Below are 131854 nucleotides of genomic sequence, written 5' to 3'. Positions count from 1 at the left end.
ATTGTGAGTAAAAATATTGTGGCAATTGTTTAGCAGCATGATAAGAAATTTAATAAACGATAGGTTTTTGAGTTCATTACACAGTTAGTGCTTAATAGAGATTTCACGATAAATAAACTTTAAACAAAATTGTACTGTAGCGAATAGGCTGCGAGACATCAGAAACCACTCTTTTGGGTCGGACTTAAAATTAATTGCAGACCCTTGTCCTACAAGATAAGATGAAAGTTGTTCATGACTTAAATTCAATACTTTTTGTTCTGTACATAATAAATCCCAAACATTTTAATTTTCTCTCTATTATTTCAAGTGATTCTGTTGCTTGCAATTTTTCATCTCATTTTCAGAGCCAGAGGAAGAAAAAAAACAAGAGATTGAAGATCGAACTGAAACCAATCTTGTTGCATTGAGAAGGACAATATATCTTGCCATACAATCAAGTCTGGATTTTGAAGAATGCGCTCACAAATTGTTAAAGATGGAATTTGATGTCAAGGATTATGTACGTGATACAGTTAATTTATTAGAATGAGATCATGAGGTTTTTCTGAAGCATTCGAATTGGGAGAATTATCTATTTGGAGGTAGAGAGTTGTACTAGAGCAAGAAATGAACAGATTGGGTTTATCGAGATAAACAACATTAACATGGAAATTTCTTCAAATTTAGAATTAGACATCTGGAAAATTTTTGCTTTTGTTTCGTAGTATTAAAGTTGGATCTCTGTTTTGTTTCAAATTATAGAAAGAGATATGTGCTATGATTATTGACTGCTGCTCTCAACTAAGAACATATGAAAAGTTTTTTGGACTCCTTGGTGCTGTAAGTATCTTTTTCTGTTATTATTCTCTAGCACAATGGTTCCCACCTTTTTACTGTGGCGGGCCGGTAAAGTCGGATTAATCCACTCACAAACTCTGTTCGATTCAAATTCGAATGTGAAACCCAATCTGCATTCAATGGTAGCATAAATTTTGAAACCAGTACTATTCTTATCTGTTTGAAAGTACTTCTATACTTGGCCTACATTGCAGAAAACATTGGGAATACAACACAACACACTTAATAATTTTGTTTCAGGAATAATTTTTTTGTTGTCCAAGTACGATAACACTCCTGTAACTTATTCCACTTTTATGGGATCGTTGTGGATTTAAACATGTGTGTCGATATTTATCTTGGCATTTGAGAGATTTAACAAAGTGCTTTCGCGATAAATCTGACCGAATAAGGGATAAGTGTGATTATTCGGCATAAGGATGTCGCTGGGGCAATTAATACCACACTTGACTTGTTATATGTTATATTATAATTATTCAATCACTACTCCAACCATGATTGGGTAACTCATTCACCAATAATCTACTTTTAGTAAGTTGAATGTTGTTGTTTTTCAGAGGTTCTGTATCTTGAAGAAAGAATTCATGGAACATTTTGAAATATTATTTGGAGAACAATACGAAATCATTCATAGATTGGAAACAAGCAAGCTAAGGAATGTTGCAAAGGTTTGTATATTGTGTATGACTATCACCACTTGACTATTTAATACCTATATTAAGAATTCCTTTAAACTATTAATTGGTTATTACATCACTTACTAAGGCACAGAAATATACACATTGCTATGACATATCTAATCCATCCAATGTCTAACTCATGAACAACTAGAAATTCTGTGTTTTATGTGTTATCTGTTGACAGTTCATGCCTGACTAGGCATTATGTGCAAAATAGTTGTTATGCTATATTAAAATGCGTTGGTGGAATTTGAACCTGGGAGATTTTTTTACGGCAGCAGTTTCATCCTACTGCTGTGTTCCATAGCATAAACAATTACATTCGGTACCGATCAAGTTCCAGAAATTCTTTCTAGTTTTTCTTTTCTTTTTTCTTAGTTTTTTGCTCACCTTCTGCACTCTGATGCATTGCCTTGGACAGTTTTGCAAAATATTGTGCTATCAGAAGATACGACAACCTCATCATCTAGAATTTTCATCAAAATTTTGTTCCAAGAATTAGTTGAATATCTTGGACTGCCAAAATTAAATCAAAGGCTCAAGGATGTGTAAGTTCTTATTTCAAGATTTAGATGAAATCTTGACAATTTTGCTCTGAAAAATTAAATAAAAAGAAACATGAAATGAATGATATTTGTAAATTTCTATTAAATATAAATAACCTATTTCTGTTTCGGTATGAATTGCAAGAAAGTATTATAGAATTGATTTTCATAAAATCTTCCTATGACAATATGCAGTATTGTTAAATCATATTATAATCAACTATTACTTAATAGAATTTCTATGAACTGCAGTTAAATCCTAGTAAAGTTATAGCCTTTTTTATACATATATATTTTTCATTTTACAATAGAATTGTAGCAGTTAATAAATATTGTTTGTGTTTATAGAACCTTAGCACCATTTTTCGAGGGACTTTTTCCTAAAGATTCTCCAAAGAATACAAGATTTGCAATTAACTTCTTTACATCCATAGGTCTTGGTGGAATAACGTGAGTTAAAATTCATTTGTTACCATTTTCATTTTATTAGTGAGACAAATAATTCATTTTGCTTTTTGTTCGATCAAGTTCCGACAACAGGAGATTTGTTTGGTTTTGATGATTTGAATGATATTTCGTAATAGTAATTCACAAATGGCCGATAGCTATTCTCAGAAACTTGTTCTTCAGTGAGATGGTTTGGATATAGCCTACAACAAACTATGTTAGTAAAACTTGATATTCTGTATCTAGGGATGAATTGCGAGAACATCTGAAGATGACGGCATTGAAAATGTCAGAGAAAATGCAAGCAGAACAAATTGCTTCTTTAAACATTGACTCATCTGATGAAAGCTCTTCAGACAGCTCAGGTCAGTCTCCTGTTCATTTCTATAGTTTAAGATTTCACTTCTACTAGTTGAATAGCTACTGGTGTAAAAAATGGTTCAAAATTGGATTACTCGATTTTAAGTATTTTCAATGTGAAATGTGAATATCCTTCTTTTTGAGGAAGTCGAACTTTGGACAGACAAATCGCTGAAGACACTTAAATTACATACTTTTCGTCTAGACTTGATTTTAGTAATTGGCCATTTTCACTTATCAAATCATTTTGGTGAAACATAGCGTTTTATTGACTATTTTTATTACATTAACAGAAGAAGACAAGAAAAAGAGGAAAAAATCTAAAAAAAAGAAAAAGAAATCAAAAACTAGCAAGAAAAAGAAGAAAAAACAGAAGGAAGAAACTTTCGAATATTCCGATTCTGAAGAAAGTGATCATGTGTCTGATAAAGCTGTCAAATCAATGGTGTCTAGACCTCAACCCTCAACACGGAATAAAGATGATCACAGAGAAGATAGAAGCGAGGAATCTAAAAAAGAGAAAAGTAAAAAGAAAGATCAATCGTCATCCGAAGAAGAAACTGAGAAGAAGCGATCTTTGAGGGAAAGGTTACTGAAAATAAGTAACACTGTTCCGGAGAAATATGCAGAGAAGAGTTCTCAAAAAACAAAAGACAAAACACAATCTCGCGAAAGTAGTTCAGATAATACAAGTAGTGAATCTGAATCATCATCTGACGATGATAGTCATACTGAAAATGAGGATAAAATGCATACAAGAAAAAAATCTAAAAAAGCTGAGAGTTCAGAAGAGTCTGGAGAAAGTACCGATAATGGGAGAGATCGAATGCATCAGAACAGAATGAAAAACACTGAAAGAGATGTCAGAGAACGAAGACACAAGAATGAGAGATCTAACCGAAAAGATTCAGACAGTTCAGAGGAAAATGTGAAATCCACAAAAAGCAAAAAAAGTTCGGCCAATGGTAAAAATGAGAGAAAAAATAAAACAAAAAGCCAAAAGAAGTATGATTCTAACAGTTCTGATGATGAAAAGACAGTTTATAAACATATTTCAAAGGTGAAACATTCAGATGATTCTGGCAGTTCTAGTGAAGGTGATCAAAATCACAAATCTTCCAATGGCAAAAAGAAACGGGATGATTCTACCAGTTCAGGCGAAAAGAAAACTTATCACGAGAAGCGGGAAAAAAGAGAAAAAAATGAAAAGCGGTATTATGGAAAAAACATCAAATCTGGGACACGTCGAAGTCATTCCAAAAGTAGTGAAGAGAGCGAAAAAGAACATTTATATGAAAGTCATAAAAATTCCAAGAGTCACAAAAATCTTGACCGGTTTAATGAAAAGAAGCCTTCAACAGTGCAAAGAAGAAGTTCGATAAGCTCCAGTGATGAAAAAGATCGTCGCTCACGAAAAGAATATGATAGAAGGGATGACAGAAGACAAAGAGAATATGTGGACGATAGAACAACCGAGAGGAGAAGAAGGTGAAGTACATCTATGTGTGGGCATTTGTTTGGAGTAGCTCCGTGGTAAGAAAGCTGTTATCATGTTTTCTGCAAATAATGAGTGGGCACGCTTGTGTGAGTGACGCAGGAGTATCTTTCCGAAAGAAGTTGTAAGGAGATGTTGGCAACTGTCTATTAGTTACAATGCTTATTGAATGAAAAACAATTCTGGCCAACACAGAGTGATGGTGGTATTCAGAAGACTATTCTTATTCTGTATTGAAAGATTTGTCAAATCAATGATTTAAATGAGTACTTTTTCGATGAACTTTTGTAATAAATTTTAAAGAGATATTGTAAAATTTTCCTATTTCTTATTGCGAGGGGTGCAAATTCTGCCCTTCAGAAGTGTACGGACATCTGATTGCACAACCCACGAATATCGCTTGATTATCCTTAACCCTGCTTTCGATATAATTATACCCTGTTATCATCAACAGTTCCCATGTGTGGTATTTTGCATGATTTTTCTTTAGATTTTTACTGGCGCTGCTGATTTCTCGTTGTAGCTACTAGCTAGTCTTTTGATGGAATTCGATATAACTTTGGCTGATGACTGATCTCCTTTCTTCAGGGCTGTATTTCCCAACTTGCAAAACTTTTAAAAATCACTCATCTTAAACGTGCTGAGATTAATTCCGTCTAATGATACCTATAATGAAATCCGTGTTACTGTCTTAACTTTGAAATCACCAATTATTATGAATTTTGGTTAATCAGAACATCGTTAGCTATTACTCTGTACAAATCACTGATGAACTGACAGTGCACCCATCAACTTTTGCGCCCTGGACGTTCGCATCCGCAGATATTTGGCCCCACGTACATTTGCACTGTCTGTATTGCATTGGCGTTTATCTTAATTAAGGATTGATTGCCTTCATGCAGTTCCAGCATGCAATATAACACATTGCATTTGCTGCGAAAATCAATGTGGTTCTTCAATACAGTGAAAATGAAAGCATTTCTTCACTTACTTATGCGACCGCAGTCGAAAACAGTTACTATAACTGTCTTCTCCCAACTTTCCCTGTCCTTCATTTCACAAGCGAGATTCTCCGTGTCCTGTTTAAGTTAATATGTACGTTGTATGTATAGTTTCTTCACAATATGCAAAAACAATTGGCATAATACAGTGACAATAACAGGACAACATTCCAAGCGAGTGGACAAAATATCATATGCGATATCTCTTTCCTGAAAGAGTAAGCAATACGATGAAAGCTCACAGGCATAATCCCATAGAAAATTGTCATCAATTTTATTTTGGTCGCTCTGGAATAACAACACTAAACGGGCAAACAAAATGCAGAGGACCTGGATGACGAGCATAACTCAAGAAAGAGTTAAAAACGTACGAGTACGCGCCCGTTCACCAAACACAAAAAAATAAATACACACGATACAAAATTGGACAATAACTCTGAAATCAATTTAAGACGTGAAACTCAAATCAAAAGAAGAACAGGGCTTATTTTCACAAACTACAAAAATTTTGTGGCCGCGGTAAGCATATGTGCAATATTTTTTATGGAGAAACATAATGTTACATGAAAATGTGTTGTATTTATATAGAGAAAGATTCATTACCAAAAACACAAATACAATTGAAAATTTAGGGCTTATGAAAACTGTTTATATAGCACGCACGTGAGTAGCTTCTAGAACAAAACAACAGTGCAAAAAATATTATATAATTGTGTCACGTTTCACCCCTTCTAAAAAAGCGGCTAAGGATATCAGTGATCTGTACATTCGCCGGTTACATCCGAACTACTGCAATACTCGTGAACGCACACACACAATCGTAAAACAAAGGCATTTCGGGCGTCTGAACTTCCCACAGTGTCTATACACTATATATATATATATATATAAAATTTCCGGTACCAATGGTATTGAATTGTCCAGATAAACCACTTTTCACAAACCAGAGACCAAATATTGGTGTCGACTTTTGCCCTCGGTGGGCCAATCGTCCAGTTCAACGCAAATGAGTCCTATATATAAAGCCTCGTCCGGGATCCGTCACAGCTTATACTCGATTCGGAATTCTTGAATTTGTGGAATGTTTCCTATTCTTCAGCTGTCGATCTGTAGTAGGGCAATCTATACTTTTGATTCCCATTTGTTTCCGTACAGCCAGCGGCGCGACGCAATCAAGAATTCCCAGACAGAGTCGAGTGTATGTGTAGGTGGGCATATTTCAATAAAGGATTCATTTGCCAGGTTTGTAGGCGGCTTGACCTATGTGCTCGCAATGGCATTACTCTGGACCCTAAAAAATTAGGTCTTATTTTCAGGGTAGGTCTTATTTTCGGGGAAACACAGGGTCATTTTCCCGTGATCTACGTTTGTTATGTAATAAAATTTCACTGAATAATCTATTTTTTCTGTAATCACCACATAAGAACTGAAACCACAATTTTTTTTTGAATTCTAGTTTGTATAAAGTATGCCATGATACATTGTGGCTTTATTTTATTGTGTTCTTTTGACTGGTTTTGTTGGACGGGCAAGTACTTGTACGTTTTTAACTTTTTTATTGAGTTATGCCCGTCTTTCGGGTCCTCTGCATTTTGTTTGGCCCTTTGTTGTTGTTTTGTTTCTTTCAGAGTGACCAAAATAAATTGATTGAATATTGAAATGCCATAAATCTAGTATTAATCGGCGTTTTTGAAACGATTTCATCCTTCATATTAAACGCTGTATTGTAGGAAAGTGAATTATCATTTGTTAATTGTGAAATTGATGGTGAATATGGGAATAACGAAAAACTGGTTGATGTTAATGATCAATTCTTTCATGAATGTACCATATATATATGGGCTATTCCAAGTGACTCTACAGGACAATTCCAGAAAGTTCGCATGTTGTTAGATTCAATATATTTTTACATTGTCAGTTATATGTTTTGTTTCATTGTTCAATCAGTTGCTTTATGGAGTTTGAACAGAATTGTACAAAAGTTACACACAAGACTTACTTAGTGGATATAAAATATATATATAGCAAAAGGTTTCCGTACATTTGAACCCACGTACATTTGAACCCACGACAATTGAGGCTGCATACTATTGCACCTATGGGAATTTTTTTTGTTTTGCGCATATTTGAACCCATACTAACCTAACCCATTGGTTTTAGCACCCGCATGTAGATTGAACCCGCGTAATGCGCATATACACATAGGGGTTCAAATGTACGCAGGTTCAAATGTACGGTCACCATAGCAAAATATAGCGTGACACTACAGGATGGCAAATCCACCCTGCATTAACTATACATTGTGTTGTGCTGTAATTTGTTGCGATAGTACAGCAGGAGCTTATACTATTTTCTGTTGCAGTAGCTGAAGGACCCCTCTTTGTGTTGCTCAAGTTACTTAATGTAATACTGTATAACTATGCCAATAATTTGAATATTGTATGTGACACTACAGGACATTTTTCCACTTCGGAACAGTGGCTTCTATCATTTTTTTAAAATATGGTAATAAATAGGTGAACACATGTCCTACAGTACTGCAAACGTTTAAACTTTATAAACCTAAATCCAGTGCGTCTATTTCATATGAAATAATTGTATCACACAATCAAACACTTTGTGTCACAAATCATCACAAAATATGTTAATTATACCAAAATTTCCACATTTTAGGCCATTTTGTGTAAACCATCATAAACCTGGGTGAAATTTTAGCTTTTTCAGTGAAATGAATGCAGTCCAATAAAATTCCAATGTCTTTCGATATAAAAAATTCAAAAAAATTACTTTCATTACACTTTTAAAAAAAATGATGGAATTCAACCTTTGCTTGGAATGGCTCATATATATACAGTATATAATTTTATTAATGTAGGCTACTGTTCGTATAACTTTGTGGTGATACTATAATATTTTATTCATGTTTTTATTTCATTATCAAAAAAATTATATTTACATTCGAGTCTTCAAAAAACCCAGAAATTGCTTAAATGGGATTCATTTTTAACTCAAATTAGGCCGCGAGCCGAGGCCCTGAAAAACGCCTAAAAAGTGAGTTTCGTAGCGCACATCAGGTAACTACCTGAAAATGATTTTAAAATGTTCCTTAAAAATTTAGTAACAAATATTGCCTTGTTCCCACTTCCAAAAGTTGCACGTTTTACTACAAGAAATATGTGCTACGATCTGTCCTATATTTTCTACATTTCCGGCAATGAACAATGACTTCTGCATGACGTAACAATTGAATCGAATCAGCTGTTAGCGAGCGGATGAATCTTAGTTATTACTGCTCGATCTCGCGTTGAGTTGGGCAGCCTCTCCATAGCCCTGTTTAGTTATTATTAGTTAAGTTATGCTAAGACGTTGTTAAAAAGTATAAGTAAGTTATTAAACACTTGTGGATCCTTACCACGGATATGGGCCGTTAGGCGAAGCCTTGAAAACGCCCAGAAAATAAGTTTCGTAGCGCACATCTGGTAACTAAATAAATTCTTCAGTTTTGTGTGAAAATGAACATACTGAACGCATTACAGCTTGTTCCACAATCCTGATGCAAAATTGAATATAAGAGGTTCCCGGAAATTCAATAACCATAAGTTTACAACACATACATAAGAACTATGCAATTCGAGAGCCCTACAGCACACTAACACAAATGTATTCCTGTAACGTTTTGCTTGACCAAAATCAGACTTCCTCAGTCAATCATAATTTATTAGGTAGATTACGAAAAATATGGCATACATGTTACCAACAACAAAAAACTTTAATTGTGTGACAGGAGTCGCGAGTGACCTCGAGAGGTCGAATAAATTTTATGTAATAACCACAAGCAGTTTACAACAAGAACAGCATAAAAATCTTCATCCATTTTATAGAAGCTATCAAACGTTTTTATTTTTAAGCAATGAAGTCACAAATTAACATCGTGAGCACGAAAACACAAATAAATCAGTTATTTCTCACTTAGAAATTTACCGGAAAAGTCAAGAAAATTAAATGAATAGTATGTACATAACATAGTGAACAGAAATATTACAATTAGTCTTTTTTTAGTTTATGTGGTTATGTATTTGAACAAAGGCAATATTATTCCTAGAAACAGGACTACGACACTAACAAATGTCCAAAAAAACAAACAAATAAATGATCCATTTTATAGCACTGATAGCAGCAGGGATTAGAGCCTGCGTTAGGTCGAATTGGTGGAACATTGCCGTTTTCTTTTGTAGTACAGTATCTAAAATGAGGAAGAAAATTTTGATCAGCATGAGTGTAAAAATACCACTAAATACTAACTAATACCTTGAATACATAATGCATTTTATCTGATGTACTCAATGAGCGTATATATGATCATTGCATGTACTACAGTCCAGCAGTGTTTGCATACCAGTACTAGACTATATCTACACTAAGTTTTGATATATCCCAGTCTGAAATGCCCTGAGTTTGGACTATAGACTATATTTTAAAACATCAACTGTCTGTATACAACTTGATTTCTCACCTCTCAATGGCTTCCAATGCTACTTTCTTTCCACGGCATAACTTATCATTGCTTCCCAGGTTCTTGTCGACCTTATGAATTCAGATTTAGCCCAACCGACATTAGTAAAATTGATTATTTTCTTCTCTTTCACACAACCGTGCATTACAGAAACAGCCATTAATTTTTATTTCCAAATATGCTGTGGCCTATATAGTAGTATAAGTCTGCTGAATAGTCAAGAAGAGTCATTAAATTAGTCATAACATTTCATGCAAGCCACAAAATATCGTTGATGAAATATCTAGCCTTCCTTGGAGTCACCGCACCGTACCTATTTAACAACGTCTTATAAGCTAGTGCTCAACTAAAATTGCTCTTTATGGTAAGGATATACAAGTGTTTAATATCTTACTTATACTTTTCAACACCTCCTTAGAATAACTGAACTAATAATAACTGAAAAAGACTAAGGAAAGGCTACCCAACTCAACGCAAAAGCGAGCAGTAGCGAGCATCTGATATTCATCCGACCACGGGGGATCCACCTACCGCTGACTAACTTGTTGTTACGTCATGCATAAGTCTGCGTTCATTGGCCCAATGACATTAAACAACATGATAGGCAACTCTGACGTCACTCCATAAGACTACAGGCAAAACATTGTATTTCATGATACGCTCCAATGCACATATTTCTCGTCGCCTTTCGCGTCCGTTTTCCGCTCGCTTTTGCTACTCGGCGTCTTTTTTACGTGTAGTACCTGCCTTTTTGCGCCTGTAACGAAACAAAATAATCTCTATATCTAAGAAGTTTTGCTTACTTGGAAAGCTGGAATAACAGGCAAGCTGTAAAGAGCAATTCTGGACGTCATAGACTTTTTTTTTATCAGAGAAGATTACAAACGCGATAGCGGAGAGATTTGTGTGGAACATTTTGCAGATAATGACAAAGTTCAAAGTTAGTTATTTTAATGTTTGCGCTTATTCATTGAAATTTCATTTAAAGAGGGTGTCATACAAAACTGTACTGCGATACAATTCCATAACACAAAGTTTGCACCTATCGAACTTGCTTTTGTAGGTGAATTTATGAGACATATTACATATTCAGTTAATCGTAGGTAACATTGCTGGTACATAATGCATCGTAGATAGGTTTGTTTGAATTTAGCTCATAGCCCACTAATTAATATTATCTTCTATGCAGGAGGTTGCAGGGCTGAATTCAACTTGCAGCCTTACCGATCACCTGACGATGGTCATTTAGTTTGGCTCGAGCAAGTCTTCTTGAAATGCTTGTGTGGATGGAAACTACCTATATTTTTTGCCTTCCTCCGATTTTAGACAAATTTATTCTGAGGGATTTCGCATATAATTCTCACTGATTGGTGGCTGTTTATAATTCCTATTGATTGTGAATTCTGATTATAACAATGAGTTGAAAATTTTTTTACCTAATTTACTGGCACCTTTTTCTTGTCAACACTCCAAGCTGAGGTAATAAACATGACAATACATTTATGTCATCTGGAAGCAAAATATGCGCACTAATTAATAGTTTGGCACATTGAGATAATACATCATGACAGAAAATACAAGTTAAAGATATGTATGACCATCACATGGTAATTAAAATTAATAAAAATTAATAGGGGCTGTGGAGTATGGAAAGTTCAAGACAAAGAAAAGAACAAATGTTCATAGCTCATGAACTCTCAATTTTGCCTCCATTGCTTTGTGAAGGCCAATATATTTCGAGTGGCTGAATTGGTTTACCTTTATGATAGCAACGATTTTGTATTTAATTTCAATTTAATTGAAGTGATATAATTTCCCAAAGCAATGCTTGAATCGTCTAGAATAGATCAGTGGTGTCAAACTCATGGGTTTTCGAGAGCCGCATTGCATTTTGAAAATTGTAAAAAGAGCCGCAAACAGTTTTTGATAATGTATACTCAAAAGATATTTTTAAGATAGTTTTAGTTTGTGACATATATTGTGATGCAACTAAACAGTTGGATTAAGTTTTATTATTTTCTTCAATTTCAAATGCAATTACATATTGATATTTGCATTCCACTATTATTGCAACATTTGCAAGTTACAGTATTTATTATGAAAAATCGTAAAATTCTATGTACAACCATCAAAATCATTTTTGAACAAGCTTTGAATAAAGAAAAAACAATACATACACTAAAAATAACTTAATCTAAATATATGAACCTAAAATTAACAAAAATACTACAGTATAAACTCAATGTTTTAATAATTACATTTGTCCTGGCGTTTGGCATCTTTCTTGTGTCACCAGCATACTAAAGCCAGTCTGAAATGATTTTATAGTACCAACTCTAACTAACGAGGCCACATGATCATGGGTTTATCTGGATCTTTACGAATGTTTAATTAATTCCAGTAATGCAAAAAAGTTACTTTTATCATTTCATGTATAGATCAGTAAAAAAACAAATGACAGATTTTTTCGACAAGACATTTCGCACTACATTGCGTGGCATAGGATTGCTTGAATTATTATTGATATTGATTTTTAGTAACTAAGTCGTTGTATAATTATATTAATATACAAACACATGGAAATTTTCTGTTCGAAGTTGGTCTTCGAATTTGTCATATTGACTGCTGAGCTTATTGTGTTTTTTGATTGTATTGATGGAAATATGACAAATTAAACAATGTGCTTCAGAATTTTGTGAAGAGCAGAAATGTTACAACTCCCATTTTCTTCGAAAATGCCACCTTCTTCATGTACTTTGCGTTTAATTTAATTACTCAAATGTTTTATTCAAGTATTCTTTTGCTAGCTTGATGTGTATTCTTAATTGGGTCAAAATGTGGACAAAAAAAATTAATATTCCAAAACTACTTTCAGTAAATTGTTTTCTGTGTGAATAATCAATTTCACTTTAGAAGGTTTGAAAAATCTATTACATTTAGATAAAAAAAAAACTTCCAAAATACTATTACAATTATTGTTAAGCGTTCCAGGGCCGCACTGGAAGTTCTCTGGGGCCGCGAGTTTGAGATCCCTGGTCTAGATTGAAGTTGTTCAAAAAATATATGATAGTATTTTATCATGAATGATGATTATACCCCTTCCAGAATTTCTTCTATAGTACTACCAAAAGTTGATGAACCAAATATAACACAGGTGCAGTGAGGTACCGGTAATCCTCATTTCCAAAGCTGTTTTAAGTATGTCTGGCGTGTTTTGTGCCTTTTTACAAATAAGACCGCTTATGCAATCTTACGCTTTGGAATTTTTAGTTATTTTCCTCAAGCCCTGCAGGATGTGGGGGCCATACACAACTCTACCGGAGGGTCAAATGTCTTTGCATGCCTCCATAGGTTGTTTTTCTATTGCAAATTTCTATTTTCAATTGCATTATATTTCTTGGAATCACACTGTCACTGATATGTCGCCAGACTTCTGATATCTCCCCGTCTGCTATAGTTGTCCTGTGAATAAATAATAGGAAATTGAGATTAGACGAATAGTTGAAAGTTTTGCTTTATGTCGGCTTAATTTCTTGATTGATATACTTACTATTTCTGCTATTGCCTCTTGTGCTGCAAGAGTCTCACAATGCTTGGACAGGTTTGTCCACAACTTTCACATCTGAAGAAAGAGAGGAGATTTATTAATTTTCGTTAAGAATAAATAAAGCAGTCTATATGATTCAGAATGGAAAAGCTAATAAATCCAATATCTCATGTTTTATTTAAAAAATATTTTACTGAATTTGGTATATAAACCAACTAATAAAAGGGTTTAGTCAGAAAATTACAAGCATTCGTGGCTCCAAATACTTGAGAAATCAGACTATACAATATAGACCGGTATGAGTGAAATGTTAGGTGAACTTGTTAACACTTTGATTCAATACGCAAATAAAAGTGAATGCGTAATAGTATGTTACAATGAGCAGCAATCAACAATGAGTATATATCCTCACTGATTAAAAAAATCTAACTGGAGGTGCATGAACTATTTGAAACCATAAGGGGTAAGTAAATATGTAATTTCGGCAAATGGGCAACTACGTACCGTACTGAATTAATAACTTCGTAGTATTTGACAAAGGCTGGCTTTCCCACATGTACTTAACAGTGCGATGCCCGGGTGTGATATACAACAATAGTATTCACCTTACCTTTTATCGATTTCTTTTTACCCCAACTTTCGAAAATATCATTAAAATCGACAACAACTGTCAAAGCAGGCACGAACACCATTCGTGCTACGCCTTGAAAGCAGCACACATCCGCTCGTTTTCGTCTCGTCAAGTATGTGCATTGGAGCGTGCTATCGAATACGATCTTCGGACAAAAATGCCAGAGTTGCGCATCATGTTGTTTAATGTCATTGATTGGCCCATGATACCGGGAAATCAGAGAAAATAGGACAGATGATAACACATATTTATTGTAGTAAAAGCGTCTTTTCTGTGAAACGTGCAACTTTTGGAAGTGGGAACAAGGCAATATTTGTTACTAAATTTCTAAGGAACATTTTGAAATCATTTTCAGGTAGTTACCTTATGTGCGCTACGAAACTGAAAGATAAATGGCCTCGGCTCGCGGGCTAAATCGTAAATAAACACCAATACGGTAGTAAGAGTCGTCATAATCACTACAGCCAAAAAACTTGCAGCGTTGCAGTCCGGATTCCGTAGTCGGTGGTGGAGCGCGGCATGTTGCTCTCTGCTTCGATGTGTTAGGCCTACCTATTTAACCAGTGGACTTTCATTGCCTACCGTACTGTATTTGTATCTGAATAGCTTATCAATTACAATGAGTTACGAAGAGGAAGTTCTAAGAATCGGAAGGAAGCTGGATAACATGGTTTCGAAAAATACGACGGTAAGACTTAACTGATGACGATTACCGATACCGGTACAGGATTACCGTATTTAAATTCTGTAAAAGTATTTCAATAAAACCCACGCAGCCATCACAGTATTATGATAGGTATTTCATGAAAAGGAAAAATACAATACAATGGAGTGGCGGATATAAAAAATAATAAATCACGGAATAGAAGTAACTTAGGCCATTGTTCATGTGGAGTGGAACTTTAATTGCATGTAACAGTGTGCAGGTGTGGGAAAACGGTGTCAAATCAATTTGAATTGGCCTCTTGAAATCTCCAACCAAAAGTCAATTTCTCTCCATATTTTTATGTTCATTTAACTTTGTCTGTTTATCAGGAACAAGCAGTTGATGTGTTGAAGGCATTGAAACAAATCCCTATGACACTGGATACCTTGCAAAAAACAAGAATTGGAATGTCAGTAAATAATGTACGAAAGCAAACATCAAGTGAAGAGGTTTCTTCGGCAGCAAAACAATTAATAAAAGGATGGAAAAAACTTGTTCCAGGTATCCAATGACCTATTTCAGTATTTTGTAGAGATATTTGAAATGAACAAAGTTTGAATACATTGGAAAATGATTATATTCGATATACAGATATATGCAATTCTTAATTTCGAGAACATTGCAGAATACTTTCATGCGAAGGTTTGGCTTTTTTAAAAAAAGTTTCAACTCACCAATGACACTGTCAAAATTTAATTTGTCAAAATCATCAAGACAATATTTTTCTCAATTACTCTTTGTTACAAAATCAAATTTCTATGAGTTTGCAAATTTCTGCCAAATTTGCTACCAAACGTAACCTATTTTGGAATATATTCAATGTGCAGAATGTTTTTGGAATGGGAAATTATTTGGTTTCAGCCAAACCTAGATTTAAAAGTTCTATTTAAAGTTACTATATCGCAAAGAAAATAATATTATTTGATTGTATTGTTGCTAAGACATTGCTTATTTATTGATTGTTTTTAAGAGCCGCCACTTAAAAAGTCTGAATCAAGTAAGAGTTTGAAAAATGAATCGAAAAAAGAAACAAAACGAGATGAAAGTTCTTCGGGACAAGGGGTGAATACTTAAGTTTAGTACACTATTATTATGATTATTCTACAAGAAAATGTTGTTGATATTGTGTGCCAAGCTGGCATAATGCTAGCTTGTTAATAATAGTCATATCTTTACAGCATCAACTTTCATTCAACTCTTAAATCTTTTGATAAACAAAACAAAACTCAAGCCGGTTCAATTAATCAAGTGGTAGCAAGGTAACAAACATTCCAGCTTAGCGAGAAAAATGACAATAAAACTGAGGAAATTTTGAATAGGCCTTATTTGCTTGTCATAATAACTTCTTCCATGTGAGCCATGATGCTATTTGTGCTTTGTTTTACCTGTTTAGCCCACTATTTCGATAATCGACTGGAGTCTGCATTTGAGGTCAATGGCCGATGCTATATCTCTTGATGCTTTTATTAAGATATTGATTGACTTTGTCCTGGAACTTGGTGTCAATGTTATATGATTGAGCATTATACAAGTTAATGCAATTTACCTAAGTCATAATAAATATTGTTTTTCGTTGTTTATGGTTGTCGATATGATTTTCCAAAAAGTTATATTACATTGATATAGGTCAAAGAATCGGCAACAGCAAAAGTAAGTTCAAATGGAATGGAAGCACACCAATCATTAGCATCCACAAATAACCCAGTTCGAGATAAATGCAGAGAAATGTTGATTCGTGGCCTAGAAACTACTTCAAGTATGTCAATATAATTGATATTGGTCATGTCAATTACATGTCGTAGTTGATAGAAATATACATTAGGTAATAGGAGAATTTGTCAATGCTGTAATGCAGGGGTTCTCAACCTTTTTCCAGATAAGTACCCTCTGAGTCATGAAATAATCAACACGAACTGGTATGCGGTATTAATGGCCCGATGACGTCTTGGTGCAGAGTAATCACACTTTTCTCGCTTTTTTGGTTCCGATTCATCGTGAAAGTTTTCGCCGAATCTCGCAAAATTAAGAAACCCAAAGGTCGGCACACATGTTTTTTCTGTTCGGCATGCTTTTCCTGATTAAAGGGTTATGACTATTTCTTTGTCTAAACCAGAAAACAGCCACGAACAGTATAATATTCCAGGGCTTCGTTTGCCTTGACATCTAGTAAAATATGAGCTTGTTGCGAGTTGCGACCCTGCAGGTGGTCACAAGCATTGCAAAAAAAGCATTGACCGCAGAGATCTTTTCTAGGTGATGCGCAGCAGGGTTGTAAACCTGGTGCCAAGTTATCTTACCAAAGTTTTTTTTTGTGAATTCGTTTTGTTCAATGCGTTGATTAACTGCAGAAAGATTAATATGAAATTAGTTGACCAACAAAGCACTTTGATAAGAGAACAAGACCGACAATAATAGGTCTTCCTCTGGACAAAGTTTGATCCACTCAATTTCAATTTTTTGCCGGCGCATTATTCGTGTGAAAAGTGTGCCTTTTTTTTTTATCTAAAAGCATAGTGAGTGCTTGACATTGCACTACATTTCGCAAATATATGTTATTATTTTCTATTCCACTCATTTCAATTTTTTGTCGGTCCGAAAGTACCGGTACATTTAGTTTAAATTTACCAGTCTGTCAGAAAGGTTGGGAAACATTGTTTTTAATATTATTAAACGAAAATATTCATTTCATTGATACAAAACATTAGTGTGAAGTCAGTCCCGGGTTATTGCAAATAATTTTCTCAATTTAAGTAGCAAATACCACATTGTCTTTTGAGATTTTACATTTTTGAGTCACAACAACACAAGATCAGGCTAAAAGAGTTTCAATCGGCAAGCATTTTCCTCTGATCGTAAAGGACATACTATGCTAAAAATAGCAACACATGAAAACTCAACTGCCATTCAAGTACCCCTGAAAGAACCCCAGGTTGAGAACCCCTGCTGTAATGAGTGTGTGCAATACTACCTGTCAGTTTATTTTTGCCAAATTACTAGGCCTCTATCCAACTCATGTCTTTCCTGACAAGGACTGTTGAGTTGATTATTAGACTAGAATTGATAACAGACCATGTAAAGCCATTGTAATTTTTTTCATATTTTATTACACAGTTGTCTAATATCCTTGCCAGTCACCGCACCTTTGTCACTGACCACCATAATCATCATTTTCTATAATCAATAGTGTTTAGTTAAATGCTAGCAATAAACTAGGTGTATAATTGATAGCTTTTCAATTCAATGTGAATATGTGATCTTGTTTATAATCAAAACTCATTCTACATTCTCAACCTATATTTTTCCTATATTTCATTATGTGCTGTTTCACAATGTTATGAAACCGACCAACTCACTTGTTTGAAATAGGGTAGAGTATGTTTTTTACTTTCAATCAGTTACTACTGGTATGTCTTTTTGGTTGCATGCTATATTAATGTTGTGTACTTGTGTCTGACTTTAATTAATCATTCTTCTAGGTTCAGAATCTGAAAAATCTCGCTTTCGGTTCCTAGCAGCCATGATTGAAGAAGCTATATTTAAGGAATTTTGTGACACAGGCGTGAAATATAAAAATCGAGTGAGAAGTCGATACAGCAACTTGAAAGACACTCGTAATCCACAGCTTCGAGAAAATGTATTATCTGGAGCAATATCACCTGAAAAGCTTGCAAAAATGACACCAGACGTAAGTAGAGTTCTACTTGCATCATCCACAAGCATTAACTGTCTTCAATTTCTTGAAATTCATTCCATATAACCTATGGATGTTTCCAGAGCATCGATTTCCTTGTTTATTTTTGTAACGAAGACCAATAAGCAATGAGTCAACAATGACATAACTATTGCAATTTGTGGTGCTGCTCAGACAGACATTTAAGTGAATGTAAACATTGCCCCGTTTTCAGGGTTTAGCGTGTTATTCGCCAGTTTTTAGTTGCGTTTCCAAAAATTAGTTATAATCAAATAACTTGATAGTCATTATGTTTTTTAAGGAACTTGAGTTTCGTTAGCAATACTCAAAAATTAGTCTTGAAAACGCTGCGATAGACTAGGGTAAAATTAGCAATCGTTACCTGTAAGGTTGCATGCGGTTAATATTTTCCATATAAATGGTGGTTTCAATAAGCATGCTAACCAGATTGTAAGCGACCAGCAGCAGAAACACCCCCAAAGTCGGCTTCAAAACTTTTGCAATGGTTGAGTATAGGAAGAATTTTTCTGGGGTCCAAGGTCATGAGTGAACATCTTTCCACAGGAAAAGCATTGCTGTTTTCACATATTTTCTATCATTGATTTTGAAAAATTCAACCTTACTATGGTATCTAATCAATAATCATTTTACATTATAGTACCGTATATCTTCTCAAAACTCGTCTTTTGATTTGTTTTTGGATTTAAATTGTTATGAGTCATAGTAGCTTGTTATTTTCAAGGTGAATGCTCTGAATTGCTCAGGATTTCATTTGAACCTGTTTTCTTGTCGTTTCTTCTCGTTTCTCTGTTATTACTTACCGTACTCCTTTTGATACAGGAAATGGCAAGTTCAGAAATGAAATCTCTGAGAGAGAAATTTGAAGAAGAAAACATCAAAGATCATCAAATGGCTGTACAAGAAGGAACGAAAACAGATATGTTTGTTTGCGGAAGGTGTAAAGGGAGAGCATGTACATATAATCAGGTAACCAGACACTTATCAAAATGGGTTATCAAATCTTGCTGACTTGATGGAGGGGTGTCAATCAAGAAATGGATTTTTGTTGTATGTGGAGTTGCTTCAAGTATCGTACTCATTAACATTGACAGCCATATGTACTGAACTTCGTATAATAGATAGATATAACTGAGTAATGTTTATTTTGTATTATATTTTATGTTTCATGTTCATTTTTTTCAGCTTCAAACGAGGAGTGCAGATGAACCTATGACAACATTTGTGTTTTGCATGGAGTGTGGAAATAGATGGAAATTTTGTTGAACATGGAAAACAGCTGTTTCATTTAGCTAGGCTTGAAGCAAGATGCTACATCAAACTTGTTTGAACTAGATTACTGCTGTGCTATCCAGTTGGATAACCATCAAATTCCATGGATTAACTTCATCATTATCATCACAGGGAAGAATACCAGGAAGTAAATAATGAAATGAAAAGGGATATGAGAAGCTGGGTTTAGAATTTGATTCATAAACTAATTTCAATTTTGTGTCTACGGAAGGGCAGGTATCCTTCTTCTTGCTTAGTTGTATATATATTTCTATATCTGGAGTGGGTCAAGACTCAAAGAGTTCATTTAATCTTGACATAATTCCAAGTGTTGATGTTCCATGGCATAATATTTTAATTGATAAAGTGATATGAATTCTTTATAGCAAAGTACTGTGTTCCAACATTTTCAGAAATATTCATTGAATATATTTCTGTGGATTTTAGTTCCTGCATTAATTGAGATTTTGGTGGGAATATGCTTGGGATGCATATAGGTAGAAATTATCAACTTCATGAGTTGTTTAATGGCTCTATTTAGTCATGATTTGATTGTCATCGTGTAACGTTAATGGTGATGTAAAGTTCCAACTACTACTTGTAATATATTAATGCCTGGCATATGTGATTCCTTTTTATTCTTGCTTCTTGATGATATTATAATTTAAAAAATAGTTGTTAGTGATGGATATTGCCAGGTTTGGATACATCGGTATAACCCAATTTTATTTTGAATTGAAATATTATTTAGTACAAGAATTCAGTTATGCCATTACCTAATATTTTGAAACTGCCATATTTGTGTGAGTTGCACCATGATATAAGTAGATACTGAGTATTTTGTCTAATTGTATTATGATAATGTAATACACCATACAGGTTTTCTAACTAGCTTCCAAGCAAATTGTTTTTCTTCTGACATCCTGATTGTAATTGCATTTGAGTTTCGTTCCAGTTGTCCATATTGTATTCTAAAATCTACTGCATTTAAATCTAAAGCTATGCTGTAGGAAAGACCACACTTGACACTTCATGGAGTTAAGTGGCAACAATTTCAATTAATTAGTACTATGTGAAAAAATTGCTTTCAAGAAATAAGAATCAAAATTGTTGATTTTCTTGTAAAATACGTCTTTTTTGTAACATCGCAAAATTTAAAGCAATTATCATATTTGATTTTGTAAAAAAAAAATTGTAGAACATTTAAATAATTGGTTTGGGTTCAGATAGTAATACACTCAATCATAATTTAATTATAAAGGCATAATCGTCACTGATATGTCACTACTGGGCTGATTTCACCCAGTATTCAATGCAAAATTCTATTTAAATGCATGTTTGGGGTTTTCAGTGCAGTCCTATGGTTTTCATACACATAGACTTCACCATCTTTCAGATAGTAAACAAAAACGAGCCTAAATTGAAATGTATTATATTAAATAGCTCAAATCGTTTTATAGTGCAGAATAATAAAAAAATCTTTTAGTAAGAAAAATTGGAATCTTAGCTTAAAAAAGGTTGGGAACCGCTGTATTGGCTGGCGATTATCACCAGAAGTATGTATAATGTAGAAAAACCCTAGTTCGGTTAGTTATCTCGAAAATAAAATCATCATTTTTTATTGCTGGGTTGTGTAATGATCGTCCCAAATCAAATTATTGGGGTTTAAATCTCGGAAAAAAATAGGTTTTCTACCGCCTATATTTTGGCCTATTGTAGGAAGCTTTCAGTGATGTGAATTTTAGCCTGTAGACTTCAGTTGTATTCATCCTGAAAATGTAGGTTGTGTTGGGGATATTCAACAATCGTATTTTGGAATGATCTCTTCTGAGTGTAATCTATAGATTTGCGAAAGCCCTTCACGTTCTTGTTCAACTTTAGTATTCTAGCATAATGGGAACTGCGCCCTCTCATGCATATTGCGGTGTGATTTGAGAATTGATGCGAAAATATGTAACTGTCGCGTGGTTTGTAATGCGATACAGATAATGTTCACAGTTCCTCGATATAGTGAGTTATGTCATGGCTATACCTAGAAATAGTTAAGGCATGATACTGGGGCATTTCAGTCATTTTTGTTATGTTGAGTTTTTTGTAAATCCAGTACTATTGTCGGATATTTAGCTCTTGTGTTTGTTTTTGGGAAATAAACTTGCTTATGAAATATGTATGAGTTTAGTGTACTCGGTGAGTAAGCTCGATTTGAATATGGATTTGAACTAGTTACGCTCATGTTCTTCCACCTTCATTGTTCAATGTACTGTTTTCTTTATTGAGTTGAGTTTATAAAGACAGACCATCATCTCTGCGGTGTTTTCCTTCGCAATAATTTATAACTCTTTTCGTGCAAAATGATTGGCTTTCATCTCTGCCGTATGTAGTGTGCAATGATGCAAACGTACCTTCTTTGAGTGCCCCATCAACGTAACCTACTGCTCATATGGTTTAGTTGGAGATCACCATATGCTCATGAGAAAACCTTATCGATTTGACTAATGATGTTCAGCATTGGCGGTATATTGGGAATGGCTTAATAATGAATGTGTTTCAGATATGATTCTTATCGTTAGTATTCTTGAAACTTTCGACACCTTTAAAAATGGATTTACCAACAAGCTTACTCTTTCTGTGATCACCATTCTATAAAACAAGACTTTTCCGAGTTTCTGTGACGTAACAATATAAATACAAGTTTCTTCGACTGGTTTTTCTTTCAAAGTAATAAATCGTCTTCCAAGTTTTGAAGTGTCAAGTTGGATTACTGAAGGCAAACGAAAGGTGAGAATTGTGTGTATGGTATTTATTGTATTAGCGACTGTAAACTAGATCACAACTATTAGGTGCATTCCTGTGAATGTTTATTAATATTAACCTGTGCTGTACAGCTTTTGTTTATTCCATGTATATATATATCAAAATAGTATCACCTTATTTTGAATGGGGCTTCTACGAATGGTCCGAAATTCATTGAATTAAGTTAATTAAAGAAAACGGAAAGTTTGGCTGCGCAGTAACGTCCTCCAGGCTAACAATAAGCTTTTTAGAGAAACAATAACGTTCGCCTCTTACCAAATGTGCATGCATTTTTATATTAGACTTTTTGTTGGCGAAAAAAGTCTTTTTCTTACTTGCTTTTTTAACTTAAATAACAGAAGTATTCCCTCCCCCAAGGTTTTTATAAATTAGTGATATGTTGTCGACATTGACGCATCTGTCGCGGCAACAAATTTATGGGGCATTCACAGAAGAATTTAAGGAGGAAGCCGTGGTAAACAAATATAAATACCATTCCGCTTGGGTACTCATCTCATGAGCCCAATACTCGTCGTGTGTAGTTTAATAGTCAAATGGTTTCATCAGCTCGATTGAAAATGAAAGAAGCCAACATTGCTACCCCACAAAGCCAAGACGCTGCGAATGAAGAAAAAGGAGGGAATATTTCAGATTCAAGTTCCTTAACATCGGTAGAGGAGAATGATGTAGAAGATTCGGACAATGAAAAGGAAGAAAAGTACGTTTGAATTATGCCATTGTGACAATATAGGCTACGTTGATTGAAATATGTACAATTGGTCTTATCTAATAACTTTTATGTAACTATATAATGGGTAACACACTATGACCTGCAAGCTACATTGTAGGCCTAAGCAAAAAAAAATTTGTCTGTTCAAATGCTTGAAAATTTGTGTTAAAAGCAAAGAATTATTACGCCCATGTCAGCAAGTCTCATTTCCCAATTTGAATATTTCTAAGACGTCTTACTCTGGTGGCTTTTTGTTTTTCAATTCAGCAGCAAGTTGTTGTGCGCCACGGGCCAGATGAACATTTCAAATTATATCACAATATATTAGTTTGCACTGAAAAACTGAGAATTCTTCAACAGATTTTTATACACTCGCCTTTGTTTTGTTATTGCAGGCAACTCAAGAAGCAGTCCGAAGAAAAAGCCAATTTTTTGAAAACAGTTTCCACAGTAAAAGCCAGTGAGATATTACCTTATGTAGTTAGTTATTTAGCGATACTCGCCCTCGAACTTATTGTGATGATCACATACGGTATGTAAGAGAGAGGAGTGTCTGGCGATATGACACATTCCGTCGCATGATGATCGTTATGTGCACAACTCGAGATTATGTATCTTATTGTTTTAATCTGCGTAAATGTTAAATGGTAATATAAAACTTTTCCGTGCTACAATCATGTTAACAAAGTCAAATTTGCTTTCCAACGTAGCATAATTTGTATTGAAAAAAGTAAATGAGTTTGAGAACTTCTGGCTGATTCAAATATTTTTCCAATGTATGGGTGCGTACGTTGTAATATCCAAATACAAATATATTAACATGGGGTAATAAGACCATCTATTCAGTATCCTACAACTGTAAAAATCCGCAATGTTTCTTTTACATTAATAATTTAATTCTAATGTAGTATATACTTGGTGAAAAAATTAACACTGTATATACATATGTACCGTAATACAAGCATCAAAATGGACCAAGAACAAGAAATCGAAAACAACTGCAAACAAACTTGAAGATCAGATGAATTTTGAACATTTGAAGAAACTAGAGGAAATATTTCAGGTATTGAGCATAAAAAATCTTAGTTTTATACAGTAGAGTTTTTTTTACATAAATATGTAGGAAAATAGAAATATATCTGCGACAACTTTTTATTTCCAGGAAGCTGATGCAGATGGTGGAGGAGGTTTGGACGTGGATGAATTTAGAGAAGCAATGAAACGTACAATGGGTTCAGAAGTTGACGATAAAGAACTCGAGATTATTTTCATGAAAGTAGATACAAACTGTGATGGAACAGTGGACTGGGTAAAACATACAAACTCATGCATTTAGAACGTATTTCGAAGTGTAGGTAATGATCACATTATAGCCTCGGATCCGGGCGAAAGGCCGTTGTTCATCACTTAACGCCGGCTTTGTCAAGCTTAGTGTTCTCAGTCTTCACGACATGTAGGCCTGCTTTTTCTGGTTGCGTAAACGCATATAAAAATTGTTATTTGTCGATATGCTACCTGCAAGAGGCCATCAGTATTTATATTCAAATTATATGAATACTTTTATTTCATTTTAATTCTACCAGGACGAATATTTGTCTTACATGCTACTGGAATATCAAGAAAAAGACACAATGACAAGTATGATAAAAGAGGCAAGGATAGTTAAAATGTTTATACGTCAAAATTAGGTAAACGATATTAGTTTGTTTGTACAAAACTATATTTGCCGTCAAACGCACGGCCCTAAATTTGTATAAAGTCAGATCCAGATCAGATTGAGATCAAACAAAGTAAGGCTGTTATGGAAAAAAATGCCACCCAATTCAAACTATTTAACATCACAAATGTCGCCTGCGTTGCTGTTTCAGATTCCATTTCCTAAGAAAATGAAAGAACTCCAGTCGTAAGTATCGTTTCATATGAACGTGAGAAAATAAGACGTGCAATAGTAATTTCAGAGTAGGTATGCCATACAAGGTAAGTATGAATACTTCCGAGTAGTGTTTGTGAAGGTTTCAATTTTGTAATGGAACCACATCCTGAAAAAGCTAGCTTTTTTGTAGGAACCAGCGTATATATATGTATACGGTACTGAACTGATTACGACTGTTTTACTAACATTAAGCGCAACGTCTACATACACGTAAAAGTAAAACTCCCAGATTTTGATTGACGACTGGAGTGAATTTAAAATTTCATTTCAAACGTCGAATATTAAATTAAGCCCTGCGTATGGGTATTTCTGAATCCGGATTGCTAAGATAATTCCCGCTGTTAATTTTCCAATATAGTCACTCGAATCCATTCATTATGGGCATTGAATAACGACATAGAAGATGGAATCTTCGTTCCGATACGCATGAATATTAAATGGAGCCTTTTCCAGAGGGAGCAAAATCTCCATTGAAATATAAAAAAAACTTTTATCAATAAATGTCAGTAATCAATTATGGAATACGAAATATTTGCCAAAATAAGCACAGTTGCACAGTATTGGCCAAAATCGTAATGATATCCGGTCATGTTTGTTCGCTAACGTATTATCAAGTATGTGTTTAGATGCCACAGAGATTGTGTGGTTCGAATAACTTTCTTGCAGCATCTCACAAATCGTCATGGCAATAAAGCACTAGATCGTGATAACCCTGGTGGAAGATTTTTTGTTCTAAGCAAAGAAGGTCAATTGGGAATGTATGGACTGGATTTTGAACTTCAAAAGTCCTACACCGTAATTATTTCGTATACCTTATATTTGTTTTTAACAAAGCTTTACCTTGGTAATATTAAGGTTGACGAGTAAGGTCAAAGTATACAATCATTGCTATCGTCCACTTGCTTGAAATTGAATCATTATTTGAAATTAATATATCAAATGCAAGCGGTAAAGATGTAAATCATGTCGTCTAGCGCTAACAAAAAGCACTGAAATTCGTTTAAGGTAAGATATATTTGCACGTTTTACAAATTCAGAAACGACCTAACATATGATAGTTGAGTAAATGTTTATTACGATCTTCATTATGAAATCCCCTCTTTCCTTGCTTCACCATATATTAGCATTGATTCACTTAATTGATAACCAATCTGAGCATATTATTGGAGCTTTCACAGATTTTTCAACTTACTTTTACTTATATTTGAAAAGCTTGACTTAGGAAGAGAATCATATGTTGGACAATGGTTGACAGACATGGCAGCATTGGCAAATGTTGGAATGCTCGCTATAAGCTCCACTGAGCGCGAAATAAGTAATATTATATATTTTTAATATTATAAGTTTTATTCAAGTTTTCGATTCATCAGGTGTTCAAATTTTGCTTTCTTTTTCAAAATTTATATGTATATATATATATAAGCGTAAATTTGTAATTGCCATTTATCTTTTACAAAAGCATTAATTAATCAAACTATCGGTAACTTTTGTCTCATACAGCTTTCTATGATGTAAATGCGAACAAATTCGAGAAACAATTTCAAATCACCGGATTCAAAGACACTGTCTTGTGCATGGATTTCTGGTAAATATGTAGAAATGTTACATCGTTTTGCAAACAAGTATTCAACCTAAGGGGTGAGATTTCACTTATTCGAACCCTAAATATTCAACTTCAACGCAAATATATTTTTACTCAATACAGCTTTTCTTTATAATCAAACAATAATCGGATGTCATTCACAAAATAGTAAAAACCTCACGTATATTCTAATAGTATTATAAAGTTTTCATTTGATTTGGTATTGGAAAAATTACAATACACCACGAACCTAATACAACATGAAAGTACGACATGGGAGCATAACCGATGCTCCCTAAATGAACCAGTAGTTAAACGTACGTTTCTCAATAGTTTATTATGTCGGAATCCTAATCATGCATCTAGAATTATTTAAACAGTTGGTAAGAGTTGGTTGGTATGAAAAAATCACGAAAGTTTGAGATATTCGAGAATGTTATTTTACAGGTTTGATCATGAGAATTTAAATCATTGCACTTTGGTTGCCGGTGATGCAACTGGAAGTATTGTTCTTCTACGATTTGTGGAAGCTTTGCAAAAAGGATTGTTTGCAGTATACCCAACGAAAGGTGAATATAATTGTTTTACAAATATATAACAATTTGTTCTCCATAGCGTTAATTTTACAATTCCAAAATAATTGAATGTTTCAGATGAGTTCGGTTAAGGATTTCGTTTGATTATTTTAGAAATGGAATGTCGAATAAAACTTCATGCACCCGGTCAAATATCAAAACACGCAATGCAGGATTAATTATGATAAGGTTCTGGCTATTTGAAACGAACCCTACATGCTGTACATGTTTAGGTGTATGCGTATATCACCCACGTATTGATATGTAAATTGTCAAAAACTTTTGTTCGTTCAGTTTTTTCGATTAAGGTATGCTCTGAAATCACAATGAAAGCTCAATTATTGACATCTTCTCCGTTAAATAAAAACAAGTCTTTTGTATTTGACTATAAGAAACTAACGCAGCATATGTTTCAAATTTTTAGGCGCGGTAACCAGAATTCCATTTGTAACACTCATGAAACACAAAGTGAGAGGAGCTTATGGAATGATATTTACAGTAAGTAACTGGTTCGGAATCACTAACTTTGCATTCAACGGTTTTATTCTTTTCTGAATTTATTGTAGTCTGATTGGAAACACAAATACATTGTGAAATATTTAACGTGTTGTAATATAATGAGGTTGCATTATAATATTCGGTGTTTTCAGGACATTCACACAAACTGGGTGAACAGCGTTCGATATTTCATTCTCGGGCAAGGATCGGAATGCTTTATATCATGCAGTTCAAGTGACAATGATTCCATGTATTTAGGAGATCTCACCAATGTTTCACCTAAGCCAAAGTGGCCTGGATATTCTCAAGCATTTTCAAATAAGTATGATATTTCAGCAGAAATATGAATTTATCACATTGTCGTCATATATTACCTCCTACAACATATTGGAAATTACAAATCGAACTGCAAATTGAGCCATTAACTTTTATTCAAAGTGTACTAATGTGCTTTGCGATATATATATATTCAAATTTAGCGTTCTAAAAATTATATTAATCGATCGATTTATCAGAACCATGCATACCGGAAGCGACTTCAAATTCGATGGTTATTTCTGCGGTGTAATTATGTTATGTTTATGCTTGTGTTTTTTAGCATTATACTAACGCCCATTGGATTACAGGAAGATTAAATGATGTTTTCATAGAAGCACAAAGTTGTACTTAACATTGTATTCCAAGCCCATTCATTATTGAACAACATGATAAAACGAACTTTGTATTCAGGAGTTCCTACTTCAAAGTGAGAAAAGGCATTATTGCTTTTGATTATTGCAAAGATTGGAACGTAATCGGTAAGTACTTTTAAACCAGATGTCATCAAAAATTATGTTCAAAATATTTATGGTGTTCATTGGGATCGAAACATATCACCTTTCACCGCCTTTGGTAATGAATTAATTAAAAACATGTGCGCGAAGGCCACAGGTGGTTGAGAGCATGCTATATTTTCTCTTCTGTATTGGTTTTAAAATAGAGAAATATAGTTTCCAATGTTTTAGAGCATAATTTTTATTCAGTGACCGGAAGCTTTGATGGAGTTGTTAGAACATGGAGTCCTTATAGTTCGAAACCAGCTTCAATGATAAAGGGCCATCTTACACCCGTACAACACATCATGATCGTCTCATCGTCGGGCCAAGTTATCACAGGAGGAAGGGACAGGGCAAGTTAATTTACAGCTTACAAGTCGCTATGACGTAGATTAAATATTATGCGTAGTTTGTAAATAAGAGTTGGATTGACAAACCTCAAAATAGAATCTGAAGACAGAACACTAGTAGGTGTAGCTCTATTTGTAAACTGAAGTTCAATAAAACGAGAAAACCACGGCCCACTGAAACAAAATTTTCAAATTTTTCAAAGCAGAAGTTGTTGGAATTTTTTATAAGACATAAAAGAGCTATTAAGTGAGTCATACAATTTTTTGTAATACCATCAATGCAAAAAATATCATTCTCTAGTTCTCGCTTTATATCCATTCGGTCTTCATATCTAAGGTTGTAAACTTTTAGACTATAAGAATTTTAGAACTCCGAGATCATCAGACGACACAGGTTCTTGGACCACGAGCGTTCTTGCGGTGTGGACCTCTGACTCATCCACTACAAGCAATATTTTACCACGGAAAAACCAAATCATTATGGGTTGCTACAATTCAGGTAACAATGACAGGGCCATACTTTAATAAAACGCAATCGCAGCTGAAGTTATATATATATTACCAAATTTGTTCACTCAGGCTATGTGTGATCTGAAATAATTTTATAATCAGGTTGGCGTGTTGGAAGGATATGATGACCGCATTAAAGAAGATAAAATGAATATCAAGTCACACGAGGGAGCCGTGACTTCAGTTTTATACAACCATTTATTCAACCAGGTTATATTTTGAAAATAACTTGATTTTCGATATACCAGGTAAAACTGCGAGTCCCCTCAATAATCTATTTGGATCCCAATTCTTGAATGTTCAACGTGTCAAAATATTAGTCAATCACTGAAAGGAAGTATTGTACCGTTCTAATTAACTACCCTTATTTGTCTGGTTTGTTAGTGTGCAGCAAGACTCTTGAATCACTTAGAATATTCATCGTTATTCTCCCTACAGCTTTCTTGCATTATATGCATAGGGATCCACCGGCAAAAAAAACATAGAATTAGGATAAGTAGTTAGTCTCGCAGAAACCAAATTATTAGCGCAAATATTTGCCCGCTGCTAATTTGGCGAAGATATACTCAATGTATTCTCAATGAAAGCTGTAATCCAAATTAATGCTTTGCGCAATATATTGCCTGTATTATGTTATATGTCCGCATAGTCTCCAGCACACCTTCTTTACAAATAATACGAAGCAAAGGACAGTTAACAGTGATAATTTTCCACTCAGGCTATTTCAATAATTTTGCTCAGTTCGACATTTTTGCTTCTCGTAAGCTTGTTTAACTGTCGAGTACCCTCTAATCACCTAGCGCGTCGAATGTTTATTCTATATATATATAATCTGTAGTGAGCCAAGTTGGTTGGTCAACTGCCAAAGCCATAATCCTAGCATATCAATAATAACAGTAATCTGACAATTAATAAATTCGACCTTACAAATTTTTAATTAAATATTTGATCCTTGGGTGTCGCTTCTTGCAAACCAGCTTTGTTTCCCCTCGGCTTCCGTTCTCCATTGATTGTGTTCCCCACAAAATTGATCGCTGCTGATTTACCGCAATGTAACGAAAATATCATTAACATAATTATGTAAAACGTTTTTATTGTTGAATGAATACATACATCAATCAGTTTCAACGGTATCTTGCAAAACCCTTTGCTCGAATTGTTCACCTCTTATAGCGTATCTGCTCTTGGAGGTAGGTCATAATCTTTTAAGATGAATATGGCCATGTTTCCACTAAAAATGTTCAACACCAGCACGATATCCATTGGCCAATATTACCTTATCAACGACGTAAAAATTATTGCATTAAAGTGCCTGATGAACATATGTTTTGAAAGGTTGTAACTGGTGGTCACGATTCGATTGTGTCAGTATGGGACCTGAACACAGGAATGAAAGCAATTCAGTTCTACACAGTAAAAGGTGTTGAATTGACAGCAATGACGTTTGATCCAACTGGAAGACGTCTAATCACAGGTTTTAGTTTCCCTAGATGGTTTCATTAAAGAAGGCTAAAAATGAAAAGTTCGATGAATATCTGACGTTACGTCCCATCAATTTCTAACCCAGTCTCATTTACCATGTACATCTGATTATTACCGATTATTATTTAGGTTTCAACTTCAATGTTTTTAACCTTCAGGCCTTCATATTAGTATATTTATATATACACATCGGTCGGGTCGTATTGTCTTAAATATTGCTTGACAGGCTCTGTCAGAGTTTGAGTTACAATGGCTTTCTTTGTATCATATACCAGATTAAAACAGTTATTGGTGTGTAAAATGTGCCGTATATCAGATCATGGTTATTACTTTTTTGATACAATTTTAAAACTTTAGAAACACTTTCTCAGGTTCTCGTAATGGAGCTGTAAAAATTTGGAATTTTAACAATGGAGCGTGCTTAAGAACACTAGAAGAGGAAACTATGTTGGAGGTTTGTAGCATATAATAGTCCTCTTAGTTCCTTGTGTTGTGCTAAGATCTCATCTAAATACAGCCAGCATTACAACATACATTCTAAGTCTAAAGTCCACACTAAAAAACAACAATGGTTGCTGCATAAAGATAAGTTAATTGTGGGATGACTGTAGCTATTTAGCTATAGTATTTTATGCTTACCTTTCGCTTAATATAGTTATCTCGTTGACGAATCTGAACTGCACTTGGTGCGTCGGTATAGTTTCTGTATGCTGCAGTCTTGATCAGCGTGTAAACAACAAACAAACCACGAATTCTCAATTTCCTTGGAGGCCATAATTCATCGTCTGATTCGCCGAAGAATTCCACCGGCATCTTCCATCTACCACAGTTTACCGACAATTTTGTTTACGAATATACTCCTGAGCGATTGTAATTTACGAAACCACATTTTCATTGTTTAACTAGTCTAATCATCAACGCATATGCACATCTTATTAATTAGTTAGTTTTGGGATTCGCTGAAAGCCAGATGTCTTCATTGCACCTTGTTTACAACTATTGCTTATTGGTATTGAGGGATATAGTATTGGGTATACCAGAGTATAAATATATGTACAAACACAGAGCCTGCGTCGCTAACAGCTTAAGTTTGTAGATTGACATTTTCAGACCATTATTTCGGATCAAGTTAAATTAGAACTACATAGAAACAGCTTTTGGTAAAGTGTTGTCATGTCAAGTCCGTTCATAGAACCTATTTCATCAGATACAGATATTTAATATAATCGTGCGAAAAAATGTGCGCTATTAAACCGTGAATATAACACAAACTGTGTTTAAAAAATATACAATCTCTCATAGCAGTTTACGCGAGGTCGGTGAAAGGCTGGTGGATCCGTAGAATCAGATACACCCAAATGATTACAAGAACCGTTAATGGCGCTTTGGCGCACCAATGAACACACCTGAGTTGTCGGTTCATTGAATTGCCAACACCGTTTTTCAGATAAAGCTGCTTTGAACCAATCAAATTTATTTTTGAAGAATTCGTTTTGTTTGTATCGCGCAAAACATGCTGTTTTCGGTCATTAAATATTGGCGCATGTTTTGTCGAGATAAATATTTCCATTCTCATTTCCTCTATGATATATCAAACTATATTCAATATGAACTAAATAAAACGCAGTTTTATTAGCCATGATTGAAAGCAGACATAAAAATTTATCGAGTGTTACCTAAAGAGAGGCGTTTCTGTAATAGTACAATTAGGGTTGTGCAACTAGTTCAACCACGACAAATACGTTGAATAAGACAGTATATTTATTTACAACTAATTGCAGATGGAAGCGGGCAAATTTGCGTAATCTATTCCAACCTCAAAATAAAAATCGGAACTCTACGCTAACGTGATGATTTATTTGAAAGTCCAAAATAGCAAGGCAAAATAAAAGCGACAAAGAACCTACTAAGTTGAATTAAGTTAAATAATTATGGACTACATATACATGATATTTTATGCAAGGAGAGAAATAGGTTTAGGTTATTTTCAATCCTGTAACTGCATCGTAGAGATTTTGTTGAATCAAAACTAAATACAATAATTAATAATTAGCCAATGATATATATTGTAAAAATTGTTTGCAACTAAAATGACAAGAGCGAATAATATCCTATTTTCTAATTTCTAGATCATTGCTCAAACTCAATACCATCAGTCACCCCTTCTGGGATATAAATTTTCGATCCGGATTTTAATTTTAATTATTTGTTTCTCAGGTAACTGGGATCGTTTGTCTCAGACAAAAAATTATTGTAGCGGGATGGAACAAAATTCCAACAGTTTATATGTAAGTGGTTATATGCACAAAATCAATTTACACGTACTGTATATACCAACTACTAAGTCGTTTGTCAGTAGGAAGTGAGAAGATTCTTTACTTTCATATTATATACATATTTTACGTATTCACATTGCTACATATTTTATAAAACTACAATAGACTCTGATAGTTATATACATCAGACTTTTCAATACTTTTGATTTATTTTCACGGCATTTTTTACTATAAACGATCAAACTAAATATTCAATACATCGAAATGCGGGTCTATTTCAAACTTCGTTAGAATAGTGTACATGCAACAGTTGGCCGGCGCTAAAACAGGAATCGTGTGTTCATTACGAGCGAGTACATTTCGAATTGACAGTGACAGTCGTGGCGAAGATGACGACGAATCTCACCAGTGGGCGGAAGTTCACAAAGAAGATATTTTATGCATGGCGAAATATCAGAATCTATACGGAACCGCAATAGTAGCGTCTGCATCTTACGATGGAGACATTTTTATATGGTCCGTCGACACAGGTACGCAACTCGATAATTTTAAATGGAAATTATTTCATTCCAGTTTCGGTATAGGATGAATTGGTTGTTGAAGTGTTATAATATACCATTCTACGTACCTAATTCTAATTCCCATACTGTCAAGAATCAAATATTGAAATAACATGTGTCATTTAGATATTAAAATTTAGCCTCTCGATAAAACGCATTTTCAAGTTTTTTCGTTTACTTTAGTCAGTTTAACATCATATTCAAATTAGTACCCCAAGCAGCAAATATACACCTTTTATAGGCCACGTTCTTTGTCGAATGAATAGACTTGAATCATATTCGCCTCTCAGTATTGAAGGACATAAAATGACACCAGTAATAAAAAGGAGAGCACCAGAAATCAACCTGAGAAAGAGCATGAGTGATATATCAGTGAGTTTATTTTTTTCAAATTTGTTCATGTATCTTGGAAATATCAAAGCAAAATCACAAACATCACATGAAAAAAGATTTGCATGAAAAACTATGTTACCAGAATTTCATATAATTTCCAGACAAATTCTACGGAATCACTGTCACAGTCACACTTGACGACACCAAGGAGATGTGGGCTGAGGTCATCGGCTTTGTTACTTCCACCAATAACGACTACCAACCCTGTCGAAGATCCAGGTTTGTCTTTCTGAATGATTAGTTTTTCATTTCATCAAATATGAACGACATATCAATGTAGTGCTTCGATACGCAAATGTTTTTTTCTGTGCTCTCGCAGCAAACCATAGAGAATCTTGTGAAAGTTTCAATCTTTTGTTGTGTCACACACTAAACATAAAATTGCGTATCTAATTTTTTAGATTCACCCAATGACGACGAAATCAAACCTGGCAATATATTGAAAGAAAACACGAAGGAAACTTCAAGGTAACACGGGTTTAATAAAAAGCATGATCATCCTGACTACAGTGCTGTACCACTTTGATCTCAAGTATATAATTAATATTAGTATTGTTGAAGTTGGTTTCACATTTCAAATTTACCAGTAAAGCAAAATCATTATGATAGATTGCAAATTATATTTTGCCTTAGGAATTCGACGCCAAAATCTGTGAAATTCAATCTACCAGAAATAGTGACACCTTCTGCTGGTACGTCTTCAAAAGAAGATAAAATCCGTCACCAAGTAAATATTGTGACAGGACAAGACGATCGTGACTACTGGGAAGCCGATGTATCTATCGATAAGGTAGTGACCTATATAAAAAACAAAATATTATATTCCGTTGAATAGCCTCTGTTTTTTCCGAAAATCTCTGCCTTGTTTTTATGTCAGTTGATAGTTAAATGGTATTATTCATTCAAGCTCGCTATATATTGATTTGTTTTGTCAGGATATACTATACCAACATATGATTTGAAACACGCTTCAGCTTGCTTGCTCAAGATTGCTTGTAACATTATTCATCCAGCTAACAACAAATTAGTGTAGTTGTGGGTTAATTTGCTTGCTCAAGATTGCTTGTAACATTATTCATCTAGCTAACAACAAATTAGTGTAGTTGTGGGTTAATGTTTACATATTAATTTTGTTTTCTCCAGCTTTTGTTTCTACAAAATAGACCACATGAGCCACAGACAGCCACAATGATTGCTGCTGGTGCAATGGGATGGGTTTATGCTTGGTCAGTGCATCCCCAGGTTTGTACATTTTTGAAACAAGTTCATTTTCATTCAGCGAATTGTAGGATAGTATTTATGAACGTTGGGGTTACGCGCAAAGGCCCAGGGTAACCTTTTATTGACAGACTGTTATTCTTCTATTGGCAGTGGAGAAACCTCTATTAGTCGTGTTGTGAAAATTTTGCAATTTTATTATCATCTAACCATAGTGGCTTTGAGTGTTAGTGGCTTTGAGTGTCGGACCTAACACTGTTGATATCGCAGGCAGTGTATATCAGCTTCAAATTCCATGCCCACTACCAATGTAAATTTGGCAGTAAGGCTTCCGGTATGTCGCAATCAGTATAAAATCGACTTGAACAGTCTCCAATCCACTGAATTTCTTAATACAGGGAGGGCTGCTCGGGCAATTTGTTGGTGCACAGATAGATGGAGACACCGTGTTTTCGATGGCAACAGATAAAGCAAATAAGTTTCTGATTACGGGTGACACGTCTGGATATGTCAAGGTATTATGGTATTCAGCGCATTAAAAAACAAAACAAAATAACATACCAGCCATCTGCCATATTTTTTCAGATGTGGGAGGTAGAAAACTATTGCTATAAAAAGAGAAAGAACAGTAGAATAAAAAATCTTGTTGCCCCGACATTCAACATGGACGACGGTCAAATGAGGTTTGCAAATTTATCTGTTAAATTTACGTGACTCAGTGAATGGGTAGTACTGTGCAATTCATGAATTGATCTACGTATAAAAAATTCATCGCCATGTGATGGATTAATGCAAATGCTTCAAATTTTTATGTAAATGCTAGAACGTACTAAAGTAAACAGAATATCCTGCCATACCGTCGTTATGAACATCGATGGAAAGAAGATTTTCATTTGTATAGAACATACTAATATTACTAACAATTCGTTAAAAACCATCCGAACTTATTGCTCTATATAACAATGTAAGAACGTAACATATTATTATACTTCATGTATACTAACGTATGTAGCTACGTGAGCTGCATTGACATACCACGCTTTTCTAAAATATAATACATAACTTTATTTTAAATTATATGTTACTGTATTGCAGAGTTTTGTCCGTTCGTCGCATGATGAAACTGAACCTGATTCCCCCTGAACTGGCGTTTTATTTCCGTGCCCACATTGGGTCCGTGACGGACATTACTTTCATAGATGATCAAAATCTGATATTAACATCCTGTGGTGATGGCACAGTGCGACTTTGGACTGTAGGTGGTCAATACGTTGGTAAGTGTATTCATATATTTCCATATTTCAGCTTAGAAATCTTCAGCTACTTTTGATGAATCCTTTCTCAATAAAATGTAGCTTTCCTCTCAAAGTATAGGACCAATTGCTTTCGTATTCCAGTAGATTTTTATACTTTACTCGAAACTCCGCCCATTGTTTCACGCCGTAGTCATTGTGTTTTGAAACTAATTAGGCTACCACACCTAGTTACAGGGATGATTCTATAATACTCTGCATTTATCACAAATTGGGCTATGCAACGCCAGTCACTCTCAAACCATTTTTTTGACAATGTTTATATTATTTTAATATTGTCATGCAATATCTTGCAATTCAAAAGAGTGCTGGTGAAAATCTTTGCAAACTTCGATTCCTTGTCGACAGCACTGAACTGATGCACCTATTGCGCATTATTCTGTTTAACAATATCTTATTTTTGCAAGGAACATTCGGACAAAAACAACCGTGGCAACTCGGAAAGAAACTGTCGACCTGGAAAGTTCCAGCAGATATAAAAAGAGTGGCATCCGCAAATACATTGAAGGAATGTATACTTAAATTCATTAATTCATTAAAAGTATTGATTTCAAATATTACAGCTAACTATAGCATTAGTGATATCGAAATATTATCTATTCCAAAGTTGCTTGAAGAGAATTTCATTTTTTTGTGAATGATATATTGTATGGTTATCGTTTTTTTTCATTCAGGTGTTGCATAGTGGCCATAGTCCTTGGAGGTTGGCGAAACATATACTTAATTTTGTCAGCTTGAGTTCGAAAGTTCATCATTCATTCGATCATTCTCATTCGGATGATAATTTGGAACATGATGACTTCAAATCGGTGTGTATTACCTAGACCAGGGGTGTCAAACTCGCGGCCCGCGGGCCGCATGGGGCCCATGGAACTTCCAATTCGGCAATAATAGTGAAATGCAAGAAATTAATATGCAAATGGCATTTTAAATTTGACAAAATAGCTAAAGTTTAATTGGCTGTTTAATTACATCACAATATGTGTCACAAACCACACCTATCTAAAAATATGCTTTAAGTATACAATATCAAAATATATGAAAAACTGTTTGCGGCCCTTGGCACAATTCCCAAAATGCAATGCGGCTCTTGAATACCCACGAGTTTGACACCCCTGACCTAGACCACTCACGAATGCTAAGCCCTGTTATCTTCCATTTATTCGAATACGACAAAATTCTCTTCTTTTTGCCATGTTTACTGTTGAGCCTTTTTAATAAATAGGAACAGGGGAATTTGACAAGTGTTTAAAAATAATTAATTCCTGAAATTGGATCAATACGATACACTGATTCTCATGCAATGAGTTATATTTGAAGTTCAGATCACAAATGCGTGTGATATCACTAGCCGAAAGAATAATCCTATGTAATCGTACTGAATTAAACTTTTGTCTATTTTTTAAGATTTACCACAAACTTGTAACAGAAGAAGAACAAATAACCGAAGAAGAAATTGAAAAAAATTATCAGAAGTGTTTGAAAAAATTGAAATCCAGTGACGTTCTGGGAAAGAGTTACAAACGGAAACGGCGACACAGAATTTTGCCAAAAATTGACGTTAAAAACCATCTGAGCAATGTAAAGGCCTGTTTATCGATTTTTTGTTCTTGTTACCAGTTTTGATCGGGCTTGGGCCGGTAATTTTTGTCTAATAGATAAGCACCCAAAGGTGCAGTACAGCCGTGGTGAGGAATTGAATTTATAATATGATCATTCGCAAAGCTCATCATATACGCCTTTTGATTTAGTTTGAGAATTAAACATGGATGTAATATTTCACTCATTTTCATGTTTCAGTTCCACGTTCACTCTGCAATACCGTTTTCACCGCTAGAAGATACTGACGTGATACCGCTTCCAGAAATATTGCAAGAGAAGATGATGAGAGATTACGTGAGTTACACACAGGAAGAACACGCAAATTTCGTGTTCAAATAGTAAATAGTATGAATAGGATGGTCTTCACAAGTGTAAAATTGAACATTTTTCATTTGAGTACTTCAAATATGCATTATAATATATATTCAAATGTCATGCCTATAATTTATGAAATTCCAGTTTAATGATATTAAAATGAGCTTCCCTGGCGGCTTAGGCGCTGGCCAATAAATGCCAACCACTAGAAGACGCAATGCGGTTGGGGCAATGATTAGCTTATGTTTTATAAAGTTAGCGATAATGGATCACTTCAGTTACATGGTTTCTACGTTGACTTATACGTGAAAATGTGGAGTCATACATATATAGTTATGATACACGTTCTGCTTAAAAAAATATGTATACATTGTTGATTATAGAGCTGATACTCGTTCATGCCATTAATGTCCGATAACTGAATTATTCTGAAATTTTCAACAGGGAACGGATCAAGATAATAAGACTCGGTCCGGAAAAACTCCTGTCAGAGGCCCTAAGCTTTCCGTCCCTGTTAGGCGGAGAGGACCCAGATCACAAGTTACATTTGTAGGAGCAAGTAACAGGATTTCTAAAGCAATCAAACTAACTAGGTGAGATTTACATAACTTTATATTGATATCAATATTGAATCTATGTTTAACATGATTAGCTTGAAATTGTCAATAGAATTCTATAAACCCTCTGCGTCAAGTTAAATGTGAATTAGAACATATTCTTGTGTGCTGTAGAATCTAGATATGGAATTCTTTTCATTGCAGAAAGCGTTGATTCAAAACTTCTTTGTGCTTTAATAAAGCTTTTTTTCAGACCCTCAAAATGAAGATTCATCAATAAGAATAACTATTTGAAAATTTTCAAAATAAAATTTGAAGAAAAAAAATCTTCAACTTGGTTTGGTAAAAAGGTAGAATGCAATCTCGTGTGGGAATGTCGTAACCTTTGCAAAAATCTGTAGTCTGTTGTGAGAATGTTTTTGTGAAGTGTCAGAAACATAACGTAATCTTCTATAATTAGTATGTGGTATGACACGGGATTGAATCTCCGGTCGATTTTCTCTACTTACACACTCATCGAAGGTTATGCAGATCACATGCACGGTGCCAATGAAGCTGTTCAGCTGTGTCATATATTTGTACAGTCCAATATTGCTGAACCAGACTATCGGTGCACATTACAGACCACTAAACGAAAGACAAAACACACTGGTATCCCGCTTAAAGCAAAGCTAGCGTGAACTGTACGTAGCCAATTCGCGATGTCGAATATCAATGATTCGTAAACAAACTTGCATGGCCACATATGAACGTATCATGTGTAAATACATTGTAATTGTCATTGATAAATATGTAATAACCATATTTTAAGAGATTCCTGCTGGTTAAAGTTGCTACTGCTCTATTCGGAATTGGCATATGGACTACAGATATTCAGTTTTAATATCTCCTATTGGCCCAACATCAACTTGTCTTGACTTTGCTCACGTGAACCCCGACTTTTGATCAATTGTCTCTTGGCCGATATACTTGTTCAGTGGAATAATACCGGCATACATAAATGTTGATAATGCAATATACTAGGCTTGCACGTAATTGACAAAAATCAATTCCGTAATTACGGCAAAATCAATTACGTAATGACCCCGTAATTGCGATATTTTTCCACGCATTTAAACCAATCATAACAACCAATTGAATCCACTTCTTTTCCGAATGGGACACTGAAGTTGGGTTTCCATATTCTTGGCAGTACTACACGCCGTCGTCAGATGTTAAAGACAAATATCAAGGAGTGAATTCAAATTAATTTTATTCTGATTTTTATCTTTTGTGTTAGCTTTGGTTTTTCTTTATCACCTTCGCAAATTAACCGTCCCATTTTTATGCGATCAATTTTATTTTATCATTACCGACACTGGTATACGGATATTTATGAAAACGATAGTTTTTTAAAACCACCATAGTACTGAATAAAAATTACGGGTTTCTAATTTATTAACCAACGACGAGCGTGTTCTCTCGTTTGATTATACTTGCGATTTCCTCGCGACGAAGACTTGTTTTTGCAGCGTCTTCTGCATTATCCGACATTACTGCCTTGTTAGCATTTTATAATAATAATTATTGATGTCGACTTATTGACGATATTCCGATTACCATGCTTCATTTTACAATTAATCATTTCGCGGACTGAATGTTTATAACATTATTTGCGATAAATTTAGATCAAATATTATTTATTTGCGTATAATTTAAATACCGAACTTATATGATATGCCTTCTCCGAAAATACAAAGTTATATCGCAAAACAATGCATTTTGTGACATTTATTTTACACTCACGACATTTATTTGCTAACTCAAGTCGGCGATCCTATCGGCCAAGATTGACACAAATTTGGTCGGTATTCAAGACGATAAATCAAAATAAGTTGCCGCATTTGGTAAGACAGTTAATCATATATGGCCAAAATATTGAGAGGAATTGTGAAAAACATCATGAGCAAGGCCAAGTCCAGACTGATATATAACGATAAAACCGTTAACAGAACATCAAGATTTTGTAATAGAAAATGGATCTCGCACAGAATTAATACACTGGCTCATATTTGATAGCAGTTAAATTTTTAGCGGTCCGCGAGGAATCCGTCGTTTTGTTGTTTCTCTGCCATCTCAATCGCTTTACCGATGCCGAGAAGACGAAGTTGCATTGGTTCATTACGCAATCTCTCTTTTGTCGTTATATTGCTATTTGATAAGCGCGACATTTATTATCACGGCGAGGTATTGGCGCGAGTGATCAATCGCTCTTTTCGCTTATTTGGTTCCAATTCGTCGCGAAAGCTCTTCGTTAAATTTCACAAGATCGTCGTGTTGAAAGGTTATGGATATTTTCCTGTTTATACCCCAAGTCTGAAATAAAACAGCCAAAAACAGTATGATATTCCATGTTCATATATCAAGTGTTGATATTAACAATAAAGAATGGATAAGCATTGCTAATCCACACTTGGTGGGGAATTCCCACTATTTAAACGCGTGACTATAAAATAGAAACGGAACATATATACCAAGTAACGGAAAACTGGAACAAGTAAATAATAAATAAAAGTAAAATGGATACAAATGTTTGATAGACCATGTTTGATAGATTGATCTCCTGCGTTCATTAGTCATTTCACCCGAAGAAGTTGAAACCGGGCGTGTTAGCGTCCATCGGTCTTAACACAATTCTTCCCCCTATCTACGGTTGTTATGTACATTGGCCATGGCCATGCTAGATAGATGCGAGAGAAGTTGAAACCAGGTGTGTTGGCGTCAATCGGTCTCAACGCAATTCTATCCCTTATCTACGGTTAAGTTGTGGGAGAAGTTAAAACCAGGTGTGTTGGCGTCAAACGGCCCTACTCAGTTCTTCCCCCTTAACTACGTTAATAATTTACATTGGCCATGCCAGATAAGTTGATAATAGGTTAGTAAATGGCAACGCGTCATGCCTTCCTTCACTACGTAACAAGAGAGAGAAAAACGGCTGCGAATACCGGAACTCTAACTTCTTCTACTTGTTGAGATTTCATTTTTCGCAATCGACGAAATTGACTGCTTTGAAGAAAGCTCGTTTCAATGCAATAATTACGACTTTACGTAATTCGTAACTTCCCTTCCGTAACTCCAAATAATTACGTAATTCCGTAAATCCGTAAATTACGTGCAAGCCTACAATATACAGGCAAATACCTAATTCGCATGTATTTTTTCCTGAATCATTATTTAGTTTAAAACTTAAATCTCTTATCCACTGATCTCCTCAGGTGGCTCCGTTAGTCAAAAATAACGGGGCAACGAAAATTTTAGATCCGTACACAGATATAAATATTCAGTGGCATTTTGCGGGGCAAAAGTAGTACACGTATACAAGTGTCGATAGCGTAGAAAAAGAATATCGTCGACCCCAAGCAAGTAGAAGACTGCGGTGACTGCCATGTCGAAATTCTCCAGCACTATTGTTATAAAAACCTTACCTGGCGAGATTCAATTCTAACGGCCCTGATGGCGGAATACAGCGGAGTTGGAGTCTCGCTTATTGGCTTGTTCAGGGGGAACGTGAAAAACTTTCTGTTTTAGCATAGGGCGTTGTCATGCAAGTCGCGTCTGAAAAAATTCTGTCCTTACTGGTAGCAAGGTTGGGGCTATTGATCTCAACTTACAGATACGATCAGGTAATACCGATTACAATTACATTTTAATGCGATCACATAAAAACATCTTGAATAAAAATGAGTATACCATTTTTTGTCTCCATAACGCCTTGATTCCCAATTGTCATTTACTTTATATTCTATTTATGAGTCGCGTATGCTAAGCAATGGAGATGTGGGTAGAATTCATTGTTCCGTCCTCATTTACGCCGCAAGTCAGCACACTATACCTTCAGTCAACTTCTAATTGTTTACTCAACTTGACAAATAACATGATGTCACACAAAATACTAATGTATGGTGATACGTATGAAACTTGCTTTGCTTTTACGATGTCTCGACTTGTGTATTTGCGTTAGTTACAAACATATGGCCTAATCAAATAAACGGGACTACTTTCGACTTGGACATAAAATGAGAGGGAAAGTACGTGAAGTTATGAACAAGAGTTCGCTTCATATGGACAAAAGATAACTTGACTGTTTATAGTTTTTGTGAAGCAGTTTCTGACTATAGATATAGAATGTATTTGTTTGTTAGGATATGAGATTGTTCAAAGCTATCTAGTAGGCAGCGGAGGTTAGGATTTCTTCAATTTTAATTTGCCAATCGAAAAGTATTCGAATAAAAGCATCACGCATGTCGGCACTTAGCGAATACAAAAATTATCCGAGAAGGACCAATAAGTATGCTTATTCTATCAATGTTTTTTGTGTTTTCAATTTTGTTATCCGTTTAAATGAGTCGCAATAAAAAACATGATCAATATTTGGTATGCCTGATATTGGTATCCAGAAGTATCAGCATCGGCCATTTTCAATTATCAAAATACTGGTGATATGCATGCCTATTCACTATGATAAGGCATTGACGATCGCAGGCCAACGAAACGCCGAACTTTACTCTCTTTCGGCGATGTTCGCGACGCCGGCGGAAATTTGATTTGATTACATTCGGCGCGAGTGAAACTATTTCCACGGACTACTTACATTACACAAACCTACTTTTCAAAAATTGAACACTGCACACGATCCGAATCAAAATACGCCAGGTAAAACATTTTCCGCCAGCTTTGGATAAGTTACCTGTAGCGTTGTTTTTTTCGAGAATTATTCTTGTTGTGTGTGTGACAGAGGCAGTGTCTGTGTCAGTTCGCTATCCCTCATCGCTTTAACGATTTAGTTACTTCAATGTTATCTTTTTACAAAAGCGCTGGATGCTATTAACGCGTTACTTGCCGTATTGAGACAGTCGCTCGACTGGGTATTTTAACAAAGAATCTATTGTCAGATGATTTTTGTTTAAACAAGAACAATCGATTGTTTTTCTTCATATTTACCAAGTCGCAAAAACATTTCCTGTGTGTCTGTTCAAGGATACAATTCTCAGTAATGCGTGTTCCATGTATGGGGATACCATTGTTTTTTTTGTGGTATTTCAATAATTAGGAGAGTCATTACCTAAATATCGATAGATAGGCAGTTTTTATACTTTAGGTAATTTTAGTATAATTCAGTGTATATACTATACTAAACTGTACGACTTTGATCGAACAGTATCTCTCTCGCAATTGTATCAAGTTTATATTAAGTTGATAAATACCTATTGTCCAAGCATCAGTTGTCATTGGAGTGAATGGATTCAGCTTTCGCAACTTTATCGCTTTTTCTTTTGTTATCGGCTGCATTATATAAAATATTGAATCAAATAATTCCCTGGAAACTTTCCAAAGAATGAGTAACTTAAATCGATGAATGTCAATTGCGTAGTTTAGAACAATGAAACAATTGTAAACCCTGATTTTTTTAACAAATCGAACAAGAAACGAATCAATTTTCTTGGTTCTTCGAAACTCCTTCCAGCCTTAGTTCAATGAATACTTTTTATTTGAAAACAATTTTACATATTGTTCCCTTCGCAGATCATAACAAAACCGCTTTTGCTATAGACAACTCGCCTCCATTTATTGTCCAAATATTTATATTTGTAATACACAGATTGTTAAAGTGGATAGATAAATCATAGGTAAAACAATGGTTTTATTTGTTTCATTTATGTTTTTGCAAAAATCGTGTTTTTTCTCAAGTAGTTTCAGCTTTCTTGTTCAAACAATGAAGTTGTTAAGATGTTGATTCATTGTATGTTTTTGGATCGAAAGATATTATTTAGTCCATCCATGCTTTGGTCCAAGCTGACTCCTACCAAATAAAATGAAAAACTCCGCCAATTGCAAGTAAATTGCCTGTGAATGATGTCTATAAATTTGTGACAAACTGAACAAACAGCAGAACTTTAAGCACTTTACGTTGACTCTCATCGTATGATTTCAAACCGATTTTCAAAGTAGACATAAAATGAGCGGTTGAACTATACAGCTAAGTATTTTGCTTTAGTTTAATTCATGATTCGTAAGTTTTGTATATAATATCCGTCTGGGTTCCGAAATAAATTGAACAAAAGCAGATAGGAGTTGGATTTGCAAGCAAACTATTCTGATGCCTACTATACTGAGTTTATATTATATCAATTGTTTACATGGATGATATGGTCAAGCACATTTTGGTTATAGGTTCGGGAAATACTGAAAAACAGCCGGCAGTGTCGCTCCGTTTGTTCCAATCTTTGTAAATACACGTTGAAACATTCGGTCGCTAGTTCACTTACCAAACGATTGCCGAGATCTAAATATACAATGTACGTACACAATGATAGTATGATATCTCCGCTTGTTTGTCAGATTTGATTCATCGCGGTAGGTTTCTCATCCAACTTTGGAACCAAAAATAAATCATGACCTCTGTTTTATCTATCAGCAACACTAGTTGTTTTGTAGTCTACTAATCTAGTTATGTACAACATGAATGTTAACCGTGGTCATTCTATCTTTGTCTAAGCTTGGACAGAACATTCTATTCGAGACTACATTACACACCTGGAGGTTTCACTGGAGTATGAGCCACCGCATATGATTAATGCTTTATGTCTGTCGGTCGAGTGTATTTGAATGGCGTTTCGGACAACTTACCAGTATCATTATCAAGATAGCATAACTATGATATTATAGAAGAACTTCGTATAGAAACAGTGGTTCACAATCTGCTATTAACCGATAAGACGCTATTCTGTCAGGAGGTATATGTAATGAAAAGTGTGAATCAGTGTGAGCTTACTAAACGCTGACATTGTAATATAGTTTTTGAACATCTAATATGTTATACACATATTTATCATAGTAGTTATTGCCTCTGCGCCTGCGTCCGAGTGACTTCACTCGCTTTCGTGCGCCAGAAAAAATATGTAGCCATGTCTCCAACCTGTATTACAAAAAATTCCTCTTTCGTGCAGTTACTCTTTCATGGGACCGACTACAGCACGTTCTGTAAACACTTTTTGACATTGTGTTAACTGGTGCAATGTCCACAAATGTACATTATCATTTAAAAAGTGAGTTAAGGTTGTAACTGAAAAATTTAATTATCTTATAATAAGCACGTAAACTAAATTTGGTCTATAGATACTGTCAAATTTAATCAACAACTGTGGAATGTACAGCCTTCAAACGACAAACAACAAGCGTACAAAGAGAACAATGCACATCTTTTTAATCATATTTATTGCTTCCATCATTAAAAACACAGGTAGGCTCTACTTTGTCAGTAGTTTTACAATCGTTCATCACCATACCTTGGAGTTGATTTAGTGACTCGAATAGTGAAGGTTGGAAGTGACAAGGTACAGGTTAGGGTTAGGCCCTAATTTCAGGTACAAATACTATGGGAGTCACTTGACTAGTCCCCGAACTCGTAATAGAACTGAAATAAAGAAGAAACAAAATTATGTCCTAACTCTTAACCTGGTACACCTACTACGTTCCGGTTTCCGTCATCTTGGTTCACATACTACGGGAGTACTGTTTTCCCTTCAAAATTCCCTTCTTTGTTCACGTATTCAACACATTTTATTCTGATTGAATATTAAAAATTGTTGGTTCATCTCAGACACTAAGACAGCTCAGGTAAACTAGATCTAAAATATAAAATTAAGAAGACGGGTGCCAGATAGCATATGCATTTCCACAAGAAGGGGGCAGCAAATTCAGGCCATTGTCAAATGTCAACTCATCGTGGCTGTAATGTACAAGTTTACTCGTAATAGGATTCGTTAATCAGAAAAACTGTATTAATGACATGTACAATATGAATACAACAGACTTACTTCTGATACAAATAAAAATGTTGATATTAAGTTTGTTATGCTTTCTAGAATAGGAATACATTGCAATTATATTCTACTAATTACTTTTTTACGTAGAATGCGGACGATTATATTTTGAATTCAATTGTTTGTTCGTGACCAAGACTAACACTCGGTAAAGGACAATGAAGTTCATTTCTGTCCCAAACGGTAAATTTGCAGAAACGTATCACTACTTTCACGTCGCAAAATGAGAATGTAGGACATTACAACTTCTTCTTTGTAGTTAAGTTTACATAAGATAAATCGATCAGTTCACCAATTTCTCTCAAGTGTGTTTTATGTGGTGAAAATGCCTTGTTTGACGCACATATTAAAGTAAATTTAGTGGTAAATTAAAATAAAGTAAGTGGTTGTGGCGTACCTCGTGTCGAATGTTCGTAGTTCATTCCTTTAACTTTTAAAGGATAAAACTAGTAAAAAAGGTATGTTGTAAATGGATGTGAATCGCAATAAGTCCTTGACAGCGTTCCCAGATTTACAGCTATTTATTTTCCCTTCATATACATATACATTATGGTTTGCGAAATGCTAATCTACATGTCTTCGATTTTGAGGTCACATTTGCCATGGAATGTGCTTGGAATGACGATCGTGCTACGTGAGATACGATATGTCATACCGCATAGATAGCAAGAATAAGTCATGTCTGTAAATGTGCTCATGCGCAAGAGTAAATGCACACGTCAATCAAAAAGCTTCCATCCTATCTCAGGCTTTAGAAGTTGTAACGGTAACTAGACTTGGATGAAAGCGATAGATACAACAAGAATTTAAGCGCGCAACACATTTAGACCAGGTGGACGAAACTTCGCGCAGAAGCATGAACACATCAAAAGCAAGGTGAAGTACTGAATTTTTTTTAAATACGTTAGCTCAGTGATTCTCAATCCATATCTCCCTTGATGACGCTAATGTAGTCACGGACCTCTTGATTGCACCTACTCTATGTCTGATAAATTGTTTTGAATTAGCAATTCCCATGCGGAAATATACTGTAAGGTAGAAACTCGGCACCAATCTAATCGTTTTTACTAAATCGGAAACAACCACCGCGGACGTTTTTGTTTTTATGAGCGCTTTACTGTTAAAATATAGACTTTTATTAATTATTTTTAATTTTTTACCGTTTTAAAGACTTCTCGTGTCTCTCAGAAAAAGATAAAGCGTTTTCTTCACTCGTTTCAGATGAAAGTCTCATTTAAGATTTGATGAGTTTATTGCGTCGTTGCAGTAAAGGGGATAATTTCTAAATAAATTTCTTGGTACATCCTTGATTTGCCATAATACTTGGTTAGTTTGAATATATACTATTTATTGACGAGTTATACCTGGGCAGAGTGGACGCACTAAATATTGTTTCGTTTACATACAGTATAGCTGTTACATACAGCTATAGCTGTTAGAACGTGTCGATCGAGGTATAGTAGTTACGAATAGCTCTCGTACGGCCGTACTTATTATTTCGTTTCATATATTGAAAATAAAACATATAGGAAATGCAATATTCAATCACTCATATGAATAGTCTATATTGAGTTTTTATAAAAAGATTTCGTGCAAATAGTTCTGCTTCACAATTTTGTGTTTCGTTTGGGAATTTTGCATATAGTTCAATATTGAAGATTCTAAAGATATCATATTTGTATATAATATCTATCGAATTTTGGACATGTCCTTTTTTGTTGAATGTTTCATCAAATCAGAAATATGTCTGGTGAACATTGACAAGTTATGATTAGCAGTTTTATAATTTTCTTTATCTGAAAACAGAATGACAGTATCTTGATGGAATCGTTTGTTTGACACTACATTATTTATTAGCTGTAGTTTTTATCTTGATATATTATGCCAGGCATCTCGTTTCAAATTTGATTCGGGGAGAATTTCTATCGCGAGACGCTCCTCCTGACTGCATTTCAAGAAACGGGTTAGTTTTATGCCACATTTACATATATAACAAAATGAGTGATCTCCTGATTAAATCCAAGAAGTGTCTGCAGTAATACCCATATTATATTGGCGACTACTGGAAATACGTCATTGTGGTAACTTATATTCGAGGTCAAAAGTTTCAAATCTTACCATATTGCCAGATATGTTGATGTCAAACCGTACATTCTAGCGAGAATTAGAAAAGCATATTATACTCAAGGGGAATCGTTAACAAATTAGTAACGCTGCTTCGCTTCTGATACTGACAATGAAGCAACTGACGGCATAAATACCCAAGGTTGCGATAATTACTCTGCGTCATATCAAAATGTAAATATACGCCTCTAAACAAAAATATATGATAAGTGTAAAAATAATTTTAAGGAAATGTGTTAAATAATTAAAAATAGGTACTAGGTGTAATATATATCATTTTTCTGTTTGTTTGCAGTATAGTCGATTGATGCAATCTCTCTTGAGATTAGTGATTTGGTATGTACGCCAACATAATTGAATTACTTATTATACGGGGTTATGACGCCTCCATACTATTGACTCAAGCGACCGCGCGGTTTGCGTGTTGACATGCGGAGATCCTGCCAGCTATAGAAACTAATTGACCTTGTAACTTGGTTAATAAACATAAAACTGTCTAATGTTATATATTTGGAATGAAATTATATAGAGGCACAAAAAGAAAGTTTCTAAAAATAAGTGTTTCTATATAAGTTTGTTGTTGAGAAATAACAAGATAATATATTTCAATTTATACTTTTAAATCTTCCAAGGTAAAGCATGGAGTTACTTACGTAGGATTACATTTTCAATGAAATGGGTTACAGATAGAAAAGATAAATCAGAATCAAAATTTGCTAGCGACTTATATCTTTCACTACTTATCAGCGACTCGAATATTTACGTCAAAGGCTATATAAGCACATGTACTATATAAAATTCATTTGAATGTGTATAATTCTAATCAAAGACCTTTGCATTTGTTTGCATTTTCGGAATGCTATTCTCCCGGGTGGGACATATGCATGTCAAGGTCAAACAAGCTATATTTTAAACACACATAATTTAGAAGAATATACTTAGAGACCAAATAAAAAAGGAAATTTATTCATTCTGAAAAGTATTTAACGGTTCACAAGGAAATTTCAGACGGACTTTTATTTTTGTTCAAAATTGGGTACATCAAGATACATGGTTACACCAAGAAACAGAACCCATGGATGTTTCAATTACCTCCTCGAAAATGAAAAAAAAAATTATTCAACACTCGAACGCTTGTATTTCTGTTTGTATATGAGGTTATGTTTCTTTTAATATGGTTCAAATGTCCTAAAATCTGTTTTCTTTCTTGATCACGCTTTAAATACACGGGCGCATTTTGCCGCCGGTAAAATTTTATAATCACTAATTATTAACATGAATGTTCTTGTTAACTAATATTTCCAAAAATACACTCATCAAACTAGGTAAATAGGACAAGGTCAGTACAAAGGCCCAGGAATTTTTAAAATACGTCATCTATAGACATTGAAGATGTAAGAAAAAAGAATAAACCACGATGTTTACTGTTCTGACGATGTAATTGGATTTGCGTTCCGATGCGCCAGTGAGCCAAAGTGCACACTAATGCGGAAAGTTCATTGAATGCGTCATGTTGCAGGTTGGAAACAAATACGGATAATTTAATTGCATCAAGGCACTTTTTTTAACTGTCGATAGATTTGCATATAATGAATGAAGATAAATTTTGTTACATATTATAACAAGAGCAGTTTGAGGTCGGATTTATGTACTCACATACAAAAATTCTTTTCTATATTGCATACGATAATTTTCTTGTTTCCTTGTATTTTCTTTTCCTTGGAAGAGGTGGCGATCACAATTATCGCTTGGCGATATCGCAATTTTTTAATCACAACTGTAAACCAATTGTTATTTTGAGCTAAGAACCGTGAAATCCGAGGCAAAACCGCATAATTCGTATTTGATCCTAAAATCGACGTGTTTTATCTCGAAAGGCATGTTGTTGACGAATCCCAAATATTTACTATAACCTGTATTTAACGTGATGTTATTACGTACATGTTAGTGTATATTAATTATTTGAGGTACAATATTTATAGTTTATTCATCTACAGTATTTGCAATATTCTTCTTCAAATATATGAATTAGTCATGAAGAATGTTACTAGATTTTATGAACATAAAATTCTGTAGCAATTTTGCATGTTCACGTCGATGTTTCATACTAAGCTCTGAGTATATACGTTGGCGGTAGTGGTAATTATATACATCAAATATTGTCATAAATTATCGACTAAATAATAGGCAACTGACATGTATATACATTTGTTTGTAGGATTCTAAAATAGATGAAATATTATGTTCCTGATGTGATCCACATTACAATACTGAAAAATAGCTTATATATATATTCATTTTTGGAAAACGTCTTCCTTTGTGTGTTGATGTATTATGACTTCTACGAATAGTATATTGCCATAGTTGGGCAAACAACAAACGCGTTTGCTACGGTAGATTTCATAATTCCATACATAGGATTATGTTTCTTTTGTGATACTTTGGGTCGTTTCGCTCAAATTTAAAATACGTGACAATTTGAACTGTAGGATAAAAGCTGTCGAAGTATGTGTGGTCTGTCGTACTCAACTTGATGTGATAAATTGAAATTTCGGTTGAAAAATGACGACTATCTGTGATAAATTATTTTGGAGATCCCTGAAAATTGACGTTTTGAAAAACTATTGTAAACGGAAGCTAACAGAAACCAAAATCTCTGTTGTTGAAATGATATCGACGACCATTTAACGTGTGAGTGCAACTAGGTTGAGTTGCTTTACACATACAATTTTCACAGTAAAACTTTTCCTAGCGCCTTTATACTTGAGTCGAGTATAGAATTATCACCTCAACGAACTCACGTATACTGCCATACACTGAAAATACTATATCGTCACGGTATTTAAAAAATCAACAATTTTCACCAACTTAAAATCAGACTGTGGTAATACAATGTTAACCCACTTACACTATTCCAGCGTATATTGAATTTAATACTCAATAAACACAGGCATCTGGAAAAATTCGCACGAGCCAATTTGAACAGCTAATACGTAAAATGTTTACTGAGATTTGTCATCTTTTAAGCTGAAACTTATCCCTTATAAATAAATTATTTAATTGTTCGGTTACTCAATTGTCAACAAACTATAAATGGGGTGATAAACTTGAGTTTAGGGTCTTGGAGTTGTGGTTTCTGTTGGGTGTACCCTTCCGCATACCGTGTCATGTACGGAAAAGATAGTCATAACTTGGAAAAATGCAAAATTTTAGAATGTCCCCAAACTTAAAATAAGCCTAACCTGAAGGGGATAATACCGCCTGGTTTCCGAATTTTGACGCCTGAAGGACTTAGCGGTTCTCAAACGATTTGTCTCGTCGCACGTCATCAAGTACGGCAATCTCTCAGTGCAAGATAAAGAAGTAGCAGGATCGTGTAGTTTGTGTTTTCTCGAGATTTATGGTTTGATTGAACTCTTGTAATCGTGTTTGTATTAAGCTACAATGAAAAGACGGATAATTAATTGGACTTTAATCACAGGATAAGGACGATAAGAATTGTGATTTTTACTCAAGTAGAAGTAGAAGTTTAGCCTGTGCTTATGATGACAGATGAATTGTTTACACGATGACATAATCAAGAATGCTATTTCAACACTTTATTGTAACGCATCCATCATGATGAAATGTTTTTTTTTATTTGCCAATTTTCTTGAATACAAGTAAAATAAAATTGCGACAAAACAAATTTGCCGACAAATATTTGAAAATCTATTTAGAATATCCTTAAATGATCGAATTATCTCAAAACATAACTATACACGGATCATTGATTCATTTAATAGAATTTTTCTTGTTGTTGTGAAAATTTGATATTTTGCTATCATGATAATGACGTTTAGATTCTCGCGATTCAATTTTACTGCTTATTATGTTATGTTCCTCGCAAACTGTAATTTCTAAAATCTATTCTTGCTCTTGAATATCCGCTCACAAATTTATATGATGCAACATATGATGAAGATGGCATTTTTATGCCAAGATCGTATATACGTTGAATATTTTCCACCTGCATTAAAATGTGGGTGGTAGAATTCTCATTGACTGCGGAAGGTTCAAAACTGTTCACGGTAAGTAACCGTCTCGAAATCATTGTACTTTTCATTCGAAATATCTCATTCGATTAAGTTATGAGTGCAAAAAAAACAATTGTACACTCCAGAATTCTCAGAGCCCAGCTTACCTTTTACTGTGAAGTCAACATATTTTTAATATTCATCAGAGTGTAATAAATATGATTTATCGTTCAACAACCAGAAACTTCATTATATACCTGAACAAGTACTGTTTACGATTGTACATGAATTTGAATTCACTTATGAATTTAGCGAATGAATTAACTATTTGTTATGAAAGCGCCATTCACAAAATCCTATAAACCTCAGGACGTAATCCTCTACGTCGTAGAGGATCGAGCACGGAAGTTTTTATTTAGAACTACGATAAATATTGTGAATTATTATAATAATATTCAACAATCAAGTTTATTTGTTTTATGTATACAATAAGAATTTTCTTCTTTCCCTTTGAGTCTTTGCGAAGCCATGTGATTTTTTTAAAATTTTGTAACCGGAATGTATGTCTTCAATGACCTATGACATACGCCGTGACCTCCGACCTGTCATTTGATACATAATAAACGCTGAGCAAATGAATGGGTCGTTTAATTTTGCAACCTAATGCTCGTGCGAATATCGACACCCCGGCATGACTGTAATGTCAGTTTGTTTTTCGAAAATTGATCATGTGGAAAATCACTGGGTATCATTTTATTCAAAGATTGCCATGGTCAATGGACACTGTGATTTTTTTGATATAATCATATTTTGGAAGCTTGCTATTTCAAATTCTAAATACCGCATACGTTGCGATGTGTAATTACGCTGGTTTGAACACAAGTTTTTTTTTTTACTTCACCAGTTTTTAAAAAGGGATTAATTTGTTCGTAACGAACTTACGCTTTTCAAACTAGTAATTTTACATAACTCATAATCAAAGAAAAAACGTCAAAATTTTAAAAAAATTAAATAATTTTAATCAAGGACAATAGCATTTATTGTTTTCTAATAAATAGCTTTGATATTGTAATAAAAATATATTGAAAAAATACTAATCAGTCGAACAGCTCTATTTTGAAATCTACAATATTAGATTTTTTTTCTTTGCTTTTGGCTTTGCTAGGAACCTGTTCTGCCCTACTTTATATGATAAATATTTACTACCAATGTTATATGTAACATCATATCGTGGCGTAGAAATATATTTCAAAAAATAAAAACCATTGATCAACTTCATTGAATATTGTTCTATTTGCGCACAATACGACAAAACAAAATAAAAAAAATGTGACAGATTGTCCTCTTGTGCTGTTGAACAATACAACACTTTCTTCCCTTTTAATATTTTTTGTCGACGTCAATGAGAGCGAGACGAAACAGTCAGTCATCGATAACAGCCTCTATGTAAGCGTATCCATCGTTAATATCCATCGTGACAAGGTACAAACGAAAATAGCATCTTTGCTACATGTACCGATACTTAAGTTCATTGAGACGATCTAGCGCCACAAATAATACCCCACTATAGAAATTATTTACATCCTAATAAGGTTTTGAAAATAGTTCAAATTCCAAGACCCGTATTGTTATGACACCCGGAACTTGTTGTCTGGCCCAGCTGATCTCTATTCGATCTTAACTAATATACGACAAAATGAAATTGTAGCCTCCGGGGTTTAGGCTCAATTTCGTTTCTCCATAATATGCTTATCGCAAATTTTATTCGCCTTTTAGGCTCAAATTTAGCGCGACCGATAATAAAATATACACTATCATGCTATTATAATAATGAAATCGATATTTTCAGGTAAGCTTTAAAGATGGACCGCGTTTTGTCTTCGCGTATAACTAACGAAAGGCCGATATCCGGTAAAATTTAAATAGCGATGATGAGGATATTTCGCATATAGTTGGGCCAGTGCAGGTATAGTTTATGCGATCCACGACGATTCGACTACATGGTAGTAATAGATTGGGTTATATTTGAAAGGTCGTGTTGAAAGATTGTCGAGATAATGAAAGACGAAAAAGTCAGTTAACACGACAGAAGCTTAGCCAGTTAATTGAAGATGTTATTGGTTGTTCTTGAAATTCTGGACATATTTTAAAAATAAAACCGATATTTTTATACTTATTGCGAATTAATTGTCTAGACGTCTGTTTTGATATCCTACAATTATTTTTAACACAAATTAGTTATTTGTTTTTACCTTGGTTACATCTGAAGAAAGGATTAATTGAAGTGTTTTTTAAGAGACTATCACGCTTTCACGTCTCTCATTTTCCGCCCATTTAATCAGAATTATGTTGATAATGCATTCGAGGCTTGATGATCCACACGTGAAATCATATCCATCGCATGTGAAAAATTGTTTCTTATCCATTGCCTTCAACGTGATATATTTCTGCATTTTTGGTTGAATGAACAGCCTACAACGGCCTGATAACTTCTAGTTTTAACCTCATCCATCATGATCATGTCCGATTTTGGTTTAGTAAATATTTACTATGATTACAAAGGTGTTATGTTTGTCACTTCATGGGTAATATTAGCAGTATTTGACTGTATTATTCTATTATTTCAAAACAAATATTACCATAGGAAATATTGTATTCATAATATTAAATATGACTGATCCGCTTTATGAAAATGGGTGTCAAATAACATTTGAAAATGTTCACTAGATGTAGATTTATGAATCATACACGTAATTATTGAAATTCAATTATTTAAGAAGTTTGAGGTTGACGAAAATTCTTCAATTGACATGTAGAGTTTTAAAATTCGAACAAAAATCATATGTTCCTCTATTTTTTGTGGATAGAAAAAGAGAAATGAGTTATTGGCTCGCTTGGACTAGTTTCAGATAAGAAATATATATAATAAAATATTGCAGCATATTTCAATTAAAAAACATTCTTCGTAAGATCAATGTATTGGCTATATCCATTATCTGTACTGACAGACAATATGCAAATATTTGATGGCTCACACTTATTTTCTTTAAGACCAGCGAAGTCCGCTTTTTGAAAAGTATGATGGAGTGTTATTGCTTAACATATGTAATCCCGTTCGTGTGCACAAAATGACCTTTTGAGAAATTTTCACGGGGTATGAGCAGCTTATGAGTCATTTGTTTACCAATTAAAATGCAAAGCACCCTGTACGCTTGTTCTTTCACTGTGTAAAAAATAGGTTGAATATTATGCATAACAAATAATTATATTTATAAAATTGGTGTTGTTATGCCTGATTATTACATATATAATATGGAAGCATCTATACCAACGGAATATGGATTCTAAACAATGGATTCGAAATTTATTGAAATAGAATAATATTCAAAATGAAGATATTTGTTGTAGTAAGTTTTATGTAAAAATACGACTATATTATGTCTATACGTAATACCTGTATTTATTTACATATTGCTATAGAGTTGTCACTCATGAACGTCCGATTAAGTCACAAATTGTTAAGTTGCCACGACAACCATGAAAACTTGTATTCGCGATTCAGACAGATAAATTCCGACGTCACTAGTAAACATGAAGTTATCAGCAACGATCGTGTTTCGATCGAAAAAAGTTGGCTGAAGGCATTTTGATAAGAGTGGAGAATGAAACGATAAAATTCCTAATGTGTGGAGCCGTAATTTAGAGTTTAGTTCAGCAGAGGTTTAAAAAAATTTAGTTTGTGAGGACAACGTATCAATCTGAGGACGAAAATTTAGATTGGATTGCATATGATACTGGTTTGATTTGAACGCGAGGAAGCGAAATTATTCGAACTTGTTTATGCAAACTTGATCAGAGTAAGTTAATTTAAAAAATTCTCTAATAGGAAAGTTGAAAGCAGTTGCAGACAAAGAATATATATAGTCTATTCTCGTGACATATATAGATACGGTTTGGCAAGTGGTTTCGTTGATTATCGGTTTCCTCTGTAGTATGTGGTGGAGAAGTATTGCCGGTAGCCGCTAATCTGGTGATTTTTTTTTCAAAACAATTTTTGGGCAAAAAGCGTTTGAAAACACAAGACGAGGAGAAAATATTGCAAAATTTTTGAACTTGGCTGTAAAAAAACCCAGAATAACCGCAGGATCTCCGGGGCCGACTATGACACATAATCGAAACATATAGCCTTTCTTGTTTAAATCTAATGTGATCTAACATTAAATCTAATGTGAACCATGCAAAATTTCAAAAATAAATTATACCAACCCTGGGTGTTTCTTTTTAAATAAATGAAATGTACTAGGTCGATATGTGTACTCTTGGATTCATATTCGAAGCAATTGTGTAAAAAGCTCACAAAAATGACGCTACAATATAATGTGATATTGATCTTGCCATTGTCAGCATGTTTAAAATTAGTATATATATTATGTCAGGCTTTCTAAATTTAGACAAACTAACATTATCATGATTTTGTTAGAATACGAATGTACGATGCAATTTTCAACTACGGAAATGAACCTGACCAAATGAGTTAAAATGACGTAATCTTCTAAAATTATTAACCTTAACATAATATTTCATCTCCCAAAGACCTTTTTTATTGTCTTTTCCGGGGTTAAGTGGGTCAAGAACATAAAGAGAACTCTCCAAATAAATGGAGCATAAAAGTAGTTATGATTACCCATTTAAGGGCTTAGTGTATATCATATTGACTTGGTACAAATATTTTCTCGCGACTCGCGAGTCTTCAGACAAGGCTTATTGCTTTATCTGATCCGATGATGATCTTACTTTGATTTAAAAGACAGAAAATCGTGCCTGAGAATTATGTTAATCAGATTTCAATCATATTGAAAGGGAGTTTACTCAACACTTTTTAATAGAGCGCATCAAGTTTACTGATATTTACAAGGTAATGATATTTGCGCTGTAACGTTGGGTGGAACTATATTGAACTGCAAGGTAGAAATGCTGTTTTAAATACAATCAATTTTTACCGTTTTATTCAGGACGCAAAGATTTGAGCAATCACTTTTTTGAAATGCTAGGGTAGTTTGTTTATTTTTTAGAAAGTTAAATAGCACAGAATATCGATTAGGTCCAAGTTAGCTTTCAATGTTGTTCTATTGTCAGTTTTTTCAAAAGAGTCTGCTTTGTGTGATATATTTTGTCACAGTGAATAAATCGCAATGCATTTCGGTCAAAAATAGTTTTTACTCGACAAAAATAGTTGTACTGGCTCGTTTCTGAATGACGCGATCTGCAAATATTTACGCATCTATAAAGAGGATAATCTCATTATCTGACTAACTGAGATTGATGAGAGAGATGAAACAAAGCTCTATAGAAACAATTCAAAAGTTTGGTAAATTAGCAGTGCGTTTTGCTGTAAATTAAAATCAATTGATCAAAATACATATATTTTGGAATTACATTTTCTGGTATGAAATCACGTATGTAATTTTTTCATTTTATTCTTGAGTTTATATAAATACAAGTAATTTTGTGCGTTGTTCCAACGGCTTTTCTCAATATTTGTCTCAAACAAATTACAAATGTACTTAAATTCCATTTCATTATTGTCGCTACTTAGCGTAATAAAATGTTAATTGTTACTGCTCATTACTTGGTTATCTAGCTACTTAAAATTCAACCGCTCAAATAATTAAAGACAAGTGGATTGGTGTGGTGAAGTGCTTGCGTTACGTGTCGACTTGGGCGTAAAGTATTTCTTGAGAATCCGCAAAAAGGTGATAGATAGTTTCAGAATTATCAACAATTTCAATTCGACTTGCATCAATAAAATTAAAATAAGGATTTTTTAATTGCAAACTATATATATGGAAACTCGCATATTTGCATTTGGCCACAAATGCAAATTTAATTTACATTTTTCAACTTATGTGCTGGAAAATTCAATTAAATTTAACCATTTTTTCCTAACGGTTGAAGTACTTGAAAATTTTGTTAAATGCTTTTGTTTTAAATGAGAACAACACCAAGGTGTTTGTCGTTGAAGGTTGTTTTGATTTACAGTAAATTAGGTGTGTTATTTTTGAGTATACCTGTGTGGTAAAAAGGTCTTTTGTTTTTCGCTAAACATTTTTGCGGTGAATAATTGTAGTGGCAATGCTCTAGTTGCGGAATTGCGGCAAAAACTTCAATTAAAGTAGTGAAACGCGAAGACAATGAATATTCAGATAGATTTGTTTAAACATATAAAACTACTTGCGCCATGGGAAAAAATAGCTCAGGTTTAGATGTGTAATGATACAGGAAATGATTAGAATTTAAATAAGGTTAGAATAAGTATGGATGAAATTTTGTTCAATGGAAGAAGTTTTGCAACATTTAGAGGCAGGAAAACGCGGGTCTGTTCTACATCAGTACAGCGAAACAAGTTCTCAGCACTCAGATTGACTATAGATTTCGAAACGTTCTCAGTGTGTTAAGAAAACTTTATAATTGTTCTGTTCTTCATTATCATTACATTCCGTCTTGCTACTTTTGGTAACAAATCCACAAAAATATCTAAAATTTCAATGCACAATTATTCGAATAAATACCAACAAAGTATATATAATTGGCATTTAACATCCAGGAAATAAAAGCTATTTTGGAAACAACCAATTTGTGGTTTATTGTATTTTATGTTATTTTAGCCTGAAATTCTTGCGAAATACGATGATTTAGGAAATAGTATATACTACGGATGAAAATAAAAAAAAATTGTCGTATGTGTATTTATAAATCAGAAGTTTGTCAATGTTCAAACCATATGTATATTAATTAGGTTGCTTTAGTTACTCAGACGATATCGGCCTAATTTGCCCATTGTCTATTTTGAGGCAACTATGTTTGGTGTTTGGTGGGCACATTGCATAATCAACATACAGTATTATGAAATCCACTTTCTATTCCGCTGTAGGGGCTAAGTTGTATAGATTCTTGTTTAATGTAATGTGGCATAAATGTCAGAAAAATATTGTGCAAAATTATTTAATAAACAACTTTTGCTTCGTAGTACAATGAAGTAACTCATTTTCCAGTAGCTTGATACTAGCTTTGAGACCAGTCGGCAATGAGTTCTTTTAGTTATAATTAAAATTTTGTCCAATATTTTTGCAAGTACCTCACACTCATATTTATAGTAACTTCTTATGACTGTACCCTAAAAGAATGATTAGCAAATTTGCTTGAGCTAACTTAAAAAATAAATCGTATAGTTGAATATGTGTGCTATACCGATTCTTACATTTAGGACTTTTTGGGCAACAACATTGTGTGGGTAAATAAAATTTTACTCGTCGTGGTAAATATCAAAGGTCGTATTGTGTTTGTAGAAAGAAGTTTACGAATATTACATAGCGTTTGCTCATTGAGTTTAGTTAGACTGTATACCACAAACCTGACCCATGACATCTCGTTAGAGGCGTCAGTCTTCTACTGTATCTTACAATTGGGAACGTTAATTTGCCTCCATTCCTAATTGGTTTTATGTCGTTATGAAAACAAAGCTTGATGCTTTATTTTCCTAGCAGGTCAAATGTCAAGACCTTTTATCATTATCGTAAATATGTTTTTTTTTTGAATAATGAATTGAAATTTTCACGGAACATGTAGTTCAAAGATAGCCTGCCCTTAAATTGCCGTGAATCATCAATGGCCATACTAAAGGGTAAGTCGACTCTATTTGAATGCTATATCCAATAACGTTGAAACGAATGGATATATGATGATTGTTTTAGCAAATGAAAAAGTTTAGATAAATTTCATATACACTACTACTAAGGAAACACTATGCGTAACTTTGTGTAGAAAATAGTTTATGGAATTTGGTCATGATTTTTAGATTCAAAGGATTTTTTTAAATGCGATACCTGTCGTTTTGGCAATAATACCTAAAAATTATACCAAGAAATATTTTTGCACGGCTTCCGGTATCATGATACGTTTGTGGGTTGTTTATTATTAAGTTGTGCTTAGATAATTTAACAAACTTGATAAATCGATTAACAATTTTAGATGCAAAATTGCATTGCCAAACTTGAATCCACGTTTTTTTTTTAATTTAGCTTTGTATGTATATTGAAACATACGTTTGTTGTTGCATTGCGTGGTAATTTGCAAGTATTATTGAGTAAACGTTAATACCTTTCCTTAAATTGAAATCTGGCAGTTTGACAAAGTTAGGCAATTGAAGAAATGTTTCCGGTCGATTTGGAAATCGGAAAAGCTTGAGGATTGGAACTTGAGACCTATTCATTTTTGAAGGATTATTCTCTCAAGGGTTCTGGATATGCTTATTCAGAAGTAGGATTTTCTCTTGAAGTTTTTAATGGAAACTTGTTCTGTTTCATGTTCCAAAGACCAGCTTTCCTATTTCTAACTTTTAGCTCATTGTAGATATTTTCTTCTGTGCTAAAATCACGGGTCTCTTTGTCGCTACTGACAAGATTTGGAAGGTATTTTAGTGGCGTTAGGGGTACACCGATCTTATAAAAGTTATTTTAGTGGCGCTTGGGGTACACCGATCGAAAGCGACATCTAATCGATGTCAAACTGTTGAAGCTCAAAGTTTGTTACAGAACTTATTATGAAATAATATTTAAAATGTTTTTTTTTCTATGTCATATAAAAGTTCGAATTTATCTGTTTGTATATGAATGTCAGCTATTTTAAAACAAGATGAAATGTAAATCGTGCTTGTAATATCTTATCAGTTTGATCCGTGGGTAAACTGAAGTTAAGTGACGGATGCGTCAGAGATACATGTTGAGATATAGTGCGGTTTTAATGTCTTGTTTGTATTAGTGTCAGTTTATAAACTCAAGTAAACCGATTATCGCCAATATATTTACACAACAATGTGATCAAATTGGTGTTTTTTATGTACACAACGGAAACAATAAAGCGAAATAAAAATTTTTGTATTGGAATAATCAATTTTGGACATGACTTCAAAATTTGTTTTCACTACTCTTATATCGGCCATCTGTACTACTTATATTTAAGATAGTGACATTCTGTTGCCTCTGTCAATCGCCGAAGCGTGTTCACCGCATTCCAGGCGTGCATCATCGAGTTTTGCGAACGACTTTGTCGCAAAGGGTGTCATTTCCTGGCTTGTTGTCTAGAAAATTTCGGTTGTGTGTGAACTCGAGCAAATAGAGAAATATTAGCGATAGATCAGCTACGTCAGGCGTATATAAATACGATACGATTAAAGATCGCGTTGGCTCTCAAATATAATACACGTGCCGAACGATATTTGATTATAGCGTAAGCTTGGAAGAAATTCAGTTCGTACTGAATAACTCCTATTTTCTTAATGATATTTCTTTTCAGTGAAATATGTAAGGGTTTTAATATGAGAAAAATCGAATCCAGACAACACTTAGGCTTCTGTGAATTCTAGTTGTTTCTTCATTCGCTTTTCTTTGAGGTTTAATATTGCTTCCACGCTAGCTTTAATGCGTTAAAGGGATATATAATGAATACTGAGTAGACCTGAAGAACGATGTATTCTACCAGTGCATTTAGTGACTGTCTTAATACCAATAAGTTTAAATACTGTTGGCAGTGATGATACTCTGGGTGACGATAGCAATCCCGTAACAGCAGTAAAACAGTAGCTTTAACAATAAACAGATAATTTAACAAACTTGATAAATCCATTAACAATTTTTGATGCAAAATTGCATTGCCAAACTTGAATCCACGTTTTTTTTAATTCAGCTTTGTATGTATATTGAAACATACGTTTGTTGTAAAATTGCATTGCGTGGTAATTTGCAAGTATTATTGAGTAAACGTTAATACCTTTAATTTCTTTATTCTACCAGTGCATTTAATGACTGTCTTAATAACAATTGAGTTTAAATACTGTTGGCAGTGATGATACTCTTGAGTGACAGCCGTCACTCCCGTAACAGCAGTAAAACAGTAGCTTCCAGTATAGTTTTGTTTCATCAAAACGCATATTAAATAAATTATATTTACCTTTCAGTTTCATAATGAGCATAATTTCAGCACTTGTTAACTAATGGTTCGAGACTAGAAACAAATGAAAAGCATTGGAGTAAAAGAGTAATTTTTATTTCAAAAGTGGAATATTTATCAGGGAGTGTGCGTTCAGTGATTATATCAATCAAGATTTCGACATCTATACTTATGAATCAGGAAACTGCGCTCAAGATTTTTTGATTTTAAGGTAAGGTAATTTTATTGTATTTATTAAATTTTACAGACTTACAAAAAAAGAAAGTCGTTCATTTCCAGGTCTATTTTACAACGACAAATGTACGAAGTAAAAATACGTTCAAAGTACGAACCTTTGGCAAAATATTAGGTTCTTTACAGAAAGTGTGGCCAAAAAGTGATATACATTTTCCTAAAGTTCTTTTGTATTTGCGGAACTTATTTTCAATATTGGCTTCTTTTGTTATTATTATCAACATTATCTTTGAACTGCGAGTAGAAACGTGAGCTTCATTTGACAAGGACGACAAAGAACTTATTCATTTAGGTCAAATGATCCATTTAATTGAGTCATTCGAGATCTTGAGGATGTGGATCACAATGAAATGGTCAGACAAGATTTGCCGCGCGTCTGAACTTCAAGTGTTTGTTGCTTCAAACGACAAATAGGTTTATTCAAAATTTCGTATATGCTTCAACCCCAATTTGGTCGTATTTATTATGTTCCGATTCATTTATGGCATGTCTTGAAGTAACTCCACATTGAATGAACGTAAATGTTTTGCTGTCAAAATATTTGTGGCTCATCTGTAGTACATACTCATTGCCGGAAAATGGTAACTGATCTTTGGCATGGAAACTAGATGAAGATTTGTGTTTTTAGTAGTAACCCCACTTTATTTATGTCAGGAAGTCTTTTGTTTGGCACTATTGTGGTAGATGTTGATAAAAACTATAGTTTGGGGTCATGGGTGTCAGTTGAATTCTTTGAAGACTTTGGAGAACTGCATCGTGTGTTAGGACAAAGAATAATTATTTTTATTGAGTTTCGTAGCCAAAGAATGTGGCAACCGTTGAAACAACATTCTAACAGTTGATAGCAAATTGCTTTGCAGAATTTTTACGACTTTTAGTGTTTTATGTATATAACTGATTTCTCTGAACACAACTATTTTAACACCTGCAGATCGACCATATGTCTCACATCAGCAGCTGTTGTATTTCGATTCGCGGAAATGGGGCATTAATTCGACCCCACATAATGATGTCACGTATCTATCACGGTTCATCTACTTTTTACAAAAATAGCCTACATGGAGTACAATTGTGATCTTTGAAACATGGTCGCCTTGGATCGAATCCAATTAACACACTAGGCTACATCATTTAGGAACATGGATACGACTCACTTATTGGTTTGATGCAACTATGGAATATATGACGATTTAAATAAGCTTTCCAAATACACCGAGTTCATAGACTCTTTTATATGCTATTCTGTGGCCTTCTCAGCTCAAAATTGATAGTTTTTTGTTATTTTTTTTTCTTTTTCGAAACGGAGATAGTGCGTTTCCTTCCCGGTGCATGCAAGTCATCGTAATTACTTCTAGAAGTATGCTTTGAATGCCAATCATAATGCAATAAAATGTCTTTCTTAGTCCCATATGACTGCTTTTATACAACACGCATTATAACGCATTCTTGTCAAATTCCGCCCGCTGAAGTTAAAAATAGGACTATACTATTGAGGTTTCCACGTGTCTATAATCAACCAGTTTATCCCGACACTGCAATTTTTTAAACGAAAATTGATAGAAATCAGAAGAAGCGAGTGGTGAATGTTTTCGAAAGCAGCTTGTTAACGTTATGAAGTAAGATAACATCATTTTAAAAATAATACGAGCCCATTAAAAGGCATCGTGTTGTTATATTTGGCATAATCCACTTTATTTATGTATCTAAGTATGCATGATCTAATCATCTAATGTATATTGTTGAAAATTTGGTGAATGTTTCAACTGTATTAATTGTTTAGGAATTCAAAATAGCATGTAGCGTCATAATAAATAGCTCAGAATGTCCAGTTGAAAAAAAAACGTCAATGACATGAAAAACCGCCTTATAGATGAGTTTTGCGGAAAAATGATATAGAAGATATTTTTCAATTTTTTTTTCAAATTTCAATTTTGACAACAATGACAATCAATCAATGTCTTAGTTTTAATATAATATGTTCAGGGTCAACATGAAGAACTTTTATTACATATATTCGCTTCTCATCGTCATCGTTATCATTTCTCAAGTTGAATGTCAAGAACCATCACGATCAAAAGATAGAGCAGGTGAATATATTATATATATACGTTTACTTTTATTTCATTTTTTGAAGTCTTGACGTAATTGCAGCACAGAATATATTGATTATCATATGAAAAATATTTGTGTGTATCGGAAAGTTTATTAGCCTAGAAACCCCTTTTTCTTTAAAACCTAATTATAGTTGAACAAAATTATTCTTGTAGTTTTGAACAACGATTGGCGATGTGACTAAAAGCCTAATATACAAGAATACGGAAATAAACTATCAATAAAAAAATTGTGATATACTATATTTAACCCTTTTTTCCTGACAAAATCTTTTAAAATACGTGTTCTATCAGTTCTGGTATATATACTTCGATTCGAACTCAATATCTTATGTTCAATATTGATTTCAACTTATGCCCTACTGATTTGAAATTTCCCTGAGTATGTGGGATTGTGTATTGCGTGCTATCAACGTTCTTAATGACGTCTTAATGATTTTTACGTGGAGTGGAACAACTGTATAAGTCCCGTCAATTTTGTTAATGTTTTGCTACATTGGAATGTAATGCACATGTACATATTGGCATAGCTGAACGGTGCAACTCAAATACACAATCTGAAGCTGCCCTTTCCGGCGTTCAATATCTGCTAGGGCAAGTTTTGCTTATCACCTAAATGCAACTTAAAATATGTATACTTGGAGGATTAGCCATCAGAAAATTTATAGAAAATATATTCAAACTTCATTTTTACACTTAAATGTTAGACCACATCTTAAATGATTGCAAAGCTTCAGTAAGAACATAATGCGTATATCTGTACCCTAATATTTCAACCACTTTTGACGTAAATATGAATGAAGGAAGGCGAAGACAAAGGCATCTAAAGATTCTACAAGAAAATGGTTTTGGAAACAGGATAGAACGTGACAATGAAGGTGACGTGGCATGATTACGTCATTTATGACGCACGTGAGTTGTCACGTGAAACGTTCCACGTGCATGAACAATCGATCACGTGACTTTGATGTCACAACATGTAACTATGGTGATTTGTGATGCCGTTTGAGTTTGTTATCTTGTTTGCTGATATATTCCTACATTCAAATCTCTATCGAAGTTTGCTCAGGCATGGGCCGAGTCTGCATCATGAGTCGTGATGCGGTTCAAACGCAGCCTATTCTTGATCGAACATGACACCTAATACCGATTTTATTCTGTGATAATGAATCACGAACGTTATTTAGATCATACCTGATTTGCATTTGATAGTTTTATTTAGAATTAAAGTTTGATAGATATATAACTGATTGATGGATTACTCTGGAATGCAAAATTTCTGGATTCTAGTTTAATTTTGGGATGAATTTTTATGGTTGCAAAATACCTTTTCGCCTCTTTCAAAATATGTAAAACTTCTTATAAAGCAACACATACGATATGTTAAGAAATTGTACGATAAAATAGTAGAATGATTTGGCATTTGTTATATTTCCAAGTAATTCATCAAGACTGATCATGTGTTTCCGAAAGTTTATCTAAAACTAGCCCGGAGCTTTTCCCTACAGTAAACAATGGCTCAAAATTTTGGAATCCAATAGTAGAGTTTACTGCAAACGTCGTTAATTAATTGATATCGTTTTAATTAACAATAATCCAATTTAACGTATTGCATATGAAAATTATTTTAATTACATTTGTGCATTTTGGTTGACAATTAGCATGATAAAATCAAATCATCAATTAATAATGAATCAAGAACATTTTGCGTCTTATTGTTATCTACCAATCATATGAATACTCCGTTATATTCTCAAATGTTTTGTCATTAAAGTCGATGACTCACGCAAAAACCAATCAGGATGACCAAGTCAGAAATGCTCGTTAATTAACTTAAGATTCTAACAGACATTTAGAGAGATTTTTATTACTGTTCGTTTTCGAAGTCAGTTTTGTAACGACTGATATACATATTGATTAACTTATGATTCACATGCCCTGAAAACCGGGCACTGATTTCATTCAATTTTTTCATAACAAATAAATAATTAACAGTAAGACAAATATTTTTACAATTATCAAGTTATATTTTGACCCGAAAATATTTTGAATCCTGATTGTCTTATTCGCGTGAGTACTCACTTTGAGCATGACTTCATCAGAATAATAGATTTTGAACTTTCTTTTGTAAACTCATCAACCTTTATTTTCTTTTTAATCACATGGATACAGAGAATTTAATTTCTGACAGAATGAGAATCTCATTCTACACAAGGCAAAGTAAATTATAATTTAATCTGCCGAATTAGAGACGCAAGCTATGCCATTTAGAGGTTGCTTTTCAAATTATACAAATTTGTAATTGCAATAACAATGAACTGCTATCATACTAATATATTTTATCATTCATAAAATTCAAAATTATATGGCGAATTTCGGAATACACATTAGTTTATTGTCACTTTTTGCAAGTTGCAATCGGATAAATCAAAAATAAATAATACACGCATATAACTATGCATAACAATCAACCATACATAAATAGAAAATATTTTTGTAATGAGAAGTGCAGTACGCAAACTGTTTTATGCAAAGCAGCCAACTTATTGCTTATCAGTTTTAATTGAATACTAATAATGCAATGCTTGATTTGATTTTAAGATGTAGTCCAACTAACACGAATTCAGTCATAAATTTGAAGGTCTAACTGAAGCAAGAAATCACGCTTCGCAGTTGCCGATTAACTTACTCTCATATATCATCTATCGATGACATCGTGGTATGAATGAACTTCATTTTGAGAATATTTTTGATTAACACACACAGCCAATAAGTTCTATTTTCAATAAGTGTGATACGCAACTAAATTAAGTTCTGCTGAGAATTTCCAGAATAAACAGTTGACTTCTCTGAATATACAAAAAAATATAATACCATATAATGCTATACTAACGATTAGGGCTGTTTAAAATTAAATATTGTACCTTCATGTTAGGACTCTGATATATTTCAAATCGAATCATGTACATTTTTTGTTCCACTTTTATATCAAACTTAGGCTTTTGAGTAATTGACTTTAAGTCAATGAATCACGAAAAAAATAAACATTTCTATTTTGTGCTACAAGCGTAATGGCGACTAGATCGGAATTGACATTTAACTGATAGTACTGAAATCTAAGATAAAAATGGCGAAAAAGCGTCTTTTCGGGCGTCAGTTTAAAAACATATTTAAATTTCGTTCAAATATATGGTAGATTTATAATGGTCATAACTCATAACCAATGGCCAAAAACCCACATCGACTTTTTGGAGGATTGCGCAAAACGCAATTGGCAGAGCACTAACAATTGAAATTTTCTTCATGAACAAATACTGAGCTAGGTTTGACTTAGGCGAGAATTCCGGGATTGTAACATACAATCCTATTCAAAGTTAACATGAGAGAGAGTGGAAATTCAGTGTAGTGGTTCTATCAGAAGTTTTACTTCCTGTATTCTGTGTCGTCTTCTATTGAAATATCATTATTGTGTTTTAGATAACTTTCAAATCACATTCATCCGTTTTCTCACACCATCCCTAATTGCACATTGTTACATTCAAGTCATTCTTTGTCAAATACTTCCAATTTGAAATCATGTCATCAATTTTAATATTACATCATAGAATGTCACCATCCTTGTGTTATCTCTTTCGTGTGTTAACTATGTTTAATTTAACGTAATTACTTGTGATTTTTATGTACTTGATTTTTTTATGTACGATTAAAAAAACTTACAAAAATGTTTGTAAATAAGTTTCTAATTGCTACGCCATGTAAATCCAGTTCATCAAAGTTACTCTGACATGCAGTGACGTTTCTAAACGTTTCCATGAATACTTTGGGCATGGCGATCATGAACCTCGCGAGGTTATTTTAACCTTCAAAATGGTCCAGAACATGTTGCTTTACAAACAAATTACTTGATTTTAGATATATCGGAAATACTCGACTAAATATTGAAATTATTTTACTATTTAGATAAAATTTTTGTTGATGACTCATTGCATTACTATGGTAAAATTAATATTTGAATACCTACGTTAAATTAAATTTCATAACGACCTGTAGCTTGCTCTATGTTGGAACGGCATGGTAGAAAATGTGTTTTTACGGCGACAATAACTTAGAATAGAATTTATATATGCATTGTACATATGTCGTAGAAGCTCTATAAATGCTTATGTTACAATATTATTATGACCTAATAATTATAAAAATTTATTTGCAGGTTGCAGGACGGTATATTATGATCTTGTTTTTGTCATCGACGCATCAAGTAGTGTGGGAGATGCTAACTTCACTAGAATACGAAGGTATAATTAGAATAATTGACTTTTATTATCGATTAAATGAATTATCACATATATAATTTTTATGAATACCCTTTTGTACGAATGTCGCAAGCCGAACACTGGTTCGAACCCTCGACATAGCTCGACATAAGACTATGTCATCACAGAGCAACAATGGCAACATATTGTAATAATCTGACAATTTCGGTCGGATTAGTATACTTTTTGCTGTGTCCAATTTTACAATACCATTTACGGAATATCATGTTTATATCTTCAGTACGATAATAAAAATTTCTGAACCAGAATCCCGTCCTGGTCCGACGTGGTTGCAAACATTTTAAATTATGATTACGATTCAATCAATTCAATTGGAACTTATAGATAATGTCATATTTGAATTACCCCTCGTTGCCACATTTCGATGCGACCATTGTCAAGTTTTATTAATGCCGTTATTGTTTCATCGTACAGTTACAAAATTATCCAAGTCAGTATCTTAATCAGTAAACGAATAGCTCACGGAGCCTCTAGGTTTCTCTCATGGAGCCCTGTGCTACGCACGGAATACTTTGAGAACCTATGCTCTATGTATATTAATATAGATTCCGGAAGTGCGCAAAATCAAATGTGGACAGGCATCTTTTTTATTCAGAATATTTAGTTCGTTTATTATATAGGGCTTGTAACAAAATTGTCATATATGAAAATATATTGTTCATTCCTAATCATCATATCATGGTCAACGTTCTTCTGTTACAGATGGGTTTCAAACTTAATATCTTCATTTGATATCGGTCCAGATCGAACTCGAGCGGGGATTGTTGTTTATTCTGATCATGCCAGACTTGCAATTGGATTAAATGATTACTCCAATAAAGATGATTTGGTAGAAGCTGTGGATAATATTGAATATTTGCGAGGTAAGTGATAGTATATCCGAATTGAAATAATTTCAATCGAACAAGTCACACAAATCTTAATGCATTTAAACTTGAACTTGAGCTCTTTGAATCTCAAAAATGTATTTCAATATTTGAAGCCCCAAGGCCACGAAAACAAACAAAAAGTTATGCCTAGTTACCCAGAATCGTCTTGGGAGACGTGTAAAGCATTACCGTTACTATACTTACCTTTTTCATAGGAAATACAAGAACTGGCAAAGCTATCAAGTTTATGCGAACACATGCATTCTCGGTTTCAAAGGGAGCACGACCAATCGAACTTGGCTACAATAGATTAGCAATTGTGCTGACAGATGGTCGTGCACAAGATAATGTTTTCAAACCCTCACAGGAAGCACAGGATGAGGGTATACAACTGTATGCCGTTGGGGTAAAATAAGCTTTCATATTATTACACGAATGATTCGTATATTAGTACTCGCACAACTTTGACCATCCACAATAAACAGCAAATAATGAGAGATCAAATGACGCGATTTGAAACCTATGACTCAACCAACCAATGCAATAATGTATGTTTTGAGTTATTGGAGAAATTGGATCTCGGATCAATTGTCGAGATATCTGGCTTGCGGTTTAGTATGGTAAGACGAATCTGCAAACCTGGTCGCCTTATGCTTGTTTGTATACATTTCTATGCCTATATAAGGAGACAAAGGTTCTGATAAACTAACTAATTCAAATTTCCAAATGTGCTGTAGGTGTCATTAGCAGTTGTCGAAGAATTAAACGAAATTGCATCGGATCCAGATTCAAGACATGTCTTTCAAGTTAACGATTTTAAGTCAATTGAGCGAATAAGAGAGTCCTTGAGACAACACATATGTGTCGGTATGTCCTTATGTTAGCATTAATTCATTGTTTAAATACTGTTGTATAGTAGAGATGTACTATTTCACGATTAATTGTGCATTAGATATAAAAGCGTCAGCTCTCAGGGCTGGCAATTTTCTGCCTATAAAAATAAAAGAAGGGGTTCTTATGTTAACATATTTTATAGGTGAAACTAATCTAAATTTTATTTTGTTCTAGATGCCATCTGTCCAGATTTGAGTTTGCAATCAGATGCTCTTCTTAGTGATGGGTCATCGATCAGTCATTCACGATTTCCAGGCAAGCCAATAAGAATCACTAATACAACTTTCATTTTTTTTCGACACGTAGATAAGCAATACAAAGAACTCTATATCTGAATTTCCATCACGTGCATCAAAATTAAGCAAATGGAATCACCTTGTGCCAAAATTATTTGATTAATTTGAACTTACTTTGTGCTGGCAGATGATGATGACAAATTCAGATTAAAAAAGATTTGGTTACTTTCAAATTATCTGTATTTATATATTCTTATTCGTAAATGTTTGCATCATGGATTCAAATCATCAAATCAATTCATTGTGAGATTTTTTTGATCATATTATTGATGAAGTAGTGCATGTCATTGATTTTTTTCACATCTGGATTTTTTCTCTATACTCTTAGGGTGTCGTCTTCTTTTTTGTGGGATACGTTTTTATTACAATCTGATATATAATACATTAGGCATATCATAAAAAATCATCAATTTTCTTGAGAAAAATTATATATATGAATTTTTCACATTTATTATTTTGAAAGGTGGAGTAAGTTATTCCTAAAACCTTCCCGAATTAAGCCTGAACTCATTTACTCATTTTTAATGTTTCTAATATTTTTCTCAAACTTTGACAGAGAGGAGACCTAAAGAATTCACATTTGGTAGGAACTTAAATATATAAATTGCTTTGGTATTTTACGTACGCTTTATTTGCAAGAGCTTTCTTTTACGAAGTATGCTTTAACGACGCTAAGGTGCATAGTGGGGTATGATTGTATAAACAGGAATTTGTCGACATGCAGCGTCAAAAAACCAATACAAACTGCAGCACATGTTGCTAGTTTGTAGAATTACCTAAAACTTAAAAAAAATCGTTTCGGATAAGCGAGGTCACTCAAATATTACCATAGCATCTTCACTCTACAATGTCAAGCTTGACCCGTTTATAACTTTGAATGCTAATCGGATGCTTGCTTCAAAAATTCAATTTTGCCTGACTGCACTATCACTGCTATTGATCGGACGACAAATTATAGAAATTCAGCATAACAGTTTTTTCATCTTGTTTATATATATTATTATAATCAAAAAAATAAAAAGATTCCTGGTTGATTATTTGGTGCATGTTTAATATATTGATAATAACTACCGTAAGTCGATTCATAAATTGTTCTAATGACAAATTGCTGGCACGTAGTTTTTGTTTCCTATTTATTAATCCAATAATTATCATACGATTGAATATTTTAGATTAGAAATTTTTAAAATGTCAGAAGAAATAATCAATAAAAGAAATAATCAAATAAATATATACAAGAAAATTGTGTACGTTGAGAATTCTGCCCTATGCCCAAATCGTTATTCAGAAGCGCATGTGCTTTCTCATCTGGGAACGTAAAATAATAATCACTTTTCTATTGTTTATTGCTACCCAACAATTTCTTACTATATTCTAATCTAAAATACGGAAACCTTTGTTAATTCTGATTTGAATTGAAGCCTATTTAATCATTGATTGTTCGCCCAATTCACGCAAGGATGCATAGTTGAACTCGTAATGACCAGGGTGCGTTTGTGCATGTTTCATTGTTATTTTGTTCGATTATCTACTTTTCGTAATCTTTATACTTTTTCTTTATCTTTGAGGTTTGTTTTGAAAGAATCATATTCTTTTTTTTCATATTACTTGCTTGTACATTCTGAACATTCTTTATTTTAGTGTAATGGGAAATATTCAATGCATGATAGGAGACAATTCTTTGCTACATTGTGGTTTATTACGTTTTGCCTGAACTCTCATCATCACACAACCCCACCTAAAGATGTACTCTTGTTAATTTAATTTATTTATTCTTTATAACTAAACTTCACAGGCTTTGATTTGGTGCATTCATTTGATTTGCATAACTCTGCTTTGGAAAACACTGGAGTGGCATCTACTAATGGGAGTGTACCAAGCTATGCCTCATTCAGACTCAGGAAAAATCCAGTTATTGAAACAAGGTAAGAATCAAATAATTTAAAACAAATTTGAAACAAAACTCTTTTTCAGAACCTTCGCAATTCAGTTAACCTCGTAAATGAGCTCCAAATATATTTATATCTAACAGAAAAGTATTTGAACGAGGTCTTCCTGATCAATATGTGTTCGTTTCAACGTTTCGGGTAACATCACAATCAAGTAAGAAAAGAGCCTGGAGTTTAATGAAAGTTGTTGACAAAGCGGGACGTGATCAACTGGATATTAGACTTAACCCAAGGAGAGTAAGTTGTGAAATATTAAATTTGAATATAATAGGAGGTAATTGCAATTTACAACAATTCTATCAAATCAAACATTTCTCAACATCGATCACGAATCGAAATGTCGAAGGTGTACTAAAACTTTGGATAAACTTCTCGTCCATTCGGAAGACCTTTTTTGTAACCAATTTAGATAACTCAAATACAATGATTGTATTGAAGTGGGAACTGAATGTAGGCTAGAAATTGTTGAAAAATTTCTTATATAATATATTCTAAGCTTCATTATATTCATTTTTATTGAAAATAATCACCTAGACTTATCATTTACCCTCGTTTTTTAGAAATCTGTTGAATTCATTGCACTGGGAGCAGATGGCGGAATATCAACAGCTTTGTTCCGGTCTTCAAAATACAAGCAAGTCAAGAAACTGTTTGATAAAGGTTATCATAAACTCATGATGCAAATAAATAGGTAAGATTAATTAGTATAATTGAATGATAATTTCGGAATCAAACTTAAATTGTATATCGATAACCTTGGCAGATATATGTATGTTATAAGTTGAAGAAAATTAATACTCTTGTGCGAATATGATAGTGTCGAATTCTATTAGTGCTTTTACAATTTCGAACTTTTTAAAAATATGACAGTTTCGATGCACTTGAGCCTTTATGCTATAGATGGCTCTTATTTATGAACAAATAGCAATTGCAGTATTATTTTTATGTATTAGACAGATAACTAATATCCGTGCGTATTTAGGTTCCCATAATTACAGCACATTCGAAACACCCATTTTTTTCTTTTTGTGTAGCGCTTCTGTTACCCTAATTCTTGATTGCGAAAAAATCAGTACAAGACTAATGAGACCTAAAGAAAATGAAATTGGAATCGGAGGAAAAACATATCTGGGAAGAACAACAAGACATTCGAATGCGCCGGTATGACAATTTAATCTCTAATAAATATTCAATTACAGTCTGCCAACATTGGGACCAACATTAATAAAGACTCTTTAGGCTTTATTTTACATCTTCCTTGTTTATATTTCAAGTTTGATCTGCAGTCAATGAGATTGTATTGTGAAATGGAATCAGCAGAAGAAGCAGAAGAGGGATGTTGTGAGATACCTGGATATGAGGCTGAAGACGTAAGTCTCTACCGCTAATATATTATCTATAATTTCCAAGTATACGGTGACTAGGTTGTTTGATGTTTTTTTTCATTTAAATACCAACTTATCACAGTATCATGCTGGGGTCAATTTAATCTAAAAATTTAAAATAAGTAATTAAATATAATAAAATCATACAATCAATTATGGACATTGAGTCGATATCGATCACCACTACTGCATGATAAAAATATTGCAAAAAATATTGTAGTGACAATAAACAAAGTTCAGTAAAGTCATTGTTATGATAAGATCAACGCCATGCACCTTCGCCAGTTATAAATGTCAACAGTTTGCAGCATAATTAAAATCAAATCGACAATAGTAGAAGATATTAGTTTGTTTTTACCTTGAATAGCTGTTGAATTCAAACTATGCAAGACACCATGAGGTGCACACGTAGATCGATATTGCTCTACTGTTGGTATTGTTTTATCAATGAATTGTCTTCGTAGATTATGCAATGCATTAAATTGAATGTAGGAAAACTAATGTATATTTCAAGTAATAACCGGAGATCTTTCTCTTTGGGGTAAGTTCTCGTGAATATGCTTAAGCTTGTACATTTATGTATTTATAAAGTGTCCATCAAAAGAAGATATAGAGAATACGAAAGCACATACTACCGCATCAACAACCACAATCCCTAGAAGCATAACCAGTCCTAGTACAACCACAACTAGACCAGCAACTCCTTTCGTGGACATCTCAACCAAATCTACTACCTGGACTCCGTCAGGAATAGAAATAATAGATGAATTTGATGTAATCGTTAATCCTGAAGGAGAAATAAAAATTCCAGGAAACAACGGGAAGGTCACACCAGTCGGTCCTGGTTTAATTACTGATGTGAGTTGTTAGGTTAAAGTTTTTGAACTCTGAACTTTGAACTTTAAAGGTATTCATAACTTTCATAATTCTGAAGTAATATTTCGAAATATCATAATGTAGCTGAACTACCTACCTGTCAATTATTCGATCGGAATTGTGGCGATCTTCGAATAATAATAAAATAATTTTGATCATAACGAAAAAGTTGGCAAATGTGACAAAGCGACGATTCTGCTGTAATAGTTATTTGCTCATTTCATCACCAGGGTGACAACAGTGATGGAAGCGATGGAGGTGGAGGCTTTCCTGGTAATTTTAATACTTATCTTATCTTGCATGTTTTTGGTGCTATTGGTCGTGTTACTTTCCACTTTAAGTTTTTTTTTACAATTGGTGACTCATTTCAATGCCTGTGGTGTTCTTGTTGTGTTTAGTTGCAGGGATTTATTTATAAATCTGCTGTGTACTGTCCTGACCTGCACAAAAAAATAAATAATACACCATACATATGGATAGATCTAACTGTCGGGATTTGACTTAAAGTAAAACCTTGGTTTACTGTCTCGCATTAGATGGTGATTTCAAAGAAATTGAAAAAGAATTTGATGGTGAGATATCGTAATAACGGTTATTTACTGACTCTAGTCTATATAATACGCATCTGTAAAACTCCATCTAATACCTTTGAATACAACGATATTATGATATCTAGAATAGCAGCTTATGCTGAAAGCATCCTGATATTGCATTTCAAAACTAACGCTCTTCATTATGCCTTAATAGTAAGTTGCGGAGTCGGTATTTTAAGTTAGAGCATGGCTCGTATTAGGAAATTCCGCAAATTGCAGTCTAAAGTAGGTTAAAGTAGTTTTCAGCTCAATCAGTTTTTTCCAAATTGACTTACCATAGAAATTACAAACATGTCGACATTTGAATGAATTACATATTGGGGTATATATTATTTTTAATAAATCTTTCAAATTCACAGCTTCAATTCGTTACGCTTTTTAATACTGCATTCTTTAAACAATAAATGTTCAATAAATTTATCTAATTAAAAATGTGCATTTTGGCGAAGCTATATCAATAAATTCGGTTATTTGTGCTAAACTCTCTAAAATAACATGTTGTCTTCCAATCGAGCAAGCCAATCCAACTCTGTCGAAAATTTTCGTTTAACCAACACGCTTTAACAACAACACGCTTTTGCTTCGAATTGCAATAAATTACCAATTTTTACTTTTTGTAATATTATTCGCATATTATATGTAATCCGTGCTAGATGATATGATGATTTTATGTGCTTGACTATAGCTTTGGAATAGGTTTAAGATATTCAGCGTCGTTGGCAACTTAAATATCTTTATGTAACAAGACCCTGATTAACTTCAAGATGCAGTACTTTATTTATTGAATATTTTATTAAGATATGAATATATCTTTACCAAGCGGGATACTTTTATAATTTTTTGATAATTACCAATTTTTCCTAATGCTATCAAGAGTCAACATCTTATCATATATGAATTGAGGTTAAATTATCAGGTCGCATGAACTTTTCAAAAACTCACATTTAGTATGATTTATGAATAAGATAAAATTGCATGTTTTCCCACTTTAACATTTTGTGTTTTTCTTCATGAACCTTGTTCTTTCACATGCATGATATGAAGACTACTTTACGGATGAAGATTTTGGTAAGGATTATTGAAATCAAATCGAACTGTGGGTTTCTTGAAGCATGGAATTTTTCTTCTTTATTATGCTAATATCTTGAACTTTGAACTTTTTTTTATAGAAACAGCAATTTTTTATTTTCATATAAGTGTTTGATATAATATAACTGTTAACTATTTTAATTCTTTGCGATATAACAGCTTAACGGTCTCTGAGACTCTACTGTTCGTTTATAAATGACACTAAACAAAAAGGATTGCTAAACGCTTGTTTTAGATTTTACTTTTATGCTTTCATGTAGAATAAAATGAAACTTTATTAAATTAGTGCAGATAGGTCACTATATAGTCGAAGGTGTATTTTTTACCTGAATCGTATCGTACTTGAGAAGTGAACCCCTTGGTATTTTCTGGCTAAATTAATTAACTTCAAGTTATAAGAACAAGTTTCAAGATGATTTATTGAAAAATATAGCTTGTTTCATTTTTTGTTCCTCTCACTTGAAATGCAATAATTAATTTAAATTCGTAAGAATAAAAAAATATACAGTTCTAGTGTTATTATATTAATATATCACCAATAAAGCTAATTGAAACCAAGTTGGAAGTTATAATTATAAATATTTTCTTGCCTGCTCTAAACTTTCATTACCTCGACTGACCTTACCTGCCTCAAACTTTAATTTTACCTTGATTTCTTGTACAGTGATCCCGACAGTGAAACTTGAATTTGAGCCGAAGCCGAATACAACTTTACTAAAAGGAGAAATTCCACAAAAAGAGGTTCGACCCACTGGAATAGCAAAACTTGAGGAATGTGTTTGTCCAGCTGGGCCACCCGGAGAAAAGGTAATCCACTTATAACAAACTCATACTTACAAATCTTCACCAAAGTATAACCAATTTCCGTCGTCTTCATTTTAGTTATATTACTGATAAATACATATATATATTACTTTAGTAGCCTTTATTATTATTATTATTAGTAGTAAATTTATTGATTTATTAGCATGTTGTATATTATTACTGACTATAAGTAATAAATAAAAAAGCGTATTGTTCACTAAAAACAAACTTTCTCTAACCTCGTTATATCGCCAAGGAGTTAATATTGGAATAGAAGCCAAGAAGTGTTTAGTTTTCTCGCTCTTTTGTTATGTGAAGAAACCAACTCATATGCAGAAAATATGTCTTCACGGGATAATTTCATCTTGTTTGTGATAGCAGAAGTGTGGTTGGTTTCTACTCGATATCTAACAATGAAAATTGGAACTGAAATATGTTGCAATCCAGATTCTCTATATAAAAATACCATTGATTGTGTTTCTAGTTACTCGTATCTGTGTAAATGAAGACAATTTTGATTCTAGAATACTTTGTAATTTAACATTAATTTTATTGCTATTTAGGGTGAGCCGGGGCCTGCTGGAGACGTTGGTTTGAAAGGAGAATATGGAAAAAAGGTTTGTTTGAACAAATACTTATCGTAATTGTATGATGTATAAGAGAAGAGGTAAAATCAAAAATTACTAATTATGCACTCATGCCGCTTTTCGGTCATTTTACGCCAATGACGCGTTGACCTTCCAATTGAGTCGAAACGCAACTCGAAAGTATATGTTTCAGGGTATTAATTTAGCAAGTTCCAAACTGGTTATGACTCCTCCATGTGTGATTGTAGTTATGACACATATATATCATAAATTTAACCGATATATTTTCTCGTCATTCGCTCTTGCTGACTATATCGCTTCAGTCTAGAGAATTTGTTTTTCTCGATATCCCACGCGCATTGTATATATTGCCAAGATTGTGGCGTTTTTGCATGTCATATATTATTTTATTCTTCATATTATTCAACCGATTTAGCTGGTAATATTACTGTAACGCTAATTACCAAACAAATATATCATCAACGCTGGTCGTTCATAGGTTACCTATAAGGTATATATAAAGAGTTCGTATTTTATTTTTCTAATCGAATAGCATCATTTGCATCACTCGCAATCGCTCAAAATCTGAGCGAGAATTTGTGAGCGGCACTTGAGAACAACCACGCCTCAACCACGTTTCGTGGATAAATCAATTAATAATGACTTTCAGATTTTATCCGAAACTCAGTTTCTTCAGTTTATTTTTGCCTTCTTTCGTTGTAATGAAATGATATTCAATATTATTGACCAATTTCAGCCATTCCGCTCTATGCAAAGTCGTCGATTTCTCTTTTACTCGCAATTTTTAGTTATCAATTACATGTTTTATTGTTGTGCGTAATGTATTTATTGGGTCTCAGAATTTAATGTCTTTGGTATTCAATGGCAATTAGGTTTTGGTGAAAAACGAAGCATAACAAAAAACTTCTTACAAGTTCGCACGCGGCGATTGCCTCCTGATTTAGAAAGAAATCAAATTTTAAAAGTTATTTACATATCATTTTGTATGAAGGGTGATACAGGCGAAAGAGGGGAACAAGGAATTCAAGGAAAACAAGGCGAAAAGGGAATGTCAGGATTACCCGGTCATGATGGTATAGACGGGAAAGATGGAACGCCGGTAAAACACTTTCTATTTTGATTACGTCATCTGGAATCAAGGGTTATTACCTGTAAAAAATATAAGGACGGCCATCAAGGTCATAGGAACACGCTCATATGACTGTGAATAGCTTGGAAATTCATGTACGCTGGTAATAATTTTATATTGAATGTTCCATTGCCTCTGATAGCAAAATTCTTACCATTGGGTGTAAAATATACAGAATGGCTAGAATCCACGATCATATATTAACAAAATACTTGGTTGATTCTACTGCGCGACTTTCCAATAATAACTATATATTTAAATGCGTATAAGTGAGCTTACTTCACGTACTCGACTGTGATCTATAATTGTGCTGCGATGCCACAGCACAAAAATCAGCTTGATTATGATATCAACATTATTGTTTAGTAACTGAGGTTTCGTCGATTTGAAATCAACAAGACATGACCAAATGGGGAAGCATTCCCGATTGTTTTATTGTCAAAAACCAATTGATTCATACTTGTAGCCACGTAGAGTGTGATTTGTGGTATAAATAAAATTATGAGATATGTACTCCTCTCTTTGACCCATGCTGATTTTCTTTGTAAGCTATCACACTGTAATTTAAAGAAGATGAGATAACCAAGCAATAGCAATCTCAATGAATCTTATAACCTGAACAAGCATATGTTCCATCTTAAGATATACCTACCTAAGTTTAGAACTGAACTGCTTCTTCACGTCACAACACCAGCGACTGACTGTTTTCAACTAATCAGGAAATTGATTGGTTGGCGGTCATTAAATCAACAGTAATTACACAAGTTAAGATAAAAATAAAAACTAAATAAACACATTCGCCTGTCAACAAGTCTTGATGTAATATATTGATTTGGATTTTCAGGGCTCTTCTGGCTCAAGAGGTGAACCTGGCGATAAAGGAGAAGCGGTAAGTCTGCTGACAAGGTTTCGTGATATAACTTTTTTTTTATGTTTTACTCAAAATATTATTGCTCATTTAGGAAATGTAATCAAATATACATCATAGTGATCTTAAATTTGACTAAACATAATGGAAATATCTCTGTACACTGTAATTTATATATCCATATTTCATAACAAGCAACGATCTGGTTATGAAAGCTAATCTGAATTAAGACAAAAAAATCATGTAAGATCAACTGGTCTTTCTGAAAATAATAGCATCACAGTTTAATATAATTAGATTGTTAATTGCATCACAGGGACTACCTGGAAGTGATGGCGTTGACGGAAAAGATGGCGACAAGGTCAGCATTACAGTTGTTTTAGTTTATAACAACGAGAGGATTACTCTCATATAACACTTGATTTTAACACGGCTCAAATCAAGCAGACAAAAAATTATATATTTTCGAATCACACGAAGCCCATAACTTAATTAGGGAAATGAGTACTGCTAATTTGATTCATCAAGCTAGAGACATGCATTATGACTTGAACCACTAAATTATGTTTAGGGTATGGATGGAGCACAAGGTTTACCTGGCGTTGAAGGGGAGCGTGGTCAAGTTGGCGAGAAAGGAAATAGAGGTGAAAGAGGAAGAACTGGACGGCCCGGGGAACCAGTAAGTTTAAGTATATATATATATATATTTATTATTCAACATTAAGTATTCAATTACGGATTCAAATGTTTAAATACTAAAAACAGGGCTTCAGTTTTTTATTCACTCTGCAGTCAGTTAATGGCAATGCCTATTTTTTACGTTTATTCCAGGGCATTCAAGGTGAAAGAGGCGAAATTGGAAGTGAAGGTCAAAAAGTGAGTGTTTTGTTCAACATAATTTGATTATACTACCATTGTTAGACTGAAAATAAGCCGACATTTATTGCCACCTTCAAACAATTTTAAAATATTCATCTGTATCGTATAAAAATATCAATAACAAAATAATTGATTTCATTTCTATTTATAGGGCGAAGTAGGTCCTCAAGGTTTATTGGGGCCACCTGGGGAACAGGGTCCACGGGGCGAAACAGGAGAAAATGGAATAAATGGACAGGATGGAAGACAGGGTTTGCCGGTAAGTAACGGAAGATAAGATTAAATTAATAATTTTTAGAAAAATGCACTAATGAAAAGGCTAGCAACACTTATTTTGCAGAAAACAAACAAACTATTTCGAATAGCTCAATGTATGCAATTGAGTAATTATATTTTTTTTTATCATAAATTCTCATATAAATATAACACTTTTTGTTATATATCAGGGTGTTCCGGGAATGATTGGCCCACCAGGTTTGCCAGGACCAGTTTCTGATGTAGCAGGACCACCAGGGAGCCGCGTATGTGTTTTATATAATTTCTTACTTTGTTTGTAATAAAGCTGTCGCCACGGTGTTGTGTGCATTCAACCATCATAACGTGTCATGTCATGCTACAGGAGAACTTCACAGTAGCCTTCATTTAGATTTAGATTTGAAATAAGGGCTTATTAAAGTTTTATTTTGGTAGGCTCCACATTTCTTAAATGTTACTTTATTTCATAACATTCAGGGTGAAGCGGGAATTCCTGGTGAACCAGGACTGCCTGGACCACCGGGATTACCTGGTCCGATTGGAGAAATTGGACAGAGAGGTGAAAAAGGCGAGCTGGGCGAAAAAGTAGGTCTACTAAGCAACACATTGTTTTAACTCCGAGTTTCTCAATTAATATTATACCCAGTTTTAGTCTACTAACTACCTTTTTCCAGGGGATGATAAAATGTGACATATAATAAGGAATAATAGAGTGTTTAATCAGTCATGATTTCTGACAATCGGTTGTAGCGTATTACTTTTTATCTGAATAGGGAACCACTGGCGCAAAAGGAGACCAAGGATTACCAGGGGCAGATGGAATTGATGGCAAAGATGGTCAGTCTGGACAAGCTGGTGTTCAAGGAAATAAAGGACAAAAGGTATGCGTGTTGAACTATGAAAGAAATATCCTTGCAGAAAAAAATCAATTATATTAAATTCGCTTTTTCTAAGGGGGACATGGGCCCGGATGGTGAAGACGGAAAGCATGGAGAAAGCGGTCAAAAGGTACTTTTTTCATAAAATACCCTAAATATCAACTATCAACTTGTAGTAATTTGGAAAATAATTTGAATAATTGTCCTCTTACTTGATTCTTAGACCTTGAGTGTCCAACAGCATATCTTTTTTCCAGCCAATCAAAAACCACAGACTTTGTATTATAATCAGTCTCTACTAGTTGATGTCTTGGATGAAAGTAATATTAGAATTATATTGACTACTATCATAAAGCAGTAGAATATAGTTGTACTATTGAATGTCACCTTGAGCATTTCTTCTTACATCGTACATACACATACCCAAAATTTTTTTTCATCCAGGGTGAACCAGGAAATGATGGACAGCGTGGTGAACCAGGTACTACCGGCAACATTGGACCAAGAGGTAGACGAGGACATACCGGCCAACAAGGAGAACCAGGACCACCTGTAAGTTGAATTACTACTGAATAATACTCTTCACTAAATTATAATGTATTATTTTTGGAATGATCTATTTATTGCATGTAATACATCAATGTTCACAGAAATACAAAACATGTACGAAAGCTGAAATATAACTTTTCATTCAGGGCCCAAGAGGAGAGCAGGGTTTTGAAGGTATCCAAGGATCTAAAGGCTCCACTGGTGCCACTGGATCTCCTGGATTACAGGGAATAGATGGTATAGCTGTAAGTTTCATGAACTGATTCAAATATTTTAAATGCAACTGTTATATATTATTTGCTCAAAATATTTTTCGACACAAGAATAATACAAAATGACTATCGACAATATTCCGGTATTGTTTGACTTCCAAAGCTAATGCAGAAATATCTTTTTAGGGTGAGCAAGGTGCACCAGGTGTAAAAGGCGAGGCCGGTGAAAGAGGTGAAAAGGTAAAGCATTTTAAAGTTTTGAAATTTCTGTATGTCCTAAATAGCTACAATCGTTCATTGTTAATTTCGAAAACATCTTATAACTATATAGTAAACATTCAGAAGTATATAATATCTTTTGGATTTTAAACAGTCGTTTTATATAATATGTGAATATTTTCCAATTATTAGGGTGAAGACGGAGAACCAGGAAAACCTGGTAGAGTTGAGACCATTGTAACGGTAAGTTTGATTGAAAAAAATTAACATTTCAATAAAAGACATTACATTTGTATTGTTTCTATGGCTGAATGCATACGTGGTTTTTCAAAAGTACTCTTGCAATTTCCAAAATATTTCACCGATGAACTGAGTTATTGTTCAATGAAATTAGGAAAAAGGTGAGTTGGGAATACGAATTCCATGCGTTCGCATAATAAAAAAGTAATGTGCATTGACATCGAATGTTATTTTAACCAAAGACAAGACTGGAATCCAAGTTCTCATTCTATTAAATCTCGGTAAAGAAGTAAAATTTGAATATCCTTTTTCATTTTCTTGAATATTTCTAAAGACCAGCATGGCAAGCCAGCGAGCAAGCAGGTTCTCTTTTTCCACGCGCTATTTCAGGCATCAATGGACCAATTACAAACAACAATCACTTACGATGTCTGCAATGCCAGTGGCTGAATATTTAGTAATATGACTTCTGATGGGACATAATTGGAAGTTTATGTAGTTTCTGTTGTTGATATTGAGACTAAAACATTGATACAATTGTATAATTTACAAATAATTTATATTCCTAATAGCATGAACCTTTGCCTCCACCCGAATTATTACCTGGTCCACAAGGTGAACCTGGGGAAAGAGGACCAGCTGGCGCAGATGGAGAACCAGGAACTCCAGGACAAAAAGGGGAACAAGGCTTTCCTGGAAACCGAGGGGAACAAGGTCCCGAGGGAGAGCAGGTATTTTCGAGATCATTACCTCATAGTTACGAGAAAAATTTGATTCATCGTCAAATATGCTTACTTCTCAACATTACAGGGCCTGGGAGTCGTTTCTGAACTTCTCTTCTTTATTACAAACTACTTCTTACTCTTTGTATTTAAGGTTTTACATCCTGTATACTTGGTATTTAGACGGTTTCAATAATATCCTGATATGAACTGTATCCAAATCTGTTCCAATATTTTAGAATAGAACAAATTTTTCAAATCAGTATATTTCCCGAAGTGCCGTAGCAGACCCACTACAATTTATTTTACACCTACATACGCATATATCGACTACTTATTCATTTCATGTACAAACAGGGCGTACCTGGAGAGATTGGACCTCAAGGTGTTCCTGGACCAGTAGGGGATCAAGTGAGTCGCGTGATATGAAAATGATTGCTTTTTTATTTTATTAATACCAGTATGGTTTTTTTAAATCGATGGTGCAGGATGTTAACTGAGTAAATTATGCCTTCAAATTTTGGCTTAATTTGTGGAGAAACTGAGTAATATGAATACAATACTATATATATACATACATATTTATATTTACTTGACAAATGAATGTTTTTTAACTTTGAAAGACTTGCAGTAAACACTTTTCGGTGTCAAAGATTAGAAAATAGTTTTGATTTGAATGAAACCTTAATTTTCAGGGTGAAAAGGGGCAGACAGGTTTGCAAGGTCCAATGGGGCGACAGGGATTAAAAGGTGAACCTGGAAATGAAGGAGAAGAAGGTCAAAGAGGAGAACGAGGTCAAAAGGGCGAACAAGGAGAGCCTGGAGTTGCCGGGGCGGAAGGCACACAGGGGGAAGCGGTAAGAGTACAATTTATTTGATAATCATCATTGATACTCTAATTTTGAAGCTATTGAAGCTCCTAAAGTGCCCTAAGCTATTCGAAATAGCTTACCTGCTGATGTATTTGAAGTAGTTTAAAATAAATTGATTCACTGTAATTTACAACAACATAAATGTTCATGAAAATTTTTATTTCAATTTTATTTGTCAACCAGGGAGCTGAAGGGCCACCTGGTAAGCCGGGCGTTGATGGCGCCGAAGGACCTCCAGGACCAGCAGGTGTAGAAGGACCCCCAGGACAAATTGGTCAACAGGTTAGTAATTCATGATAATTCCTCGAACGCTGACTTGGTTTGTATATTTTATCAATTAAACTTCAATAAATGTGATTTTGCAAATAATCCAAAATCCAAGTTTTAATTGGTATATAATTCAAAGTAGAATAATTGAATAAAACTTAAAAATAGTCACATTATGTAATTAAACGACGCTAGTCTTTGTTATTTGAGATATAAGCTTTTAATTTATGTAATTTTACATCCAGGGAGAGCCGGGAGTTTCTGGACCACAAGGTATCATTGGACCGCCTGGCAGAGATGGAAGTGTTTTCACAGTAGAAGGTCCGAGGGGGTTGCACGGAGAACAAGGAAATCCTGGTCCCAGGGTGTGTAAAATATCATTGTCTGATGAATGATTTATTTTATTTGCAAATAGTAGGATACTGAATGCCACTTTAATATCTATGTAATATTATTAGTATTTTTATCATGATTTTGTGTCGTAAATTTTTTTTACTCTATTTTTTTTTTTAATTCTGTCAAACAGGGGCTTCCAGGAAGGAATGGAAATCCTGGAGTTCCTGGCGATCCTGGACCACCGGTGAGTAGTATCATCCGTCACTTTATGATCGGTTTCTAAGTATATTCATTTCATTTGGATTAGCCTTAGATTCAGGACTGAAAGTTGTTAAAATTCACAAATTTATTTATAGAAAGTTCTTTTTAAATTTTCTCATTATTCTAATAGGTCAAACTTTATTGAACAAAAGGTCCTTATGAACTTTCTGTATAGTGTGTTAAATAGTATGTTTGCTAGATAAGTAATTCAATAAAATTCAAGTTCTGGGTACATAATTCCAATGACGATCCGTGTGAAAGAAATAAAATATAAGAGTGTAACAAAATTCAACTCTGTTTTCAGGGACAAACTTTGATACAGCTTGATGAGGTAACAATACTTATTATATTAATTGATAATATAATAAATATTTTGTTATTGTTTGACATACTTCTGGTTGTTCATTCATTTTATTGATAACCTGTCATCGCTGTATAAGATATTCGACTGAAATTCAAGATAATTGGAAACTTGTTGGAATAAAAAGAGAAATACTTGTAGTTAATATAGATTCGAACTACCGAATGAGTCATATATTATTGTCATTGAAAACTGATCGAACAGTCGTAAGGTGATATTTTCAAGTTTTTTAATTCCACAAATTTATCTGATTTGCATTATCTAGTGTTTTTTATTCTAATATTGAATTGTATAGACAAAAAATGATTTATTGAACTACATATGTATATATATATTTGCTAGTTAACAAATTGAAGTATTTTATTCAGAGAACTTGCGAAGAATGCCCACCAGGCCCACCCGGTGCTGTAGGAGCCCCCGGAGTGGCGGTAATTTTTTGTAATATATACATATATATATATATATACTATATAAAAGCATTAGTTTTTTGAAATGTGCGATGGGTGCTATTATAGACTGTAATGACAAATCGTGCCAGGTCATTAATACAACCACTGAACATTACTTTTGAAAGCCAACTGATTAAATATTATGCAAAAAAGCACATTCTATAGAATGAAGTAAAATAAAATATTGTTGAAAAAAAACTTTAATATATATTATACAGTTAATACACGATTAATTTACAGGGAGTAGATGGGAGACCCGGACCTACTGGAAGAGATGGTAGCCCTGGTTTAAAAGTAAGTTACAATAAAATGTTAAATAAACTCTTACTGAAGGGTTGATCTGAGTTTTGAATATGTTCGCACTGAGGTTATATCCTGTGGCTTGTAAAGACAACTATAATACCCATGGTGTAATAAACTGTATATTCCATTCTGTTCAGAAAAATTGATGGCACATTCTTTACGTAGTATATTTTTTGGACAAAATAACGAACTTGAGTATAGCTTTATTTCGAGTCAATAAATAACATTTTTCATAAAAAATTGTAAAATGTAAGGGCAATACTGCGATAAGTGCAATTTATTTCGATAACCCAACTTATTTCAAAGTAATCTTTAGGGTGAAACTGGAATTGCAGGACAACCTGGCATTGATGGGAGAGCTGGACAAAAAGGAGGACCTGGGAAACCAGGAAATATGGGAGAAAAAGGGGAATCCGGTTCACAGGTAAAAATTTACAGAATCGTGACAAAGACTTTGTAAAATAAACAAATTACGAAATTATATATACGTGAAACGCAGATGGACTTCAAGTGTCCGATTTGAAAATTAATGTATATGATATGTACTTTTTTTACGTCAGCAAAAAACGATCATGAACAAAAACAATTACTCATAACTATCCATATGATATTAAATATTAGTAAACTTAAACTCGTTTGTTGTATTGTTTTCAGGGTAGACCCGGTTTTAATGGTATCGATGGAGAACCTGGACCGCAAGGGGCTAAGGTATGAATTATATAAATACTACCGAGTAACTAAATACCACTATGTTTTTATCATTAAAATCAATTTATCATCAATGTAATTTAATTTTTATGTCAATGCAATCTTTAATTTCATATTTGACTCTAGATATTAAATAAAATATGTGCATTTTCTTAGGGTGCTGCAGGTAAAGATGGAATGACAGGAAAACCAGGAGTTGCTGGACCCCGCGGTTCTGCTGGAGACGCCGGAGAAAAAGGTGCGAAGGGACAGCAAGGAATACCTGTAAGTTAGAGATATACCTTGTTACCCAGCAATCCCATTTTGCCGATAATATAAAAAAAAGAAAATGTGTCGGAATCCTAGAAAGCGGGATACATAAAAATAGGCAGATACAAAACAATCAGCAAATTTTTTCGTAAAACGACGAGCCTTAAAAATCTTAGAAACCAGTTATATATTCCTTGACATTTCTGCTTATAGCTTTTGCAATCTTAAATCCGCTGGACAAAAATATAATAAGCATTGTGTCTCAAGAGAAGAGAAAAAGAGAATAACAACAATTTACCTAAACGATTGTTAGGGTACTTGTGTTCAGATATAGCAAGAATAAAATAGAGTTAAGAAAGTGGTGTTGCACTATTAAACGAATTGAGATCGTGTGTAATAGATTAGGTACTTCATACATAATTAATACATTCTTGCAGGGTATTGCTGGTGCTGATGGTACATCTGGCGAGAAAGGAGAAAAGGGGGAACAGGGTAGTAGGGGCGGCAATGGTGCTGTTGGCAAAACCGGTGCTGTAGGACAGAGAGTGAGTACTTTTCTTTGACATTCCAGCAATATGAAAAATGTTCTAACAATTTGGTAGTTTATTGAATCAGCATTCTTACATGTATGGGGTAGAATGCTAGATAATTGAAACTTTTTAATAGAACATTTTTTTTTTCACGAGGATTTTCATTCCAACTTAATAAATAATTTTTTATCCCATTGAATCTGCATAGAGAACAATTTTGAGCTTTCGTGAGCATTTCAACAATAACATATTTATTAAATATTTTTGCTGAACTAAATAATATTTGCACCATTGTTGTGCAGTAGATATTATTTATCTCTAGATTTGAATTATTATTTTCAGGGTCTGCCTGGAATAGCTGGGTCAAATGGCGAACCTGGGATTCGAGTAAGTGATACGTTATTGGCGTGATATTTTATTGTCATAACTCTGTTATATATGAAAAATACTTCTTATCTTGGATTGGCACAATTAAATTTTAGACACTGTTTTGTCTTAATATCTGTGACTTGATATCATGCTATGTTATGAAATTATAAATAAATTGTTTAAACCAATAATATATTAATTTTTAATTACAAACCAGGGGCCTCCTGGAGAACCAGGCTTACAAGGCCTCAGAGGAGAAATGGGATTTCCTGGCATTAGAGGGGCACAAGGTATAACAGGGGCTCCAGGTCTCCAAGGAACAAAGGTAACAACGCATAGTTGTTTTTATACAAGCATGATTTGATAATAAAAAAGTTTAATTTTAAACTGTATGAAAACGAAACCACCAAAGTTCAACTCAGTGCCCTTTCTGCTTTTTTTTTTGTTTATTGTGCTTTTAAACCATTCCACATTTTACATCTGCTTTACAACTGCTTTCTTTGCTTTGTCTTTACAGGGGGTAAAAGGAGAGGTAGGACCTCACGGAGACAGAGGGGATGTCGGAAGAATAGGAGAAAGGGGTGTTAGAGGTGAACCTGGGCAAATTGGACCACCTGGACAAAATGGATTACCTGGTCCAACAGTAAGTACAAGTTAAAATAAATCAATAAAAGCAAAATCGTCTCAATATAGTAGACATTTTTAGTAGAATTTTATGATTTTGCTTCTTATAATTCAGGGTCTTGAAGGATCCCGTGGGCCAATTGGCGAAACCGGGCCACCAGGATCTAATGGTAAACCAGGTCCACCTGGAGAACCAGGATTAAAGGGGGGAATTGGTGCTAGAGGAGAAGAAGGACAACCTGGAGAACCTGGACCGCAAGGATTGCAAGGCTATCAAGGTGAAGAAATTGTCTGTAAATCGGTTCCGTAAAACTGTCACAATGATTAGTTTATATCAGCTGGTTTTGCAAATACTTGATATGAATAGAAAATGAACTTACCTGCTATTTTACCGGTCGAAAAGTCTATGGAAGTAATATCGAACTCTTATATCCTGGCGTTTCCAGGTCAATCCTGGTGTAGAAATCAGATTTATGGCGATTGGTAACCATGGTAATAAAACTTTTTATCATTTTCCGCCATATAAACAGCGAATTCACATGTGAATATGTCAGTCTGTAATGGTCAAAGCTAAGGTTCATTCTAATTTATTCAGGTGTACCGGGACGAGATGGGCGACCTGGTTCCAAAGGTATGGTAGGTCCATCCGGGCCAAAAGGAAACCAAGGAAACCCAGGACCAACAGGGAAAGATGGAAAATCTATAGATGAGGCAAAACTGAAAGATATGATTCGTGATTTGATAAATCAAGCTATAGATGATAAATTGCCTGATATTATAGAGCAAGTGAAAGATGCAATGCCAAATCCAACACCATCTGCATTGGTATAAAATATTATAGTTTGTTTATTTAATTATCAGAGAAAATTCTAAGAAACGTGAAATTAACTAATAGAAGATTTGTTGTGCTATTTCAAATTCTTAACTACATACGTAACAAAAAGCTTGGAATGAATTTAGTACAAAAAGCTGGTATAAGCTTCAATTCAATGTATATCTACCGTCTACAGATCGACACGTTGGTTGGCCCGCCAGGACCCCCGGGTCCTGCAGGAACAGTTGGTAAACCAGGAAGTGCAGGACCGCCAGGAATTCGTGGTCCTGCAGGCACTCCTGGACGAAATGGAGATCCCGGGTTGCCTGGACATCCTGGTATGTTACTATTTGATATTCTGCCGGGATTCAACCCACACAGATCTATACTTAAATGTATTGTATTACTCGTCATTGTTCTTGCAATTCAAATCTTTTAATTAACATAAATTTAGAAGCAAATCTAAGGATAAGATAATTTTTTTAAGTTGTTTTTTGGCTCCATTATTGATATTAACAGATTTCTGTTTATTTGTTTATATATACTGTTGGTATACGAGCATCAAATTTATGACATATCTAGGTCTCACAGGACAGAAGGGTAGCAGGGGTGACGCAGGACGAGGTAGAAAAGGAGACCCGGGAACACCTGGAATGGAAGGTAAATAAACTGGAATTTTGTGTAAGATATAAGCAAAACTAAGTCATTTTCAGGTTGACAACTTATAACAAAATAATTATGTTATAGGACCACAAGGAGCACCAGGATATGGATATTCTGGTCCACCAGGTCCGGAAGGTAAATCTGGCATACCAGGAGAGCCTGGGGTACGTGGACCACCAGGTCCGCCTGGAACAAGAGGAATATGTGACAGTTCGGAATGTTACGCGGTTGCCCAGCAAGCAGCTTTGAACTCAATACCACAACCTGCAACACTTTTTAAAGGGCCACCCCCAAGTTAATCTAATATACGTGGCTGATACTGGCCCAAATACTAGGTAATTAAAATCAGAGAAAGCCAAACATTGCCAAAAATATTTGCGGAATGAGGTAATGTGACAATTTATTTAGTATTTGTGATACTCAAAATACACAAGATATTGTAACCGCTATAATATACGACGATGGTTACGTCAGATGACCCCCAGTTCTTATATTCAGAAGCCTTGTGGTAAATAGAATTCTAATATTTCATTGGAGTTACTCATAGATGAGAATTTGCCAAAGCTATTTTACAGATGATCATAACTCCCGCATTATTCTGTGCATCATTTAGAAATATATTATAGCAATTTTGTTCACTCGAACATATTGAAAAACTATGTTCATGTACTTTACACATAGTATCAAGGCTTATAGTTGAAGGAACTATAACGTTTTCTATTGAATAGTAGTATTTCGTTCTTGCTTTAATATTAAATCGGCAATGATTTCTTAATTGGCTCAAGCTTTCATGTCTACTGTATTTGCCATCACTCGCCTGGTCGCCTATTTGACAAATTCTACGATTAGTAGTATGAATTGCAGCTTTCATTAAACAACCTGGCATTTTCGCAGCTTTTCAATTTGAAGGCCATATAACCTGCCTGACACCATCGCTGTAAAAGAGCAATACTACAATGAAGAAAAAACAATCATTATACCTTTCGTTTTTATACTCTCATTTACGATATTTTTAACTATTTTCTAATTTTAATGTATTTTGGTTCTTGTCATTCAGCATATGAAGTTATACTTGCTTACTATTTCATATTTATTATTATAATATTGTTTCTTATCACATTTTTGATAAATGTTTTTATTCCTATGAGATAACTTACATATTGTTAACGCTTTGGTACAATTTGTCTGAGAAAAGATGTTTTTTCGAGAATTCATTGCTCCCACTAGAAACAAACCAGATAATTTTTTGGAATATCGTCGTTTTGTGCTTATCAAGTTGTCTACGCGATGATCATGTTCATTACATCACAGACTTTGCGTTAGTCCGTTATTCATGATATCGAGGGGAACTCGATAGGATAGGATTTACACAATTAACCTGCGTATAGCTGATTGCAAAGACTCCAAGCCTCATCATACAAAAGTTTTATCCGTTTTACGCAATAAATATGATTGTGCGGCACGGTCGGTTTTTCTTCGAGTACAGATTATTAGTATTAGGAGCGTACATTGTTCACTACTCAGCATATTTTAATAATAATAACATTCTAATAATTTGGAATAACCATAGTTGTCATTCATGACAGTGAACGGCAGGGGTCGGCAGCCTACGACCCGCGGACTAATATAATCCGTCCCGCGAGGCTTCACAGAATTATAATAACAAAACAGCTGTTTTGAAGATTTAACTCTTTAGACTTAATTGTATTATAACCTAACAAATATATAATTCACAAATACTTGTTAATTGAGCATATAATTAGATTATAACTAGACAAATGGCAACAAACGCAGAAAAGTTGAGGCTAACAAAGGGTTTAATGGCGCTGAAAATATTCAAATGGAATTTTATGACATGCAACGGAGAAGTAAATCTATATTCTATTCGAGAGATGTATCACTGCTTGATTTTTATTATAAAAAGTATCATCCGTTCGGGTTTTATTTTTCTAAAAATATGTGCGGCATGCCAATGAGTTGCAATCCTTAATTTTGGCCCGCAAGCGACAAAAGGTTGTCGACCCCTGGTGTGCGGCATGTCGGACACGTTGATCCAAGTTGATGTTGAGTTGAAAATGGGACAGACCTGCGTGTCAAATAGTACCACATCAAACTGTGTGACGTCGGGTGATTGGAAAATATCATTTTGATATTTTACAGACCATTCAGAACTTTCTACCAAATTAGAGATTTTCACATGCTTCATGACCTCAAGTGTACCATTTATGGGGCAAATCTCGTATTTTGTCGAACTTGCTTCTATTTCATACTTTTTCATTCATTTTGTTGAATCATTCAAATATTGCGAATAAAGTGTTACAGACTTAGTATATGCTCAAACGTTTATTATCTTTAAACCCTCGTTACAGAGCAGACTATTGTGACCTGTTTAGCAAGTTTTATAAATATGCGGACAGCGTGTACTATATCAAGAATGAATCTGATATTCATCCCAAGTCGACGGATTACTGTTAGTGCTTTTATATTTAATTAACTATTATCAATTTTTTTGACTAATATGTTTTTTAACTAATTGATATGAAATACCAGGAGACATTTTTCTATCTCTTTGTAAGGCAGAAAATCATACAGGGGAATAATCGTGCGTCTGATCGCTTACGTTCAACAAGGTGCGTTGGTGTGAAACAAGGTAGCTTATTTGTCTGTTCACCATCCGGCAGCTCATCGTACTTCACTGTCTCCAAGACATGATTCACCAAACCCTTGTAAATAACCACATCGCGACATGATGTATATGTATTTATCTAAAAATGTACACGAACTTAACTTTTGTATGTGTTGCCAGCCGTCGTCCCAACACAGAACGCACTAACCAAACGATCTATTTCTATGAGACTGTTATCAATCACAATTTGTATTACGAAACCCAAAATATATATCTTTGATTACATGAATTTGTTTTTCACTGCGCAATAAAGTTGTAGTTATACTCGTAAATAACCGGGTAATTACGCGGAATAATAAAAGAATTCCGACCATCATCAAAACTGACAAATTAATCCATGAGTAGAATCAGAAGGCGGAATGTTTCCCATTGCTCCGATGCTCTTTGAATTTCTTCCAACGTCGATATAAACATTCGTAAATTTTATAAATGGACGTCCCATATGAGGCAAATTAGTTTGCCATTCAATGTATGATGTGAGTGGGTTTATTTTCCCAGTCTGAAACAAAAAAATGAGGTAAAGTTTAACAAAACATTTTTTACTGCACTCGATAAGTGGAAGTGTGCAAGCACGTGAAAAGAATATTCAAGCAAAGTTGGTGCTACAGCGTTTACATGGGCCTGTATTTCGGTAGATAATATGTCCTCTTATTGTTAAACTTATGTACTGCCACATTCAGTCATACCTTTTGAAACTATCTCAGCCTTACTTGTGTATTTATTTCTATTCCTGTCCATATTTTCATCCACGATAATTGATCTGGTATTAAATTTCGTAACTTATCATATAAGCGACGATAAGTTTTTTCATTCGGAATGTCTGCTACTTTGAAATCGTGTTTTTCGCAAGTTTCTTTAGCTCTGTAATAATTGCCATCTTGAATCTTTATCCAATAGCACGTTTCATCAACTTTGACCATGCAGTATTCTTGATAAAAAAAAATGAATTTAAAATTATATCTCAATACAAATATTATATACAACATCGACAAGACTTTGCATTCCACAGCTCTTGAAGATTACCTAATAACGTCTATAATATCTCTCTAATTAAACCATCTGCGTACACTTGCATTTTTAAGACTTTCTACAAATCAGGCTATATCCTATGAATTTTCTCAGTATCTATCAACCAAACCGAGATACTTGATAGTTATAGCGGAACACTTTCATTCAAACAATAAATATTTAATTCTACGTTGAATGTCACCAGATTCATACCTGAATCCACAGAGGCATTTTCTACACTTGCTGTTTCTCCGTCCATTACTGATTTACTGTTCATACGTTCGAATCTTTCCTCCATCACTGAGAATCTCTTCTCTAGCGTTACAACTTTCGTTTGCACTGATCAAATTCAATTCAAATCAGTACTGTGCATAAAATTATAAAAAGTCAAATATTCCCATACAAGCAAGGCCAGAGATTTGATGCATTGTTAGTCGTCCATTATTTACCTGAAGTCCTTCATTTCAAACAAAATGTGATATTTGTATGCAGTGTCGAGTCAATCATTCTATATCTTTAGACCTCTCGTCTTTGTGACTATACTATTTGAAGCGTTGTTTGATGTAAATGTGGAGAAATCGCATTCACATAAATGGAAATAATTAATATATATCTATATCTGTTTGGAAGATTGTTGGTTATAAAGTTCTTTTTCTTTTTTGCGTCTTTATTCAAACAAGTATTAGCAAAATACCTTCTGACAACTTTAGTGCTTTGCTATTCAATTCATCAAATAATCGATTATTCCGTTCTTTGAGTTTTACAACTTCTGTAAATGAAAATGTGACATCACCAAAACTTTTCATAATCAAAGGTTTAATACTAGTAATCTATTATTTGTATTCTGTTTTTAATTCCACCGCATTGCAACAAATATATTTATGGAGAAATTATGTTGCACACTCAATTGCCATATTAGTGACCAACTCAAAAAATTAAAGGAACGTGTGTGACATCATATGCCTGATTCAGAATGTTTGTTATATATACATTCTGAAAAGTAAGAAGATTTTATTCATAAATAGGCACAAGTGTGTAACCTAGCGTATCGAAAGATTTCATCGTGATATGGCCATGGTAAAGAAGTCTTTGTTAATTGTCTACTTTAAACCAATAGGCTACACACCTGGCCTTGTGGCCTATCATTCAATAATTAGGTTCCATTACTCTACTCCTAATTCATTGCACTATAAACGCAATCCGTTAAACTTTTATGGGTGCTCACCCGACTTTGACTCCAGAAAAATTACTCATATATATACTTCACCATTTAAAAAATTTTGATGCTTATTTTGAATACGATTTCGCAAGTCGGCCCTTTCATGCGCGCTGATTTTAGATAATCAGACCGTCATTGTTTCAAAATATTTAACTACCTGGCATTCAAAGTACTGACTGATACGTAAGTTCAACCTAACGTATGTCAATCGCAGCTTTACTACATATTTTGATTATTGCAACTAAACTTAAACTCCTAGTATGACCATCGAGTTATCCATACTTAAATTTTGGAAACACACTTAAGAACCGTCAAATATTTTGCAAATCCACGAAAACGAGCCAATGTTTATAACCATACCTGAAAATCTGCTTGAGGGAAAAGTAGTATCCCAGTGGCTGCTTAACTTTTAATTGCTACGTCTTTGACATTTTGCTGAGCAGCCAATCTTACAGAAATAAACAAAAAAGCCAATGCTTGGGAGAATAACCATAGCTTTTGTAACGAATAAATAGAATATTGGTGAACATTTGTACATCACAAAAAATTCTGATACGGTAAGCTCAATATGACAAAAGTTCTTTGTGAGCTGCTAATTTAAATTAGTAGAAAATAATTTAACAAAACCTCACCATTTGCCAAATCCACGTTCAAATCCTCCAAAATAGATACCTTTTTTTCAACGGTACCAAGTTCTTCTTGTATTTTTGACGAATCTAGGGTATAGACTCAATGTAAGGTTTCTCAAATGTGAATCTTTTTGTATAATGAAAACATTGATGTGGTTACGTTTTACTGAAAGTAAAAGCTTGCAAACTCATTCCTGTAATAAAATAATGAAGCAATCTGATTTATGGTTGATACCTGTTTTGGTCTGTTTGCAGATTATTGGGAATTCTTCACGATGAAGATGTTCTGTAAGGTCGAAAATCTTCTCATTCCAACCCGCAGCAATTGGATCACAACTGTCGATGCCGCATCCAGCTCGTGGTTTACAGTATAGAGTTTCGCCGCGGGTATAAGGTGTCAACATCGTCGCGAGCCAAAAGACAAGTAAAACACGGTATCGTTTCATGCCGTCCATGTTATTTAAGGCGACAAAATTCGCAGTTAGAGGCTTTGGATATTTACTTTTCATTTGAAACAAATGAACTAAACGAGAATAAAACGAATCTTATTTCATATGTTTCTTTAGGTATTCCAAGGCTTGTCCATGGGACACATTTTTCTGTCCCATCTCATCCTATGGTAATTTAAGCCTGTCCCATCCCATGGGATTCCCATTTGAAATTATTTGCAATAAAAAGTGCGAAATTCAGGTTTACGTCTACTAAGTGAGACTACGCGTATAAAGGGACATGCAAAACGACAAATTTATTGATTTTGTTAGCTTTAAAAAGCCAGAACTATATATCACTAACAAGAGAGCTATGTTCAAATACATGGACACGATTATACGAAGTCCATAGCGAAATATTTTGCCGTCAATTACGGTTTACGGTAATTTTATACGGTTTACGGTAATTTTGGATAAAATATTAGATCTCATAGCATTCATGGAAAATTTAGAAAAAAAAAGTAATAGTTTAAAAAGAAAGCGATTTTTCTCATAACAATAAAAAGAAAAATTCTTGTCCCATGGGAAATACAAAGGAGTGTTGTCCCTTCCCACTCCATGAAACGTTTGCCATGGAATTCCGAATGGGATTCCCATGGACAAGCCTGTGTATTCCTATTTGTTGGTGTACATAATACCAGTATTGCTATATTCTCTCTCGCTAGTACTGTTTTATCTTTTTGATGAAATAAATACAACATATCACAAGATTTTGTTAATGACGGTTTGTCATGCACTTTCTCTTTTTTTCTGAACTTTCTCAATTAAAATGAAAACTCATCTCATGTTCGTCATTCATGAATATTTGTATTAATTGTTACAAGTTAGATAAGTTGATAGACAGGACTGCATTTTGGAACTAATAAGGTTTAAACTCTCAAATCTGATTGTTGACATGAACAAATCAAACGCAAAGCAAAAAATTGACAAACACTCATTTACAGTCATGCATATATACACAGGATCTCAACAATATTTTTCCGCGCTTACAGCTGTTTAACCCCATCTGTGTTTATATCTGCATACTATGTTATGGCTGCGATATATATTTTTACAATTCAAAGTCTAATAAAACGTCCAGCCAAATCTAAAAATTATCACATAATCATATTATCTCTACCACAGGAAATGTATCATGCCTGGAGCTATCATTTTATCGATCGTAAATAATAATAAAAAAAAAACACAAATTTATAATTGTAACTCCTTTTAAGTAGGTATTGCAAAATTAATAAACATTCGTTTCGAGTGAACGGGAATTTTTATTCGAAAACGTTTTTCTTTTCCTTCCGAAATCGAACTCTTCTACCTAATTGCGTCTTATCTAAACTGTATTTCACAGTCGATATTTCGGATATAATTGTAGATCTCAAAACAATTTGGTGAATGATCTGGAATTTTAAAAGACGATGATTTTGTTAAAGATTTAATCGATACTTCTAAAGGAATATTGCTGAATTGAAGAAACAAATAGTTTCCTCGTTCTACTGTATAAATGATGAAACCTTTATCTCACAACATTTCAATTCTTAAGCGCATCGTTTCTGTTGAGTATGAGTATGTGATCTTCATTGCTTGGTGCATGCCTTATTGGGTTGTTTAATTGAAAAATGATTGTTTATCAAATACTACAGGGTTGTAGTACGTTTGAACAGGAAATGAGTCGGGTTGTGACAAAGATGAAGGTTAAAATAAGAAATTGGAATCATGTCATTGTTTTAGGCCAGATTACAAATACTCCTTTGATACACACAGATTATTATTCCAATGTTCAACCAGTAATTATATAATACCAAATGTAGTATATATATTTACTACACCGCAATATTTATTTCATACTTAATAAGGCTCTCTCACTAGGGATATTCTCTTTGCAGATGATTCTCTGGTATTTAGTTCTATTGGTGATATTTGCTTCAGTAAAACCCAGCCTAGGGCAAGTGCATTATGAAAATACATTTCCTATTTCTTTTTATTCTATTTAAGAAAGCTTGTTAAACACATCATCACTGTGTAAACGTGTTTTAGTTTAATATATTATATTTATATTGTATATAAAAGCATACGTTTATTCAGTATATCACAATGAATATGAACTGTTGAATTCGTCATAAAACGATGTATTCGGAGATGAATAACATATTTTGAGTAAAAGAACCGAGACGCCCAATGCTAAGACTTATACTGAACATTGCAATTATTGTCAAGTATTTTCATATCAGTGCAATCTGGTGCGTTTTCATTCTTCAGAAATATCATAAATGATTGAAGGGTAGTAATTGCTTTTTGAGATTTCAAGTTTATTATTTATATTAATTCTCGCTTCAGACGGAATAACCTGGCAATATCGTCACGCTAATAACCGAATTGCGTAAGTAATTTTTGGCGATTTTGAGTTTTTTTATAAAAATAGGTATTTAGGTAATGCTGCGCACCTGTCGGTTAACTCAGATTTTATTTTAAGAATTCCGAAGCCCATAAAAATGGAGATTTAGTATAACATGCACATCTGTGCAATTGTTTCGTCATAATGAATTATCATTGTTACCGTAAGACTATTGTGACGTCACAAAGGCAAAATAACCTCGGCGAAGTATTTTCGAGTTTTTGCATCTCGTATTCTAGCTTAGCGCGTATTGATTTGAATCTATACTACAGTATAGGAAGACGTGCACTTGTGATATTCACTGTCCGAGACCAATTCACCTTGGTTGGCTTTTATATTGGGTGCATTGCTGTTCAAATCTGCTAAAAAGGACTTACGCAATTCGGTTATTAGCGTGACGATATGATGCAAATGACTATTTTCATACATGTCTTACGACACGTAGATGTACTCAATAAATATTGTGATGCACAAAAAATTTTCCTTTTAAAACGATAGATGTTACTTTAAAGAAGGATGGCAATATATGTCAGTGACCGGTGAAATCCCTCAAAACGCTTTAAGCGCCTCGCGTTCTGTCGACGTTGTGCTGTTTGTTAGTGCTTTTTTGTACATAACTCTACCAAAATAAATTTATCATGCTCGGAGCTATCATTTGTATTCTTTTCAAAAGAGGATTAAGAGAAAAATATAAATATCCAAATTTTTTAAACCTTGTAAGTAGCTATCTTGAAATTAATTACCGCATTCTTCAGTTAACGAGAATTTTGGTTTGAAACGTTTTTCCGTTATAAATATCGCCTGAAAATCAAACTAAACTGCTATGTAATTCTTTCTAATTGACGCTTGATCAAATACCCTATTCCATGCGGAGGCTGCTGATATGAACGGGAAACATGATGATTGCAACAAGATTTTAGTAACATTCGTTAAATGAACTCACGATTTTTCAAAAAATAACTGAACAATATGTGAGCATTGAATAAAAAACACGGTTGTCACGATTCTTTTAAAAAATAGAATGCACATCCTATTTCAAAATGGGAGAATAATGCAAAATCACCAATTGCATTGCGGTCGGGTTTTGAAGCAGATAATTTTTGAATACATAACCCTAACTTGTTGGCGATAAGAATGGAGTTAAATTAGTTGGTAGAACTGAAAAAATTTTGATAAACCAACCTTAATGAAAGTATTTGAGCAAATAAATTGTTTGGTGTTCGTTATGTATGTATTACAGAGTTTTATGTTGGAGCGGAAGAGCAGTTCATGTCGGTGCTGTAGATGAATACGAATAGAGAAACTGCAATTTTATCATCATTTTAATTCAGTTCACAATAATTCTTTGCACGCAGATCAATTTGAGTACTGATTGAGATAGTAATTTGGAATAGTGTTATATATTTCTTTGGCAAACGACTCCATTCCAAAACGTTTTCGGAGCAATATTTGCCATTCCCTGGAAGGCGACGACAGGATTACGATCGACTATTAGATAAATGTTATTCCAGTTCAAATGCTTTTCTTTCAACTTTGGCGACCCCTGAAGCCATTGTGTGAATGGAATTGGCAAATACCCAGTCTGAAACGAAGAAAAATTTTAATAGACCAACAGTTTACGTCACGTCACGTTGGTCAGCATTAAAGCAATGACAATATTGAATCTTTAGCTTCGTAATTTTCTACTTTGCACTGTATAAATGTTTGATTTCACGTAAGCTGGTAACAGGCAAATAGTTATGATACAGGTTTGTTGGCAAAGAAAAGGTGAGATTTAACATTTTAGCTCATGAGACACTAACAAAATGGGTGTCATTTAAATGTAACATCTCGTTACGATGAACAAGCTAATAATGCGCTTCCCCCAACTGCTGTCCCGCATAATCATACTCCTTGGTACAACTTTAGGCTGATGGATTTCGTAGAGTTTGCAACGACAAAAAGGCTTACTTCAAGACGTACTTTGATTTAATTGAGCTCTGTAAATTTATGCACACTTGATATAGGCTTTATATATATAATTGTGTCACCTTAGCATTTATTTGATTTCCAATCCAAATATATACCAAAGACCATCCATTGGGAATTTTCCGTCTTAAATTACTCGTGATACGCGTGTATATAGCTTCATTCGTGATATTTGCTACAGTGCACCCAAGCTTATTGCAAGCTGTAACTGCATCCTCAAATGACATTTTCCATTTCTTTTCGACCAATGTTAGAAAGCAGAAATTCTCTGTTACCACATCACACTTGTCTGTCAATCACGTTTTAGTTCCGATGAATATATTAATATATATTAAATATAAAAACATGACTTCATTTAAAACAAATATAGATATAGAATAAAAGATAATATATTGAATTTTAGACCAAATCTTTCCGCACATGACGACGGGATTTTGGTAAGACTTATGTATATTGCTAGAGAATGAATTTAGAATTAATGTCAACAATACCTGTCCGATTTGGTGCGCTTTCGTCCTTCAAAGGCATCACAAATGATTCAAGAGTTGCAAGTTTGTTCTTAAGTTCCAGGTTTTCTAAATTATCTCTATATTGAATTATCCATCCAGATTATAATGATACATAGAATCGCTATAAATACTTCACGCATACTTACCTTTTTTAATTTTTGCAATATCATCCTCAGCAACTTTCAGTTTTTTGGTTAATATTCTCAGTCGGCTCTGCGTTGACTCTTAAAATATATTGCACGTTGATAAGCATACAGTTTGTTCATAAGACGTTTCTTTTCCAACTATATATGTTATAAATAATAAATATTTTCAGTGGTATATATTTTGAACATCTACCCTCATATCCGCTTGTAATGAAACATTTTTTTATTGGTGATATCGTACAGTTTTAGTTCAATTTTCAATTTTTTTCTCATGCCTTCCGCCTCAAACGTGAAGAAGTAAATACGCTAATAACCGTGTGCATCCAGTGATACTTCATTCGTTTATCATTTACTGTATTTGAGTTCCAGTTAGTTTTGATATAGTCTTAATCAACGCAAATGCCAACTTGGTTAAATGCACAATCCCGTCAGTAACGCATAGCTTGTTACCCTGAGATTTTCTTACTGTAATCTCGATCGTTTTTCTGAATTGTGACGCGCGTCTCAGAAAAAAAAACAGCAAGAAAATGCTCTATTATTGCATCATATATATATATATATTTATATATGTACTATGCACTTACTTTCATTACTAGTGCCATGATGACACGTGAGTGGAATCCCGTACCACCCGCGTTTCCCTTCACATATAAAATCCTCTTCGTTTGACATTGATATTCCGGTTGTTAAAAATATAAGAAATGTTATTGCCTGATCTCCACGCATTTCCCCCTAATTTTTGATTAATTTTGTCTGTAAAAAATGTTTTAGTTCGAGATTTTACGCCAGATAATTTTGCAATATGATATTAGTATTGTATATATTTAGGTGAGAAGGCTACAGGCCTCGGGCTAAAATATTTTCTGCTTGTCGATTAATTGTTTTATCATCATTTCAATTCTGGATATTAAAACAAATCATACAAATGGAGTGAGTTAATTGTCTTATATCTTGATATTGAGCATCATGGTGATGGTGTTCAGGAATTAGCATATTATCTGATCAATCAAGTCATGATCATTTCACTCAAATTGATCAGGTTGAGTCAACTGATTAACGTGCAATGACGCAACGTTTCGAAAGTTATGTTCCAAATTTATGCAAAGCCTGTCATGCTAATTTATCTTACGTAGTGAATTACATATATACATTTTATGAAATGATGGGAACCTATTGTTGGTGAACTTGGTACAAAAGAGATCTATCCTTGAAGATGTGGAATCCCATCACAGACCTAAATCTTTACTCTATGACAGGGATGACGGACCACTGACCCGTGGGTCATAAGGTGACTCACCATGTTTGTTCGGTAACCAACCAAGTCACGAAGTGATGAAAAAAACACATCAACAATTTAGTGATAACAATTGATAATGAAATCGGCATTAATTCAATGTAACAACAATAGAGCTATGCTCAAATATATGGACACGAAAGCCGAAACGAAATATTTTACCATCAATTCCCCGAAAATCATATACGGTAACTTACCAGTATCTCTATCAGGGTATCGGTAACGATAATTGGGATGTCCTAACTTTTCCAGGTCCTGTGAAGATGGTCCATGCTTCAGCGAGATCCGCCGAATTTCGCTGAGCACGATATGCGTTCGCGGAACCGCGAGAAATTATTTTGACTTTTATCTTAGTCTCAACACGTCAAATAGCGAAACGAAACCCACAGAACCCACAAGAAATTTTGAAAAGAATTAAAACTAATAGCCTCCTAACAACCACTGAAAATTTCAATGCAATTGGTCCAGTAAATAAAGAAAAAAGCAATTTTTTCAGAATATCTAACTAACTGTTGCGGTAGATGCTGTTGTGGCGTACCAAAATTGATATCACCACTCAGGTTCTTTCTGCCAGCTTATTGGACACTGAAGTTGCACTAGATGTCAATCACGAAATAATCTTCTTGCGGTTCCAAATACAGCAGAGTAACTAATTTAACTAACTAGATTAATTATACACCTGTAAGAACTTAATACAACCAAATACTCCAATAAGAAATACAATAAACAAATAAAAACATGGAAAACACAGTACAAATACCGTAGGATACCTACGTAACACAAGATACGGAATTGGTCTATGACGTCACAGTCATGAACTATTTACTTATAATGGGATACTAAAAACCGGGTAAAACATATCTAGATATACATAAGAATAACTAGTATGACACTAAAGATACAACACAAATCCTACCTTAGCGACAAACACGTAATATACATGGAAATACGCATAGACATATGGAAATCACACAGGAAATAAACTGCGAAAATAGACTAGTTACGGAAGTGTTAAATACAAGCTAACTAGTGAACAGAGCTATGCCAAATTGGAGAAATAGTAAACCTGTACTACTAATATCATTTTACAACAAGAATTACATAGATTTACGGCAATAAAACACTATAATAATAACCTAATATACAGAGGAATATCTACACTGCCGGCAGTCTGACAAACCAGCTACAAGAGAAAGTTACACAGTTGTTCACTAGTGACTCAAGTGGTAAGAATAAATATTGGCATACAAAATAAAACAGAGTTATAGACGTGGTTGTCTCACTGTTATAATGACTATCGCATAACAATGCAGCCTGTCTCGTAACATCGGTACCAGGAGGACGGTCTGGAAGGACAAGGACACAAAATTCGGCAGTTACAAAGAATTTGGGGAGAATTGTATCTTTATTCAAGTAAACTACAGGAACGTTGGTTTAACATCTCTTCTTTCAGAATTTGAAAATCAATTCGTTCTCACGCGCAATGAAATTACGCAAAAGGAGCGCCGGGACGTGAACATTAAAGATTCTAGTCGATAACAGGAAGTGTGGAAATGCCTATTCAAAATCATATTTCGCTAAAGCTAGAAAAAATAAACGTCTATGCTGGCTATATCTTACTACTCAACGCCCTCATCACAGTAGATTCCCAATGTAAGGTCGATGCATTGCGAGACAGAATTTTAACCACTTTTCTTTTGTACAACATAACCAAGAATCACATGAGAATAGGCTCCGTCTACTCTGGATATCCTGTGTAGATAAGGTAACACCAACGAAGATAGTAAAACAATCGAACTGAAAGGGACCTAATGCATGCTGTTGCGACAGTTCTGCGTTAGGAATATGGTTCCTCCAATAATCTCGTCTAACAGTTTTGTCACTCAATTGACGGAACATCGTGGTTCTCCATGATTGTGTAATTACCGCAAAAAGTCATACTAGCATTTGTGCATCTGCTAGAGGCCTTGTCAACATCAATAACTATTTGGCGCGTTCGCCCACAATTTGTAATAAATATATTGCATAACAACTTATATAGTGTAATGTAGGCTATTTAAGTTCTCTGGATTGTTAATTCACAAATTTTACATTGGTGGTGATATCAAGCATATTTAAATAATTATACGAATACAAATATATTTTATCTTTAATTCGAGAATAGTACGTCAGTTACCATTTTTAAATGTACAACGTAAAAGCAAATTGTCAACATTTTCATCAGCTTAATTCGGTATAATAGTTCTTTCGCTTAATTTTGATGCCGTGTGCTATATGCTTAAACAAGTACGGCCCATAATACAAGCTGAAGATCTGAAAACATTTCGATAAGAATTGTAAATACGGGATTTGGCGTATTTCAGCGCCGTATTTCTTCCTAGCTGAGGTATGGATTTAGTCACTGATTCTCTGATTACTCTAATTCACGTTCAAAATGTTCCAGTCAGATCAACCTGTGGGTTGGGAGAAGCTATTTGTGATAGGCAATAGACATTCATTAATATTAAACAACCAGATGCTCCAGACAATAACTAAATGGCAACATTTCAGTTACGTCGTAATTTATTTCTAGGCGAGTTTCTAATGTTATATCAAAGATATTAAGCCTTTTATTCAGCCTTAATTATGATTCTTCCACTTCTATGTAACGATGTTACAGTAGAATTTATGACATCATAAATAATAAAACAGGGACATTGCCATAAGGATAGTAGCATTAGTAGGTCATGCGATGTTTGTATTGTAATGTTTTATGCAAAATATAGAACAGGGTGGTCCAAACCCGACACATTCCGTGCGGCCTCAGAACAATTTTACGTAGGCCTACACTAAATGACTAAACCATTGGCAGCTCTTTGTTTTTTTTTATTGGCAGAACATTATTGAGCTTTTTAGCTATTAGGCCTACGACTGGGGTTGGGATCCCGAGATTTGAACCCTTTACCTAATCAAGATGTCGGGAATGAGATTCGTTAAAATCACGGAATTTCAAGATTGTATCTATGGACGTTAAGGCAGTGCCGATATGGGAATGACGTCCTGTGATCGGTTAGTTCACGAGTCGAGAGGCCATTACCGGTACGTGTTAAAACGGCGCGCTATGTTTTCTAGAAATAATCAAGCAATAAATGACAGGAAGATTGCGCGGAGCAATAAGATGAAAAGAGTTAGGGAGTGTGGAAAGGCGAATTAGTTGTCCTGTGCAGACAGGGCCCGCCTGAGATGAGTCGCGCTTTTCATCTCAACTTTGCACCTTAATTAAACCCGCGTCAAGCAAATCCTTATCTGGAGAGACGTTTTGTACCTTTATTTTAGCAAAACACACTTCTATTTTCAAGCTTGGGCCATTATGACAGCAGTGACGAAACGCATATATGACTTTGCGCCGCGCGATCCCTTTTTTTAGCTAGGTCCCGAAATCCCAACTTGGTGGACTTGGCTGTTCTTTGACGATAGCACTTGGCCTACTTACGCTGCAAATTATAAAATTTTTCAATTATAACAAATCATCTTAATTAAAATTAGTGTCAAAAGAATGGTGACAGAGGAAAACAGAGTTGGAAAGAGAAACTGGGAGTAAACGTATTTCCTTGCTCACGACAATTGCAAACCACAGTGTCTGGTGTGCTTATTACTTTCAGGCCGATAAACAAAATCAATGGCAAAAAGAAAACAACAGAAGCGGACAGCGCAAAAGAAATTGAACAATGTGCTTCATTACCACCACCCATACTCGCAAAGATTAAGCATCATATTACAGCATTTGAAAGCAGTAAATATATTGACTTAAGCGTTGTCACAAAAAAATCATATCGGTTGCACAAGCAGGTAAAATTCATTGAGGTTTTGTTAAAGTCTCCGAGAAAGAGTTTCTAATGTGAGGAAAGACTTCATCAATCTCGAATAGATTTTTATTGAGGTTGGAAACTGGAAACGGCATAAAATATCCAAATGAGCTAAAAACTTGACTGACTTTAAAGTTGCATATATACAACAAAAACTAGACACTGAAAACAGACGTTTTTTAGATGAATGGCAGCGTTCATGCAGCACCATGTTCATCAAAAAAAAATTAAATGAAAGTGAATCTACGTTATTGGTCAGTCAGTGTAGTAGTGTAGCCCGCAACATTAACAAGAATCGCCCGTTGTTGAAGGAGAATTTTCGCGCGAATAAATGCTGCAAGTTTTGGAAATCATTTCTCCTAATTTAAAAAGTTAACTTTTCAGCTTCAGTCTTTCTTACAACACAATTATGTACCTTAACAAATCAAAACTTAGTCGAGACCGACAGACAATCACTTGAATGCGTTATTTGGATACAATGTAATGAATCGGAGCCACGTTTTGAACATATGATTCCGAGCGGACTCGATTATACATATATACAATGTACACATACACTATGTTAGCTAAACTAAATTATGTTGGCATTTAGTTCTTTTGATATATATATATATACACATTGGGATGTTTTTTGTGTACAAAACAAGCCATTAGGAAGTCATTCATACGATGCCATATGCTAGATGAGCAAGTAACGTTATTAGTAACTATCAGTTTTAAATTCCTTGTTGAAAGCTGTGCTTGTTCTTTATTTCTCTGGAATTCTATCAGCCAACTATTATATTTATTAATTTTATTACATAACAAACTGCGATGCTAGGTGTATCTAAAATGAAGCTTAGAGCCTATTTTGGTGCCTATTTCTCAAAATTTTTCTTAGGGCGCTGGAGCGCGCCCTGAACCCCGGCCGTGCCATTGAACACTTTTGTCGCTCCCCTTTTCTGGCCCTCCAAAGCAACGACATGAATCAATGGAATAAGATGGCAGAAATTTATTCCAGACAAAAGGTTTACAAAGACCCTATTTTACAGAGACAAAGTATTGTGTAACAATTTCAACTAACTGAAAAAAGTCTCTCAGACACCTGAACAGGAGGCAAACACACCATCCATGACATAGGTAACTATTTCCTCAGTGGGCAGTTAAAATATAGCAAGTAAGCATAACCTACACTGCATGAGCAGCAATTGAGAATGTACAGTAAATATATCACTGTTGCTTGCATTCCTGTGGCTGTTCCTTTGTTCCTGGGTCTTTCTGCAAATATAAAATATTAAGGTTTGAAGTGGTAATCTGTTTAATAGACAGGTGCAACGCGGCCATCAAAAAAAGTAACGCTATTAACTTTTACAAGTGGTCATGCTTGGCAACTATTATTCATTGGAAGGATTTACGTTATATAAAGTCTTGTGCCAGTCAGTCAGCCAGTATAAAGTCTTGTGTCATCATTACTATATATATATCTATATTTTTTTGTGGTAGATATCATCCAATTGCCAATTAATAGTTTTGTGTTTTTCCCATGTGCGATCTTTTCAATTGTAGAAACTGGTTAATCTGCCCGAGAAGACAAAATGGTCATTAAGCTATTTATGTCTAAATTTTGACACATGTTTAAAGTTGCACTCAAAACAGCAAAAACGGATCACGCTTGAAAACCTGCCTATGTGAGAAAGTGTCCAAGACGCTGCACGAACTTCAAATTTTACATCACCGTTACCTTACTGCCAATTGTTACTGAAATAGACAAGTTAGTCAATGCCCGGGAAACATCTGTTGCACATGAGAGAATGGCGTCCGAGTGGGAATCGATAGCCAGCAAAACTATCGCGTTTCTCGGTCAACCATACTGAGTTGGACCCCTTATTGGAAAATTTGGACTGCGCTTTGTCTTGTGTGTTGCCAATTTTTGTACCTTGTCCGTCCAACTTCAAAGTGAACTATCTGTCATCTTATCTCATGCTACCACGAAGCTGCAATCAAGCTGCAGCAACACTCATCCCCACCCTTTGCTATGTGCACATACTGCCTCGTGCATAGGTTGAGCTAATGTTCAGGTAATACATGAAAATCTCAATTGACTGGATTTTTCTAATATATATTTCATCTGACATGAAGTGGCATCTAGCAGTTAAGAAAGGTTGTGCATACAGAAAATGAATACAACTCCGCCATGGTACAAAAATGACATCATTAACTACAATTAGGGCTGTCCAAGGGAACCGAATATTCGAACTGAATCGCAAATTATTCGAAGCGTTTTTTGGCCAACGAATCGCTAAAATTCAGTACATAATGCACCTCACGACCACCTTCGCACCGCGTTTCAACCGGGCAAGCAAAAACATGTTTCTACATGGTCATAAATGAAAAGTTATCGGTAACAATGATTTAAAGATGTTTTTTGAGAGAATACAAGGAGAAAAAGGCAAATTTTGTGTCAGCAAAAACGCCAGTTCTATAAATAGAATCGATTTGTAGCTGTTGAGTCAATAATCATAGGAACATGGTACAGGACTGAAATACGTTTTGGAGATCCAATACCTTTTTCCAATAGAATTTGTGATTTCTTCTAACTCTTAAAACTTGATAGTTTTCGAAACCCTAATTTTTTGACCAGTTCAAGGAGGCTTGTGATCTCCTTTTATAACTCTGGAAACATAGGTATGCAAAGACAAAATATTTGCAATAATTTAGATATAACTGCACATACATTATCCCAGTATTGAAGAGGAAGTTTTTATTGTACATTAAAGGCAAATTTAGGATTGCGCAATAATATATAGTTCGATTTGAGAAAAATATTCGGTTCAATTCGAATCAAAAAAATATTCGATTTTGGACAGCCCTAACTACAATATTCTAAATATAGTATAGTGGGCACAGCACAGCCACTTGAGCTGCCGCACAAAGATGATTTACAATTATCTTGCACCATCGAAATTTTTCAAGAAATGCATGCCCCTGCATACATAATTTGGCGCATTTTGAATGCGAATTCAGGCAATATTGTGGAACAACAAAGTGAAAATTTTATGGTTATTAACCCTTTCCGTGCGGTGGGCACGTATACGTACCAACGACAAAAGCTGCTAGATTGCGGCGGGTACGTTGATGTACTCCACTGTTTTATTTAGCAATCGGTCGCAAACTGTTGGTCTAGTTTTTCCGGGTTTTAGTTTATTGATAAGAAGTCTTCTTCGAGATTAACATAAGCAACGGTAAATCTCGCTTTCATTTACGACGGGAATTTTATTTGCGGCGGAACGAGGGAGTGTTTTTGAATTTTATCCAAATTTTGGTGTTTTTTGGGTGGTAAAGAAAAACATATTATCCCTTCCATCTACCAAAGTATTTTGAGTTAGATCACGAAATTGCTACAGCAATATTATGCTATTGTTTGCCAACCACGAAGCGGTAACTGTAAAGGATTTAGCGAATATTTCTATTTTTTATCACGGTTTGAAGTTTCAACTCCCAAGAAAAAAAAATGCCTTTTTTCTATCCGGTTTGTGACTCAGACCACCACTATTGAAAAAACTTTTTTTTTAATCGCCAATTGCAAGCTCTTTAAAAAAGCTTTTCAACGAGTCGACAGTGGGCAGCAGAGGATCATTAGTTTTTCGTTAAGTCGATCGATTAGTTGTGGGGATACAAATGCATAAAATCGGCGTAGCAAATACGATTATTTAATAAAAAATAAAAATCGCATGGAAAGGGTTAAATAGAAATAATGATAATAGCACTAACCGAAGGATCATAATCTGAATCGTTTTCTGAATCTGTATCTTCACCGGACTAAAAAAATTTATAGAAAAATCATAATGTAGTATGAATGATTCAGAACAATAGATCTGTTGGGGCCTTTTTTAGACTTTTGGGAGAGGTTTCAGTATTTCTTCAAAGAGTTGCTTGTAGCAAATAGTGGATACATATTCTGAAAAATCTTACTCCATGTCCTTCTTCATCCTCTTCTTCTTCTTCCTCATCATCATATTCATAATCCATCTGAGCTTCTCCAGTAAAATACAGAACTGCACGAGGTACGATCCTCTCTCGAATAATGTGACCAATTTCAAAATCACTTGTGAGCAAGTTTTCAGTATCAGAGTCCTTGAATAATAAGTCAAAATTGCATGTAAGAGAGCAGAGCCAAGAATTATGGTTCATTTGACCATACCAAAAATAATTGAAATAGCAAATTATAGCTGATATACCCATCAATAGCACGGATATCGACTTGTGAAAACACAAAATAGTTCTGGGCAAAGTGAAATAAATTATAACCCATACAAAAATAAAACTTACCAATTCAGCATCTGCGTCCTCGGGAACTAAATGAAATAAAAGATTGTTTTATCAATATTAAAATGCTGTTTTCAATTGATAGCATTTTAGTGCTGCTTGATATCTACTAAACAATATTTTGTGGGTATTGCAAAGCTATTTCCTCCAAAGCAATATCAAATTTAGTAGAATGGCCATGCGACTTTAGCAGCATATTTTCTCAGTATAAACCATTTTTTCGCTGCTCAATGTCTTATGTCTGATGCAGATATATTTTGAAATTACTCAATAATAAAACTTGTTGAAACTTAATCATGATATCATCAATCATTTCCCATTCCTAATATTGGACTTAAAAATGGCATATAAAATATTGTTGAAAATAGACTTGAAATTGATTAAATCCTGCAATAAAATCAAAATCTTACCTTCAGGTGGACTGAAAAAGTTGAAAAATGAATCGTTTGAGATTTGTTTGCTGACAGTACGAACAGTTCCTCTTCCCTTATGCTTTTGTTTCTTTTTGATAGTTTTAACCGTCACATTCTTCCCCTTTTTCCAATCTATTTTACACCTGTATATATTCAAGCAAACCTTTCGGACTGAAAATAGTCTTAACAAATTAAGATTTAATAGACATGACAAAACCATTTCATCCATCCATCACCCATTTGGGCTTGCATGTTAGTATCGTAATTGAACTTGAGTATCAAAAGGGTTAACTTCACACCTGGCAACTTTGAAAAAAGATTCGAGTACATGGTGACTCAAAAAAAACAGAAACCAAAAAATCCTTTATTAACACTTGAACTTCTGTTTCTGTATGATTGATTGTACCTAAAACCTTGCACAAAAGTTCACAGTCTCTCTAGAATATGTTCCAAATGATCTGGGTTGTTTTGTTAGATCACTCTGTTTCACAAGAATTATTCTACAACTAACTCAAAAAAATATCATCGCATGGGCAGACAGAGATCAGATTATTTGATTTGAGAAATCTTTCAGTAGAAATGTATGCCTGCGGGCAGATACAAAGCGTATAAAGCAAAATTATTCTGACCAGCAGTTAAATGAAAAATAGTACTATGATAAAAATTTGCATTACCCAGTGCAACTTGTTATTTCAGGTCCATCAAATGTGAAAGGATCTTTATCATCAGGCTGAGCACGTAATTTGTATAGTTTTTTCAATGAAGTGTTGGTGAAGTAGTCATTTGGTTCAAATAAGAACTCCAGAGTGAAAGCCTGTTAAACAAAATTCAATCAGTTAACAATCCACCGATTATATATCGATTTTTGGGTTGATCAGTAGGCCTATGCTATCTAATCGCTCCCGATCGCAGGATGATTTTCGTCGAGAAGCCAAGAAGATTATAAATTACCTTCACGATTGTCACTAACCACTAAAGATATGAGAGAATTTTATTGAATACAACGTGGCACCCACAGGTAAATTTTGAGAAATCGGCTGTTGCACACAAGAGTGTTGAGCAGTTTGAATAATTAGATGTTTAATTCAGGAATTAATAAAGTAATTATATTGATGAGACTGCAAAAAAACATGGGGCCAAAAATAACGAAAGCCTACCTATCCGAAAGATTGTCATTGTCAAGCCATACTGCCATCGACGATGCCTACTCACCATATGTTCATTCAGCTCTGAAAAACTAACTCTGATGTCTTTCAGTGATTTCAAAATAGGCTCATCATGATCTTGTATCATATCCTGGAGAACATCAGTACTTTTAAATATTGTCAACCAGAATTCTGGGATTCCTTTAATATCTGTAATCATAGTAAAATTGGAATGAACTATTTTAGACATTCAACTTAAATAATTAAAACAATCAAAGTGAAGCCTAGTCCTAACTTAAAACCAACTTGATGACACATATGAAGTAACATTAACTAAATAAGCACAATAACATGCCTAAGAATATGCAGATCAGGTAGGAAGTAGGTAGGAAGAAACTGAAAAACAGCTATACTTGATCTTAATGTTGTTTAACTCATTCTAAATTAGTGTCTGACCGACCAGAACAGACAGGACACCAAACACTATAATTAACGGTTGATTTGATAGCAAAATCGAATTTTAGTCCGCAAAGACATACCATCTATGATCTCCTCATCTCCATTTACTTTGTCTTCAACTGCTTTCTGTTTGAAATAAAATAAAATTATTTGTAATGGAAGAAATAAATAGACAACTAACAGTCAATTGGCTAACATTATACACATGCAGTATTACTAAAAAGTATATATATATTGCCAGAGAGAACACAAAGTCGCAGGCATATATCACATGATAACCAAGTTCGGTAACATTCTCAATCAAATGAAAGGTTGATGCTAATTGATTCCGGACAAATATTTCAAAAGAGAAGTTCCAGGACACTCAACATAAGTTTATTTCAAAGGAGAAATGAATTGTCTGAGAGTAATGTTTATGTAATTCAAGAAACATTACGCAATTACCAAGTAAATGTATTATTAGTCATGGAGTTGTTGGTTGGTAGAATTTCCAAATTTTAGGATTGAAGAGTTTGATATTTCACAAGCGGGTACTCTGTCTACATACATGCTTTTGACACAAACCTCTCCAGGGAATTTAAAATTTATTTTCTGCCTAAATCCCCAGAGTATTGTATATTAACAATAACTGAACACGTCAGATTCATATTTGAATACAAAGTGACATTCACTACATCATTTCCAAACCCGCCTGTCTGATTGAATTGGACAACTCAAAAGTGTAGGATGGACATCGAGGGCTGGGAAAGATTCTTATGAAGTAAAAAAAACGAAGCAGTTCAGTTCACCCTTGTGAATTCTTAAAATGGATCTGTTTTGGTTAAAAAAGAATTGTACACCAATAATGAACAAAATATTGATTTTATCAGTGGAACTTTTTCAATTCCATTTTCCAGTGTCGCCTAAAACTGTTACACAAGAACTACCCCAAATGCTAAAATTTATCAAATTAAAATTGAAAGTTTTAGCAAAAATATTGAAGGGTTGGATAATGCAAAAAATATTATATTCAAAATAGTTTCATCATATGATTTGCATAATGGTTTACCAAAATCCAAGGAAAAAAAATTATACAAAATTATGAAAAAAGCACCAATATGGTCATTATACCAAACAAAATCAATGTCATACATTCAAGCATTTATACTATCAAACTTTATTTTCAAACAATATACCTATATCTATTCCAAGAGATAAAAATGAGAATCAGTGAATCATTGGGATGGTTTTAATCAACTGTAGCCATTCAAAAGTTGACATAAACAATTTTAAATAATTTCTTGAGGAATTTGCATTTTAGCAATTGTTTATAGAACAGCCTGACAAAGTTCAGCCCATTTACATAATATTCCCAACTTTCTACATCATTTAACAAAGATGATTTTATTTTGTTAATTTGTATGATTGTATGATTTGTCTTTATTTAGCTTATTAATAATCAGTGACAACATTTATACATATAACTAAATTCCATACTGTTTCTTCTAAAATGGAATGTTTCTCAGCTTCGTATGTATCTGTAATGTACAGTTTATGGTGGTATGTGATGATAACTGATAAGTTACATGATTTCATATAAGTGGGTACAGATCTACCATTTATTTAGCAACCAAACCAACATAGTGTCACTGTCAGGTTAACGTTAGTCACATCTCACATAATTAAGGATTATTTTTATGCAAGATAAACACATAATTTACGGTTAGCAGATTCTTGTCACGAGTTTCTGATTGTTATTCAAACTGGTAAGCAATTAAAGACAAAAATTACTTTTCTGGAAACCATACAGTAGAAATAATTATTACTTTTGAACATCGAGAACCCAACATGATATACAATCTCAAGACCATAAAAGAATACTATACTTGCATATAAGCCTAGTTTAAAACTAAAAAAATGAGTTGCTCATTCGCGCCTAACTTTGATCACTTAAACAAAATGACATTATGCTAACTGAATACCAACAGCTACAACTCGAACCATGCTAAGTTCTCACAACAAGAGCGTGCGATTTGTAGGGTCGGCTTATATATGTGAATTTTTATAAATTCAACATATAGTGCCTCTTTTTAGGGGGTCGGCTTTTATGCCAGATCTGCGTAGATGCGAAGATATACGGTATATATGTTCAGTGGCGCAACCAGCGGGGAGGGGGGGTTACGGGGGTCGTGTCCCCCCCGTTTGAAATTCGTTTTTATTTTATTATTGTTCTACGTTCAAACAACGTGAAAACTACTTTTTTCCAGTGTCTTATCACCTCGACGTAATTTAACACCGCCCGACTTCAATCATACCTTTTTGCTGTTAGTTATGTAATAATCGCTATCCCCGCGTATATGTTTGTATTCGAATATGAGATATGTTACCTCAAAACTGAACGATGTTGTCATCAACGCCGGATGCCGACGAAATCCGCGATAGATATTAAATACTATTTGAGAGCTATTTTATACGCGCTAAATTACAAGAAATGAAAAAATTTCCTGTTATGTTCGGTCACTATCGAAACTGAGGATAAAAACAACTAATTAAGACACAATTTGCCGAGGACGCCTAAACCATCTCGACTAAGTTAAAATACACGATAAGAAAATATTTTCAATCAAAAACGTCCTCGAAATCTTATAAGTTCTTCAAGTTGGCGTTTATCGAAATTCTTTCACGTCAGCTGTAATATAGTGCCGAACCACACATGGACGACAACGCTAGGATATGTGCGCCATATTCAGGATTATTATAAACACGAAAAAACAGTATTTGAAGTTTGCGATATTAGAATTTAAATTCGATTTGGACATGCCTGCATTAAATTAGTCAGTTTTTAGTCGTTTTCCTAAAATTAGTTGTAAATCAATTATTTTAATTGTCATTATATCTTCTAGTGAGCTTCAGTTTAGTTTAGAATTTTTCTGGAGTTAGGGTCGGGGAAAGGTCCATTCGCAAGAAGTGCATTTTGTTTTTAGTCTTGACGAATTCACCCAACGAGCAAGTCGCGACACGAGGGAAACACTGGAATTTATTCAAGCCGTGTTTCACTATCCACGAGGCGCAAAGCGAGGGAAACGTTGAAAATAATTAACAGCTTTTCGTTAGCAATTCGCTGGAATGTAATGAACGGCATTTTGCTACCCACGAGGTGCAAGACATAGCGAAGCGCCGTTAATGAACGAGTGCAAGGTAAGCGAAAGGCTGGGATTTTATCGATGGTGTTTCCCTTTTAACCACGAGCAATTTATCGTGTTTCAGCGGGGCGACACCTAGTGGCGTTGCGACTTACGTCGTGGTTGCACTGTGTAAATTTCAGTCGGAACCCCCCGTTGAAAACCAGGGTAGATTGCCTCAAACAAATACAGATAAATGACAGAATAAAAAACACAAAGAATGTTCTGGCTTGATGATGACGATGACCATCCTAATCCTATAGGTTATAACCCATAAGTCGACTGCATAGAAATGGCATGAACTTGATCAATTTCAGTGTTGAGAGATGAGTGGATAGTGAAGCTGATTTCAGCATTTCTGATTACCAATTGATTCCAATGGTTTTGAATGTATTATATCACTAATTATCAAACTTATATATCGACATTGAACATTTGTTAATAATATCCAATTAGCAAAAAATTGTAATATGAAAATAATATCTTGTATTGCGATATAAAATATTGTTGCTCTCACCTCTTCATTTTTATTTTTCTTATTTTCTTTAGTATTTTCGTCTTCTTCTTCATCCTCACTATGCCACTCACACTCTGAATCAGTCGGCTCAATTTCTCCCTGAATAATGTCTCTCCTCTGAAAAGGTCAAATGATTGGAAAAACATTTAATTGAAAACAACTGTAATGTACATGACAACTGTCTATAAAAGAGATTCCTAACATCTGCTTATTTAGCAGCCCACGATAGGATGACATCGTTTGGAGTCTTACAACAATAACGACAGTTCTATTATTGACGTATAATAACAAGTGGCTTCCTGCAATGAGTTAAGTAGTGTTATAGTAAACTGTATATAATACTATATATAATATAATATATGATACTAATCTCCACTATTTAGGAATTAGATAATGGAAACATGATTATTTTAATAATAGTCCAATCTTCCAAACAGCATTTAATGAGGTGTTTATAAAAGTATTTTCGATTACAAACATACACTGAGTGAATTATATATTAGAATATTAGATTTGTTTTGAACAAACCTGCACTATTTATAAGCCAAACTACAAAAAAAAAAATAATTCAATGGAATTGTTACCTTTTTTATAGAAAACATTTATATTAGTACCTGATCAAAAAGCAATTATATTTTATCCGTGGTTTAAATATCTCTAAGTTCATAACCAATCGAAAATTTTCAAATTGAAATTTTTAATAAAATAGAATCAAGCAAACAAATATGGAACAAATTAGGTGGGCTATGCCAATGCAAAATCTCTGCAATGCAAACTTCTGAACTATCTTGAATCTTTTCATTTTGCAAGGAGTTCATATAAACAAAAAAAAACTTACCCTATCAAATAATGGTGCATAAATCGCCATATATTTTCTTTCTAATTCATGGACTTCCTCAAAAAATTTTGATTCAATATTCATTGACTTGACTTGAAGATTTTTCAAGGCATGTATCCGTCTTTTCACTACTTTAGGGAGGCTGAAAAATTACAGCAAAATGAAATTAAAATAACTGAAATGAAAATTTTTCCAATGATTGGAATGTAGGCTATGTAATAAACCTATTTATTTTATCAAATTTATATTCTACAATGGCCTACAAGAATATAAAGAAATTAAATGCTCTTGAAAATTCAGCACCCCAAAACACAGCACAGCAATTTTAATAGAAGTGCATAGGTAGCAAAACATTTCCGATGGCAACTAACTGAAGCATCGGTCCTTTGATACCTCGCAACACAAATTGCAAACATACATACATTCGAATACATTGAAAAGTAGATATACCCCGATTCTTTGAAAAAAGCATCTTTCCAGGGTCATTTACACTTTTTAACATACCGTACCTTTCAATATATCCTGATGAATTTCCAACCATATCTTCGATTCGATTTTGTAAAGCAGCTAAAACCTGTGGATTCTGCATCATCTCTGCGGTTATTTGACTTGCTGAAAAAAAAATACAAAACATGCCAAATTATGATAAACTTTATGAGAAGTATAAAATTGAAAATATGCTTTCCGATGATTCCTTTTTAAATGTAATTTTTTCTTAATTTTTCATTATTAAAGAAGTTGAAGATGACGGGGATGATATGGGATAAATCAACCAAGTCCAAGGATATTCATCAGAAAAGCTATATTCCCTTATCTGAACAATTTCAATAATACAGATATTAAACCATTCAACATCAGATTACATTTACAATAAATTTTATCAACTCAACTAACGGTGACAAAGTATTTGTTGAATAGAGGAAAGGTGAAAGCCTGAGCTTATTGGCTTGTAATTAATATTTAAGATCCTTATATCAGACATTTATGGTAAACTTGATGGGGAAAATTCAGAATGAGATCATAATCACAATTATATCAAAATAGCTTTCGTTTTGAAATATTCAGCGAAAGAACAATGGCACCAATTTTCACCCTACAAAGGAGGCGCAGTTCTTATTTATTACCATCAGGGGCAGCCCTGCCATTACAGCCGACATGCCGTGGTTACGGCAGCAAAATTTTATCTGCAGTTGGTTTTCAATTTGCTGCCGTGGTAACAGCAGCTCCCCACTGGTTTGTGGCAGCTACAAAGTCAGTCGCCATGGTTTTGTGGCAGCTTCAGACGCCACGAAATACTTGAAACTGCAATTGCTTCAAAGGCAGCTTTTAAGGAACAATCAAAATTCATATCCTTCGGGACATACACTTTAAAACACAACATAAAATTTCAGTGTCATTTTCAACAATGATTTACATATTTACCTGAAGGCATCGACTGTGGCGTTTCATCTGCATTCAAAGTAGCTGATTCATCATCAACTTCTGTCTCCGGTTTTTCCTCATCGTGTTCCACAACATCTTTATCAGATGTTTTCGCATCTCCTGATGACATGTTGTTGTAAATATTTTATGAACTATGAACTATCAAAACCAGCAAAAGCTATTTCTGTATTTACATAATATAAAGTTTGAAAAACATTATTACATGTGTTAGAGATTCTGTGAAGTAATAGTTTGATCACTAAATCTAATTAACACTTGCCACTTATCTTTTTGCAAAATTTGCTGTGCAGGCCTGCACAACATACGGCCCCCGGGCCGCATACGACCCGCTAGATACTTCTGTGCAGCCCACGGTTGATTTGGAAACACGCCACTTCTCTGGTCTAACAATCAAAATCGGCATTGTTATGCAAGCGCACCGCTACTCTGATCATATTCGAAATCGTGAGAATTATGTTTTGCACTAGTTTCAATAAATATCAAACTTTGTGTGAAATTGGTGTGCCCTTCGTGACCCCTAAAATTTGCCGCTCGACCCCTCGCCCCCCAGTTTGGGTAACCCTGATTTAGATATCTCAGTATTCAGATTGAATCACGCTTAAAACAATTTCGGTATACAATCTCAGACCCATTAGAGCATATTAGCAACCTATTAATAAGCCCCCTATTTTTTAATAAGTTTATGAAACTGAAGTTTCTTTTTTGATTCAAATTAAAAACTTGAAAAACAATTCCTTCATTTATGAACGGTATAGAAATTCTCGTACAAAAGATTTTGCTATTTACTGTAAAATTTCAAATAAATTGGAGCAGATTTTGTAGAAACATGTAATTTAACAGTCAAAAAAGTACGGGTCTGGTATAGTTTAGTACCACATGTACTTCTAGTTGACCTGGCTCAACAATTTTTGCATATGTCAATCCTAACCCCCACCTGACTACGTCACCGAAAAATTACGCCATTTCGTCACAGTGCAGCAGTGGCGTAATAAGGCCCACCGAAGTATGCGGATGGTCGTCCGAAACGCGCAGACGATCACCCGAAATCGAGCAATCAATTTCTCCCGTTTTCTCGTCACAACGATCACAATAGGAGAGAGATCGCCGGCTTTAGCAAGTTCGTTATCGGCGGCGCAGATGTCATTTCGGGCGATCGTAATTATACTTTGGCAATCCCTATGATGTTATGGTGACGTCGTAGTGACGTAATTCTTGGATGGCCCAGTCAGGTGGGGGTTAGGAATAGCATAAGCAAAATTCGTTATGCTATGCCCACCGGAAGTACTTGTGGTACTAAACTATACTAGACCCAAAAGTACAACAGAGGATGATCTATTGCTACTGAACGGATTGTTTGTCTAGCCCAGGGCTACTCAACTATTTTTACCGAAGATCCGCATCCAAAACTGCAAAAATATTTGGGTCCGGTCTTTTCCAGAAATTATATTTCGACATCCTTAAACACACACTTCAGCACTTCCTCTGCAGACTAATGATTATTAACTATTCAAGATTGTTTATTATGGCGTTATACTGGTACCGCCGTACCGGTAGTTCTTTCCATATAGGCCTATATTTAAATCTATAAAAGTTATTTTTTACAAAAGGAAACTTCAAAAGTGGGGCTAATAATCCAAAATGAAGAATTACTGAATTAGGCGTGGTCGAATGACGAATACCCGAAAGGTCCGGATTCAGACCGCCAGTTGAGTAGCCCCGGTCTAGCCTACAATGGAAATATCCAATATTGCAGTAATGGTAGATATTTTTACCGGTACTGTCTCATTACAAATAGAGTCATAGGGCAGCGGACCGAGAATTAAAATTGAATTTATCTTACTGTGGTACCGGTACGTAGCAGTACGCAGTACCGTAGCCTGTGGGTATAGTACGGTGGTATGGTTTGATTGTGTAGGTACGGTACCGGTACCGGTACGTCATTGACTTCCCCTGTTCTCGTAGCTACCACACAACAGTCCTACACTTGATATTTCATGAACAGCGATAAAAACCTCAAAGATTTGTGAATTCTAAAAATGTTCAAAAAAAAATTCGCTTAATAGATTTCGGTACCGGTACGGTAGGTCTACCGTAGTACCCGCACTTGATGCGAACGCCAGGACAAGAACACAAAACAATGAGCAGCATATGGAAATCTACACACAGACTGAGTCTGATATTTGTATTCACCATTACCTGATTGTGCCATGTGTCCTCGCACGCATGTGAAAATCAATGAAGTGTTAATAGCCAGAATATTCTTACACGAATCTAGCAATGTAGATGCCGACCAGGAAAGTCCCCAGTCTTCAATTTCACTGAGAGCAAGAAATCGCGCCAAAAATATACCCTTCTCGTTGCCTATTTTGCACCCCGCCATTCCATTCTCAATCTGTTTCAATTTTTGTTCAATACCTTACTTACTAGGTAGTGTTACTTAGACACAACTCGCACAGTTTGAATCAGGGTTGCCAGATCCCAGCGATCAAAAAAAGCCAAATCAGGACATAAAAAAAGCCAGAAAAAGCCAAAAATTTTACTAAGTACAAAAACCCCATAATTCAGTAATTTGTCAGATTTTAAGCTCTTGGAACAATACTGATGATGATGTAGAGCCATCAGTTCATTCAGTGCGCCACACAATTGTCTTTTCCCATTGAAAGTTGTTTTTTCGGTTGCTATCATGGCGATTTACCCTTCAGCGGGATGAAGGGTTTATAAGTAAAAAGGATTATTTGAACGAAAGAACCAGAATCGACATTCAACACAACACAGTCAAGCTGACATCTATATGAAACAATTTAAAAGAATCAAAAAACCAAATAAAAATAAATATTAAAACGGACAGCATTATTTTACCATTCAATATATACAGATATACAATACAGGGTACCGTTTCAGTATGTGATATACCTACATTTTCGAAATTTTAGAATTTATAAACCATCAATTTTATTAAAAACTATCTAACCACGTGCCGCTTACAGGTGGACTACTAATAGCTAATTCAGTAATTTTTACTGTAGTTAATCACATCGTTCGTGAGACAAAATTTTGATTACTGCAATTTAACTAAAGCTTCACATCAGGCATAATGAAAATTAAGTTATAACACCATTTTTGAAAACGGAACTTAAAACTGACAAACAACACGCAAAACTATAAAAACGAGGCAAGGTTTACAAACCTGCTTGAACATCTGTCTGAGCGGCAGCAGAAACTGCAAGTATTTCTTATTGGGTAGGTATGGTTAAGCGTTAAGGTAATGAACTGGGAAATCGACGCTCGGGGAAAGCCTAATGTTAAGTACCGTACCAGTACCGGTAATAGGCTATTGTTACACACTAAATATTGTATTTCATATGATTTTAATAATAGACACTAGACTGGACTTGAAAAAAGCCAAAAAAAACGCCAAAAAGCCAAACGGAAATTCTGACGCCAAACGTGTTTGAAAAAAGCCAAAAATGGCAAATTTGGCGTTAAAAAAGCCAATCTGGCAACCCTGGTTTGAATAGTTTATAATTACATTTTTCATAATGAACCTTTCCCCGAGCATCGACTTCCTTGTTTACTTCGTGACATTGGCCAACCAGCAAGATGCAAAAAGTGACGTAACAATGCTCCCTTTTCGTATCCGCTCAGACACTTTTCTCACTCAGACAAATTTTCAGGCGTGGTCGTAAACATTACCTCGTTTTCGCGTTTTTGGACACGTTTAGTGGCCACAACGACCGTTTCAATATTATGTTGTTGTTGTTGTTGTTCTTGTTCTTTGACACGTTTTTAAAAAGTCGCTTTTCTCTTCGAATACTGGACCAATTGCTTTGAAATTTTCAGTGGTTAACGATTAATTTTTTCGCTAGAAGGCTGTCACTTTTATTTATTTCAAAATTTTGCGTGAATTCTATGAATTTGATATTTCGTCTAAAATTTTGCTGTATTATTTTTTATCCATGGGAACACGGATTTTAGTCAGTGTCATGACTGGCTGTACGTTTTGATTCTGCAAAATTCTTGCTACTGGAAATTCAGAACTTTTTTGAGGGTACCGGTAGCGTCAAAGGTACCGGTAAGGACTGATTCGCTCTGGTCTAACGTGTCCATATATTTGTGCGTAGCTCTCTTGTTTTAACTCTATTCGTTCGTTTTCAGTTGTGTTTCGGAAATTTAAATATAAATCAGATAATTCATTGATCCCTCCGTCTTCTTAGGAGTTTTAATTTAATTGCAGTAATAAACAAATTAGTGTAGATATAACTGTGATAGGGTAGGCTAAAATTCTTTACCGGTACTTTTAAAAAACAGATTGTTGTATGCCATGAATCATAATGATTGTTCAAAACAAATCCCCCATTTTACAGCGCCAACTCGCGAAACCACTTATAAAATAAGCCCCGAAATTTTTGCAATGATAAAGTATAGGAAGAGTTTTCCGGGGGTCAAAGGTCGGGGAAATACATACTAATGATTGATAATGGAATCAGATTGTTCAATCATGCGATGAATTTTGTGATTTTGATTTTAGTGCACTTCTTTCAACCAAAAAACTTTGTCCCTTTAGACCAGGGGTCACCAAACTGCGGGTCGGATCCGGCCCGCGGCGTCATTTTATCCGGCCCTCCCACAATAACACGCAAAAATGGCTAAATTTTTTACCGATGGAGATTTTCCCCATCATCGTCTTCCTTGTTTATTTCGTAACATTGGCCAATCAGCAAGATGCAAAAAAGTGACGTAATAATAGGTCTTTTCGCATCCTCTCAGACACTTTTGTCACCCTGACAGATTTTCAGTCGTGGTTGTGAACAATACTTCGTTTTTGCGGCTTTGAATGCTATTCCTTAGTTTTTGGTTGTGTTTCGGAAATTGGAGTATGAATCAAATAAGTCAATCATCATTTGCCTCCTTAGGAGTTGTAGTTTTAATAGTATAGTAATGAAAAATTAGTCTAGAAACAGCTGTGACAAAATAGGCTAAAATTCTCTACCGGCACGCAACGTTTTATAAAAAGTTTAAGAAAAAGTTTTATAAAAACGGTCAAGAAATAACGGAGATATCGGAATTTTAGTACCGCCCGACACGCCAATTATTTCCATAAGGATTGTATTACTTTTTTGATAAGAACTGTAATAAATATAAAAAAGAACACTTATCAATCACCAATCTTTCGATGTGCGTCACATCAATGGAATATTGAGACTATTTCAGGATTTTATTCTGGCAACGGTGATTGACACCGCCGAAAGATCGTCGCAAATAAACGCTGGAGTTGTGCATGATAGTTTGACAGTGGTTAATTGTGGGTTATAATTAACGATGTTCTGATTGTACAAACTTCATAAAAATTGGTAAGTATCAAGTTAGGCAAGAAATACACACGTCCATATAAATTTTATTGGTGTCCATAGACAATATCATTAATTTGTACTACGTATAACTGGAGCGTAATTTTTAAAAGCTCCGAATGTTGGAAAATTTATGCGCTAATGGAAAAATTCAAATACCAGATAATAGGTATTTATTTTATCTCAATTATGGAATTCCAAGATACAGCAGGCAATTCGTAGTCATTTTTATGAGCGGTATTCCAACACGGCGTAACGGTAATAGGCAGACGTGTTGCGTACATTTTTTGGCGCGAAAAAGCGGATTTTGTAACATTTCTAATTCATGACAGCAACGTTTTAATAACAGCTAAACTGAGGATAGTTGTCTAGATATAAAAATCTTGTATATTTGTTTTCCTGAGATGTTCTCGATCTTTATTCTGCGATATAGATAGAATTTAATACTCAAGTCTTCAGAAATATATAGTAGAATATATATTGTTGAATGGATTTCCCAACTTTTGTGAATTTATTGTATTGCATTGACAAAAATATTCATCCGGGCCGTTTCAACACAGTTTGAGTCATACCCGGCCCGCGGTCAAAAAAGTTTGGTGACCCCTGCTTTACACATATACAATTCCTTGTGTAGAATCGTAGTAGTATATATTTACGGTAGAATGGATTAAATATTTCACAAATTCATGTATATCAACTTTTGGAACAAAGCTGAGATCTTTTCAAAGAATTTTTTTTATAAAGCTGTAGTTCGAAATAATGTACTATATGGATTTAGACTACTGGGAACAAAACTTTCAAAATAATATATTGAAACCTTTTTGGATTTATTTTAATATTGTCCAATCACCAGGAAATTTTGGTCTCAGATAGACCCATGGATTGCTTTTATGACAGAAAACTTGGATTTTCATCTTGGAATGGAAGAACAAGAATGTCTTATAACAGTGGTCGGTCCGAGGAGTGATATAATCCGGCCCGCGACGATTCACTGAATTATAGTGATAAAACAGCTGTTTGGACGAATATATTCTTTACGTAACCGAATTTATTGTTATTATTTATTGTATTATATTATAACCTAACAAGTATATAATTCACAATTCCTCGTTTAATGAGCTTATAATTTATTTATAAGTAGACAAATGGCAACAAAAAGCAAAAAAAGTTGATGCTAAGTGCAAAGGGTTCAATGGCGCGAAAAATATTCAAATGGAATTTTTTGAGAAGCAATGCAATGAGGAAATAAATCTATAAATCTTGGCTTCATCCAGTAAAATACTGATACACAATAGAAAATGACATTTATTCATATACTCATTGATTATTTGGCTTTAACCTGACAACTGCGTTATTGTTTTTTATTATTATTTATCGTTTATTTATAATCTTTATGTAACATATATATGAAAAATGGGAGATTTTCCTAATTTTTTTTTCATGTTTTTTCGGATATAAGTTGAATTAAAACTGTACTGTTATGTGTGCATTATGAAAAAGAAAATATTCTTATGTTTGTATTATTGATCAATATTATTTATTTCCATATTATTTATTTTATAAAATTCGATAAAAAAATTAAAAAAAAAGTTCACCTTCAAATTCGAGACTATATATATATCTAATACGGTAGTTTAGTATCCATACCATGCTAAAAAAGCGACAGTTATGTAGACGGAAAAACTAGGTGGACATTTTCCTGTCCGCTTAATTATTATTATATATATATATATATAAATTGGGTATTTGATAAATTTGTATGCCACACTTAGGTGGCTAGATAGGTGGACATTTGAGATATCCATTTTGTGTAATGTTTCTATATATAATTTCAGAATTTTGTTTCAATTGTTTTATGCCACACTTAGGTGGTCGGATAGGTGGGCATTTAGGATATACATTTTGTGTAATGTTTCTTAATATAATTTCAGAAATTTGTTTCAATTGTTGTATGCCACACTTAGGTGGTCGGATAGGTGGACATCTAAGATATACATTTTGTGGAATGTTTCTCAATATAATGTCAGAATTTTGTTTCAATTGTTGTATTCCACACATAGGTGGACGTTTAAGATATACATTTTGTGTAATGTTTCTCAATATGATTTCAGAATTTTATTTAAATTTTGTGTATGCCACACTTAGGTGACCGCAGTGGTGAGCTGTAGCCGGAACGCACCGGAACGGCGTTCCGGTTGTTGGACATTTTGCTGCATTTTTTTTTTGAGTTCCTTTTTTTGAAATTATGGTACAAAAAGTCCAGTTTCTCTGGTAATCATAGTTATTAATTTATGTTTTGTTACATCATATTAAGTCTTTGCAAATGCAAATAATTAGTACAGCAGAAACGTGTATTAGATGATTCCCCGACCTTTAACCCCACGAATATTCATTCTATACCTTTTTAATAATAAGATTTGTATTGAATTGCTATGAATACTCTTGTAATTTTACACGAACATGTTTCATATAACTTCTTCACAGTTCATTGCTGTTCTGTAAACGTCCGCGTCATGTTGTGAATATATTACATTTTTGCAAATTAGGTGCGTTCCGGTTGTTACGATTTTTCCAGCTCATCACTGGGTGACCAGATAGGTGGACATTAGAGATATACTTTGTGTAATGTTTCTCAATATGATATCAGAATTTTTATTTTAATTTTCGTATGCCACACTTAAGTGCAGGATAGGTGGACGTGTGGGATATATTTTGTGTAATGTTTCTCAATAATATTTCGGATTTTCGTATGCCAAACTTAACTGGCCGGATAGGTGGACATGTGGGATATATTTTGTGCAATGTTTCTCGATATGTTTCAGAGTATTCATTTTTATTGTTGTATGCCACACTTGGGTGGTCGGATAGGTGGACATTTGAGATATTGTAGCGAATGTGCATTGTGTAACTATGGATTATAATGTATTTAACCCTTTCATATTAATAGCATGTAATATTTCACAAAATAGGCCGCATTATGTTTCGCAACAGCGATAATGCATTCGCTCCCTGTATTGCCTTTCTCGTTTCGACCAATTTGATAACGTATCGTTTCCGGTTTGCCGAGAATGCTCTATAATATTGTGTTTCTTGTTTCACTCGATATATGACTTGTGATCTGACCGTAATCTTACTGCATTAGGAATTCGGTGTATACAATTTTATCTGTATTTGGAATTTGGATCGTGCATCTTTTCAATAATATACAACAATTCGACAATCATCATCGTGTGCTTATTATCGTCTGAGGAAATCCAGATTGGAGTCACATTCCATAACACGTGAAATTAATAACGTGGGAATCGAACTTTGAATATTAGGGTGAACAGTCTTTATCCCTAAGACCGCACTTCGTTTCCCTATAGTATTTTTTGTGTAATGTTTGTCAATAGGATTCAAGATTTTTTTTAATTGTTGTATGCCACACTTAGGTGGCCGGATAGATGGACATTTGAGATATATTTTGTGTAATGTTTCTCAATCGGGCTGGTGTTCATTTTTCAATTACGTGCCACAATTGAGTTACCGGATAAATGAACATTTGAAATCCAATTTGTGTGATGTTTGTCCTCATTAATGACATACCAGAATTCCCTTTTAAATTTTTTTGTATAACTTGAGAGGCCGCATAGGTGGACATTTGAGATAAAGTTTGTGTGATATTTCTTCAATATTATTTGCATTTCCGAATTTCATTCTGCAGAGATATAATTTTTTTTATTATTCCTCAATATTATTAGCATTTGCATATTTTATTTTACTATTATACTCCACACATCCTTCTCAAAATAATATTTCTCACTTTAGCAATTTGGTGACACGTTTGAAATATATTTTGCGTATTGTTTCTCAATATGATTGGCATTTCGAAATTTTGTTTTTTAATTATATGTCACGTTTAATAACTAGTCATATAGATATGCGGGCTTTCGAGATGTATTTTGCGCAATGTTTATCAATATTATTGGAATGCCATAATTTTGTCTTTGTATGTAGCATCTGTTTTATCCATATATTGAACTATAGCGTTGGAATAGGCGAACATTAGTGATAAGCTCTGTGTATTTCTCAGTTTCAAATATATAATACTTCGGATCAATTTGTTTCGCTTTTGTACCTTCACGTTGCATTTTGAGTATTTTTTGACATGGAAGATTATTTTTAACACCAAACACAGTGCATCTCCCTTGTACGACAGACTGAATATTAAAAAAACGCTATTTTCTGTGATAAATATTGCTGAATGGTTCGAATCCATCAGAAATTAAAGCGAGGTCATACACTTTAAAATGTGTAGTACTAACATGAAACATTTACATTTATAGATGCCAAATAAACAATTTGCTATTATTAACAATTTCCGCACATGAATAAGTGTTTGTTTTGCACTAAAAAGTTATTTTCAAAAGCAACATCATTTATGTAGACATTCAGGGTGACATATAAGAGAGGTCCGGCTTAGCGGCGAAATAGGCTAAAATATTTGGAGGTCTGAATTAGGTGGACCAATTGAGCGGACAAAATTTTTATATCTGTTATCGAGAGGATTGTGTTGACTGTTTTTTTCGTAATTGTCAACGGCTCTCGCGCTCTCCGTGCACGTATTTAGAAACAGTGGTACGGACACACGACGACGTCCGCTTATTAAATACTGCAATTATGACAGGTCTGTTTAACTACCGTAATAGAGTTATATATATACTATTAACATATTTATATTGTTTCAATATAATCAAATACCACTTTGCCGCCAACGTTTGCCAGTACTAATGAACCTGCTGCACTCGAAAACCTGTTTGATTTTGACGCAGTATCAGTTTTGCTGCTTGCTTTATATATATATTTGTAGTTTAAACAATTCAGACAATAGAAGACAAATGAACCATCGTACATTCCTCAAGACTCTGCAATTATTCATTAGTGTCCCACACACCAAAAATAAAACCAATGATTTGATAGAGTCATAGGGTTTATTTTTGTTATTACAGATTTGATTGAGAGAGGGGTTCATTTTTTCCCCAACCAGAAAATAAATAAGTGCAGAAAAATACAGGTTTTTAATTTATACAATTCAGTTTACGCAGATATAAGTCTTGCTAGATTGTTGTTTCTGTCTTTACCTAGTCTAATCATCGGAAGACGAGCTATGTATTCGAGTAAGCAAGACGCCGACGGTCGATTGACGAATAACTCGCTTACTTCACAACCATATCAAATGATAGCAAGGTGCCCATGCTTGGAAGTGGTATACGACTTCCCTGACAATTGCGCTATGAGTAAGAACCTTGATACACCTCAAGTTCCTATGTCGGGTAGAAATCCTAGACGAATCTTTAAAAATTTTGTCTAGCTGGTCTTGCCCACTGGTGAAATTCAGGGGTTTGCGCGAACCTGTTCTTGGAATGCTGTGACATTCAGCTAACCCGTTTTTGTTTTTTGTTTCAAACTTTGGACAACCTCAAAAAAAGTGCTAACGTTCACTGCAGCTGACAACTAGCGTTTTATTTGATGTTTCGAATTTATTTATTCGATTTATTTAAAGCGTATCATGTCAACGTATAATTTACTGAATGTCCTACATATATTTTCTGAAACGAGGAACCCGTTGTTAGTGAGTTCGATACAAAAGAGAACCCGTTCTTATAATTATGAATCCTGCCACTAGTCTCACCATATATAAAGAATCAACATGTATTGGATATAATGTTTACAAAATCGGCTAAGATTGAAACCATGGTTATGTTTATATCTAATTAACAATAATATCTGATTTAGATATTCGATTTGATTCTGAAATTTAACCAAGGAATATTTCAACTGTCTGCGACATAGGAAAAAGTTGTGAAAATCATTTTTCTAAAAGGTACCAAATATTGGATCTATCAAGTTTTTTAAACGACGTATGTGATATCTTCGCAATCTTGTGAGCAAATCCAATTCAATGAATTCTTCAACCGAATCTGAATTGATTGTGGAAATTCTAAATTTGAAGG

At 34.2% G+C, this 131854-nt stretch overlaps 6 protein-coding genes and 3 long non-coding RNA genes across 19 annotated transcripts in view; 4 read left to right on the top strand and 5 right to left on the bottom strand.

The window, feature by feature from the left end:
* Positions 1–4683, top strand: part of LOC120346190 (pre-mRNA-splicing factor CWC22 homolog) — an 8430-nt gene extending 3747 nt beyond the window's left edge. The window contains exons 8-14 of the mRNA XM_039415867.2: positions 348–502; positions 745–822; positions 1398–1508; positions 1899–2068; positions 2414–2515; positions 2759–2877; positions 3166–4683. Of these exons, the coding sequence (XP_039271801.2) occupies positions 348–502; positions 745–822; positions 1398–1508; positions 1899–2068; positions 2414–2515; positions 2759–2877; positions 3166–4364 (1934 nt within the window). The 3' untranslated portion in view covers positions 4365–4683. The remainder of the gene's footprint in view (positions 1–347; positions 503–744; positions 823–1397; positions 1509–1898; positions 2069–2413; positions 2516–2758; positions 2878–3165) is intronic.
* Positions 4684–10466: 5783 nt separating this feature from the next.
* LOC144425678 (uncharacterized) lies at positions 10467–12862 on the top strand. Its single transcript, XR_013477594.1, has 3 exons — positions 10467–10730; positions 10782–10821; positions 11071–12862. It is a non-coding gene; the product is annotated as an uncharacterized LOC144425678 (long non-coding RNA).
* A 9-nt stretch (positions 12863–12871) lies between these two features.
* On the bottom strand, positions 12872–14250 carry LOC144425677 (uncharacterized). Its single transcript, XR_013477593.1, has 3 exons — positions 14039–14250; positions 13432–13503; positions 12872–13343 (listed from the first exon to the last, which is right to left on the bottom strand). It is a non-coding gene; the product is annotated as an uncharacterized LOC144425677 (long non-coding RNA).
* Positions 14251–14529: 279 nt separating this feature from the next.
* On the top strand, positions 14530–21916 carry LOC120346230 (transcription elongation factor A protein 1-like). The gene is made up of 7 exons (XM_039415935.2): positions 14530–14747; positions 15095–15266; positions 15736–15827; positions 16392–16521; positions 18242–18450; positions 19297–19443; positions 19660–21916. The coding sequence occupies exons 1-7, from the start codon at positions 14679–14681 to the stop codon at positions 19738–19740; spliced, it is 900 nt and encodes a 299-aa protein (XP_039271869.2). The 5' UTR covers positions 14530–14678; the 3' UTR covers positions 19741–21916.
* Positions 21917–22058: 142 nt separating this feature from the next.
* LOC120346181 (uncharacterized) lies at positions 22059–94382 on the top strand. 9 transcript variants are annotated; one of them, XM_078115176.1, is made up of 88 exons: positions 22059–22524; positions 23107–23257; positions 23665–23729; positions 24232–24332; positions 24432–24578; positions 24853–24921; positions 25138–25172; positions 25829–25997; positions 26415–26517; positions 26703–26787; positions 27232–27353; positions 27784–27857; positions 28010–28179; positions 28587–28654; positions 28880–29025; positions 29375–29521; positions 29635–29742; positions 30868–31006; positions 31386–31468; positions 33232–33302; positions 33663–33820; positions 34092–34222; positions 34345–34462; positions 34645–34711; positions 34877–35033; positions 35387–35485; positions 35860–35976; positions 36047–36144; positions 36557–36735; positions 37182–37283; positions 37450–37583; positions 38182–38355; positions 38575–38670; positions 39136–39284; positions 65473–65576; positions 66404–66478; positions 69811–69895; positions 70637–70797; positions 71019–71209; positions 71541–71670; positions 71872–71952; positions 72550–72576; positions 73789–73918; positions 74026–74179; positions 74503–74633; positions 74977–75103; positions 75217–75312; positions 75919–76185; positions 76434–76476; positions 76740–76775; positions 77841–77864; positions 78550–78692; positions 79253–79306; positions 80289–80396; positions 81271–81315; positions 81611–81655; positions 81866–81973; positions 82126–82170; positions 82325–82432; positions 82620–82694; positions 82906–83013; positions 83202–83309; positions 83383–83436; positions 83751–83858; positions 84002–84100; positions 84254–84307; positions 84479–84529; positions 85099–85257; positions 85606–85659; positions 85944–86105; positions 86304–86402; positions 86633–86752; positions 86914–86967; positions 87289–87315; positions 87714–87773; positions 88035–88088; positions 88414–88521; positions 88752–88805; positions 88962–89069; positions 89492–89599; positions 89927–89971; positions 90171–90278; positions 90471–90596; positions 90693–90855; positions 91173–91402; positions 91588–91729; positions 91974–92051; positions 92139–94382. In XM_078115176.1, the coding sequence occupies exons 2-88, from the start codon at positions 23118–23120 to the stop codon at positions 92351–92353; spliced, it is 9270 nt and encodes a 3089-aa protein (XP_077971302.1). In that variant the 5' UTR covers positions 22059–22524; positions 23107–23117; the 3' UTR covers positions 92354–94382. The 9 variants fall into 9 exon arrangements, with proteins under 9 accessions (XP_077971302.1, XP_077971301.1, XP_077971308.1 ...); XM_078115175.1 differs by having other exon boundaries at positions 22059–22537; XM_078115177.1 differs by having other exon boundaries at positions 22465–22533.
* Positions 30187–31881, bottom strand: LOC120346254 (uncharacterized). 2 transcript variants are annotated; one of them, XR_005569969.2, is made up of 2 exons: positions 31654–31871; positions 30187–30909 (listed from the first exon to the last, which is right to left on the bottom strand). It is a non-coding gene; the product is annotated as an uncharacterized LOC120346254 (long non-coding RNA). The 2 variants fall into 2 exon arrangements; XR_013477592.1 differs by having other exon boundaries at positions 30904–31041; positions 31654–31881.
* A 414-nt stretch (positions 94383–94796) lies between the features above and the next one.
* On the bottom strand, positions 94797–98406 carry LOC120346227 (uncharacterized). 2 transcript variants are annotated; one of them, XM_039415931.2, is made up of 6 exons: positions 97832–98341; positions 97600–97683; positions 96443–96517; positions 95962–96087; positions 95451–95668; positions 94797–95239 (listed from the first exon to the last, which is right to left on the bottom strand). In XM_039415931.2, the coding sequence occupies exons 1-6, from the start codon at positions 98103–98105 to the stop codon at positions 95057–95059; spliced, it is 960 nt and encodes a 319-aa protein (XP_039271865.2). In that variant the 5' UTR covers positions 98106–98341; the 3' UTR covers positions 94797–95056. The 2 variants fall into 2 exon arrangements, with proteins under 2 accessions (XP_039271865.2, XP_039271866.2); XM_039415932.2 differs by having other exon boundaries at positions 95108–95239; positions 95427–95668; positions 97832–98406.
* A 1696-nt stretch (positions 98407–100102) lies between these two features.
* LOC120346242 (uncharacterized) lies at positions 100103–104791 on the bottom strand. Its single transcript, XM_078115324.1, has 6 exons — positions 104585–104791; positions 103678–103846; positions 103094–103171; positions 102930–103013; positions 102501–102727; positions 100103–102052 (listed from the first exon to the last, which is right to left on the bottom strand). Exons 2-6 carry the CDS (start codon positions 103817–103819, stop codon positions 101867–101869), a joined length of 717 nt encoding a protein of 238 aa, XP_077971450.1. The 5' UTR covers positions 103820–103846; positions 104585–104791; the 3' UTR covers positions 100103–101866.
* A 4417-nt stretch (positions 104792–109208) lies between these two features.
* On the bottom strand, positions 109209–120677 carry LOC120346220 (nucleosome assembly protein 1-like 1). The gene is made up of 12 exons (XM_039415921.2): positions 120493–120677; positions 119580–119682; positions 119071–119212; positions 118233–118349; positions 114635–114680; positions 114163–114305; positions 113625–113764; positions 112948–113093; positions 112541–112566; positions 112184–112345; positions 111983–112030; positions 109209–109489 (listed from the first exon to the last, which is right to left on the bottom strand). The coding sequence occupies exons 1-12, from the start codon at positions 120620–120622 to the stop codon at positions 109442–109444; spliced, it is 1251 nt and encodes a 416-aa protein (XP_039271855.1). The 5' UTR covers positions 120623–120677; the 3' UTR covers positions 109209–109441.
* Between the last annotated feature and the right edge of the window lie 11177 nt (positions 120678–131854).

This window comes from Styela clava, chromosome 8 (genome assembly GCF_964204865.1).
Source record: "Styela clava chromosome 8, kaStyClav1.hap1.2, whole genome shotgun sequence".
Taxonomy (NCBI): Eukaryota; Metazoa; Chordata; class Ascidiacea; order Stolidobranchia; family Styelidae; genus Styela; species Styela clava.
The sequence above is the reverse complement of the archived record's forward strand: the minus strand, read 5'-3'. Positions and strand labels throughout refer to the sequence as shown.

Bases quoted from the DNA above. Each gene is read 5' to 3' on its own strand.
- LOC120346230 (XM_039415935.2), top strand. From the start codon at position 14,679: ATGAGTTACGAAGAGGAAGTTCTAAGAATCGGAAGGAAGCTGGATAAC. The intron at 14,748-15,094 runs GTAAGACTTAAC...TCTGTTTATCAG, and splicing joins TGGTTTCGAAAAATACGACG to GAACAAGCAGTTGATGTGTT. The intron at 19,444-19,659 runs GTAACCAGACAC...CATTTTTTTCAG, and splicing joins GAGCATGTACATATAATCAG to CTTCAAACGAGGAGTGCAGA.
- LOC120346181 (XM_078115176.1), top strand. From the start codon at position 23,118: ATGAAAGAAGCCAACATTGCTACCCCACAAAGCCAAGACGCTGCGAAT. The intron at 35,977-36,046 runs GTATTATGGTAT...ATATTTTTTCAG, and splicing joins ACACGTCTGGATATGTCAAG to ATGTGGGAGGTAGAAAACTA. The intron at 85,258-85,605 runs GTATTTTCGAGA...ATGTACAAACAG, and splicing joins AAGGTCCCGAGGGAGAGCAG to GGCGTACCTGGAGAGATTGG.
- LOC120346227 (XM_039415931.2), bottom strand. From the start codon at position 98,105: ATGAAAAGTAAATATCCAAAGCCTCTAACTGCGAATTTTGTCGCCTTA. The intron at 97,684-97,831 runs GTATCAACCATA...TCTATACCCTAG, and splicing joins CTGCAAACAGACCAAAACAG to ATTCGTCAAAAATACAAGAA. The intron at 96,518-97,599 runs GTGAGGTTTTGT...TTTCATTTACAG, and splicing joins GAACGTGGATTTGGCAAATG to AAGTTGTAAAACTCAAAGAA.
- LOC120346242 (XM_078115324.1), bottom strand. From the start codon at position 103,819: ATGCGTGGAGATCAGGCAATAACATTTCTTATATTTTTAACAACCGGA. The intron at 102,728-102,929 runs GTATTGTTGACA...CGTGATTGACAG, and splicing joins AAGCGCACCAAATCGGACAG to ACAAGTGTGATGTGGTAACA. The intron at 102,053-102,500 runs GTGACACAATTA...TCTTCGTTTCAG, and splicing joins GAAATCAAATAAATGCTAAG to ACTGGGTATTTGCCAATTCC.
- LOC120346220 (XM_039415921.2), bottom strand. From the start codon at position 120,622: ATGTCATCAGGAGATGCGAAAACATCTGATAAAGATGTTGTGGAACAC. The intron at 119,683-120,492 runs GTAAATATGTAA...TTTTTTTTTCAG, and splicing joins GCCACAGTCGATGCCTTCAG to CAAGTCAAATAACCGCAGAG. The intron at 113,094-113,624 runs GTAATGCAAATT...GAATATATACAG, and splicing joins GAAATAACAAGTTGCACTGG to GTGTAAAATAGATTGGAAAA.